Here is a 108,506-nt window from a genome sequence, read left to right on the forward strand (position 1 = left end):
GAATTAGCATCCTAGTGTAGGGGCTTGTGAGAGGATGGGGAGGGGTCTTAGACGTCTCCCGCCCCTGCCCCACGCTTGTCTTTCTGGCTGGACCTGCGTTGAGGGGAGCAAGACCTCTTGCGCAGAGTTTGCTCAGACAGATCAGAACCACGGACAGCGGCCAGTGGCCCGGGAGGCCGGCCGGGGAGAGTCACGGGCGGCGCCGAGCCGCAGGAGGGGAGGGAAGACGCGCGCGCTGGTGGGGTGTTGCCTGGGGCTGTTCTCGCTCTGAGTCACCCCGTGCGTCCTGCACTTGCGTCGGGCCTCGGAACGCTGGAGCTCTCCCTGCCCTCTCCAGGAATGGTTGCGGGTGGGGAGGAAAGGGGAAAGCGCCACGCTAAGACCCCGGGATTTTTGCAGGAAAGGAGGAAGCAGGAGGCGAGGGACCTGTTGGTGTCCCCCGCGTGCTCCCGCCCCCCGCCAGACCCATTTCTATACAAGGCCTGCTCTCCCCAGCCTCCACCCCGGGCGAGGACTGGTCGCAGGCGCGGAGGGGTGCATTCCCCCACCCTGAGCTCAGCGGGCCGGAATGCGGCCGATAAATCAGAGATAACCTCGGATGGCCGGTCCGGCCCGGCTCCCAGGCCCGGGATAAAAGCCCGCGGTTGCCCGAGGATCCAGGAGAGCCCCCGCGGGCCGGGAGGAGGTGAGACGTGAACCCGGACGTAGCACAGTAGCAGCGGCCGCAACATCTGCCCGCCTCTCCAGCGACATGGACCTGCAGATGGCGCTGCCCCGGGCACTCCTGCTCCTCCTGTTCTTGCACCTGTCGCCGCTGGGAGGTCGTTCCTACCCACTGGGCGGCCTCGGCCCCGCCTCGGAACAGTCCGGAATACAGGTTAGTGCTGAGGGACTGCATAAACTCGGGCCGCTGGGAGGGGGCCGGCAGCAGTAAGAACCTGTCCCCATCTACCGTCCTGAATGGTCCCCACCCTCCCTTGGGAATTAGTGATAAGGGAATAGGAAAGCGATGAGATTGGGTGCCAGGACCCTGTCCCCAAGGCAGGGTGCCATCAAGGGTAGCTGGGGGTTCCTGAAGCTTGGGCTCCCCCACCCAATGCAGGAGCTGCTGGACCGTTTGGGAGACTCCGTCTTGGAGCCGCAGGCAGAGCGGATGACCCTGGAGCCCCTCCAGCAGGACCGTGGCCCCGCAGAAGCCTCGGAGACCCGGGGGGCAGCCCCTACGGGTGTCCTTGGGCCCCGCACGAAGGTCCTCCAGGCCCTGCGGGGACTACGCAGCCCCAAGATGATGCGCAACTCGGGCTGCTTCGGGCGGAGGCTAGACCGGATCGGCTCCTTCAGTGGCCTGGGCTGCAATGGTGAGCACCCACCCCCGTTCCCACTGTGTTCCACCATTAGAGTCACTCCTGGGTTTGATGTCTCTGGTGACCACACTCTGAGGGAAGGACACCTGGACATTACTGCCTCTTGCTGACAGTCTTCAGGGCCAAGGAGTGCCTTTCTGGAAATATTAAATGTGGATGCCATTCATCACCATGCCCATGAGTCCCCACCCACCTTCTATCCACTCTCTGCCTCTTAGCAAAAGGGGCAGAATTGCCCTAGGGTGGGAATCCAGTCATTGTCTGGCAGTCCCTCCTTGGAGCAGAAAGAGTCCTAAATGTTTTTCTCCTGGTTTCCCCTAAGCTGTCCGTAACTGCAAAGGCAGAGGGCAGGATCATCAGGGAATCAGTAATCCCCAGTTTACAGATGAGGAAACTGAGGTGCAGAGAAATGGATTATTCTAAAGTCTCAAACGTCTGGATCAGCTGAGGGTGGGGGCGTGGTGGCAGGGATGGCACACAGTGAGGACAAGCTCAGATCCTGCCTCAGTCTTCCGCCCTAACCATCATCATCCTCTCCCCCTCCCCCCACAGTGCTGAGGAGGTATTAAGAGGAAGTCCTGGCCGCAGACAACCGCATCTGACTCTCCATCAACCCCCTGATCCCCTCTGAAGCAACTCCTATTTATTTATTTGTATTTATTTATTTATTTAGATTGTTTTATATAAGATGGCTCTTACCTTTGAGCACAAATTTGCTGTGGTGAAATAAAATCAATGTTATGGCTCTTTCTTTTGAAACTGATTTGTCTCTGTGCATTAAAAATAATCCATCATTAAAAAAAACCCAAGCGAAAAACCCAAACCTTGTGTTTTCTTGATGGTCCCGAAGGTGTATTAAGACACCATTAAGGGTGGAGAAGGGATGTGGTCTCAAGGGCTAGTCAAGTGGCAGGTGGACGGCTTTCTTTTCTTTAAGGGTTTTTCATGCTCTGAAATGTCTATAAATACTCGAGCACTTGAGACACTTGCAGAAGCTACTTTTCAAAGCCCGGCAGCTTCTCCCTGGGAGTGGAGCAGTCCCTGATGAATTCGTGCAACGTGAGGGTGTGTGTCGAAGTGTCTGCCCGCCTGGTCTTCCCTCTGCCTGGAATTCTGCCCTTATGGGCATTCTCCCTGGTCTTTGTGGTTTCCAGAAGATTCAAGCTAAAAAATCTCAGAGATTGGGGGCAGCGAGTGTGTGTGTATGTGTGTGTGTGTGTGTGTGTGTTACACACTGGCTCATGTGCTTTCCTGAATGGCAGTGATCCCGCCATCCTGCCCTAACCCTTAGCTTCAAGCCTTCAATTTCTGATGTCATCCTGGAAAAGACCCTTTGAGTTCAATAGCATTTTCATTTCCGGAGCACGTGAGTTTAGAAGTATCTGACAGAAGGCTAAGCATTTCAGGGTGCCCCTCCTCTGGGGCCCCACGTCTCCTCTTCCTCTCTGCCCTAGAGAGAGAGGCCCCTCATTCTAAGGCAGAAAAGGAGACAACCACCAGAATCCTACTGTGTTGCCTTGACCAGCAGGGAGTCCTGGCGGGGGTCACTGCCCTCTCCTCTACGGGCCCCCCTCCCCAGGCATCCTGTGTTCTCTGCCTCCCAGACCACACAACCCAGCTTTTAGGCTCCCCGGCCTCAGCTCATGCAGTTCCCTTTGCGCAGAATGCCTTCTATGATCCTAGCTCAGCAGAAGGGACGGGGTTATTATCATCCCCATTTTACGGATGAGAAACCCAAGACCCAGAAAAACACAGCATTCTCCTGGACAGTGTACGGCCACCAAGGGCCAGTGCTGGGGTGGAGTGGAGACCCCAGGGACTCTGGAGCCTGCGCTCCTGGCCTTGACCTGCACTCTCACGGCCTTTCTGCTGTTCCCCTCCAACATCTCTGAGAGACGGGAACCAGGAGTGGGGGGGGGGGGTCTTTGCATCATTTCTCATTTTAACCGAGTGTACTTCACGGGTTACGGATGCCTAATGAGATCAACTAAGATTTTAAAAGTGAGGTTTCAGGAGCAACTTATTTTCTGACAAAACTGTGAGCCAGCTTTGCCTAATGTTTCTGACCCAGGGAGGGCAATGAGTCATTCGAATTGTTAGCATTTATAAAGGCCTCCTTATGCACCAGGCACAGTCCTGTTAACTTACATAGTCCTCATCACAACTCTGTGAAGTAAGAATTCTTATTATCTCCCATTTTTCAGATGGGGAAACTGAGGCACAGAGAGATGATAACTCGCTCAGGGTCACGCAGTTAGTAAATGGCAGAGACCGGATTCAGCTTGGCCCCAGCACCCAGGCCTCAAACCACTGCACCACCTGGCCTCTCCCAAGTCAGTGAATTAGGCTCGCTGGTGGGATGGAAGGTTCTCCTCCTAAGGGCATCACTCAGTTCAACATTTGGTGCCACTGCCTGTTGGCCACCTTTCCCCTCTGCTCAGGTCATGAAGACAGACCCCTTTCCAGAACACCCCCTCCCCCAATCCAGCCAGCACTTCAGAATCTTCCAGGTGAGTCTGGCTCATCCATAAATCCGGCTCGGCTGGTGGAGTCTGCACATTTGGTACATCCTGTTACTTAGGCCTTTTCTCCAAGCAAAGGTCCAGGAAAGAGAACCCCAAAGTGAACTGCAAAGGAGCTAAATGCGACTGTGGAGGGTGGGGAGTGGTGGCCTGATGGGCCCAGGGAGTGACATCTCGCTGACCTCCCCTCATGTTTGGTGTTTGTGGGCAGCATGGCAGCACAGGCACTGTCTCTGGATGCCCTTGAAAACCAGCCCTCCCTAAGCTGTGACCCTGGCCCCTTCAAATAGCCCCCTTGTAGCTACAGCCATGGCCTTGACCTCCCTGACCTCCCTATTATCAACCCCCGCCCCCCAACAAAGCTGCCAGACTGTCTGTCTCCATGGCTGCTTGGCCCTGCCATCTTCCCAGAGAGAAAAGTTGTGAAAACAGACCCCAGGAGGTCTGGGCATGGCTTCAGAGCTGGAAGGAGTTTCAGTAGAGGGTTGGCTGGCTTTGCTGGGCCTCAAGTGTTGAGGTTACAGAAGTCAGGACATTATTGAGCCTGAATGCTTCATCTCATGTGGCCGATTCTGCACCTGTGACATTCCCAAGGAATGCTGAGACCCTCTCCATCCCTCTTGTGGCAGCTTTGACCCTTCTGAGAATGATTTGTGGCAAGAAAAAAATGCGCTTCTCTTCCCGCAGAGGCAGGTCTAAACAAAATCATGAACTTGGCCATTTGTGCCTGTTGTAGTTCTCAGCCTTCTTTGCTGTCTCTTTAGGATTTTTCAGGCACTGCCTTAGTTTTTTTTGAGGAAGATTAGCCCTGAGCTAACTACTGCCAATCCTCCTCTTTTTTTTTTTTTGCTGAGGAAGACTGGCCCTGAGCTAACATCCGCAGGCACTGCCTTAGTTTTAATAATCAGTGCTATTCCACTAAGTAACCTGTTTCTCTCCTGGGGTCAGGAGCCAGCCCCATACAGATGCCTGGACATCCTGGAGCGTTTCTAAAACCAAACTCAGCACCTGCCCTGGGACACTGGCTCCCGCTCTCGTGCCCCCTGCTCTCCTGTCTCCAGTGCTGCTGAGCACAGCCCCTGCCCTTGAGGCTTCAGTGCACACAAGCCCCACTTCCACCCAGCAGCACCACACTTTCCTGCCCGAGGACTCTCTCTGGCAGCTGGAGCCCAGTTGGCTCCCTTCGGGGCAGGCAGGAAGTGCTGGGGAACTGACATCAACCAGGAGCGGGAGTTGGCACTTAAAGACCCCAGTGCTCTCGATTCACAGCTGGTGCGTATCTTACACTGGTTCCCGGAGTTCTTTGTCGGAGGGGGGGGGGGGGCGGATTAAGCTTCAAATGCCCCTGCTGGTCACTGACTTCATTCTCTCCCTGGTCACTTTCACTCTCCTGCCCATGTTCCCTGGGATTGTCTTCAAAATAAACTACCTATGCTTGAATCCTCGTCTCACGTTCAGGAGATCCCACGCTAAGACACTCCCAAACGATTGAACCTTCTCCCGGGGCTCCGCCCTCGATGACTAGAGCGCTTGGAATCTTCTTGGACGCCATTCTCTGGCTGGACCACCCAGGCAGGCACCATGTCCACTCCTTCTTCCTTCCTAGCACTTCCTGCACCCAAGCCTTCACCTCCACTCCTGGTTTAGAGCCTCACCACTCATGCCGACATTGGCACCACCTTCCTGACTGGCCTCCCCGCGCCAGCCTCCCTGACCCTGTTCTTCCTGCGTCAGAGAGGGCAAGGTGTGGTGGTGGACACTCAGGTATGTATCGTGGGGGTGGGGGGGGGCGTGGTACGAGAGGCACTGAAGGCAAACCCACTGATTTAATCATTCGGAAAATATTTTCTAAAGAATCAGCATGTGCCAGTTCTGCGCTCAGTCTGGGATACAGCTGTGCCTCCCACCTGCTCAGTCTGCGCTTCTGGTCTCCTGGAAAATGCAGCCTTAGCAACGGCTGACCTGGTTCTCAGGGCTGCTATCTGACCCCGTCTCCACCTCCATGTACTAACCACCCCTCCCCGCCGACCACTGCACCACCCCCCGACCAAGCAGGATCAACTGGCAAGGAGAGATTGCTAAGCCAGTCCATGGGTTCCACGGGTGGACTGGACCGAGGAGTCTCTGGTTTCCCCGGCCACTGTGTGAAGGAACTGGGTAACACGGCCCAGAAGCGCAGGGGAGTTCGTGGCCCTAGGTAGGAGTGGGGTGAGGGTGGGGCCGGCACTTTGAGCAGTGAGAGACAAGACGTGGAAAGGAGCCTACAGACAAAGTGCTTGTTACAAGTTCAGTTATGTCCCCCTAAAAGATATGTTGAAGTCTAAACCCCCAGAACCTCAGAATGTGACCACTGGAAACAGGGTCGTTAGTTAAGATGAGGTCATACTGGGGCAGGGTGGGCTACTAATCCCAAAGACTGGTGTCCTTACAAGAAGAGGAGAGAGAAGCATGGAGAGGGAAGGCAGCCAGGTGATGACAGAGGCAGAGATTGGCGTGATGCATCTGTAAGCCAAGGAATGCCAAGGATTGCCGGCAGCTACCGGAAGCTGGAAGAGGCCAGGAGGGATGCGCACACAGGCTTCAGAGAGAGTGTGGCCATGGGACACCTTGATTTCGGACTTCCAGCCTCCAGAACCGTGAGACAATACATCTGTGTCATTTTAAGCCCCCCAGTTTGTGGCACTTTGTTGCAGCATCCTTAGGGATCCAATGTGGTGCCCTCATCTTTTTCTCTCCTCACACACTGTTCCAAGGTGCCAGGCTCCATGAAGCTCTCTGGAGACGTCCAGCATGACCAACCAACCACTAAGGTATTTTTGCAACGGTGTGGCCAGCTTGGTCACCTATTACTTTATATTTGCTCTCCTCTTTCCTTGCCTGCAGTGGGCAGCCTCTGAGACGGCCTCCAGTGATCCCCATCTCCTGGTACTCATGCCCTTGGGTTATCCCCGCCCTCTGGCTGTGGGCTGGACCCAGTGACTCACTTCTGATGAACACAGTACAACAAAAATGATGGGATGCAACTTCCAAGATGAGATTCCAAGGAGACTGTGCTTTACACAATCTCTCTACCTAACGGCAGTCAGTTGTATCTCTATGGAGAGGCCCTCGTGGAAAGGAACTGACATCTCCAGCCAACAGTCAGTGGGGACCCGAGGCTTGCCAACAGACACAGAAGTGAGCTTGAAAGCAGATCCCCCAGCCAAGCCTTGAGATGACTGCAGCCCAGGCAACAGCTGAATTGCAGCCTCTGAGAGCGCTGAGCAAAGGGCACTCAGCGAAGCAGGGCCAGATTCCTGATCAGAGAAACTATTGATAATATCGGTGTATTGTTTTAAGTTGCTGAGGTTTGGGGCAATTTGTTACACAGCAGTAGTTAACTAATACACTATCTCACTTCCCTTTTCCCTCACTCTTGCTTCCCTTGAACTGGAAACCCCATACAGCTTTAGCAACTGAACTTTTGCCTTGGGCCTTGTTTTCTAGGGAACCTGCCCCCAACTTCCAGTCCAGTGACCTCCAAATTGTACCAAAGAAACAGAACATCGTTTTCAAAGTCAGAAACAATCGTCCCTAAATATGCACCAGTGTCCTATGAGTTTCTCCCTACCGGGGCTTCTGCTTTAGACCATTTATGTCTGACAGATTGTACCATGAATGTGGTGGGGTTTTCATATCAGTTCTGCACATGTGTGACATTGCTGGGGCCTCGTGGCTCCCCGAAGCAGCCCCCAGCATTCCCATTGAGGGTCGTGAAACCAAAGTGGGCTGGAAACTGGAGACACCCCAACTCTGGATTCTCTCACCCATCTGCAATGTTCATTCCACTACATGACTAAGATGACTTCTTTCTAGTCATAATAAAGGCTTTTGGTTTTTCAGTTGGTGGGAGCAGTGTGGGTCGGGGGTGGATCTGGCCTTCCGTGCTTTTTGCTTTTCTTCTCTCTCACTCCTGCAGGCTGGCTTCTAAACACCCCTTTAAATGTTAACTCCTCCACATACATCCCGAAGTTGAGCAGGGGCTTGGAAATGAAGAGGAACTTTACGTCAAGCCATTTTCAGTTTCAGGCTCAAATCCAAGGCTTCAGTGGGATTTGGGGTAATGAGCGTGTTTGGGGGTTGTCTGTCTTCACTGCGTCCCGTTAGTGCAGGAGGCGGTTTGGTCCTGCACAAAGTCCTCAGGGCAGCAAAACTGAATGTTCTTTTTCTTGCCACCTCCCTCCCCCCAATTCTGCAAACAAAAAACAAAAACCTCCCTGGCTAATGGAAGAGACTCAACAAACAACACTCATGGCCACTCCAGGTTCCCTCTGGAAGAGGGAAAGTGACTTTAATGAAAGGAGGTGGGCAGATTCTGAAATCCTCTTTCTGGAACCTTGGTCAGGACTTCTGCTTCTCCTTGGGCCACTTACAGACTTCACGTGGCTCAGGACGGAGGAGCAGCATCGGCTCTCAGAGGCAAGCCACTGTAGGGGCCATGGGGCCACGATGCCCTTCCAGAAGGCTTCGCCTGCATCAAAGGCCTGTCTCCAAGGGCGTCTCCAGGAAACAGGCTGTGTGACGCACGCAGCAAAGAGCATCAGTTCCCCTCAGTGTGGCTGCTCACTGACTTCTCTTCGCTAATAATAACCCTGCCAACTGAGCAATTAAGCTGTGAGCACGTTCCAGGGACTCATCAGGATACGCTGGTTCTTTGCCCCCAGAGCTCCTACTCAGAAACGCACCCATCTTGGATTTCAAGTTGAGTTTGGCTGACCCAGTCAGTGACTGAAAAGGGCTCCTCTCTCATTCTTAGAATAAAATCACCCTGGATACCTCTCATGACCCCTGGCCACGTTCTGCCCGGATTTCCTGCCCTCTTGCTGTATAAGAGCCTCTCTGCCTGATCAGCCAAGGAGTGCGCTCAGCTAGGGAGCGGTCAGGCCAGGGCGAGTTGGACATTCCACACGCATTTCCTGGGCTTCCACAGAGTAGACTGGAACGTGTTAGGTGCGTCCATAGGTCACGGGGCTTGGAGGTAGCATTTTCCTTGAGGCACTCTACACATACCCAGACCTGTCAAGCACATGAAGCGGCAGCGCCAGGGCAGGGGGAAGGAGAAGGAGCTGCTCAGAGGCAACGTGAGGGATCAGGAACAGGGCAGTGTTAAACCGGGGACTGCACCGGAGGGCTTGGTAAAGAACCATCATGCTAAGCAGCAGCAGAGTCTGTGAAATCGGTGAAGAACATGCGTGTTGGTGTCAGATCTGCGGCTCAAGTCCTGGTTGTGCCTCTTAGGAGCTGAGTGACCTTGGGCAAGTGACAGAGCGCTCAGTCTCACTCTGTCCCTCTGTAAATGGGGACACCACCACCCGCCTCCTGGGGGTGTGATGAAAATGAACTAATCCACATAAAGCTCTCAGCACAGTGTCCAGCATGTTACAGCTGACCCAGAAAGGCAACAATTACCGCCCTGCAATTATACAGCGCTTCACACTTCAAAACGCGTCCGCAGATTCGCAGCTCTCCTGAGCCTCAGGACAACCTTGAGAGGTGGGCGGGGCACGTTTTCACATTTTCCTCATTTTACAGATGAGGAAACTAAGGCCCCAGGCAGCTTGGTTTGCTTGGGGTTACCATGCAGGTCTCTCATCCCTTCAAACGGAGTGTCTTCTCCCCGGCGGACGCTGTGCTGAATAGTGCGTGAAGGCTGAGTTCAGTGCTTAGCGAACGGAGGCCACTCGTTCAATGTGGCCTCGCTGCCTGTTACTTCTCTTTTGGGGACCAGGAAAATGGAGACATTAAGGGGAACCATTTGTGCCACATTCGCCTCCCACCTCACTCCATCAGCCAACTGGCCGTGGGAGCTTTCCTGGGAAGGGTGGGGGCATCACAAGCTTCGGACTCAGAGCCTGAACTTCCATAAGCAACAAGTTGAAGAAATGAAAATGTCGCATCCTGTCAGCGCCCACCTCCCTCAACACCTTGGAGGGCGGCCCTGGGGAGGGGGGCCGAAGGAGGAGGAGCTCTGCAGAGGAACGATTGTGCTCCCAAAACTTTCCTTGGCGCTTATATTTAGGAGCTGAATTCTTGGGTCATTCATCACTTTTGGTTCCAGGCTGACTCAGTACTCGAAAAACTAACGCCCTCTTCACCTGACCACAGAGGGCGACTGCCAGGAGCGAGGCCAGCTTGGTGTAGAGAGAGTCAGATGTGAGGCCAGCTCGAGCATCTGGACTAATTTGTCCCGAGCTGCCGGCTGCCTGCCATTTCCTCCTCTCCCACCCTTATTTGGAGGCCCTGACAGCTGAGCCACAAACCAACGGGGGAGCTGGGCGCCGGCCAACCGCCACCCTCTGCTTCGGCCAACCGTCACCCTCTGCTTCCCTGCATGAGTTCCGTTGCCGAGGAGAAAGGAGCCCGAGGCATCGCTGTGAGATAACCAAGGACTCTTTTTTGCTCTTCTCACACCTTTGAAGTGGGAACCTCTTGAGGCAAATCAACAAGAATGTGGCTCTTGCAGCCGAGGGTCCCGGAGGTTGTTGGGGCTGCTCAAGGCGGAGGGGCTGTGACAAGTTCCGCTGGACTGATAACTTTAAAAGGGCATCTTCTGCTGGCTCCTCACTCAGCTGCTTTATCGCTGCAAGTGACAGAATGGGGAGGGTTCCATCCCTCTTGCGTTCTCGGAGAGCTGGGGGGCTATAAAAAGAGGAGGCGCAGGGCAGCTGGGAGACAGAGACAGACGAACGCCAAGAGAGGGAAACCAGGGAGGAGAGGGAAGAGGCAGCAAGCACCAGACCTCCTTGACCGACGCCAGCATGGGCTCCTTCTCCACCATCATGGCGAGCTTCCTCCTCTTTCTGGCATTTCAGCTCCAAGGGCAAACCAGAGCTAACCCCGTGTATGGCTCTGTGTCCAACGGAGACCTGATGGATTTCAAGGTAGGGCTGGGAAAGAGGGCAGCCTAGGACCAGCGGGCTTTATGACACTGGGCTGGTTAGTGAGACCTCTCCCTTTCCTTGTGTTTTCCTTTTGTAAAGAATTTGCTGGATCGTTTGGAGGACAAGATGCCTTTAGAAGATGAGGTGATGCCCCCACAAGTACTAAGTGATCAGAGTGAGGAAGAGAGGGCAGCTCTCAGCCCCCTCCCTGAGGTGCCTCCCTGGACCGGGGAGGTCAATCCAGCCCAGAGAGATGGGGGTGCCCTTGGGCGGGGCTCCTGGGACTCCTCCGACAGATCTGCCCTCCTGAAAAGCAAGCTGAGGGCACTGCTCGCTGCTCCTCGGAGCCTACGGAGGTCCAGCTGCTTCGGGGGCAGGATGGACAGGATTGGAGCCCAGAGTGGACTGGGCTGCAACAGCTTCCGGGTAAGAGGAGCTGGGGATGGAGTGGGGTGGGGAGGAAGGAAGTTGTGGTTTTGTTGAGGCTGAAACCTTGTCAAAGAATACCACCAGGGGACGCCTTCTGCAGGAAGGGACCAAAGGGACCAGCATAGCAGCTTACTCTCTTTGAAATTTCTGCCCCAACTTGATGGGTGCGCCATGAGTCTTGGGACAATGACATTATCCTCAGCTACAGGCTACTGAGAAAATGCTAAGAATAAAAAGTTATGCCATGAGCACTGGGAACTTCAAATGTTCACAGGGCTAGTCGCCTTCCTACTGCTGATTGGCAGTTGATGTTCCTCTCCGGATTCTAAACGTCAGATCCCAAAGCATTTAAATTGATGAAGGTTGATCTTTGAGCTTCTAAGGAGCAACTTGTGTACCAGTTACTCAGGGGGTTGTCAGGCTGGAGTAGGGGCTGTGGGAAGTGAGCACAGTCCTATGAAGTTGACTTTTCCAGTACAGCCAGGTCACCAAGTCAAACATGTCTGTGTTCTCTTTGTAGTACCGAAGATAACAGCCAGGGAGGACAAGGACAAGGCCAGGCCCTGGGCAGACTGCGAGAGACCCTATCCCCTGGGGTCTCTCACTCAACTTTGTTCCATCTCATTGCTCTCAAGCTGAGTGGTGACGAGCACTCTATCCAAGCTGCAGCCTCCTGTCAACATTTCTCACATTTTATTCTAAATGTAGATAAAGTGGCTTAATTGTGGCTTCCCCAGCTCTCCCATCCCATGCATTAAATTTTAGGGTAGACCCTCACCCATTACTGAAAGCGGTTTGAAAAATGAATAAACTTCAGCACCACGGACAGAAGCCGAAGGCTCGGGTTGGAGTCCTTTCTTTTGCTTCCCGGGGAAGAGAATTCAGCCTGATTTTCATTTTACCTATTGTCCGAGAGAAGAATGTTCACTTTCTTTCTTTCTCCTTATTAAAAACAATAAAATTTATTTTTTGGAGTTTTGGGTTCCCAGAAAAATTAAGCAGAAAGTACATAGCTTTCCCATAAACTCCCTGCCCCCAACACGCGCACAGCCTCCCCACCATCAACATCCCCGGCAGACGACACATTTGTTACAGTCTATGAACCTGTAGGGGTGCATCATCGTTGCCCAAAGTCCGTCTTCACCCTGGGGCTCACTCTCGGCGCTGTACGTCCCATGGGTTTGGACAAATTCTTCCTCCTTTCATTCCTCCCTCCTTCCTTTTTTGGGGCTGCGGGTGGGGCTCACACTGCAGCTCTCCATCTGCTCTGACTCTCCCTCCAGCCTCGTCACGGATCCTAAAAAAGCCCCAGGAGACCGAAAGGGCATTATTTTTATTCAGATTTGCTCACGTTCAGGGCACTTATTTATTGAAAAGAAAACTTACAAACATCTGGGGTTTTTTTTCCTCTGGTTATAGCTAATGTAGCTTGTACTCAATAGGCAATCTTTACACACCTAGTATTTTTCAGCTTCAGGTTTTATTTTAGAAGCAATTTATAAAATGAGGACACTAACAAAATTTCCTCTGACATATTTAGAGAGAGTTTGCTGCTGAAACTGAGTGAATCACACGTTTGGTTTTAAGAAGGGTAGGCAGAATATTTGGGGTTAAAAGCTGAGCAAAGTGAAGACACAGATGTTGGCTATGCTGACAAACTCCAAGTTTATGTGCCTTTGGGGCACTAATGCAAGTTTTAAAAAGACACCAGCTTCCTCTCATTCACGTCCAAGGTGCCTGACGTGTCAATTTTATCGCGGTGAGAGCCAGTGGAGAAGATGCGGTTTCTCTGCGTCAGCTTCTGAAAAGGTTGCTGCCCTAAGCAGAAACTACCAGGCACTAAGCTCATCCATCACAGGGAGCGGTACCCTGACCTATCTTCCCCCTCACACACCTCTCTCTCCCTATCAGACTCTATGATGCTCCTCCACCACGCCCGCACCTGCCTGCTCACTTCTCCGTCTTTATTTATGCCGTTCCTTCCACCTGGAATGCCCTTTATCCGGTGCTACTGAGAACATTCTACTCATTCCTCAAGGCTCATTGAGAATGCCACTTCTTCCCGAAGCCCTCCCTGATACCACGTGCCCGGTGCAAACTCAGCTCTTCACCAGCAGCCTTCTGTATGTAACTATTCTGACACAATTCGCGCTGGTATGCGGTTGTGTCTGTGTCCCCAGACTGCAAGCTCCTTGAGGGAAACACCCCCTCAGCACCCCTGCAGCACAAGGCACAGTCAATGCTTTATAAATGTTGGTCAAATTCTCTTGGTCTTGTACAGAAACTGAAGAAAGTGGTAGTAACGTAGCAATTTGCTCCTTGTAGAGGGGAGGGGAGGCCAGGAGTGAACTGACGTTTAGGGAGTGGAGGTGGGGAGGAACTCTGATCTAACGACCTCAATGGAAATGTTCCTACGTGGACTTCAAACGCAGAAGGGTGGAAAACCAAGAAGCAGAGAAGGGCCAACAAGGACAAGGGTCGAGAGACAGGAAGAAGCTTCCTGAGGCCCAGCTCTGGGGGAGTGGGAGTTGCTAGGAAGGGAAGACCCCTCAACCTGGCACACTCCTGCCTTGTCACTATCACACAGTGGGTTCTCACTGCATGGAATCGACTGAAAGAGCCAAATACACACAAAATGCCCCTGGGACTTGGAGAAGACTTGGGGTTCAGGGAGGGGCCGGAATTGACTGAGACCATTTCTACCAGCAACTTGAAGCAGATCAACTAGAGACACAGAAAGTCCCATTTCTGGCAAAACACGAAGAGAGCAGAAACCAACGACAGACGGCACCGACGGAAGCCAGCCCCATGTCCAAATATCCACAGGCTCAGCAGCGGTTTCACTTCCGGTTGGATGTCAGGGGAATCTGCTGATGGGGCAAACTCCTAAACACCACGCTGCCAGGGACACAAACGGCTTCTCCAGCGATTGCCATGGGAAGCAGCCGCTAGAGGGAAGAGCTAGGTGTTTACAGGAGCAAACGGTCAGTAAGCGAGATCTAACAGGGTTAATGTGAAGGGAGAAGCGGAAGAGCGGTAACGGGACTGGCTGAGGTCCCCAGGACTAAGCTGTTCTCATTACGAAGGGAGCGAGCGGCCCCGTGAATGAACAGTCCTGCTGGGAGAGCTGCAGAGGGAGAGATCCGAGACTATAAAACTACTTCCTGGCTTCGCAATTTTTAAGTATTAGAAAGAGAGGGAGTAAAATAAGAACCAAGCACCACTCCAAGGGCACCGTGGAGACAAGAGGCTCAAGGAGACAGATGAGGACATTTTATTCTGACGTGTTACGGTTACAACAAGAACTTCCAAGTTTCAAAAGCTCAAATAAAAATAGAATTTTACAAATTAAAAAAAATACAATTTATATACACAGTGGAATTAGCTAACATTACTGTATAAACAAACAGTGCAAATGGAAAAAAGGAAGTTGCTACTGTGGAAATGACCGAGGTCCACGAGCCGCGGGGCAACACTGCACATCAATACTGCAGGCCACAAGGGCACTTCCGGCCCCCCGGGGCTCTCCTCTCTCCGAGGGCCGTGTCAGTGCGCAATTTTGCATCACAAATGTCCTATTGTCGGCTGGGTCAAGCAAGCAAGTGTCCAGTCCAGCCAGGAACCATTAGTTAAACAAGGTCACAAGCAAATCGTCCCCCAGAGAGCAAAGGTCCGCAGTCGAGAGGGACTCTCGCCCCCCACCCTAATCACCCTGGTGGGGAGCCATGAACCGCCAAGCTGGAGACGAGACACAGAACACCGCCTCTAACCCACTCCAAGCCCCTCCGTGGGCTTTTGTTTGTCCAGGTGCCGTATCACCGGGAAGCGATGGGGTCAGTAATAGGTGCGATGTTGAAAATGCGGGTTTCTAACCATCCGAAACCAAAGGAGCGAGGCTTACGGTTTATTCTGTTACAAGTGGAGCAGTGCTTGTCTTTGGGCTTATCTGGAAGGGCAGACGCCAACAGAGGAGAACAGGAAACAACGGGCCCTTCCAGGGGGCCTGGCTGTGGGTCCTTCTTGTGGCCATCAGTCAGTTCAGGGGGAGGGAAGTGTTTGCATTCTACCATCTGTCTCTGAGTTACACGGATGGGGACAAAATATCCGGTGACTTAAACGCAACACAACACAATGCGCACGAGGGGTAAATTCCAACGGCACTCAGCTGCCCCGTGCGGGGCGAGTGGCCGGTGACCCAGACCCCTGGAGGCCAGAGGCCCTCCCGCAGGACATTTGTTCTGCCGGCTTCAGTGAGGGAGGGGAGAGGGGACGCGGTGTCTGTGAGGGCAGTCACGCCGGCCTACTAAGTTGGGCAACTGCTTTCCTCCTCAGCAAAGGAGGAAACAGTGCAGCCAAGCTCTGAATGCTGCCTTAAAACAAAGCGGCAGCCGGCTGAAGGCAATCACGTTTACAAGGGCTTGTCTTTTGGTCCTTGAGATTTCCTGAACTATTTACTGGGCATTTCATCCACATTTCACAAGTCAAGTGCATCCAGGGAGGCTGAAAAATTTAGAAGTCAAAGTACTTTTGGTCAAAGAGATAAGAAAATGGGAAGAACAGAGGGGGCGGCAGTTGGCTGGAAAAGACCCTGAAGCAGCCCCTCACTGAAGAGGAACAGAGTGTGCTGAGCACAGGACGGGAGCTGGCAACCCCGGGACTGACCCCCAGGCTGAAAGGCAGTCTTGGCGACGGAAGTCGGTGCGAGGCTGCAGTGGGGAGAACAGTGTAGCCAGGGCCAGGCACCGAGGCCCTCAGGAGACTCCCATGAATAAAACAACCCACTAACCGCAAATGAATGCATCCTGAGTCCCAAAGCACATCCGCCCCAGGGCTGCGTGACAGCCTAAGGTGCTGACAAAGCAGAGAGCACAGAAGTGAAAGGAACGTCAGTGCCTGTGTCTGACACCTGAATGTTCACCCGGGTGCTGTTCGGAGAGACGACCGAGCAGCCGGGGAGAAACTGTCACCACAGACAGAGCTCCTAGGCTTAACGAGGAAAGCTCAGGGCGCGTGCGGCAGGCGCCCCCGCCCCCAGCCCCCGGCAGCACCGCAGACCCTCCTGAAGTTTCCACCTCTGAGCTCTCGGCAGGCTGGGGACGAGGGGACGAGCAGCAGGGGAGCGAGGGACGCTTGTGAAGGGCAGACGCCTCTTCCTCAAGCGACCCTCTGCTCTGTCCCAACACCGGCTCCTCAGGACCCATCACGCAGCAGTCAGGGGCCCTGGGCTCAGGACTCCCTCCTTCCCACCTTAGAAATAACTGCACCACCCCCGGAGTGAAGCGGAGCAGTTCTACCTGGGGGCGCCCTGCTTCTAGTTAACTTGTGGGGTGACCCTGAGCTCCTCTGGCCTGCAGCTGCTTCACCAAGAAGAGGGAGGCAAAAACTTCAGGAAAGTTTGTCATTCACGGAGATGAAAAGGACCAGGGGCCTACGAGGGGAAACGTGTCCGGAGACCGTGAGCAACGAGGGAAGCAGAGAAAGCTGAAACGCTAAAGGAGGGCAGACGCAAATCCGACCACGGTCAGGTTTACCCTTCAGAGATGACTAGCGGGATTTCAGTGCTTTGTGCTTCCGGAGGGCGGTGATTATAAGGAGATTCAAACCACAGCAGGGAGACCACAGCGCCGGCTCCCACCCAGGAGGCAGAACGCCCCCTAAAGTGAACTGGTGGAGACGCCGAGTTGAGACGCAGGACAGAAGGCCCCCCGGACACATGGGCCACTTTCCCGGTGCCCAATTCCTAACCTCAGTGAGTCGCTTCACTTTGCACCTGGCCTCCCCCCAGTGTCTGCCTTGGCCAAAGCCCCTCCCGGAACGGTTTAAGGCAACAGCTGGGCTCCCTAGGAAAGCAGCAAAGAGGTGGCAGGAAACCTGCTCTGGGTGTCCCCCTGGTGGGCGAGGCCTGCCTTCCCCCTCTGGTCCTGGCGCTAGCAGGGTAGGGGCCCTGGGGCCTGTGCCACACTGACAGCAGGAATGCAGGGAGCAGGAACAAGGAAGACACTTGCTGGGACATTCAGACCAGTCCAAGCTCTGATGGCTCAGTACCATCCCCAGGATCTCTGACTGGCAAAGTGTGTGATGATTGTAGGCTTTCTGAGAGAGGGGGTGACTGGGAAGCTTCCGTGCCCTGGGACAGCCCCGCCAGCTGTGGCGGTGGACCATAAGCGAGCTGCCTCCCCAGGCAGCTCCGGGAGAGGGAGGGCTGGCCCGCGGCAGCGAGGCCGAGCCGAGGCGTCAGATGGTCTGGTAGTGCTGCCGCAGCCGGGCCTGCAGAAACTCGTAGGTCAGGTTGTGTCGTGTGATGATCCCAACGATCTAGGGCAAGGAGAGAAAGACCCACGTCACCTGCAGAGCCAAACCCATGGGTAAGAACCTGCAGGAACAGAACGCACCCCGTCCATGACGGTGGGCAGAGGAGACAGCACCAGGCCCGCACAAGGCCGGAACTGATGTGACAGCGTGATCAGGAAGACTCATTCCAAAGGCCTCCTAATTTCTAGATGGGAACAAGATAAACAGGTGACCAGAGCTCATAACCTGGAGGCCAATGGGACAAATCAGCTCCAAAAAAGGGTTTAGATGAGCCAGCTAAAATCTGAATTTGCACGTCTTTTTAAATAGGGCACATGCTCTCTAGCTTTCTCAGTTCCCACCACACCCAACCTGCTTCATGTATGTAAGCGAGAGGCACAGCCCAATGCAGCCTTCTGGGAAGCTGTGACCTGGCCATGGCTCATGAACATCATCTCTCAGAACTACCTGGGGCATTGGGATTCCGTGATTTATAGTAAGAAATACATATTTGGTCTTTGTCCTAGTCCCTGGCACAAAGCTCTAAAAACTCTAAGTGATAAGAATACAAGAGTTGTCTTTCATTATTTATAACAAGCCCCTTTCAACCACACCTGAGTCTACGTTACTGATGTAACTTTTAGAAAGTCCCCAAGGATGGAGGCTGGAGAGCCATGTGACTAGGAGGCTGGAACTCTCAGCCCCACCCAGAGACCTGTGGGGGAGGGGCTGGAGGTTGAAGCCACCACCAGTGGCCAATGACGTAATCAGTCACGCCCATGCAACAAAGCCACCAGCAAAATCCCTGAGCGACAGGGTTCTGGGAGCTTCCAGGCTGCGGACCACGTAGAGGTGCCAGGAGGGCGGTGAGCCTGGAGGGGGTATGCAAGCTCGGCGCCCTTTCCCCATACCCTGCCCTCTGCATCTCCTCCATCTGGCCATTCCTGAGTTACATCCTTTGACAACAACCCAGTAATCCACTAAGTAAACTGTTTTCCTGAGTTCTGCGAGCAGGAGGCTGTGGGAACCTCTGATTTATAGCCAGCTGGTCGGAAGCTCAAGTGACAACCTGGACTTGCAACTGGCATCAGCGGGGGTGGGGGTGGGGGTGGGGGTGGGTGTGTGTGTGCAATCTTGTGGGACTGAGCTCTTAACCTGTGAGACCTGGCACTATCTCCAGGCAGATCGTGTCAGAATTGAGTTAAACTGGACCCAGCTGGTGTCCAGAGAACCTGAGAACGGCTGGGGGTGGGGAGAACCCCCACACATCCGGTGAGGAAGTAGAGTGGGCGAGTGTGGAGAAACGGTTGTTTTTCCTAAAAGGTCATTTTTCACAATCACGGCAGTGGCTCACCTTTGTCACTGACGTGGGTACCCCACACTGCAAACTAAGGGAGAACTGTCAGTGCAGCCGTGTTTCAAGGAACACAGACTGACGCACGGCAGCCAAGTCGTGTGGGAACCAGCTGTGCTCCGCGGCGTCCTACTGCAGGACGTGTCCTTCAGAGAGGGCTCACGTCCCGGAGGGCAGCCCGGCACCACACAGCAGAGGCCTCACAGGCGTGCCCACCACAGGGAAATTCAACTGGACCTTCTACAATAGCAGACACACCACAGGATGCTATCGAGCCACTAAAACCTTATAATTGCTATGGGAAGTCATTGCCTATAGATTAAGTGAGAAATTAAGTACTGAGCAGTATAAATAGTGATAACATTTTCAGTAAAACTTGGTATATAAAATCTCCATTTCTAGATCTGGAGAAACAAGACTGAAAGGACATACCTTGAAAAGTTAACGTGGCTACTACCTCTGTAGAGATAAGGGCTTGGTTTTTCTTTTTGTTTGTTTTTGCTTATCTGTATTTTCTTATTTTTCTACAATCAAATAATATTTGTGTAATAAGAAAAAATGAAGTTCTAAGAAGAAGAAAAAATGGAAAAGTCTGCAGCAATAATTACTAGGTATTGTATCTTTTAAAACTCTCCAAGCATTTTCCTTGAAATTCTCTCCTTTAATGTTAGAAATCCCATAACAGGCGGGGACAGAGGAACACAGAGCAGGCTCCTCTGCCTCAGGGAGGGAACGGTTTCAGGACAGAGCGCCCGCGGGAGCCGGCCCAGCCGCAGGCGGGAAGCTACTGCAAGCCTGGCGCCCTCTGCTGGCCCCGTGGGAGACAGCAGCAGAATGGCAGGAGGCAAAGGGAAAAGGTTTTCCAGGCCACACCAGCCCCACCCGCCCACCCTCTGCCCTCACTGCCGGTTGGGAGAGCAGCAGAGCAGCTTTCAGTCTGAGAACCCTCCCTGCGAGACGCTGAAGCCCCCTCTGGGCTGAGAAGCCATGACTCACAAACGGCGTTGTGGTTAGAGGATCCCTCCCAGACGGGGTGGATGGACAGCGGAGGCAGGCGCAGCTGCAGGCCCTCCTCCCCGACCTCAGACTCACCTCTCCCACCGCGTTGACCACAGGCAGGTGCCGCAGGCCCATCGTTCTGAACAGGTTGAACACCTGGGAGACGTGGGTGTTCGGTGAAACGGTGAAGGGCGAAGGGTTCATATATGGCGTGACATCCTGCAGAGAAGGGACAACACAAGTTACCTGTGGACAGTTTTGCCCTAACCAGGATGAGACGCAAACAGGAGATGAGCAGCAGTCCACGCAGGGCGGGCCGTTGGCCTCCTTTCCTGGGGCCCCATCCCAAAAAGACAGCCCTTCTCACCACAATCATCCGCGGGTTCAGCAGCGTCAGGTCCAGGTCGTGGATGTCAGGGTACCGTGGGTAATCCTCGGCCATCTCGGTGTAGGAGAGGCGTGGCTGGCTGGCACTCTGCAATCCCAACCAAGAACTGTCCTTGCACCGAGCTCGGCAACTGGCAGGTCACATCAGGGCCCCCTCTCCCTTGTGTCTACCCGCCCAGACACGGCCCCACCAAGAGTGAGGCGGCGCACAGTGGGGGCCAGAACAACTGCTTTGGAGGGAGACATCGTGATCCCAAGTGAGTTCTCGGCCAGTTCCCAGCTGGGTCACCCTGAGCAAGTCTAAGCTCTCTGAACTTCCCTTTCTTCATTTGTGAAATGGAAATGGGTCATTCTGCAGTTTAAATGAGAAACGTGCTTGCTAACAGTAGCCATGTGGGTGGACTTGTGTCCCTTGAAAAGACAGCAATCCTAACCCCTCATACCTGTGAAGGTGACCTTATTGGAAATAGGGTCTTTGCAAATGTAACCAAGCTGAGATAAGGTCCTATTAGGTCAGGGTGGGCTCTGAATCCCATGACTGGTGTCCTTATCAAAGGAGGTAAGGACACACAGGGAGCAGGTCTGTGACATGACGAGGGGACAGATTGGAGCGATGTGTCTCCAGTCAGGACGCCAGAACTGCTGGCGACCACCACAAACTTGGACCCTCCCCGGAGCCTCCAGAGAAAGATGGCCCTGCCGACACCTGGACTTTGTCCTCTGGCCTCGAGAACGGCAGAAGAATAATTTCTGTTGTCTGAAGCCACCAGCTGTGGCGAGTGGACACAGCGGCCACAGACACTCACGCGGGGGCTTGGCTCCTCTTCCTCCCCTCAGAGTCCCCTGGATTTTCCCTCTGCTCTCACTGCTGCTGACGCTCACTGGGCACCTGGGCCACCACCAGCTCTCAGGCCGGGCACAGCGGCCACCGGTGCTGGTCCTGCTCCACCCCGATCCTTCTCCCCTCAACTCCTCTCTGCACACAGTTTTCCCTGCCCACCGCCTGCCAAGCAGCACTGACTCCCAGCGCCTCACCAGGCAGCCCCCGCTGCTCTCCAGCCTTCTAGCACGGCCCTCTGCAACCAGGCCCACTTCACTCCTCCAACTCCATCTCCACTCCAGCCAGGCTGGTCCTCCCCAAAGGCCACACCCCCAATCACCAGCCACCCCACCCGTGGCCCTGTTGTCCACCCCCCATGTTAGCTGCTCTTCTGCAGGCCACTCGGATGGCGAGTGACCTCAGGCTGACCTCCCATGGGCAAGACCTAACCAGGAGAGTCAGTCTGGAAGCCAGGTCTCTGGGCAACTTTCTCAGGCTCCATCTAAAGCGATGAGGAGTATGAGGGTGGGTGGGTCCCAGGTCGCCACAGGGACTGCTTTGAACAACACGCCCCACCCACCCTGGTTCATCTCTACAAAAATCAAATGAAAGACAAAAAGAAAACTACAGGGGAATTAATAGGAAGAATGGTATTTCTTTTGATAACACACGCAAGAAAGCTCATTCAGATGAGAAATTAAAGTGTAGAAACTGTATTTAAAGCTGCCAGGCCAGGACACTTGTGCAGAGACTAAGTGGAGAGAGACCGAGGGAGAGACACCCCTGCTCTGCGTCACCAGGACAGACGCCGACGATGGCAGAGGGAACCCGGGGCTGCACATGCCACTCGACAAAGCCAGTGGGCAGGACTCACCAAGTGCGACCTCCCGCTCTCTGAAGCGCAGGGCACGTGTTCCTACCCCTGTGCCCCCCAGACGCCCGGCACTGGAAGAGAGGCTTACCGACTGACTTTCAGAATAACAAACTCCTCGGACGAGCAGCGTGACCAGCTGCGACCGAAGGATGAGGCCGTGGAAGGTCAGAGGGCGGAAGCGCTCCTCCATGGTCCAGTCTTCACTTGGGGACTGGTCAGGGTATAGGTTGGGGTAGGGAGTGTATCTGTTACACAAAAACCAGACGCTGCCTAGTACACCCTCAGCAGGACGGCTTCTCGTCCGCGTCCCCGACCCACTCCCCAAATTCCCGAGACACTCAGGAGCTGCCTACAGCATCGAGCACAGGGCTGACCCACCCCGAACCCTGCAGGCAGCTGGCGCCTGCGCGGTGGGAGGAGCCATGCTCTCACCTCCGCTCGAGCATCTGCTGCAGGAGGTCCTCCTTCTCGGCCGGGTCCTCGGAGGTGACGTGCTCATCGCACATGTTCCGCAGCTCGCTCGACGGGTAGGACTTCATGGACTGGCTCCGTCTGCGCTGCTCGCCGGCTCGGGTGAGGATGCTGGACTTCTGTGGATGGGGAGGGGGCGATGATGACAGAGGCCTCTACCAGGGAGGCCATGGATGGCCGCACGCGGGCACACCCACACAGCAGCTACTTAGCGTAAAGATGTGACGCTGAGGGTCAAAAGCTGCACATGCCGACAGAGGAACAGCAAAATCTTCGCAGTGGCTCAGGGGCTTGTGATTCAGAGACCCTGCAGACCCTGCAGGCTTTGCTGGCCCAACGCCCCTACCCCTTTGATTGGGCACCAGCATCCCAATCCTCCAGTGGGGAACAACCCCTCCCCTATGTCACGTCTCGGTGGGACTATCAGTCTACGTGCCCCCAGCCCCTAAAGCCAAGGGGTGGGCACATGACTCGAGCGAGACAATGGGGCTCTCTCTGTCTGGATTTCAAATCAGGAGCAACCCAAGGACCGAGTGTGGCCAGAGCCAAGGTCTCCTGGTACCCTAAGGACTGCCCGTCAGCCGCCTGAATGCCCAGAGCACACTGTTTCCGGTTCCTCAGCTTTCCTGCCAGTCCTGCGGCTTCCGACTGACTTCTTTTTCCTTCTTAAGTAGGCCAAAGTCCATTTCTGTCATTGGCAACTCTAGAACCCTCCCTGATACAACTTGCACACTGTAAATAACGAATTCCGAAACCGCTGATTTTAAAAAATCTGTCCACGGGCTTACGGGGTGAGAATGGCACACATCTCGATGGTCTCACCAAGTCCACACTCGCTATCACATATCACATATGAAGAGTGCTGGTTTCCCTAAGAGCCAGCTGGGCCACCCCATTCACAGGGCGTGCCGGCACCAGACCACTGTGCACCTCAAGGACCACTTGGCTCTCGCTTGCCTTTCCTCTTGACTACTCTCTTTACCTTGAATTTGATGTTGTTACTGATGAGCTGGTTGCCCTTCATGAACTCCTTCTCATTGCCCCGGTTCTCCGTGACCACCGGGAAGGCGTGGTGGACCGTGGTGCGCAGGATGCTGACCAGAGACTGGATGCGGGTGTGCGGGTAGACGTAGGTCAGGTTGGGCTCCATGATGTCGCTGGCTCTCAGTCTGGCGGAGGGAGGGAAGCCGTCCAGCCTCATGATACAGCCCCCAGTATCCTGGAGCAAGCTGTGACGGGGCTGCACAGGGTCTCCTGCACTGCCTGGACCACGCAGGGCCCCTCTTCCGAACTGTCTCCAGAAGCTCCTCAAACACATACAGTCCTTTGTACTTCCACCCCTTTGCACAGGCCCCTCCCCATGCCTGGAACACACTTCCCTGCTTTGTCAAACTGACAGGCCTTTACTCATCCCTTGGCTCAATACAAAATCTTCCCTCACCACAAACCCCATCCGCTTGCCCAGGGGATGGGCCACCCCCTCCTCAGCACTCCATGGCACATCCCACGTGTCACCATGGAATAGCTAATTGTATCACGAGAAGTAAAAAAAGTGTTGGGTGCCCCTTTAGACCAGGGATGGCAACTGTAACCCACAGGTCAAACCCGGCCACGCTCACTCGTTTACGTCCTGTCTATGGCGGCTTCTGCATGACAATGGCAGAGCTGAAGAGTTGGGACAGAGACCACACGGCCTGCAAAACTGGAAATACTTACTCTCTGCCCCTTGGCAGAAGTTTGCTGACCCCACACTGGACTCTAAGGGCCTTGCCTGATACAGGCACAGAGGCCCAGACTGCCTGTGGGCTGACGGACAATGGGGTGCTCATGCCCGGGAGAATCACTGCTTACGGAACGATGCACGTTAGGCGCACACCAGGCAGCCAGTTCTCACTCAGGGCCGAGCAGACCATTAGTTTAAACATTCAACCACAGCAGACTCTGTCCAGAGACCTCACTTCATATCTCATCCGAATGCCACAGCAGCCAAACAAAACCAGGAGGCGGCCCTGCCCCCTCGGCTGCCATCCTGCCCCCCTGCCAACTCCCTGCCCCAACTCCCAGCCACAGCTGTTCAATGTTCCCAAACGTGCTCGGAAATGAACATGCTTGCTGTTGGAAGAACCTTCTTACTGTTACTGAGCAGTCTGCCTCCTTCCAACCCAAGAATCTCTACCGCTTCCTACTCTAATGCAAACATTCCTCGGGCCCCTGAGTTTATAAATCCTGAAACTAAGACATGAAGAGAAATCGTGCCTCACTTGTCCATCTCCACCTCTGTCTCCCACTCCAGGAGCGGCACTCCTCGCAGGCCCACGTGGATATCATAAATGCCCTTACTGAAAAAGTCCCCTGTCCATTTGGCCACCTGAAACACAAAACAAAGACTTGAAAAGAGGCTGTTGTGGTGCGAACGTGGCCCTGAACCCAGAAGAGGCCTAGAGGGGATCGCTCACCATCAGGGTGATCATAATGGGAAGCCCATAAGTGATCTCGTTGGTTGACTCAATCAGGATGACGGTGAGACTGATGGTCATACGGACGACGCCACCCAAGAAAGCCGCGGCACCAATCAGGGCGAAGGTCCCCGAGTAGATGTGGCCCAATCCAATGTAGCTGGTGGAGAAAGAAACCGAGAACATGGCTTAGAACCATACTGAGAGGGATGGGGTAGGAGTTATGGTTCACACACTTTTGCATTACGAACACGTGTGAACACTCAGCACACACACGTGCATGTGACGCCTGTGCACACACACACACTGTACCTTTTGAGGACATTGGCAACCAAACGTCCAAAAGCAGCTCCACACAGAAGGGATGGCACAAAAAGGCCACTTGGAACAGAAATGCCATAAGTCCAACATGCCAGCAAGAAATAGAGGACGAAGAATAAGGCCAAAGTGATGGGGCTGAAAGTACCTGCAAGGCAAGAGGCAACCTGAGCCCCACTACTCCTATTGGAGGCCTGCCGAGGCCCAGCAGACTGCCTCGGTTCCTGCAAGGTCCTTCCGTACCCCAACACTGGAGGAGAAACTCTAATCTCGTCTGGGTTGATATTACAAAGGAAAAGTCCTGTTCTTGCTCATAATTAAGGGCAAGCCTGGCTGGGTCTGAGGGCCAAGAGAAGGGGCGGAGGAATAATCATTTGTTCCCTGGAAACAAACCAAATCACCCAGGAATGGGTTGGTGCAGATACTCACCATCCTGGTGGAAAAGCTGAAGGATGGCAGACTCCTGGGGATTGAAGAAGAGTGTGGCCATGTCATTGTAGGTCTCATTGGGACAAAAAAAGGTCTTGATACTTGAATTCACGTCTTCTGATGTGGCCTAAGACGCAGGGATCAAAAAGTCAGTACACCTGACCAAGGTACTTGAGGCTTCAAGCGGGCTGTCTCCAGCTAGGCTGAAGAAGTCTGGCTTGCGAGCTTGACCATTCACTGAACAGGAGCAAATAACAGATCTACACCCAAGAGGAGTCAACTGTGCTGTTGTGTTCCTTGCATTTTGAGAATGACAGAGGCAGGACGACGGCCCCTGCTCACCCACACTCATAATGAAAATGTAACTACAACTGTGATTCACCACGGACTTGGCTCTGCCTCCTCTCCCAGCGCTCATTCTGTAAGCGATGCTGCTGGAAGCCTGGCCTGAGAGGCCCATGGACCATGGGAGGACGAGGCAGGTGACAGACCCGGGGCCGGGAGCCGACAGGTGTTTGCGGAGGAGAGTCCAGGGTCCCGCTAGACCTAATGCCTTAGCTGTGGTTCCAAATAGAAGATGCCTCTGCCCTCAATCTGCTGAAGAAAAGGCACTTCCGCGTGAGCCTGAGGCAGACACAGCGCCCTGGCCGCCTCCCCTGAGCCCCGCCTGGCCGAACAAACCGAAACAGGAAAAGATGAGATTATTTTTCCACACTGCAGACCTCCCATTCTCTCTACCGTTTTGGGGGGGAAGATGAGATCCTGGTAGTGCAGGACTCACGAGAGGGCAAGGGCATTGGAGCAGGACAGTTCTTGTTTCCCGGTTGATGGGCCAATAGTACAGGGGGTGACTTCACACCTATCACCGGGCATACGATACAGTGTTATTACGAAGTTCACTAAGGCTATGGATTTGTCCTGGATTCAGCCCTATCGACGATGCCGCAGACACCCTTGTGTGGACACTGTAACAATACCAGGTGATGGGTTTGTATAATCCTGCCCTGTGAACCTGCCTGCCCGTGCAGCTGGATGAAGGCTGCTGGAGGAAACAGGACAGCGCCCCCAACTGGCAGAACCCGGCAGAGAGGAGCTGGCACAGGAGTAACACGTGCAGAACAATTAGTGGTGGACAAGCCAAGACAACAGCGTAACAGTCAACATGCAATGTTTCCCACACAATGTCTGGAGGAACACCCATCCCGAGGGCTCCCTGGAAGGCGCCCTGCAGTCAAACGCATTGAGAGGTATCATAGCACATACAGGAAATCAGAGCGTCGGCTAAAAGCGGAGCACAGGCTCCATAATCAGAGTTGACTGCCACTCTCTAGGTACCTTGGGAAACGTATCCCATTCTGTGAGGCTTCAGTTTCCTCATCTATAAAATGGGAACGACATCCCCTCATGCCACATATCACTAGCTGAGTGATCTGGGTCAGGACCTCATTCTCCCTCAGTTTTCTCATCTGCAAAATGGGGATAATAACACCAGCTGATATGACAGTGGTAAGAATTGAGGCGATTATGTATGTAAAGTGCTTAGTGGAATGTCTGGCACACAATAAACATTCCAAACACTCATAACGATTAGCGGAATTTCAAAGGCCCTGGGAAGTCCTGTATTAAAGAAATATATTCAATTCTGGCTAAGCCATTTGACCACAGAATCCTCTCCATCTGTTTGTGAATCATATATATCACTGTTCCTAAAACACATTTTGGAAAATACTCGTCTGGCAGTAAAGTGGCCTTGGGAATCACCAGTGACAGGGGTCAGCAAATGTCTTCTGTAAAGAGCCAGAGAGTAAACACTACAGACTTTGCAGGCTCTGTTGCATATTTCTTCTTCATTTTTTTCCAACTCTTTAAAAATGTAGAAGTCACTCTTAGCTTGGGGGCCACACAAACTCAGGCAATCGCCAAGGGCCACAGTTTGCCGACTCCTGATCTAAAATGTTCTAGCTGTTCTGGACTGCTCCTGGGAACACTGAAGAGGCGGCCACCCAAGATGAAGGCCCCCAAGGGGCACTGAGGGATTCGAGTGGCTGCGCAGGGGCAACAGCAAGACAAGGCACCTAGAGAACACTCCCCAGGCTCACCCAGAGTCCAGAACCACACACCCGGACGCCCACAGCCTACAGCTCAGACCCTCTGCACTGGACCAAAAACACCGGGTAAAGTCGCTGCCAACGCCTACCTCACTGACCCTCCTCTTTCAGAGAAAGGTTCTGGAAAAGACCACATACTCCTAAGAAGGAAAAAGGAGAAATGCAAGAAGGACGCGTGCCAGGAAATGACCTACACCCAGTAAGAACCACAGACGCCGAGAAGAGGCAGGACTGCCGCTCGCCCGAGGCAGACATTCCCTCCTCCCGCCTACAGGGGACTCCCGCAGCACCGGGTGAGGCTGGGGGCTCCTTTCAGGCGTGGAGAGGCGGAAGAGCAAACTGGGGCTTGGAGAAGAGGCGGATGGTCTGCTTCCTGAGCTTCTGATTCCAGCCAATTTTGCTCAACAGAGAGAGACAGAGAGAAGAGCTCGCCTTTGTGACGGCCAGGACTGTGCGCACAATGAAAACGGCAGAGGGCACACATCCTCTTGGGTGAAAAGGCGACTACACACTCCTCTGTCTCTCAGCAAGCTGACACAGGTGTGGAACAAGGAACCCGACATGTGCCTTAGCTCCAAACAGAGGCAAGCCGTACATTTCTGGACTCTTCTCTGTGGGCGTAGGGCAAAGGCAGCAGGCGCATTGGGGTTACCTGGAGCTGGGACGAGTCGTTACCGATTTGACTCGAAGAAGATATCTGTCGGCACTCTCCTAACACCATCGAGGCCACAAACACCACCACGGTGGTTACCAGAGACACCAGGAGGCTCTCTAAGACTCTAGGAGGCGAAGCACAACTGTTACTACGTGACGAAAAGAAGCCTCGGTCTTAGGAACTCAAAAACACGACGCTGCCTACCCCCAACCCTCACGTCCCCAGAGAGCATGCACAGCAGCCCCTAGTCAGTCAGCACACGTGCAGAATCTGTCAGTGACTTGCTGCATTCCAGCAGATTGTACATAAAAAGTGGGTAGCCAGTAACACGGGCGTGCGTCCACATCATCTCTCTCCGAGGAACAAAATGGCCTTCCATTTTAGGTCCCTGGGGTAAGAGAGTCTCGTTGACCCTTTGGACTTGGTAACGTGTTCTAGTGGCAAGTCAAGAGAGGCTGGGAGTCAACCAGCAACTCTGATATAAATTAAGCTCAGACTCAGCCTTTTGGCCTGTCTGACAAATCGAGTAGATCTATGACCCCATCGACATTCTCGGTCTTAGATGAGAAATCCAAGCTGGTGTGGGAAGCAGGGTCTGTTCACGTAATCGCCTTCCTAGGGAGAGATGGCCTGGTCCACACGAAGCTCAGGGAGCCTCGGCAGGGTGGGGGGAGGCGACTGCACAGGTACCTGACGAGCTTAGGTTTCGGGTGCACGTTTCGCATACGGTACTTTGCAAGCCTCTTGTTCAGACAGTTGAATGTGGCTCCCAGGAGGCCCCCAATGACCCCCATCACGACGAAGAAACCCAAATCCATAGCTGTCCAGAGATGACATTTTTTATCAGAGTCAGAGCACTGAGAGAAGGGGCAGGGGAGGGAGAGAGAAAAATCATAGTGCCCATGAGAACAGGAAGAGACAGAAGCGGAGAAGACAGGAACAAGAGCAGAGGCAGTGCTGGAAGCCTGCCCGCACTGAGCAGGGGCATGCGCAGGAGACTCGCGGGCACAGGGGCCCCCGGAAGCCGTACCTACCCGTCCGATCCCTTCTCTCTGGTACTTCACTTAAGAGGGATTTTCGTGGCTCAAGAAAGAAATTCTGGGGGAAAGGACAAAACATACCTTAAACTCGCCGAAGTTCAGCAATCCAGGGAGCTGGAAGGAACCCCAACTTCCAAACTGAATCCCAGAACGAAAGAAGTTGAGGGTGAAGGTGGCAGACATGGAACAAAAGAGCTGGGGGAGAGGTGACAAAAACAAGAACATTCAACAAGGACAAGTCCTACTTTCTCTGACACATCCTCGTAAATCCTACTGCTCTAGACAGAAACCTGCAAACCCTCGGTCTGGAGACAGGATCTGGTAGCCACTGCAGTAAATACCCCTCAAGTGTGAAGAACTGTCAATCAGGCCATAAGAAGTTTTCACCCACAGCCTACTGTGGGAGCGCATTCATTCAGAGCCCATTACGGACCATCCTGTGCCAAAGGGGAACAGTAAGCCCAGGAGGAACAGCACGCTGTGCTGAGGAGGAGACCGGGCTCAGCTCTGACGACCACAGCCAGTTTCATGTTTTCACGTCAGCTGGTTCAAGAGAGGATGACGGCAGTTTGATTTGGGGACGAGGAGGGCATTAATATGAAAAGTATAGAAAAGCCCATAGTTTGGAGTTTATGGGTGTCTAGAGAAAAGGAATTTCCAGTGAAGTCAACCGTCCCCGTCTCATCAAACAAGTAAATGCATTAGGGGAGACGTGTCCAATTTAAACTCTGGGGGTGTGGTTATGCTTAGGTGGAGGTTTTCACGAAAGGTCCTCACCACTTTCCACGTGAGTCCTTGGTTCCAGAAGGACGAGCCCTCCTCCAGACTGAACAGGGTGCCCCCAATGGGAGCCCCGAAAGCTGCGGCGACTCCGGCAGCCGCCCCGGCTGATACAAAATCCCGCTTGTCTCTGAGGCGAGGAGAGAGAGACGGTTTACCCAAGGCTGTGAGGCAGTTTTCCACTTCCTTATCCACCAACATGCCACCTCACAACCCACGAAGTCAGGGCTTATGAAGGGCCAGTCTCTGGGGAGGCCCACTCGGCAGCAAACACAGTTCCCCTAAGAGCCAACCGCTCTCCCCCGTCGGATTTCCTCCAGGTGGACAGTTCCCTGACGTCAGCCTACTCTGAACACAGAACCTCAGCCCTGGCTCAGGAGGAGGGGACATTTCTGGTAGTTACTACTGAGCCACATTCTCACCAGATCTTCCTTCCAGAAAGCCACAGCATCAAAGAAAATGTCAAAAGGCTAGTGACATGCGGAGGTGTAGGTTACAGTGACTTGCAGAAATACCAAGACGAGAAGGTGGACCAGCACTCTGACCCTGGGCCCCTTGCAAGTGTGCGGGACAGTCAGCCACACAAATCCCACATGGTGAAAAGTACTCAGAAGAGCACCTTCCAACCCAAAAAGGCGGCTGACCGAGCAAATCGCTTTGGAATACAAAATACATTCTTGATAATATGCCTGTGGCCTTTCTTGGCCGTGTTTTTAATCTTGGACTGTCTTCTTCATTGCCTGAGATGCTTCTAGGCCTTATGTCATGGGAAAACAGAAGTCATGATGCCAGCTTGGCCCCTGGGCTTCTTATTTTCAGAAGAACAATTCAAAGCCCACCACCTTTCCGACAGTTGGGTTTCGCGTGCAGCCTGCCTACCACAGGACACTAAGAGCAAGTATCAGGTCTGAGTGGCAATAAAGGAACAGTTTGTTTTTTGAAAAAAACCCAATTCCTAACATTTCCATACCTGTCACTTCGGAAATAGGGGAAGTTAAACTGGATCTTCCGTAAGGAGATGCTCTGAAACTGGAACAAGAGAAAACAAAGTCCGAGTGTGGTCCATAGGGACGAAATGCGCAGGGATCCACAGCCCTGGAGGAGTCCCTGGGCTGGAGCGCACCCGGGCAGGTGTGCTGCGGAAGGAAGAGTCCAGAATAACAACCTGGGAAAAAAGAAGTCACTTTCGGGAGGAACTTCTTTTCCTGCTCCAAAATTACTAGGAGCTTCAGAATTTGCATTTTGTACAGAGTCAACAAGTCAGAAAGCAAAAGGGGAAATAGCTGAGCAAGGGGTTGGAGGAACTGAAAGCTGTGAAGACAGTCAGCTCTGCTCAGGGGGTGGCAGTAAGGAAGGGCCCAGAACATCACCTTCCAATCTGTCCAACAAACTCTCATGCTGCTGCCCAGTCCTTGCGTGGCCTCCCTCACCTCTCAGGTGACTTCTGTGAGGCCTGGTGCTTGACGTGAAGATGACGCGGTAGTGAGAGAGAGATCAAAAATGGGCTCTGGACGAGAGAGTCTTCTCTCCTTTGCATCCACGGCTCCCTCACGGTAACTCCCTCCCCTCCGAATACGAGAGGGAACCACCTACAAGTGATGCCTCACAAGGAATGGAGAGTCGTCCAGCTTGCAGCCTGGGAGTCTGGGATAGCCCATAAGGACGGGAGCTGCGGAGCCCGGAGCTAGCTCCTTCACCTCTCGAAGCCTCAGTTTCCTCGCCTGAGAATGAGGATGGTGAGGACTGCTAAACCCGTGGGGTGCCTTTAAAGAAAGAAGCCGGAACAGAGTCCGGCCCAGACAGCTCTTAATGAAAGGAGCTGTTATTCCTGTGCTGCTTCAAATGGAATCCGCGCAGACCTGTGCGGGAAACCGCCTCAACCAAGGCTTCCGGCTCTCGGGACCTGGCAGCACTGAGCTGCTCCCCCAAGCCTCCGCACGTGTGGGTGCTAGGCAATGGATGGGAGAGCCTCAGGTGACTTTCATTTGAACAGACTTTCTCTACAGCCCATTTCTGCTCCTGGGACTCTGCGGGGCCTCGGTGAAACCAGTAATCCGCTCTCCTGGGAGACAGACCACATAGTTTTCAAACCAAAGTGACTTCAGGTTCCAAAGCCACGTAAGGGTGCTCCCAAGGGAGTCTTTCCAAATTCAACCACGGCCATCCCTGCGAGCAGGCCCACTCTGAGGGCGGCACCCACCCCGCCCATCACCCCTTACCTGAGGGAGGCCAGCTCCCACCACGGCTCCACTGTGGATCATGGGGCCTTCCTTCCCCACAAAGAGCCCTGGGAACGGGTGGAAAAGGGGGAGACTGTCAGCACAGAACGGTCTGCGGTCAGGAGATCTACACAGATCTTTCCCTTGACAACTATAAACCAGGGGTCATCATACGACCTTATAAGAGAAAGAGTGAGTCAAATTCCCATCAAATTAAGAGAAAACACTCTTTAATCTCTCAATCAGGGGTCAGCAAACTAGAGCTCCCTGCCTGTCTTTGTTCCGCGGGAGAGCTAACAGCTTTTACATTCTCACACAGATACACTTTTAAATGGTTACCTAAGTTTAAGTACCTACATAATATCCTCCATTTTGCCTCTTGGTGCACAAAGCCTAAAATATTTACTATCTGGCCATTTACACAAAAAGTTTGCGACTTTGCTAAAAGCCAACTCCACAACCCAACTAGATGGTCGTTCTATTGCAAAAGGAAACAGTGTGTTTGTCAGATAACTCTGAATGGTAACTTACTAACAGTGTCTGCATTTAAAAAAGAACCCATCAACAGAAAGCGCAAAGATCTGTTTGAGGGTGAGCCCTTCAAATAGAATCTGCCTAACTTACATACATAATGCTTCCTGCCCCCTTGCCCCTTGACTATTTGAAGGCTAGAAGTCAGAAAGACCCTCCTTACCTCCAGCCACACTGAACAGCACCCCAAAGACTTTGCAGAGCAGGGTCCGGAGACGGACGATCCCGGGCACCTTCACCCCATTCAGGTAGCATTTGATCTCGGGGATCCCAGAGCCTGCTGCCACTGGCTGACGGGGGAGAGCGGGCGGGCCATAAACTCAAAATCCATCGGTTCTATGGCTTATCCTCAACAACCTCGCTCAAGGGGGCAAACCGACCTCCTTCATTAGCAGCAGCAGCTGGTGGGCCTGTTAAAGCAGAGGCCGGGCCCCACGCTGGGTTTCTGACTCAGTAGGGGGGCCGGGTGGGGGGACCCGGCAGAGTTGCATCTCCGGTAAGTTCCCGGTGACTCAGCATCACCTGGAGGGCCTCTCAACAATCAGTGCCGGCGCCCACTTCCGGAGGTCCTGATCTCATTGGTCTGAGCTGAGTATCAGTCATTTTTAAAGTTACTTTAAAGTATTAAAGTTTAAAGGATTTTAGAGTTACTTAAAGTCATTTGTAAAGTTCCCCAGGTGATTCTAATGTGCCGCCAAGGTTGAGAACCACCTTCCTAATCTGGATTTTCCCTCCTCAATCTCACCGGAGGCCGAAATCTGAACTTTCAGAAACACCTCTAAGAGAGCAAGAGGCCACTTTCTGCAGGAATCTATGTTCTAAGTCTAACTCAGTTTCCTGACGTTCCAGAAATGGAGATGGAGAAAATGAGGGCAGGAACGCAAAACCTCGCAAACAAAAAGGCAACGCCCACACCACCTCACCTCGATGAGGACCAGAAGGCTCGCGAAGAAGACAAAGGTCAAGTTGAAACCCAAAAGTTCAAGGAGTGACAGGGCGAGGCAGCCTTTCTGGCTGCACTCCTCCACCGCTGCAGACACAGGGTTAAGGGAACCGGCTCGCCAGCTGGGGAGGTCCTGCAGCCACGTGAGATGGTGCAGCTTCTCCTAAAACGTGGACCTTACCGCGCATCTTCCTGTTCTCTATACATAATTTAAAAAAAAATTGCCTGAGGGGCCAGCCCAGGGGCACAGCGGTTAAGCACACACGTTCTGCTTTGGTGGCCCGGGTTCCCCGCTTCGGCTCCTGGGTGCGGACATGGCAACACTTGACAAGCCATGCTGTGGTAGGCGTCCCACATATAAAGTAGAGGAAGATGGGCATGGATGTGAGCTCAGGGCCAGTCTTCCTCAGCAAAAAGAGGAGGACTGGCAGCAGATGTTAGCTCAGGGCTAATCTTCCTCAAAAAAAAAAAAAATTGCCTGAGATGTCTTCTACATTAGGAACCATTTTTAAATTATGAAATACTTCAAACATTACAGAAGGTAACCAACATCTGTCCCCCCATTTTTGTTAAAGTTTTGGCTTTAACAAAACTCAACATTATGCCATATCTGCTCCAGACATTTTTTAAAAATTGAAACACTAGATAACATTTTTTTAAAAACACCCTTTATATTTCCCCCTCTCTCTCCTGGGAGAAACCACTAATCTGAAATTACTGTGCATCCTTCCCTGGATATTTTCAAATGTATCCATATTGTTCTATGTTTCTAAAATTAAAATAATGGTATTGTACTTTATGTATATTCTGCAACTTCCTTTTTTCGCTCCCTCAGTATTAACTTTTTGAGAATTACCCATGTTGACACGCACAGCTCTTTGGCTCATTCATTTTCACTTCTGCGAAAATTCTACCACGTGAACACACTGCAAGTTCTCCCCCTCCCATTTGGTGTGATTTCAGCTGTTCGCAAGCACGGGGCTGCAATGAACATCTCCGAAGGTGCCCAAGGTGCACACCTAGGGGAGGAGAGCGAGAGTCAGAGGAGGGGCGCCTTCCTCTGGATGGAGCTGTGCTCCCTGGTTAGCGGTGAGAGCAGCTTCTCCATGGGATTATTGATCGGCCATTTTCCTCTTCTGAGACTTGCCTCCTCACTTCCTTTGCTCCCTTTTCTACTGGGGTGTTTGGGCTTTTTCCTTATCGAGCTGCAGCTCCTCCTGGATTCTGGATACTAATGATCTGTCTCTTAAATGCATAGTGAACCACCTCTCTAAGGCTGTGGACTGTTTTCCACTTTGTTTACGGTGTCTCATTGTTGCTGTTTGGGGTTTTTTGTTTGTTTGTATAAACAGAATACTTTGATGTGGTCGAGTTTATTAATTTTTTCCCTTTCACTTCATGCCTTCTGGAGTTTTAGGAAATTATTCCCTACTCTTGACATGATACAATCTCTTAAAGTTTGGTTTTGCCTATTTACATCTTCACTCCATCTGGAATTAATTTATCATACAAACTAGGAATCTAGTTTTATATTTTTCCAGATGGAAACCAATGTCCCAACATCTCTTATTAAATAATCATCTCTTCCTCCCCGATTTATAACACTAACTCTGTCATTCACCATACTTCCACATCTGCACGGGCCAGTTTCTGCTTCCCTCTTATTCTCCATTGGTCTAACTCGGTATTCCTACACCGACAGGACAGTTTCAATGACTATATCTTCAATTATGTAAGTCTTGACATCTAGTAGAGCAAGTCCTTCTGTTTGTTGTTCAAAACTGCCTTGACTACTTTTGGCCTTTTAGTCTTCCATACAAATTTAGGAAGAGAACTTTCAAGTTCCACAAAAAATTCTATTGGAATTTTGACTGGAACTACACAGAACTTATAGATTGGGGAGAATAGGCATCTTTATGATATTTGTGTCTTTACCAGCCATGAATGTGAGTCTCTATTTAATAAAGACTTCCTTTTGTGTCCTTCAGTGATAATTAAAAACCTTAAAGCCGAAAGGCTAATAAATAGGTCTTCAAAGATCACGTCTACCGTTAAACTCATTTTTAGGCCAGAAAGCAAAGTCAGTGACGGCTGACGTCCGGGAACACCAAGAACCGTGGAAAGGATACATGTCTGCACCACTCCAAACTTGAGCTGGGTGAAGAGGCGCACGAAGAAGTCCACGAAGAGACCCACCTGTGAAGAGCGAGTGAGCGTCACACGGCTCGTCCCCACCGTGTTACAGGCACATCCCTCCACAGCGTCGACTGCCCCACTGCCGGTACTGGCTGGTCACTCGCACCCGTGTTACCAACAGGCAACGCGTGATGGTTAGTCACTCTGACTCTCCCTCCCGAAGGTCCCCCTCCAGCCTGGCCCCACCGCCCGTCCAAAGAACGAAGGCATGCGGTACAGCTGAGTGAAGGAAAGCAAAACCAAGAGGGAAAAAGATGCAGAAAAAGGTGACAGCAAGGAAGACCATCTGTGATCAGACAGGAACAATATGGAGCTGTGTGAGGAACCGCTCAGCGCTTTCCCAGGGCAGCTTCAAAGGAACTCAGACAATGTCTTCAGGGAGGCTCAGGCGGGTCAGCACACAGCTTAGGACAGCGCTTTGAAAGACAACATGCACTTAGGTGTGTAGGCTTCTGCATGCTTGTTATTAGCATTTTATACTTTATAAGTCACTATCTTGATTTATAACCATCTTACAGCCAATGATTACCCTGGTAAATAAGAGAAAACCACTCCTGTTCCATTATTCCACTCTCAGAAATCCTTGCTTGGGGCACAAAGGAGAACTGGAAAGACTTAAGATTTTGTGGATTCAGGATCAAAGGCTTCATGCCTTTAACTCTGGCCTCCCCTCAAGCCAATGCCCAGAGGCTTTTAGATGTTGAAGCAATTAAGTGGTGACAGATCAAAGGATAAGAGAGCCAGGAGAAAGAAGAGCTAGCTGTTGTGTTATAAAAGCAGGAAGGTGCCAGGTAAGGTTGCGAGTATTGATAAATGGCAGTTCACAGGAGTTTGATAGAAAGGTAGCAGAAAGACTAACAACTAATGCCTATGCTTATTACAGGGAAATTTACAACCAGAAACATATTCAGTCACGTGCCACGTAACAACAGTTCAGTCAAGGACGGACCACATATATGACAGTGGTCCCATGAGATTAGGACCATAGAGCCTAGTTGTGCAGTGGGCTATACCATCTAGGTTTGTGTAAGTACACTTTATGATCTTTGCACAACAACGAAATCGCCTAATGACGCATTTCTCAGAACACATGCCTATCACTAAGTGACACACGGCTGTATAGCAAACAGATACTCTGAAATTTCAATAAAATGATTAAATCAACCCAGGTTCCCCCCCTACAATGGTATCCATCAGAATGTTAATCAAAGAGGATTTAATAATATTAGTCTTAACCAGTAGGATGTTCCTTGACCTCTGAATTGACCACAGTAAAAATCTGACAAGTGCCATGAAAATAAAAATTGTGGTCGGCCTTTGTGGCCAGATCACATTAAATACTTGTTTACATTTTATAGGTACATCATGCAGAGTTAAGTGTGAGACTTGTGGTCAATTCTAGAGAAGAGCGCTAAACAGGCTGCTGCTTAGGAACATATATAACCCCTGGTATGGAGTGAATGTTTGTGTCCCCCTAAAATTCGTATGTTGAAATTCTAACCCCCAAGGTGATGGTGTTAGGAGGCGGGGCCTTGGGGAGGTGATTCGGTCATGAGGGTAGAGCCCCCAAGAATAGGATTAGGGCTCTTATAAAAGAGGCCCCAGAGAGCCCTCCTGCCCCCTTTTGCCATGTGAAGACACAGTGAAAAGGCAGTCATCTATGAACCAAGAAGCGGGCCCTTTCCAGACACAAGTCTGTTGGCACCTTGATCTTGAACTTCCTGGCCTCCAGAACTGTGAGAAATAAATGTCTGTTGCTTAAGCCCCCCAGGCTATGGTATTTTTGTTACGGCAGCCCCAATGGACTGAGAGATCCCCCTCGTCTAACAGCATATTGATGGAAAATCAGACATGACATGCATCATCTTGCCTCTCTGCTAACTTTTCCAGCTTCTCTTCTCCAGGTTTAACTGTGTAAGTCAGCAGTTATGGACCAGACCTTGTGCTCACGTTTCATCATCTTTTCTTGTCTGTGATTCATCTGTGAACGTGCTGACCCCTGTGCATTCAGGCATATTCTTCTACCCACGACTGCCGGCTTTACCTTCTAGACAGAATGAGCAATGCGCAGGGAAGAAGCCCAAGAGAGCACAATAAACCCACTGAGATCTACAGTGTCCTGTTTACTGGCACGCTGTGCTCACGGGCGATGTTCACAGCTCTGTTCCCATTCCTTTGCTTTCTCCCTACTGAGCGACCTCCAGATCCAGTACGTAGTCTCCCCACTACGTATCTGCCTGATGGGACCACACCGTATCATAAGACATAGGTCTTGACCAAGCCTTTGAGTGCCGTAAAGAGCACTACAGTTCACGGCTCACGTTCAATCTCATAAAGCAAAAGCAAGTGAAGCAGGAAAAACAGTGTCAGGATTCTTAAATTTTAAAAAGAAAAAAAGAAAAAGCAGTCTGTTATAATGACAAACAACTTATTTGCCAGGCTGGAGCTTGCCCTCTGACCCTCCCACCCCTTGGCCCGCCGTCTCCCCATGCCCCGCCTACTCACCAGCCCAGTGCAGACTCCAATGCCAAACACCACCATCCACTTCACTGCCTCATACCTGCGGCCTTTCTGTTCACAAAGGAAAAGAATGAGTCAGTTTGGTACAGGGTTATGTTGGCAGCAGGGTAGGAACATATCCTGACCAACCAGTTTTAGGCTGAACTCCCCCCGGACAGCAAGCCTGGTGAAGATGATGGCTGGGACAGCAGGTGCTGTACAACGCAAGAATGATGACCTCTAAGGGGCCAGGCCACGTGCCCTGACACTGGGTACTCTGGCTGGCAGGGGGAAGGTCGAAGGGATAAATGTTGATATTTCATGAAAGGGGTTAAAAGGCCATGGGTTACAAGGATATGTACTAGAGTATTTAGAACAGAGAAAAATAAAAGCTGCCTTAAGCTTAGTCGGTCCCAAGAAATCAATAAGGGACTCACCTTATTATCCATGGTCTCCAAAACTTCCAGGTAAGGGTCATTGATACAGCGATCATAATCCAAACTCTGAAAGAGAGACAGGTGAGTAAAAAACATCACAACCAGATAGGGAGATTTACTAAAACCTAGAAAGAGAGAAAACTCCCGGCTGCTGCTCCTCGAAGTGTGGCCGGGCAGAGTAGCAGCAGCTGCAGCACCCGAGAGGGGCCTGGTGGAGACGCAGGCTCTCCAACCCGCAGGCCTGAGCACCAGCGTCTGTGCTGTTTTGTTCGTACATCAACCTTTCGGCAGCACCGCTTTAGGCTCACACTTCATGCTTTGGGACAAGTTTTAAATTACATGTTTTTAAACATCCTGTTTCTGCAAAACATTAAAAGACCTTCGGCTATCCCCGGTAGGACCCAACTCACTCCATTAGATGAATAAAAGCTTCAATTAACCAGAACCAAACTAACTTAGAAAGTCAATTCATTCCAAGTATCTTCTGTGGTTAGCTTCTATGAAAAAGAGGGTGGTCACGAGACAAGCTCCTATGGAGACTGCTCGAAAACAACTTCCAGTTTATGTTAGGGAGAGGCACAGATTCAGCCCAGCTCCTAAAACTACATCCACGCCAGTGCTCCTTATACTATGCTTCACAGAACACAGCTATGCTGCAAACAATCTGCAGGTGTGCCAGAGACATTTCGAGAAACAATTCAAAGGAAATAATTTTATTTCTATGTCTGGTAAGAGAAGCAGCAGTCTGGCAACACAGGAAGGTGGTCTGCTGTGTGCTCTCTCCTGCCTACAGCCTGTTGCTACCTGCGTGTCAGCTCGTGGACAAGGGGGACACTGGCCCGGTGGCCAGACTCCCAGGCAAGAGTTAACAGTTAGCAAACACAAGTGCAAATGTGATAAGTGATTCCATCTATACCACTATCCAAAGTCCAAATGCTATTTTTACAAGGGTCCTGGAGTATCAACAGGTGACTGATTAAATCAATTATCTTACCTCCAAATATGGAAGACTATGTGGCAGAAAAATAATTATGATAGATCTACACAGAAAAACGTGAAAAATGTGCAAAAATTATTAAGTCAAAAAAGTAAGATGCAAAAGAAATCAATAAATAAAGCCAGCTGCAGAATAAAATATATAATATGATCCCATTTTGATTAAACAAAATTGAGATTATCTGTATGTCAGCATACAATGCAAAACATCTGGGAAAACTGCTAAGAGTGGTTCTCTTTCAGGTGGTGTTTTAGGAGGTGTTCACATCTGGGTGTTGCTTGAAATTCTCGTAGCAAACACGGTGTAGTTTTAATATTTGAAAAAATTATTTTTTTTCTGATTGCAAAACAAAAGGCCACAATCAGTAAAAAATATTTCTGCTGGGAAATTAGACTCATCCATGAACAATTAAGTACATACATACATTTATTTTACATACATAAAAATGTCAAGGGACCAGCCCGGTGGGGTAGTGGTTAAGTTTGTGTGCTCTGCTTCAGCAGCCTGGGGGTCATGGGTCTGGATCCCGGGCTGGACCTACACACCACTCATCAAGCCATGCTGTGGTGGCGTCCCACATACAAAATAGAGGAAGAATGGCATAGATGTTAGCTCAGGGTCAATCTTCCTCAAGCAAATAGAGGAAGATTGGCAACGGATGTTAGCTCTGAGCCAATCTTCCTCACACACACACAAAAATGTTGAAAAACATGAATATCCTTCATACCAAATATGTATAGAAATTACTGGTCAACTATTTGCTTGATGGTTTTGTTTATTAGTACTATGACTCAACAAATATTTAAAAGGTTTTTAGATGTCCAGAATAGGCAAATCTACAGAGACAGAAAGGAGATTAATGGTTGACTAGGGTCAGGAGCAAGGGGAAAGCGCAGTGACTGCTAATGAGCATGCGGTTTCTTTTCGGGTGATGAAAATGTTCTAAAATCGATTTGGAGATGGTTGTACAATGCTATAAATATACTAAAAACCATTGCATGGTACACTTTAAACGGGTAAATTGTATAGAATGTAGATTATAACTCAATAAAGCTGTGAAAAGGGACATTTAGGGATAACTGCAGCACCAGAACGTCAATCAGATTTTCCTTTTTTAAATATTTTTTTAAATAATTAGTTGTAAATATGTACCAATGGACTCTATGATCTGTTATTGAAACCAGATATTGCTACTTCTCCTTTGCTATGACTAACTTCCTTTTATTTCTGCTGTATATGTTGCTCTTTGGTTTGGGGGTCTAATAACTCTTTTTAAAAAAATAAAATTTGTATAGGTGTCCTGCAGGGCTGCTGCCCATGGTTATGAGCAAAAAGACACCTGGCCGTGGGGGCAAGCAGGGGCTGAAATGCAGCCCAAATTCAACCAGGAAGGGCACCTTAGCGTGCACACAAAAAGCACCTTCAATGGGCTGTGAGCTAGGGGCATTGCTATGGCCATAGGGGGAGGCCTTTCATTCTATCCTCTGCTCTCGGGGGGTGGGAGGGGGGCCGCCTCTTCCTAACTCAAAAGAGCAATACAGACTCTGTGACCTGGAAACGTCACTGTTTGGTAAGGGCCCTCTCCAGATAGGGAGTTATTATTATTCAAACCACCTATAATGAGAATGGATGTTGAAAGGGGATTCTAACATCTTGAAAGACTCCCAACTTATCAAAGAAAGAGTCAAGGATGTGCAATGAACTCTTAAAAAGGCAAGAAGAAGGAGCACACTTTAGAAAGATTTTCAGCAGAAGGGTTTTCTAGTTGATCCCTAATAAATAAAATCTGAGCAGATTTTTCTGAGAAAGTGCCTAGCTGAATTTGCTCTTACACAAAGCAAACACTTTCAAGAAGCTTATACACAAAGATGGTTAACTGAGAAGTATTAATGACTCACATGCAAGGATATTAACCCATAAGATTTACATCAATACGCATATCAACGGGAAGTAAATGCATTATAAATATAAGAATGACTTAGTGAAAGGAGTGAAGAAGGCTTGAGAACAGTAGGGTCAATGGAGCAGGGAAGCCACGGTGATCTTGCAGGAGTAGGACGGAGGATGGAGGCTACGAGAGCGTCAGCCGTGGTTACACAGTCAGGGTGACATCACCGGGTTCAATGAGGGAGTCACGGTGACAGCACAGTATGGAGCTTATCCGTACTAATCTCAAAAACCTCTCAACTATGTACAAGCAAACAAATATCCAAGAAATATGAGCAAATACATCAGTGGATAGTTTGAGATTCATTAAAAATACTCCCATCAGAGTAGCATATTAAACTAGCGTGCTGTTGTAATTGGCAAATTCTGAAATCACCGTGTCAAGTAAATTGCAAGGAAAAAAAAGACGATGAAGGAGGAACCTTCAGATTAAAAGAGATTTAAACGACATATCAAATAAATGCAAAGTGAGGACCTTAGTTGGAACTTAATTCAAACAAACTATTAAAAAAAATACACTCATGTGCTGTATAATGATGTTTCAGCTAAGACGGACTGCATATACGGCCACAGTCCTATAAGATTAACACCACATAGCCTAGGCGTACCGTAGGCTATACCATCTAGGTTTGTGTAAGGACACTCTGTAGCTGCACAACAACAAAATCTCCTGACGAGGCACTTCTCAGAATGTATCCCCATCATTAAGCAATGCGTGACTGCACACATCACATTTATAAGACAATCAGAAAATGTGAACACTGGATATTTGACATCAAGGAATTATTGTTAATTTCTTAGTTGGTATTGTTATGCTAAAAAAAAGTCCCTATCCTCTGCAGATGCACATTGTTTATTTATGGGTGAAATGATGTGATGTATAGAATTTCCTTCAAAATAACATGAGAAGGGGGAAGTTGCCAGGAGCATAGATGAAACAAGGCTGGGCATGAGCTGAATGACTGCTGAAGCTGTGTGAGGAATACGGGGGGTTCCAATAGACTATTCTGTCCATTTGTGCACATGTTTGAAATTCTCTATAACAAAAGTTTAAAAAAAATTCCATGCTACACTACAAATTGTAATAGTTACACTAAATTCTACAGCAAAAGATGAAACATAAAAAAGAAAATTAGTCTGGGTATGTTATTGCTCTAGAATACTGAATTTTTAAAGTCTACATTAAAAACAAAAGCATTCAACATACATGATTAATTCCACTTCTTGGAATCAATCCTAAGGAAGAAATTAAGGATGAACACAAAAGCATGGTCAGGACTGTGAAGTTCATCAGAATAGTCAGATGAAATAAACTGTGGCACAATAAAATACTATTCCCCTACTTTAAAAGATATTATAGAAAAGTATCTAGTGATACAAAAATGGTTGTACAAAAAAATACAAAAAAAAAAGCAGGGGGAAAGCATGTTAAAACAGTATATTTAATAAAATCTCACTTTTGTTACTAAAAAAAGCATGTATGCAACCATGGAAAAGGATATTGAGCAAGGTTTATTAGTCATCTATTAATGAGTGGGGTTGTGAGTTTTTCTCTGGCTTCTTTTTGTAAACAGTTTAAGAATTCTCTATCACAACCACAGCTTGTTTTTGTCTTTTCAGAAGTCACAGAAATGTCATCATGAGCTGATTAAATGCTAAAAAGACACCCATGTTAAGTTTCACGCCAGCAGCGTTGGCCTTACTAAACACACACTCTCTCTAGGAGTCCCATACTTGAAAGTGGGAACTATAATCAAGAACATTTCAAAGAGGAAGCTGCTTGCACACAAAACAATCATCTGAAAACGAAGTTCTCTCACAAGAGAAGCAAGGTCCCCCGGCCCACACCTGTTATGAGCACACTCTATCAGTGGCTTTGACTCTGGGTCTCTATGGTAAAAGCAAATAGTTCTATGGCAAACACGTACTTTATCCACCTTAAGGTGCCAGACGTCTGTGAAACCACGGAGACACACCCAGACACTGTTTTGGGGTTCAGGTGAAAAAAGGGTTTGTTGAACAGACCCTTTCCCAAAGGGAAGTTACCTCTTACCCACTCACTCCCTCAGAGAGAAGGTCAAGAGCATCTCTGGGTGGAATCCTAATGCCTTGGTCTGAAGTGACAAGGTCACTTGTTTCTGCGGTCACCCAAGAAGCATCTAAGAATCTCACCTCATAGTCTTTCCTTGGAAGGATCTCATCATCCTCCTCCTGCGTTTCTCCAAGGATGGTCTAGAAAAACAGATCCACAGAAGGAAGATCCTTTTAACGGTTAAAAGTGGAAAGAGGCAGAAGTATTTACTGAAATCCGTTGCTAGTTTCTAAGACATCTGGAGCCATTATCATCAAATGGGAACGAGACCTCAAAAGAACACTTTTGGGAGGGGTGTGACGTGGGTGGGGATCTACAGCCACCCAGCTGAGCTCTTCATTTCTATCGATACGTTCTGCAAATCACAACTCTTGTCTCCAGGACAAGTCAAAGATGCCCCTTGCCAGCTTATGGAGAAAAAAAATCAGGTTCTATCTGACAATATGCGGAATCTTAAATCAGAAGAGATCTGTCAACTTGGGGACACAGCAACTTGAGTTTTCCCAGGGTGCTTTGCACAGGGAAGCTGGATTGTCGGTGACCCAGAAAGGGTGAGGGGCAGAGTGAGACAGGGCTGGAAAAACTGAGCCAGCTGCATGATAAGCACGAAGTCCAGTGAAGGGGCTCATTCTGAAAACGCATGTTTCATTCAAAACTCCTTTCAGATGGAAATAAAAGAAAATATGGATGGGATTAACTGGAGCTGGCCTGAATTCTCCCTCACCTTCCAGTGAGGGGTTGTGAGAAAAGATCCTAGACTTGGGCACGTGAAGCCGGGCAGATGTTTCGAGAGCCCAGGCTGCGGTCCCCAGGCCCCACCCGCTGCCACCTGCGGGCCCAGCTCAGCCCGGCCCCACCCCCGGCAACGCCTCTCGCCATCCCTCAGCAACCGCCCCCTCCTCAGCCCGGCTCCGCCCGCTGCTTACCAGCTCCTCGGGGGTGCGGGTCTCACGCTCACCGCAGCAGCAACACCACCGGCAGCAGCAGCACAGGGACCCCCTGCACCCCGCCATCTTCCTCCTTTACTGCCAGTCCGGACCCCTCTGCGAACCCCTCCCACCCAGGATCCGCGCGTCACGTGACTGGCCCCAGGAGAGTCACATGGTCCTCTCGAGCTTGAGGCCGGAGACCGGGAGTGGCTGCAGACGGGTGAGGCGACGGCCCGTGTCACATGACGGTGGAGGCACGGCTTCCAACGAGACCACTGGGCGCGGCCATGTTGGGGGCGGAACTTCCGGTCGCCGCATGGCCGGTTTCCGCCCTCTCGTCCGGCCCCCTTAGCAACCTGACACCCGCGCCGCGCCCCTCCCCCGCACGTGTCTCCGCGGCGGCGGGTCAGCAGCGGTGGACGCGCGCGTTCTCAGTCACTCGCGACCGGAGGGTGAGTGACGGCAAGGCGTGGGGTCCCCGGGGAGGGAGACCAGGGAGCCCGGGTCCACCCCCCCGGGGGCGGGGACTTTCTTGTGGGCGGGGAGTGATGGAGGCCGGCCCGCCCCTCTAGGTCGGGGAGGGGGGCTCCCACCCAGTCTGCGCGTGCCCGCCGCCGGACTAGAGTAATCCCCAGTGGCTGTCAACCCCAGCGAGCCCCTCAACCCTGAAGCGAGGACTCACTTTCGAGCCCAGGCCTGGATGGAGGAACCTCTGGGATGAGGCGGCCCTCGGACAGGGATGGTGACCCAGGTCCCCCTGTCCTCCCGGGCCTGGGGCCGCATCCCCGCCCCCGCGGTGACCCAGTGACCTGGTGACTCAATTCTCGGCCTTCAGCCACCTTTCCTTTTCCAGCCTCTTAATCCTGCCTCCCCGCCGGCAACCGGAGGAAGAGTGTGGGCCGCTGGCACTGCTGTCCCCCGTGCCCACCTGGACCCTGCTGGGATTGGTGGGTTCTGTCCCCCCACCACGGCTCGGTGCTTGAGATAGGTTAAGTAAGTGGTCCGTAAATGGCAGAGGGTTATTTTGAGAACGGAGTGACAGCACCTAGCCAGTTGGCACTCAGGGAGTACTGGCTGTTATTACCCTGTACCAGGCACTGGGGATACCACAGGCAGAAGACCGGGCCCTGGTCTCAGAGAACTGGGCATGGGAGGGGAGACGAACCTGTGAACCCACAATTACAACCCAGGGTGTTAGGGGAGCCAGCTTAAAATGGATAAGTAGTGGCACGTGGAAGAAGGCTTGTGCCTGGCCCGTACTAGGAATGCAGTAAGTCTTTACTGAACAAATGAAAGAACAGATAGTTTGTAGGTGGATCAGCCCCCTCTCTGTCCTTAGCTTTCTTCCAGCAGATAATTAAGGCACTCTCTTAAATTCAGGACTAAGGACAGCAAGGCTGATCTTGACACTGTCCCCTTTCTCACTCCCAATGGCCATCCCCGCTGAGAAACGGGAGTTTTAGGTCAGAATCAAGATGAGCATCCCCTATAGGGAGAAAGCATTGGCACAAGTGTCTTTAGTCTTGTTTCGACCCCTTGACTTCGGATGTACCAGTGTGTATGTGTGCTTGAGCGTGTTCCGAGGGAGCAGATTCCATCCGTTCTTCAAGAGTCTAGGACCCGAGAATGGTCAAGAACACCGACTTAGCAGTGGATGTTCCCTGAAAGGAATGAACGTGGCGGAGTTGTTCCTTTAATGCTCCATGTCACCACTCGCCAGATTTTCACTACTAGAGGAAGTGTGTTTGCATATTGCTGTGCAAGAGTAGTGTTTGGTTTTGTTTTAGAGTATTTGTCTTATTTTCCCCACCAAACTGCCCAATGGCACTGTGCCCACGGTGTGTAGTCGCTGTGGTTCAGGGCTCTGTGTGTGGTGGCTGTGCAGTTACTGTCATTACTTTAGCTGACTTCAGTGGTGTGTATAAGGAGAACAGCCCAAAGGCAGGCCCACATGAGACATCCTTTGTTCTGAGCTGGACATAAATTCGTGCCCTTACTGAATTTGGGTCTGGCTACTTTGGGAACTCAGCCACTGTCTAGTTCTAATCCCTGAATGGTCTTTTTGGAGTAACACGAACTCAGGAGGAATCTGGCTGCTTTGCCAAGCCCTCACCCCTGCCATCTTGCACACAGACTGTTCTAAGTAACAGGAGATGTTCCAGGCGGGGCCAGGCTGAGCAATTCCTTCTTCAGAGAGTGATCCAGTAACACTGAATGTCTGTTGGCCTTCTCTGCACCAACCCCTGCAGTCTCTGGCCCCTGAGTCCCCCTCCTTCCATCTGCCTGCCTTCGACAGCTAGAGCCTCAGCCCTCCCTCTTGCCTGGAAGCCTTTCCTCCGCCCCCTTGCGCCGCCCCCAGCTCAAGGCTCTTCCTTTGTCGCAGCTCCGCCCAGTCGGGACACACTCGCTGGGGAAGTTTCTTCTTTCTTCCCCACTCACTCTGGGGTCTAAGCTGGCGGAGATGGACCATCCAAAACCCAAGGTCCTCCTAGCCAGGCACTGCTGCCCCTCCCTAGGAATGTGGGCCTCAGAGGCCGGCAGTGTGAGGTTCTCTGTGCCGCCCTCCATCAGGTAGATGTCACCGAGGATCCGTGGGCTGAAGGAGCATGTTTCTGTGCCGGGTGGGGGCTGTCGTACGTGGAGCCAGGCAGCAGTGGAGGGCAAAGCTTTGAGTGAGGCAGCACAGACAGTTGTAACTGTGGCATGCAGAGCCACTGGGTGGGGACATTGTCCCCCTTACCCTCACCGGCCTTCTTCCTGCGTGAAAATGCAGCAACGCTCACTTGACCCTGCCACCCTGGAGCTTGGCTGCCTGCCCTCTGATGCCCCTTGCCCCCACCCCGTGCAGCAGGAACCGGGCCATGGTGAATGAACCCAGAGGGAATGGTGGCCCCATCCCCCGCTCGGATGGCAGCAGCAGTGGCAGCGAGAGCTCCAGAGATAGTTCAAGATGTTCCACCCCGGGGCTGGACCCCGAGCGGCACGAGAGACTCAGGGAGAAGATGAGGCGGAGGATGGAGTCTGGTGACAAGTGGTTCTCCCTAGAATTCTTCCCTCCTCGGACTGCCCAGGGAGCTGTCAATCTCATCTCAAGGTGAGTTGATGTAAGATTAAGAAGGAGGGTCAGAATGGGGCAGGCAGGGGGAGAGGGTGCTCTGTCAGCCCTGCAGCTGGGCTGCACTTTGACCCGGCAGAAAAAGGCAGCCAGAGAGGGTAGATGAGAGCAAAGGCGGGGTAAATCTTCTGATCTGCAGCTTCTCAGTCGTCTGTAAAAGTCTCTGCAAGCGTCTGGAACTTTTAGACACACTTCAATGGGTTAAAAATGTGGATTCTCTCAAATTGCATTGTTTGGTGGAACTTGGGGCTGGCCGGTGAGCACAGTTAGGAAGTCACAAAGTAGCGGCTTGGAGAACATGTTCAGCAAGTTAGGAATTTGGATTATGCCTCTTGAAATCTAGAAATGCCAACCGCATTACATTAGCACACTATGAATTGCAGTTCCTTTGTTAAAGTTTATGCTTTTTACTATTAGCGTTTCTCATGTGTTGCTCCTAAGGTTTTCAAATTTAAAGGCGCAAGTATGTTTCAGTACACGTGTTATAGCTTGTAACACAAGCACACGTGCACACCCTTGCCTCTCGAGTCTAGTTCAGGAACTGTGGCCTTGCTCTATGGGCTGCTGGCTGCTGCACCGGGACTGGGGGGCAGCGTGACAGAAACTTGTGTCTCCTGACCCTCTTTTATCCTGGTCCTGGAATGAGCCTCTGTTTGCCACTCTGAGCCTTCCCTGAACCCTTGACCACCGAAATGTCTTAACTCACCCAAGGTAATAAATGTGCAAGCACTTTGCAAAGTCAGACGTGCTGCTCTCACACAAAAATGGGTGCATTGTTGTTACATGCTATCTGCACAGTAATGGTGATCATCATAATAGCAGCTCACATGGCCTGAGTGTTCACTGTGTACCAGGCACTGTTCTGAGAGCTGTGGAGCCGTCTATCATAATGTTTCTATAATGTATTATGAAGTAGGGGCTGTCCTCTGCCACAGTTTAGAAATGAGGAAACTGAGGCTCCAAGAGATTAAGTAATTTTCCCAAGATCACGCAACTAATAAGTAGCAAAGCCAGGATATGAAGGCAGGTTGGTCTGATTCCAAACTCCACAGTTACAACTGTCTGTGCTGCCTCACCCATGCTTCTCTAACTCCCAGACCCCATGGGGAGGTGGTGAAGGGGGGTGTGCTCCCAGGAGCCCCTCTTCAGGAAGAAATTCCCTACAGGTTTGACCAGATGGGGGCTGGTGGCCCCCTCTTCATAGATGTGACCTGGCACCCAGCAGGGGACCCCGGCTCGGACAAGGAGACCTCCTCTATGATGATTGCCAGCACTGCTGTGAACTACTGTGGCCTGGAGACCGTCCTGCACATGACCTGCTGCCGCCAGAGCCGGGAAGAGATCACCGGCTATCTGCACAAGGCCAAGCGGCTGGGCCTGAAGAACATCTTGGCGTTGAGGGGAGGTGTGGAGCCAGTGCTCTACTCTCTGGGCTCTTGCTTCCCTGAAGGCCTCTTCTGTCCCTGGAACGGTCCTTTCCTTTTCTCTGGGTCCCACCCCGAGCATGCTCAGGGTCTCCTCCTTGCCAGTAGCATCAGTAGGCCTTGTGGGTAGTGAGAACCATGGGCATCGCACAGATGGAGCCGCCTCTTGACCTCGACGTAGGAGTTCAGTCGGGAATGCAGCTGCTGCCTGATAACCCTCTGCCCTGGCTGCACCGAGCTTCAGCCGTCGCTGGCTGCACTCAGCTCTTGGCCCAAAGAGTGCAGTTCTGGCACTTGTCCCAGGAGTGAGAATAGCTGCTTATGCCTCTGGTGCCTGCTGTCATTGGGCCACCCAAGTATGGGAAGAGGGTCCTGATGGGTGTGATCTTGTGGCCTCATGCTCCCCACCACAAGACCACTTCTCACTTGAGAGGAGTAGAAAATTCTCCCAGGAGGCGAGAACTCCAAGAGGGGAGAGTGAGCCATGGGTTTGGGTGAGGGTGCCTGAGCACACCCAGGTTTGAGAAGGGAAGGGATCTCAGACGCTCCAGGGTAAGCGAAGAACAGCTGCTGTCCCCTGTTCACCACTGCGAGCACAGTGCCCACAGGGTTGGCGCTCAGTAAATGCCAGGTTGGCCGCTGCCTTCCCTCCCACTGTTTACCGAGTGCTGTGCTAGAAGGAGGAGACACAAACTTCGATAATAGGAAGGCTCTGCCTTTGAAGAGCTCACAGTCCTGGGTGTAGAGCTAGGGAGAAGGAACAGAAAGGCTATGTGGAGGTTGGGTGAGACCAGTGACTGTGCCCCCCACCAACTCTGCAGACCCTGTAGGTGACCAGTGGGAAGAGGAGGAAGGTGGCTTCAGCTATGCTGCAGACTTGGTGAAGCATATCCGGAGCGAGTTCGGTGACTACTTTGACGTCTGTGTGGCAGGTGAGTGGCTGGAGCGTCCCAGCGGGTGGGGACGGAGAGGGGAAGGAATGAGACGCACGGAGAGGCACGGAGAGCCCGCCAGTATTCGTTTCAGGACCCGGTAACCCAGTGCGCCACGGCGGGCAGCCTGTGCCAGGTGAGGGAGGTGCAGAGGTGAATTAAACGAGGTCCTCACTCTCATTCTGTCACCGCCTCTCTCCCAGGCTGCCACCACCCCTGAAGTTTTTCTTCCTCTGCCTTTTCATGCTCTTAGCCTACTTCCCAGCCCTATTCTTCTTCTTCTTTAAACAAAAGGGGGATATTTATTAAGATTCCAGGGGGCAGGGAACCTCAGAACCCAAGGTCCGGAAACAGCATCTGTCCTCACAAGGTGCTGGAACCAGCAGCAGTCAGAACCAAGGCCCTCCCTCATTCTCTCTGGAGCCAGAGTCCCCCGTCTCTGCCTCCCACTGCACATCCACTCCATGCTTAGTCTGGCAGACCGCATGGGTATGCTTTCCCACATATGATCGGCCACCTGCTCCTGAGTGCACGTGGTCAGTTCCAGCCGATAGCCCAGACTGCTTGACAGGTCTGTGTCAATTCCAAATTCTCAGGAGAGAGAGTCGGATCGGCTCAACTCTAGTTCCATTGGCTACAGCCAGGAGGCAAGGTTCACCTGCTGGAAACGGATGGGGTGGCCTTCTCTCTTAGCCCTGCTCACGGGGATCAGGCCTTCAGCTTCTCAAATGGGGCCTTGGGTCTGGTGAGTCAGCATGTGCCAGGAACACAAGAAGTCCAGGGAGTAATTTGGCACATCATCTTAGCATGACAATTTTTCTCAAATATTTTGGGGAAAATCATGTCATATTAAAACAAATATGGCTACATTATGGTATAGCATATCAAAGTGATCTGAATTTAAAAATAATCCATATGGTTTCAAGGAAATCACTTTTATGGGTCACTTTGGGCCTCGTCCCAGGCCCCATGTGTGTGTCCACTCTCCTCAGTCCACAGGAGTGTTTAAGTGGATAAGTCTGGGAGGCCCTGGTGAGGAGTTAGGAATACAGCAGGCGTTTCCAGCTGTGTGATGGTTTGTGGCTCACATGGCCACAATCCAGTCCCTTGGGGAACGTGCACATGTGGTGCGGGCAGTGGATGGTTGCGAGGGGCAGCCAGCAGAGCTGTGAGCGGCAGAGGCTGAGGGGTTTGGTGCTTTGCTGGTCATAAAGTGGGTGAGAAAGAGGATAGGGGCTTGGAAAGCATCACGCTGGCCAGGACAGAATAAGAATATAGTAAACTGGGGAAATCCAGATGTAATTAATGCTGGACTTGTTTAGTGATATCGAGGTTTTAAAGCTATAGAGTTTCAGCTAGTAAAACCTCTTTGTTTCTGAAATTCCTGCTGGAAAAATAGGCTTGCTATTGAAAGTGCGAAATCCTGGTGCGTACTCCTCCTGCCCCTCACCCTGGAAGCAGTAGTTTTTACATCTATTTTTGATGACTTAGGGTTTCTTAAGAACGAAACTGCCTTATCACAGCAAAGCAGCTTGGCTGCCCTACAGCCTGGCCCCGGGGTCTGCCCCTTCCTGGCGTGGGGTCCGCCCTGGGCTCAGGCTGAGGAAGCCTGCACCTTGCCTGCAGTTTCATTCAGGCCTGCAGTCTTCCTGTGCAGTGAGGGCTGCTAGTAAGTTCAGTCGTTTGGGGAAGCAGTCATAGAGTTCATGGAGCCACTGAGGAGCCTCCGGGCCGTCTGGTCCAGCCTGCCCTCCCAGACAGTTCTGGAACCCCACCTTCGGCATCCCCGGCATGTGTCCCCCCAGCCGCCCCAGGGTTTTCACACTCCAGGCCCTCCTTGCTCTGTGGGGCTGCTCGTTCCATGGTCAGGCCGCTCTCTGCCATCAGAAGCAACACAGTAAGACTAATAACGAGCTCGGCTGAGGGGAGTCCTTTCCCCGTGACAGACCTCGGAGCATTCTCTCCGTTCTTTGCTTCAAGCAAGACGTCTCTGCTTTCTTCAGTTCTTCCTCGTGTAAAATGGTTTCTAACTTTTCACTGTCTTGGACCCCTGAGTAATTTCAATGGTAATTAAAAGCTCTGTTATAATCCAGTGCCCAGCCTCAAGCCCAGTGGCCAGATGCTGCCCGGCCAGTGCCGAATGTAGCATTTTCTCTTTGCCTTGGCCACAGAATGTAGGCCCCATTTGCCTGGCTGGTTGCAAGGGACATGAGGCAGGACAGGGTGGGGAATTTGGAGCAATCCACCCCGTCTTGGGAGGGTGGCTCTAACCCACTTCTCACAAAAGGTCACGTCCAGGGTCGGGGGCATGTCAGCTGTGAACCCAGCCACTCACTGTTTCAGCCTGTCCATGCTGCAGTGGTGGAGGTACAAGTCTGGAACCCCTGAGGCAGAGAACTCTCTGTCCCCAGCTCTCTGGTTTCTTCATCACTCACCTTGAGCAGGTGGAAGCCAAACTCTCCTACTGTCATCCCTATTGGCAGGTTACCCCAAAGGCCACCCTGACTCGGGGAGCTTTGAGGCCGACCTGAAGTACTTGAAGGAGAAGGTGTCTGCAGGAGCCGACTTCATCATCACTCAGCTTTTCTTTGAGGCTGACACGTTCTTCCACTTTGTTAAGGCTTGCTCCGAGATAGGCATTACCTGCCCCATCCTCCCCGGCATCTTTCCTATTCAGGTGAGGGTCCCAGGAGGGCTAATGGACTCCTCCTACCCCGTCCTAGCACAGGCCAGGGCCCGGGGTGCAATGCCGAGTTCATGGTAAAGTTCTTCTCATTAGATTTTGCATCAGACAGATGCTCTAATCCTTGCAAAATGCCACTGCATTTTGGTTACCTCTAATTTCTCCCCCAAAACAGCAAAAGTACCTGTCGGAGGTGGAGGGGCTTGTTATACCTTTGGCTTACTGACAAGTGTCACTAGAAGGGATTAAATCTCTCATTTAAATTGTGGTCATATTAATGTTTCCCAAACTTGGCTGTCATCAGAATCATTTGATAAGCTTTTTTCAAAAGATGGATTTCCAGGTTCTATGCCCAGAAGTTGTTTCCCCCACCCCGAAAGTCCCAGTACCTAGTTGTATATCCTAGTTGTAAGTCATTCTAGTTTCTCTCTGTGGGATGCTGCCACAGTATGGCTTGATGAGTGGTATGTAGGTCCACGCCCAGTACGCAAACCAGTGAACCCCGGGCCTCTGAAACAGAGTGCGTGAACTTAACCACTCGGCCATGAGGCCGGCCCCCCAGAAGTTCTGATTTAAGAGATCTGAGTTGGGGCCTGGGAATTTGTACATCACATCTTAAGTTTTACTGGTGATTCTGGTGATCACTGGGGCTTGGGAAACACCGGGTTAGATGACCACATGTCATCGATAAAGACATCTAGGGGCTGGCTCAGACCGCTGGCAGGAATGCTGCGGTCAGCTGCTGTACTCTGCAAAGAGTGGAAAAAGCAGGCCCGGGCAAGGTCCTCGTACAGTTTGGTCTGACTTTCCTGGGTCACTCTGTGTCGCACTCCACTTGGCCGGGAGACCTTGTCGGTGGCGGGAAGGGGGAACAAGTGTTTAGGGTGAGCCGGGCTGGGAGACGGCCCACCGCCCCCTCGTGTCTTGCCCAGGGCTACCACTCCCTTCGGCAGCTGGTGAAGCTGTCGAAGCTGGAAGTGCCGCAGGAGATCAAAGACGTGATCGAGCCAATCAAAGACAACGACGGCGCCATCCGCAACTATGGCATCGACCAGGCCGTGAGCCTGTGCCAGCAGCTGCTGGCAAGTGGCTTGGTGCCAGGCCTCCACTTCTATACCCTCAACCGTGAGGTGGCCACCACAGAGGTGCTGAAGCGCCTGGGCATGTGGGTCGAGGACCCCAGGTGAGGCCAGTTGCCCTGACTTCAGGCGGGGGAGCTACCGGGGAAAGCCGGGTGGGCGGGGAAGTCAGAAGTCATAGAATGATCATGCCCGCGTGGTGCTGGCCACCACGGGGCACAGAGGGATGTCTGCACCCTAGCGGCTCCCTTAGGATTCTGGTCTCGGTGGGAACTCCACATGCAGCTTGACATTTGTGAGTCAGAGCGAAGAACCAGGCTCAGCGTTGGCCCGCTCCTCCCTGCTCCCTCTAGCCAGCCCTTACTGTTTCTGTGTCTGTTCTCACCCAGGCGCCCCCTGCCCTGGGCTCTCAGTGCCCACCCCAAGCGCCGGGAGGAAGATGTCCGTCCCATCTTCTGGGCCACCAGACCCAAGAGTTACATCTACCGCACCCAGGAGTGGGATGAGTTCCCCAACGGCCGCTGGTGAGCTCTGCAGACGATCCGTTGCAAATGGATCCTGTTTCTTGGGAGGAGGGAGGCAGGAGTTCACGTGCTTCCGGTTGAGCCCTGGGAGGGGGAGCGACAGGATTCAGAGCCGTGCTCCCTGGGCAGGCGGGTGCGACTGTCCGTCTGCAGGGAGCCCAGGGTCAGGAGTGACCTCCTGGCGCCTCCTCCAGGGGCAATTCCTCCTCGCCCGCCTTCGGGGAGCTGAAGGACTACTACCTCTTCTACCTGAAGAGCAAGTCCCCGAAGGAGGAGCTGCTGAAGATGTGGGGGGAGGAGCTGACCAGCGAGGAGAGCGTCTTCGAAGTCTTTGCCCACTACCTCTCGGGAGAGCCCAACCAGAACGGCTATAAAGTGAGTGGGGCTGAGGTGGGATCCCTGGGGACCTCCCCCGCCCTGGCTCCCCATGGGCCAGACCACAGGGTGGTGACTTCCCCGCCCTCCCCACCCTGAGCCTCATCTTTCCGTGTCTGGACGTGGCACCTCAGCAAAGGGAAGGGTGAGTTGGGGCGTCCCCACCTAAGGGTGCCTGGAAGGGGCGTTAGAGGCAAAGACAGGCTGGTCTCTGATGGGGCTCATGAGAGGGAGAGACCCAGGGAGCCAGATCTGATTGTTGCCCCAGCTGGGCTCCCCCGCTCTCCCAGGTGACTTGCCTGCCCTGGAATGATGAGCCCTTGGCTGCCGAGACGAGCCTGATGAAGGAGGAGCTGCTGCGAGTGAACCGGCAGGGCATCCTCACCATCAACTCCCAGCCCAACATCAATGGGAAGCCGTCCTCCGACCCCGTCGTGGGCTGGGGCCCCAGCGGGGGCTATGTCTTCCAGAAGGTATGGCAGGGACTCACAGGGCTACCCCACCTTGGCCGGCACCCCAGAGATGGGGGCAGAGAAGCCTTCCTCTCTGGGGGCCCTTTGTTCTGAGGGGCAGTGGATCGGGGACGGAGCTCAGGCTTTAAGTCAGATCTACTCAGGAAGGCAGGGCTCTTGACGGCTCTGAGCCTCAGCTTCTCTTATGTAAACTGGGTCTATGTCCTGTCATGTTCTGGGGATGGAAAGTGACAAAGCACATAAAGAGCCTGGCCCATGGGAAGAACATGGGAAGCATTCGCTAAATGGGAGCTGTTATTACCCTTCTGAGCCGACGCCTCTCCCCTAGGGCTGCTGAGTTAAGACTGCTTTCTAAACTGAAGCCCTGGGCTCTGGAGTTGGAGAGACCTGGGTTTGAGTGCCAGCTCGCTGTTTGCCATCAGTGCAGCCACCTTGCCCAGCTGCCCTGAACCTAGTCTCCTCATCCGTAAAATGGGGACGGTGGTGCCCACCCTGCAGTGTTATAAGCCTTATAGCAGATGAATTTAAATAAACCCAGCATAACCCCCCCGATTGACTCTTGCTGCTGGAAAGGCCCTCGGTGTCATTGTTACACCTGGCGAATGGGGAAGACAGGACACGTCAGGCCTCTCTCACATGCCTTAGCTTGTCGGACTGGGCCTCCTCGACAGCTTCTGAAAGGGTTTCTCCATGGAGCCTTCCCCAGTTGGAAGAAGGGTGGCAGATGGCCCTCGCACGTCCAGAGAGAGAGATCTTCCATACCTGCTCCCCTCCCTTTGCTTATGTATTTTCCAGCTCCACAGTTCATGATTCCAGCCATGTGGTCACCACTGGTCCCAGTGCCTTAAGTGTCCTGCCACATGTGTCTGTGTGGGTGCCTCCCTGTGATGGTCGGGAGGGCAGGCAGCTGGTGTTTCAGGCACACGGCATGCTCAGCAGCACACAGAAGGCATCCGGCAAGGACTTGGGTCGTGTGACAGGTGCCGGCCTCTCTCCCACAGGCCTACTTAGAGTTCTTCACTTCCCGCGAGACAGTGGAAGCGCTGCTGCAGGTGCTGAAGAAATATGAGCTCCGGGTCAACTACCACATCGTGGACGTGAAGGTAGGCCAGCTCCCGGGCCCGGGCCAGGCACCGTGCAAGACAGATACGCAGACAGAGCCAGGCCCCTGCCCCAAAGAGCTCCCGGCCTCATGAGGGAGACCATCAGGGGATAATTCAGACTCGGTGTGAACAGAGAGTAAAGTTCAATGTAGGGTGCTGGGGACCCAGGAGGCATGTCTAACCTGAGACGGCGAGGAAGGCTCTAGCAGGGGTCCTGTGGCCTGAATCTTTAAGGACAAGGAGGAGAAGGGCATTCCACGGAAAGGGCAGAGGGCGTGCAAAGGCATGTGCTGCACAGCCTGCGGGGGCTCTGCTGAATGGGGTCAGAGGGAGGCTGAAGTGTTAAGCAGGGGCCAGGTCCTTGTCCTGCTTGGAATTTGTTTTTTTCCGTACAGGCCAGAGGGAACCTTTCCCAGCAGTGGAATGACTTGGCTCCATGTTTTCTTTTAGGCAGGTGACAGAGGACAGCTGGGGCCGGAGAAGACTAGAATCAGAGGGCCTTTTAGTCTGACTAGCAGAGAGCAGTGAGCTAGACATGAGGGGACAGATTGGAGAGTGAGCAAGCCGAGCTGATGGGGACGCAAGAGAGGAAGGAGATGCCCAGGACGGCCTCTAGGTTTGGGGCTCACAGTTTGCACCTCACAGAGCTGCAGAGCTAGGTGGGGTGGGCAGAGGGCATGGAGCAGAGCGCTCCCGTGAGTTGAGCCCCCCAGGCAGGCAGAGGACTGCAGCGTCTTTGCCCCAAGTCTGCTCTTACCCCACGCGCTCCCCTCAGGGTGAAAACATCACCAATGCTCCTGAGCTGCAGCCCAACGCCGTCACTTGGGGCATCTTCCCTGGGCGAGAGATCATCCAGCCCACGGTGGTGGATCCCATCAGCTTCATGTTCTGGAAGGTAAGGGGGCCGAGAGCGGGCCTGCCCTGCCCACCTCAAAAACCTTGGGCAGGCAGTATGGCCGGGACCCCAGTGTGGCAGGAGGCCATACCCCCGGGGCTGGCAGACTCGGCCTTCCCAGCTGCACCCTGATTCTGACTCATGGTATTTATTTCTGGGTGTGGGGGGGGGGAGGTGACACTAGCAGTAAGTCTTGTTCTATACCTGGAAATGTCCTGTTGGGCAGCGGCAGAGGCCCTTGGGGCATGGAGCCCTGACCCAAGGGCAGCTCTGTTAACCTTGCCTGTGTGTGTGTGTCTGTGTATGCGTGTGTGCCTGTGTGCCTGTGTCTGTGTGCATGTGGATGTGCAGGATGAGGCCTTCGCCCTGTGGATTGAGCAGTGGGGCAAGCTGTACGAGGAGGAGTCCCCGTCCCGCATGATCATCCAGTACATCCACGACAACTACTTCCTGGTCAACCTGGTGGACAATGACTTTCCGCTGGACAACTGCCTGTGGCAGGTGGTAGAAGACACATTTGAGCTTCTCAACAGGCCTGCCCCGAATGAGAGGGAGATGGAGGCTCCGTGACCCTGCACTGACACCCTTGGCTTGAGGCCACCTGTGCCGCCTCCGTCCTCCCCAGTCCTGGTTCTCCTGAGGACTCCTATTCTTCTTCGTTTCTCCCCAAGCCCTGGCCTCCACTCCCCCACAGCATGATGGCAGCTAGACTGGAGTGAGGCTTTTGGGCTCTGGCTGGACCTGAGTCAGCCCCATGTGGAGCCCCATGTTCCCTGCTCATCCCAGAGCTTGTGCTCTTTCGTGGGGAGCACCTCCATCCTGCAGAGGAGCACGGTGGGCGGAGCGCCATCCTCCCTGAGGGGAGGAGACCGGTTGTTGGGTGAGCCCTTCCGCCAGGGCAGCCCCTAGGACCGGCCTGGGACTGCAGTGACCTTGCACTTGGGGTCTGCGGAGGACAGGCAGAGCCAACATGGGCAGCAGGCACTGTGGTTTTGCAGAAGAAACATGGCGAAGCGAAGGTGCCGCCCTCTTCTGCATCCAAGACGTTGGTGGCTGGACACTGCCTCCCTGTGACCGAGGGACAGACCCCTGCCCTGCCTGCCTGCCGCCTGCACGGCCCCAGTCCTGCCCGGCGTCGGGCTGACCCCGGCTAATGCATTTCTTGCTCAGCTGGGTTTCCCCTTTCTGCAGTGCTGCTGCTTGGAAGTGTCATGTCTGTATCCTGGAGGCTCGAGAGAGTGCCCCTCAAGGGTTACAGGCGTCTGAAGCCCTGTGCCTGGTGGAGCGAGCCCCTGGCCATGAAGGAATACCCAGCCCATTACCGCCAAGGGCTGGGATGCGGTCCCCCCCAGCAGGCTTATTTCTTCCTGGCCTATTTTTGAGGTGGGATCCCCTCCTGCCAGCTGCTCCCTCCCTTCTCTGCACCCTGTCCCAGAAGCTGTCCTGGCCTTGCTCCCCAGGAGTCGGCCCTCAAGCCCCGCTGCCCAGGGGCGGTGACTGGCAGATGCACATAGCTGATCCCTGTCCTCGTCCCTGCCTGCTGGTCTTCGCTGGCTCAGCAGAAGGAGGGTGGGGCTGGACGTCCAGAGAGCAGCCTGACGGCAGAGGAGGCGGGCGCAGTTGTGAGCGCGTCCTCTTCCCTTCCTTCCCCGGTCGGGCGGGCTGGGGCCAAGGGGCAGCTTTAGGAGAGACTGAGCAAGAGAAGCAGCCAGGACTATAGAGGGCGTTTTATTGTCCTTTGGAGCTCCTGGGATGGGTGCTGGCCTGACAGCCTCGCTCCCCGGGGGGTGGGGCATGGTGCCTTCGCTGGGAAGGCTGGGCTCGGTTTCTGTTTTTCTTTCCATGGGAACAAGTCACAGCTGCAGCTGGGCCCCCTGCTCCGCCCCAAGTCCAGCACACTCAGGGGCTTGGGCAGCTTCCAGCCTGCTCCCAGGGCTCCTGATGGCTGGCTTGCTCAGGGGTCTCAGGCTGCCAGTGGCTCCTCTCATCAGGTCCCTGGCTGCCAGGTGCTGTTGCCACTTCTCAAAGGCCTGCAGTCAGGGAGGGGGGAGCAAAGGCAATCTGGCTGCCGGCTGAGTCTGTGTTCTAAGTGCTGGGCTAACACCGTGCCCAGCTCCCTCTGTCCCGGGGGAATAGGAGGCCCCTCCCTCCGCCCCAGGCCAAATGCAGGGCTTGGAATAGACCTGACTCGTGATCTAGGAAGCTTTGCTTGGAGCACATAAATGAGGGGGTGCTCAGACCCACACCCTGAGCCAGCATGGGTGTCAGATGTGCCACAGGCCAAGCCTTGTTCCCAGACTGAGTGATGGGTAGGACTGGCTGAGCACATGGCCACCAATTAAACCAAGGGCTCTAGAGTCCAAGCTGTCTTCTCTACCCGAGCTGATCCCTCCCTGCAAATGGAGAGGCCCTGGGGTGGTGAGCAGGGAGGGCCCACAGCCCGGAAATGTCCAGGCGGCCTACTGGAGGGTGGCGGCTGCCCCCCAGTACCTGGGAAAGGACCCAGCCGTCGCCTTGCTGCTGTAATCGCTGAGCCACCCGCAGCCGCAGGACCCACCTCCGCCACGTTCGCCAGGCCCATCTCAGGTGCCACTGCAGGAGCTACAGGGACAGTTGGGAGAAGGCCCCGAGCTGGGCCTGCTGCTGCCTCTGGCACCCGCGCTCCCCGGCAGCCCCAGCTGCTCTGCTGCCTCTCCCCCTGCAGCTCTGCGGCACCAGGATGAAAGGGATGTAACAAGGCAGGTGTCATCTGAGGTGCCTTAAAAATGCAGATTCCTGAGCCTGTCCCCCAAGGGTTCAGATGTGGTCCGTCCAAAGACCAGACTTTGAGAAACTTTGTTTCTAGGGTTTAGGGTTGAGGTGGCAGATCAGTGTGAGGGTGGGGAGGGGCTGCCCCCACTCACCAGTGTCCGAGCCAGCTGTTCTGCCCCCTGAGCATCTACCCAACGCTGCCATGTCACTGCCAGGCGCCTGGCCTGCTGGGTACCCTGGAGCCGGCGAAGCAGTGCCTCAAGCTGCCAGCGTTGCAGGTATTTCCTCCTGTGGGGAGAGGCCCTGGTGTGCATCTGAAGGCCAAGAGCATCACGACCCCTTCCTGACCAGGAAAAAGGGCAGAGCCATGGGCCTGCTCCTCCAGGATCCTGCAGGGACGAGGTCTGTCCAGAGAGGGCCCAACTCCAGCTGTGGCTCAGGCAAGCCCCTTGGCTCTGTCCCCACCCCAGCCACCCCACTCACGCCACACAGCTGCTCTCACCCCAGCCGCCTCTGATTGTCAGCCTCGCCTTTGCCCTTGAGGGTGCCGGTCTCAGAGCTGCAGCCCCCTCCTGGTCCTGTAGGGAGCCGATTCGGTGTCCAGCTGCTGTGTCCAGGCCAGTGCAGCCAGAGCTGGAAGGAGTGGCAGAGGGGAGGCTCTCTGTCACCTGGAACGGAGTGGAGTCAAGAGGTTAGCACATTTGTGCAGGAGGGCAAAACCCTCCCTTAGTCCACTCCTAGAAGTTGAGGGCAATGAAGAGGGGTGAACCTTAAAAGCTGTTGAGTTAAGCATGGTGCCCCCCCCTTCCCCCACGTCTGCCCAAGCCTCCAGTGGCCCTGGGCTGCCACCCAAAGAGAAGTAACAGGGCAGGAGAAGGGGTAATGGTTTCTCAAAATGGCTGAAATATTCCAGAAGAGGAGATGGGTGGGGAAACACAGTACATTAGTCCCCTGTATCCAAGGGGGTACATTCCAAGCCCCCCGGTGGATGCCCAAAATCGCAGATAGTACCAAACCCTGTACGCTGTGTATACTGTGTTTTTTCTCAACATACATACTTGAGGTGCAACAGCAAAACTAGCACAAATTTCTTTTTCTTTCTTCACATTTTCATAGAAGATTCATCCTTTATCCATAGATCTTAGCAACCTCAACGTACCATTTGTTTTCTTTCTTTATTAAATTGAGAACTTTCTCTTTTTCACTCAGAGGAAGCACTTTACAGCTTCTCTTTGGCATATCTGAATTGCCAGCATCCTTGCACTTTGGGGCCATTAGTAAGTGACATAAGGTCTCCTTGAACACAAGCCCTGCGATCTGATCTGATACCTGAGACGGCTAAGTGACTAATGGGCTGGGGGTGTATACAGTGGGTACTCTGGACAAAGTGATGATTCACCCTGAGGGATGGGGTGGGCCTACACAAGATTTCATTATGCTGCTCAGAATGGCACACAATTTAAAACTTATGAATTGTTTCTTTCTGGAATTTTCCGTTTACTATTTTCAGATCGCAGGTAACTGAAACCGCGGAAAGTGAAACCTCAGATAAGGGGGACTACTGCAAATACATAAGATGGATTTGCCAAGGGCTTGAAGCTGATTCCCAGACCCTTGAGGGCTGGTGACCTCTCACCCTGCACTTCAGACATGTGGCCCCAAGGGCAGGTCTCCTTACTTTGGGCCCAGGCCATTTCTCTCGGCTTGCTCTGTCTGCAGAGGCTGTGGTGCTGGGTTGAGCCAGGCAGCATGGGCCCTGTGGCCTGTGGACTGCAGCTGTGGGTCTGAGGGAACACCAGAGAGGAAAACCTGAACCAGTGGTTTGGATCTCCTGGGACCCAGGTGACCCGGCAGGCTTCCTTTCCCACCCTGCCCCTGACGGACAGTGGGGCCTCCTACTTGTGTGTGCGCAAGTGGGACGGTTCATGTTGCCCCACGTTCTCCCGCGACCCCCGAGGCTCCCAGGGGAGACAGAAAAGGTGCCCAAGAGCAGTATGGCCATCAGTACCCACCACTGCCTCTTCCCCCAACCTCCCATGTGGCTGGAGATTCAAGCAGGGGGGTGGACCAACAACAGCTACCACTTGTGGGAGCTTACCTGTGCCAGGTACAGCCTGTGAGGTGGGTGTTACCCTCCTCACTTCAGCTTTACAAAGTTACGTGGCTTGCCTGAGGCCCCACCTCTTGGGAGTGGTCTGACTCCAGAGCCAGAGCCCCAGCCGCAGGGGCTAAGGGACTCTGCCACCATGAGATGGCAAAATACCTGCTCGCATCCCTAGGTGAGGGCTTCCTGTGGTAGACAGGCGGGGCTGGAATTCAGCACCCCAGCTACCATCCCCAGCATTTGCTTCCGGTTTCTACAAGCTTCAGTTTCTCCATCAGTACGTGGGATCCCTGCCTGCCTTTGCTGACAGGCATGGACTGAAAGTGTTTATAAACGTACTCTGAAAATAAAATTGTCTTGTAACACAGATCTAGGAATAAAATACCCTGAGACCCCAGGACCTGCCCTAACCTCACAATGCAAGTGTGTATTCTGCAAGCAATCAAAGTTAGTCCCTCTCAATTCCATTAAAAAAACACGTCAATCTTTTTTCTTAGAATCTTTCTAAAGTCCATTATGTACTTCCTGGCATTTTGAAATAGGGTTCTTGAGGATGCCAGTACATCTTTAGGAACACTACGTGACCTGCCGGTGACTCTGGGACCGTGTGTCCCCCAATGACATGTCCCTAGACTGCCAGGCAGTGTCACTTCCTGCGCTTGGCTTTCACTGTGGCCTCTTCCCTCCTAGGCCGTCAAGCTCTTGTCACCATTTGCTGGTGTCAGAACTAACAGTTTCTGGCCTGGAGAGGGGCTTGCAGTTATTTTTTGCTAAAGAGAGTTATGAAAGAAAGGTTTCGTTTATATTTTCTGATTTTTCTGTAACAAGCATGTTTAATTTTTCCAACAAAGAGGAGAAGAATTTTACAAAAATTTGCTACTGTCCCCATGTCCCTATCTGGATCCCAGACTGCACCATGACATGTAATGAGTTTAGCTGCCTGTGTCCCTAGCCGACCGTGACCCCAGCACTTGTCTTTGTGGCGGACCTGTGCTGGGCTGGCACTCGGCAGGTGCTTAGGAGCTGTCTGCTGATAGACCGAAGTTGGCTGTCTTCCAGAGCCAGGAGGCTGTCCCGAGAACAGGGTAGGGGTGGTGTCCACAAGGCCGCCGGGCCCCTGGAGAGGCATCCAGCCGTGGGCCGACACAGGCTGATTCTGAGGTCCCCAGGTCATTTTTGGACCTCCCGCCCCACCTGCACCCTGCTTCACCTGCTGCCACGGGGCTGCAGCGTCGATCACCACCAGGAGGCACCCTCTGCTGGCCAGGCTGGGCCAGTGCCTAAGGTCGGACCTGGGCCGGGGGTGGGCTGTGCTGGCCTCCCGGGCCCTGGACGGTGGTTCCAGCCTCACTCTGAGCAGCGCTGTCTGCCACTGGGCCCAGTGGGTCCGCAGGAGGTGCCTGGGCCCAGCCTGCTGGAACTGGCTGATGGTGGCTCTCTGGACACGGCCCTGGGCTGCTGACCGGGCCCAGGCCTCCAGGACCCTGGGGGAGAGGGAGGAACTCACACCAGAGGCCATCAGGGCCAGGACTCTCTGGCAGCCGTGTAAGGAGCCCTCCCCAGCCCTGGCCAGTGCCTTGCGGGAAGGGGACCTCCAGACAAAGCCCCCAGCCTGGGTTCCTCCTCCCCCTATCCCTCTTCTGGAGAAATCAGGGTGAAATGGGCACGGAGAGCAGCCGAATATCACACAACAGGGACAAGTATCCTATTTAGAGGAGAGAGAGAGGGCAGTCCTTCCCTCACAGGAACCCTGGTTTATTGAGCACTTGCTGTGTGTCTGGCCCAGGGCAGGCCCACCCCACAAGGCAGGCCTGTTATCTTCCTCTGAACTTTAGAAATAGAGACTTGCCCAAAGAGGGGTCCACAGCTGGAAAGTGCAGAGCTGGGATCTGACCCCAGGACGAGCTGCAGTGACCAGGACCGCCTCTCCCTTTCACCCCCAGCCTCCTGGGCCCTGGCAGAGCCACCACATACCCTCTACTCCTGCCCCAAACAAGCTCAAAGGCCGAGCTGGATGCACAGGGTGGGGCCACCCTCAGGCCGCAGGCACCCACCTGGCGCTCAGCTTCCGGGCAGCGTGGGCTCGGCTGAGCCTGTGTAGGCGGGACTCACGCACCCACAGCGTCCAGCACAGGGCCACCCAGGCCTGGGCCCGAGCTCCCTCCTCTGCCTGCTGGCGGGCCTCGCGGCGCTGGTCCAGGGCCACTCTCCATGATGTGAAGGCCTGATGGGCCTGGGCCTTCCTCAGCTGCCTGTCTGCCCGGCCCCCCTGAGCACAGCGTCTCCACTGGGCAATGGAGGCCCGGGTCACGCGCTGCTCCTGTGCCCAGGCTGCGGCCACTCGGGACTCCTGCCATGTGACAAAGGCAGCCCGCAGTGCCCGTCTCCTCAGGCCATCCTGGAAGGCTCGACACTTGGCCTGGAGCACACCTGTGTCTCTCACAACTCCACACCAGGCCTGGAAATGGCTGCAAGACAGGAGCAGAGGAGGGGCCCCAGTGGCTCTCAGAGTCAAGAGTCACATTTGTTCAAAATTACACCTTCGAATCCCCCACACAGTGCCACAGGTTATACACGGTTTGGCATACACAACCCTGTGCCTTAAAAATGTATGGAGCAATGGGTAACAGGTGAAAGCGCTGGCTGTCACCTGGGAGCCTCGACACACGCACTCCGGCTCACTGGAGGTTGTGGGTTCAAGTCCCAGCTCTACCAGAGGGACAGCCATGCCCTGCCTCCCCTCACAAGCCCACTCCAGGGCAGGAGGTCAGTGGGGAGGACACAGCTCCCAACTCCCTGATGGGCCAAGAATGTCTGATTGTCTATGCCGTTCAGATGCGAAAGCACAGAAGTCAGCCACTCTGCGGTCAAGGGTTCGCTGTCCCTGTGGGGACACTGTGAACGTTTGCAAATTTGTAAGTGAACTTGGGAGAAAGCATCATCGGTCCCTCTGCCTTTAATACGCGTTAATGGACTGTATACGTTTAACTAGAACACCTCTATTTAAATTGAGGTTTCCCTCTCTTCCTGCAGCCCGTGTACAGAATTCCCGTGTGCTAGGACTCCTCAAACACCACACGGTACTGGAACCCACGTTACGGTGGCTGTTTGAGGGGTTGACTTCCCTCATCTTAATACTATCCTCTGAAACCAAACGACTGACCTGGCCTGGAGCTGGAGCCTCGGCTTGTCAGGGCATCAGGTGTGGCGAGGGGCTTAGCATCCCCCACTCCCCAAAGCAAGCAGATAATGGAAGGTTGGTGGTCATGGCTCTATGGCTCCAGGCTTCATGCCCCCATCTCCGAGGTCCCAGGCCTCCAGCCTGGACTGTTCCAGAGCCACAGAGGCCACCCAGCTGCCCATGCCCTGGGCTCTCTCCTTGTTTCTCCGAGGTGGGGATGACCCTCGCCCTCCCACCCCCAGGCCCACCCACCTCTGCAGTAGGAGCTGCTCTGGCTCAGCCACCATGTGTCTCCGACGAGCTGTCGCCTGCTGCCAGCCTTGGAACACGGCCCTCCGCAGGCCCTGGAGGTGGACCTGCACCCACCTCTGGTACTTCTGATGCAGGAACTGCTGCCCTGTGGTCAGAGAGATGCTGAAGTGCCACTGGGTGCTCAGCTGGCCTTGCCCCTGGGCCCCAGGGTGACCGTGGGCCCCCGCTCAGCCAGCCCTTTGCCCTGTACCCACGTGGGAACAGAGGAGGGCACCCTAACTGGCTGGGTTAAAATGCTTCAGTTACAGGTGTCCTATTGCTGACCAGGCCAACCCAACTCATAGACGTTTTTTTGTTTTTTAAAATTTTATGACGTTTGGGAACCAGGAGAATTCATGTAAAAATCTAGATTTCCAGCTTTTCTTTAAAAATAGAAGGTCTGGCAACACTGGGCCAGCATTCCTGGGTAACTAGGCAGCTGGGCTGGAGAAGCAGCTGTCCCAGTGGACAGGACATGAACTTTCCAGAACAACCAAGTCCCTACCCGCCAGCCCATCGATAGGATCTATCTGTGTAGGGGGAAGCCTCTAAAATGGCCCCCAATGATCCCGCCTCCTGTGCTGGGCTCCGAGGGTGCCATGACCCAGCGCTCAGACCCCTGACTCCCGAAGGCCAGGCGAGGATGACAAGGATGAAGATGAAGAAGAAGATGAGGGTGGTAACCCCTCCTAGGAGCTGGCTTCTGAGCCAAGCACGTTGCATGGATTGCCACAGTCTCCCTGGGAGGTGGGTGCTACTGTTATCCCCAGGCTACAGATGAGTAAGCTGAGACTCAGACAGGTTAAGTAGCTTGTTTAAAGTCCACACAACCAGGGAATGGAAGAGCAGGGGCATGAACCCAAGACTACAGTGTCCACGACCCCAGGTTCTGCTCTGCCACCCCGGCCCTGGGTGCACCCTGAAGGAGGTGCCATTGCTGGACTCTGCGCTAGGGGACACAGAATCCTGGGTGTCCCTGATGGGCCCTGGCCCTTCCCCCACCCTCAGTGCCCCATCCCAGGCCCCAACTCACTCTGCCAGCGGGAGCGCCAGCGGCACAGGGCCTCTCGCACCCGTCTCCGGCCCCGCTCCCGGGCCCACTGCTCCGCCTCCTGCCACTGCGCCAGCCGCCGCCGCCACAGGCCCAGTGTGGCCCTGCAGCTCCGAGCCCAGGCCCAGCGGACAGCCAGCTCTCTCTGGGCCCCTTGGGCTGCTGCCCAGCGGCTCCAGCCAAGGAGGATGCTGGGAAGGGGAGCATCCACCCTGAGGATGGTCACTGCCCCCCAGGGCCGGCCCAGACCTCCCTCCCTCCCCTCAGAAGCAGGAGCTTGGAGTGACTCTTCTCCGTTTGCGTCATGTGAGGAGTGGGTTGCTGGGGGCTGGAAGGCTTAAACGCTACTCTGAGCGTCACAATAACCAGCGGTGGGAATAAGATGGGACCCCAGACCCCTAGTGCCAAGTCCTGTGCTCAGCCACTAGGGAGAAACATTGCTATGAACTGAGTGCTATGTGCCAGCACTGTGCTGGGGGTGCACGTGCCCTTTCCTCACTAATTCCTATCGGAGTGAGTACTAATATTACACCCATACAAACAGAGAGACAGAGGCACAGAGAGGTTAAGCAACTTGCCCAAGATCACAGAGCCAGTGAGGGGCAAAGCTGTGATTAGAACCTAGGCTGACCGACTCTCAGGCATTGTGCCACGAATGAATAAATGAATGAACCACAGCTGTGAAATCTCTGGGAGAAATTATTACTCGGTTGAGTGCACCCCCCCCCCCCCCGCCACCTCCCAGCAGGGCAGGTGGGAGGGCAGGAGGAGTTGAGAGGATCTGAGTCTGGAGGCAAAGACCCGGGTGGGAGGGGGAGACCTCTGGGAAGCAGACCCCAAGGGGATGCTGCTGTGAAGGTCAAGGATCGATGGGAAAGGGGCTGTGGGGAAGCAGTAAATCCACAGAGTGGTGGGCAGCACGGCTCAGCAGCCCTGGGGAGGGGCCCCTACCGCCTCTGAAGGGGGCTCTGGTGCCACCTCACTGCGCCTCGGGGCTGCTGGCACCGCCCCTGCTGCCGCCCGGCCGCCCACGGCAAGCTCCCCCCGAGGCTCTCCAGGAGGGCGGGGGCCCTGGACGCCTGGGGAAGGAGGTGTGGAGTCCTGGGTCCTCTGCCCTGTCCCCAACCTCTCCCCCTGCCTGCCCCCTACCTGCCCATCCCCTCCCCCTCCCCATCCCCTCACCTCCTCCAGCGAGCTGCCCTGTGTGCTGCAGCCCAGCGAGGCCTCCCATCCCGGGATGCCGCCCAGCGGTTCTGGGGCAGAGGGGGTCCTGGTGCTGCCTGACGGGGTGCCTGGACCCCACGCCCTCAAGCGCCACCTCCTCAGGATGCGCTGCAGCATCCGCCGCCTCATGCCCTGCAGGAAGGAGCTACAGGAAGGGGCAAGTGAGTCCCTGGGCCCAGCCTCACACCTGCTGGGGGTGCTGCCAAGCAAAGTGGGCCCCTGCAAAAGAGCGGAGCTGGAAGGTGCCACCAAGTGCCAAACACCAGGCTGGAGCTCTGCACCATGGCCTCCTGAACCGGCCGCACGCTGGGATGGCTGGGGGTCTGAGAAACACTGATGCCCATCAGGGTCCCACCCCCAGAGGGGTGAGTTCATGGTCTGGGTGCAGCTTGGGCTTCCCGACTTTTCCTAAGCTTCCAGGATAACTCTCCTGAGCAGGTTAGGCCCGTACCACCACTCTCCCTGCATCACCTGGCTGAACCCCCTTCGCCCTCTGCATCACCTGGCTGACCCCCTGCCTTACCCCCTGCATCACCTTTCTGACCCCCACCTCACCCCCTGCATCACCTTTCTGACCCCTGCCTCGGCCCCTGCATCACCTGGCTGACCCCCCACTCGCCCCCTGCATCACCTGGCTGACCCCCGCCTCACCCCCTGCATCACCTGGCTGACCCCCGCCTCGCCCCCTGCATCACCTTTCTGACCCCCGCCTCGCCCCCTGCATCACCTTTCTGACCCCTGCCTCGGCCCCTGCATCACCTGGCTGACCCCCCACTCGCCCCCTGCATCACCTGGCTGACCCCCGCCTCACCCCCTGCATCACCTGGCTGACCCCCGCCTCGCCCCCTGCATCACCTTTCTGACCCCCGCCTCGCCCCCTGCATCACCTTTCTGACCCCTGCCTCGGCCCCTGCATCACCTGGCTGACCCCCACCTCACTCCCCGGGTGGGTGGGGGCCGTGTAGCTGATGAAGGCTGGAGCCAGGCCCCAGGCCCAAGGACTCCAGACTCAACAGCCCACATGTATAGTGACCACATCAGGACTTCTGCCTAGGCTCAGTTATAGATAGGGAAACTGAGGCCTGGTGAAAGGTCATTTCCCCAAACTCCAAACAGCAGCAGACCAGGGATCCAAACACTCAGGCCACAGGGCAGCCCCAGATACACTGCAGGGAGACATCAGCTGTGCCCTGATTCCCAAAGGCCAGAGGATGGATGGGGGTGGGGGGAGAGCTACATTGCAAAGGATCATGGTGTTCCTGGAGTTCCAGGGGTGCATTAAAAGAGACTGAGGGTCCAAGTAGACCAAGTGAGTATGGAGATGATGGATGCTAGGAATGTGGCTTTCAAGGACAGGATTCTTAACCCTGCAACTGCTGGCTTATGTTGGTCCTGACACCCATCGGGGAAGCTGGCCCCTTGTGAGCCTCACCACTCCCCCTACAACCTACAACCATCAGCCTGGGCTCTGAATCCCAGCAATGACCATCTAGTGTAAAAGCAGCATCAGGAAGGTCTCACCACAGGGCCTTCCTGCTCCTGAGTCACGGTGTGACTTAGAGGAAGCTGCTCGCCCCCTCCGAGCCTCAGCTTCTCTGGCTGAATAACGAGGCAGACGGGGCAGGAGGTAAGGGCTCTGCTCCGTGGCTGCCGCTCCTGCTCTTTCACAGTGTTTATTCCCGCCTTCCACATGCTCGGAGTCGACCCGGCTCCCGCCTCCTCCCTCAGACTCCCTGGGCTGAGAGTGAAGAGACTGATGCTGCCCAGAGAGAAACTGACATCCAGGCCGAGGGAGGACACACGGTCCCCACCTGTCCACCCGCAGGAGCAAAGGTGCGCTGAGCGACCCCTGTTCTCTTCCAGACAGTTCCTTCCACTCCTGATCACATCAGTGACTGCGGGAGGGACATCTGCTTTTGTTTCATTCTCCTCAATACTATTCGGACTTTTTAAAACAAACATGTATTAAGATAAATATTATTTAAATAATTATTTTAAACACATCTGTTTAATTTCAGAATAAGAACCAAAATGATATGTCACCGTAGTGGTAAATGGAGGGAACGAAGAAGAAAATAGCCAACATTAATCCCACGGCTCCAGAGAAAAACACTCTTCACATTTTAGCATTTTGGGGGGGGGGGGGCGAGATTTATTTCTATTTTTAATAGTGGCAAAATATGCATAATATTAAATCCACCACCATAACCATTTTTAAGTGAACAGCTCGGTGGTGTTAAATAACGCTCACTGTTGTGCGACATTTTCACATTTTTCTGTCTGGTCTTTCTTCTATGCTCTGTTTTATGTTCATAGGAAAAATATCTTGGATGCTATTTTTTACCCTCCTTTTTTTTTCATTTAACATTGTCATAGCCATTTTTCTTTGTCATTGAAAACTCTATGCAGGGGCCGGCCCCATGGCCAAGTGGTTAAGTTCACGTGCTCCACTTCAGTGGCCCAGGGTTTCATCGGTTAGGATCCTGGACGTGGACATGGCACCGCTCATCAGGCCACACTGAGGCGGCGTCCCACATGCCACAACTGGAAGGACCCACAACTAGAAATACATAACTATGTACCGGGGGGGCTTTGGGGAGAAAAAGGAAAAATAAAATCTTAAACAATAAATAAAAAGAAGAAAAAAAAAAGATTGGCAACAGATGTTAGCTCAGGTGCCAATCTTTTATTTATTTATTTATTTATTTATTTTTATTTATTTATTTTGAGGAAGATTAGCCCTGAGCTAACATCTGCTGCCAATCCTCCTCTTTTTGTTGAGGAAGATTGGCCCTGAGCTCACATCCGCGCCCATCTTCCTCTACTTTATACGTGGGACGCCTACCACAGCATGGCGTGCCAAGCGGTGCCTTGTCTGCACCCAGGATCTGAACCAGCGAACCCTGGGCCGCCGAGAAGCGGAACGTGCGCACTTAACTGCTGTGCGACTGGGCCGGCCCCGCCAATCTTTTAAAAACAACATAAAATAAAACTCTGTGCAAACACCCATAAAACTACTTCCTTTTAGGTTGACTGACAGACAGTACTGCCACCTGTTTCCAATGTTTTCAGATCCAGCATGCATCGCTGCTCTGATTAGAAACACCACCAATAAAGATACTGAAACAAAAATGAAGAAAAAAAGTAGGGGGAGTTTTTACAGTCTTGATCATCCCCGTATTGAATGGCTGCGAAATGTTCCTCTCGTGGTTAAACCATGATTGCTCACTCACTGCTGGGCGTCAGGATGTCCCAAAGGTTTTATGAGTATAAATGAGGCCGTGATGGACAGACAGCCTTCTGCACAGACCTGTGTCCACATCTGCTGGTTTTACTCTCATTCTCTTGTGGGGGAGGGGAAGTGGGGGACAAGGAGGGAAGGCCACCAGCACCGCCCGGGCCACACTGACCAACCCAGAGTGTCCCAGGCTACCTGCCTCCCCCGGCGTGGTCCAGCACTGGCTTCCTTCCCACGGGGCCTTGGCCCTGGCCTTCCCCAGAGGATGGGGGTCCTGGCCCAGCTTGGACGTGGGGCTGCCCTTGTTTCTGCTGCCAAGTCAGGTTTCTCCACTGGGTCAAGAGAGAAGGGGAAGAGGGACATTGGCTGCAGCTTCGACTGGGCCCCGGAGATGGGGCACCAGGAAGGGCTAGAGACAGGAGTCAAAACATCTCTGTCAGGCTCCAAAGCCTTAACCATTAGACTACCCTGCCTCTTTGGGAATGAATTCACGGATGGAGAGATGGAGCCCAAGAGACAGGGCTTTCCTTCAAGACAAATTTGGAGCTGGGCCCTCCCACAGCACCCCTTTCCCAAGGAGAAAAGGACCCAGAAGTGCCCTTCCAGGGCTGTCTGACAAACCACTAGTGCAAATTAGCAGTCACTTATACAATAGAGGGCTTGCTATGTGCTAGGCAGGGTTCTGAGGCCCTTATATTTATTAATTTAACCTCACAATTTATCTCATTTTAGAGCTGAAGCGACTAAGGCACAGAGAGGTTAAGTAACTTGCCCAAGGTCACACAGCAGAAAAAATGTGGAAAAAAAGAGAGTAGCAGAGACAGGATCTAAACTCAAGCAGAGCCGGTTCAGGTGTCTGGGCTGACAACCACCCCCTCCACTGCCAGTCACCCAGGAGGTACAACCCAGGCCCCAGTAGAGCCTCCTCCCCAGACACAGTAGTGTTTCATCACCTCCCCATGGCCCAACCTGGAGGCCCCTGACCTTTCGGAAGCTCCGGGCCAGCAGGGCCTGCGTGTGTCGCCCCCACGCCACCTCCAGCTGGGCCTCCCGGAGCCATAGTGCCCACCGCAGCGCCCGTAGGCCCCTGCGCAACAGCTGCCGGCGGCCCAGCGCCAGCGCCGCCACCACTGCCCGCCGCGTCTGCACCACGTGCTGCCAGGCTCGGAAACACCTGGACAGCAGCCGCCAGCTGGGGACAGATAAGGGTTGCTCAGGGGGTGGACCCAGCCCCTGAGCCCCAGGGAGCAGCTGGGGGTGGGGTCCACCCACGTCGCCTTCCAGCGATGATGAGAGTGATGCTCGGGGCTGCAGCACAAGGACTAGCTGCAGACTTTGCAAGAGCACCCCGCACAAGAGAGCCTCTGAGGCAGGGCAGCCTTATGAGTTTAAGATTCCCAGCAGCCGCCGCCCCCACTCCTGTCCTGGGGCAGCCTGGGAGGCCCCTCATTCTGCAGCAGGGACAGCGTGAAGATTTTCCCTCCCCCTGACATCCTCCGGGGATCTGCCATCAGGGCCTCGTCTCTCTCAGGCCCTGGTCTCGGCTCCCCCTTGCAAATGGGCCCCCACGCCACAGCCCCTGGCCTCACCGAGCTGTCTCAGACGCCAGGCTCACAGTGCTTCTGGCTTTGTTCTTGGAAATCAAAGGACATGACACAGCTCTCAGGCCAAGAAGCAAGAGGACAGGACACCCTCTGCGGAGCCTGCCTGCCAAGGCCGCCCTTTCCGGGGAGGGGGGTGTGACAGGGTAGTGACAACCAGCTTGGAGTGAGAATTCCTGGGAGGAGGCAGCGGGCCTCCCAGAGCCCCCCAACTCCCACTCCCAGACTCCTCCGGCCTCTACCTGCAGGCCGCTCCTCGCCGGGGCCGCGCCTGGTGGACAGGGAGCCATCCTCTCCTCCTTCCTGCTGACCTGCTCCTGCGGGGCCCCCTCCCCTCCTTCCCACCCAGGAAGGACGCCCCGGGCTGCATGGGAGAAGGCTGAAGAGCAGAGTCCGGGCTCTCTGCTGCCAGCCCCTCGAGGGAGCAGAGGGTCCCCCCTCTGCCCGCTGCCGAACACAGTCCCTGGGGAGCAGTTTCCGCCTCGTCTCAGGGGATGGGCAGGAAGGACGCCCTGCTCGGGATCAAGGACATCCCCAGTCAGCATCCCCACTGTGGTCTCCGGTGATGCAGGCTTACTGCCTGCCTGAGAGTCTGAGAGGCCAGCCCGGACCCCTGGGGTCTCTGGGGAATCCTCGGTTTCCCTGAGACCTGGAGGGAATTTCTTCCTCTTATCCCAGGAAGCAGGAACAGCTTGGCTGGGCTGGAGGCAAGCGGGGAGCGCCTGGCCATCACTGGTCCAGGGTTCCTGCCACACAGGGCCCAGGGGTTCCCGGGATGCCCGGCACCTGAGACCGGCTGCCTTGTGCTCCAGGTGTTGCACGGAGGCCAGCAGCTGGTGGACAGCAGCTTTGGGTGGGGCCCAAGGCTGGCTCTGGGTAGGGACAGCTAGGTCCTCCAGGGTGAGGGGCTCCCCCATGAGCCTGGAGGTCCAGCTCCCCAGGCCACACCAGGACCTGGGGCCTGGCCGTGTATGCCCACCAAGAGGGGCATAGTCAGCAGCGGGCCTGAAGTCTGGGCAGCGGGTGTCTGTGGCCAGCGGCTGGGATGGCCTCAGGCTGGAGGATGGGGGAGCCAAGGGCCCTCGGGGTAGGGAGCCTGCCTGGGGCATCATGTGGGGCCAGACGCTTTCCTGAGGCTCCGACTGGGGGCTGGTGTGACTTCCACACTCGGCCAAGGTGGCTTCCTTCATGCTCAGGTTACTCTGCTGGACGGCAAACCTGGGGGCTCTCCTTTGGGGCCTCCTGGCCAGGCGCTGCAGGTTGCTCTGCTGCCAGAAGCCTGAGTTGATGAGCTGGCCAGTCGTGTCCTTCAGGGCAAGGCCCAGGCCGGGGCTGGGGCTGGCCAGGTTGGTCTGGACTCGGCAGGGCTCCTGGCAAAGCACTGCCCCTGGGGAGGGTGTGGCGGCAGGCCCTCCCCTCTTGGCCTGGCACATGGGCACCCACTGGCCATGTCCACTGCCCAGGCCGACACCCAGGCTCTTCCGGAGCCTCCGTTGCTCTAAGGAGAGGAGAGACAGTCATGCCCTGGGGGGGACTCCATGGTCAGTGCTCAGGTGGGAGAAGAGGGGTCAGCCAGGCCTCAGAACAGGGGAGGGACAGGGCCCCAGGTGGGAGGGAGCCTGGACCTCAGGGGTCTGTGTCAGCTCTGTCTTCCCGGGTGGACTGGTGGGCAGCGCCTGGGGGTCTTCAGCAAGAGCGGGGACGTGGTCTGACTGGGTGCCTGGCTGCATGGAGCAGGGCCGGGCAGGGCCGGGAGGAGGGCAGAGGGAAGCGGGGAGACAGGAGGCTGGTGGGGGGTCCCAGGCAAGAGAGGACAGGGCTGGGATGGGGGATGGCGGGGTAGGTGGAGAGAAGGAGACGGATTCAGACCCGCTGTGGAGGTGGAGGCTGAGGAAAGAGGAGCCAAGGACGACTGCCTGGTTCCCTGCTTGAACGAAGAGGTGATGGGGGCAGCAATTAGGGCTGAAAGCAAGATCTAGCACATGAAGCAGTTAAAAGTGAGCAGCTCTAGGGACGCGGTGGGGCTTAGGCCCCTCCCTCTCTGCCCTGTCTTCCTGGCCGCCCAGGCCATCCCACAGCTCAGGAGACAAGGCCTCCTGGGGGTTGGTGAGGTCCTGGCAGGTAGAGTGGGCCATAAAAGTTTGTAGATACGAACTAAAGCTCAGAGAGGTTAAGCAACTTGCCCCACAGTCACACAGCTAGAACACAGACAAACTGGCATGTGAATTGGAATCTGAATTTGTTCTTGGGCTGCTCCTGCTCTCGGCTGCATCAACTCTGGGGCCTCCTCGAAGCCCCAGGCACCTGAGCAGGGGGCCCACCACCCCTGGCACAGACAGGGCCCCCCCGCCGGGCCCACTCCCGCCCTCCTCTTCCCGACCTCACCTCCTCACTTCCTGACCCTCCCTCAGGCCCCAGGCTGGGAAGACTTTGTCCTGGCCCAGCTGGTCCTGTACAGCTAATCTCTGGAATTATCGAGGCCCTGGACTGGCCTGAGGGGAAAGTGGCTCTGGGTCGCTACCTGGAGGGGCCTGTGGTCCTGCCACCTCCGACCCGGACCCGCTGAGCCTCTTGCCTGGCCTCGTGGGCGTCGCAGGCCTGGGGGCCACATTCTCCTTGTGGCTGGTGTCAGGTCTCAGCTCCATGGTGTCCAGGGCAGAGCCGGGGCGGCAGTGTCCTTGGTCTACACCACAGCCAGCGGCCCGGCCTGTTTGACGGGATGGGCTCTGAGGGGCCAGGACAGGCCCCACGCCACCCCTCACCAGCACCCCTGGTTGCCCTGAGGCCCAGCTCCAGCTGTCCTGGTCAGGCCCCTGGGGTCTCCTCTGCCCGCCCCTACACCACCTCTCTCCCTTATAATTTTCTCGTGTCTTCCAGCACCTGCTTCTTCTAACGGGGACCACGGATTCCGGCCATGCCCTGTGGACCCTGCTTCTCCGGTAGCCCTCTCCGGTGGGGGCTGTTTCTCTCAGACCACTGGGCCCGGAGGTGGGTGGGGCCCTCTGCCTCCTGTCGCCACTTCCGACCATTCTGCCTCTCTCCTCTCTAAGACACTCCTGTTCTAAGCTCCAGGAAGTTCATTCCTCAAAGATTTCAGCTGCTGGCTCACTGTCACTTTCTCCATCACATACCTGTCTAAGTTCTTGGCGATTTCACCATCCACACAGGCGGTCCCTCCAGCTCCTGGCCTGCGGGCTCCCTGACCTTCTCCCCTCCCACCATCTTGCCTTCACCAACCTCAGCCACCGGCTCCCACGGTCCCCCAGGCTTTGTCATCCTCCATAAGCGCACCACCCCCCCAGGACATCAGCTGCAGAGCCCACACCCATGTTTCCAGCTCACTCCCTTTAGTGTCCCTCTACGGTCTCCCTTTGAGACCCTCACCCTCTGACCCCACCACCTTTGACCGTCCCTCGCCCCTTGACGGCTCTCTCTAACCCCCCCGGCATTATAATCACCCCCTTTGCACACCCTCGGCTCCCCCTCTTTGCTGCGCTCGCTTGGCAAAACCACAGCATTGGTCAAAGAAAACCCTCCAGCTGCACTGATGGCCTCGCTCCCAAATCATGACGCCAATCTCAAGTGGCCCAAAGGCTGCTGGAGAATCAGGTGCCAGTCCCCGAGCCGAGCCGCCTCGACACTGTCCACGAAGTCCCCTCCGCCATTGCCAACACTTCCCCCTTCCTTACTGAATCATTCCCAGCAGCACTTTAACAGCTGGTTATTTTGTCCATCTTTACAAACAAAAAGCAAAAGCATTAAAGAAAAAGATCCCTCTCCTCTTGAGCCTCAGGCCCCAGGCCGTTTGTCCCCTTCTCACCACACCCAGATCCCACTTCCTCCCCCACCTCCACCTCTGCTGACCTCACGCAATTGGCACCCCCACCCCACCCCAGAGCTGCTTTGCTCCAGGTGACCTCCCAGATGCCACCCCAGCCAGTTCTCAGCCTGGGTTTTCATGAGGCAGCGGCATGAGCTGCAGGACGGTGGCCTCTCGCACTCCTTGGGGCCCTTGCTTCCCCGACTCCAGGATGCCCGCCTCGGTTTCCCTCCCCACTGCCTGCTGCTCTTTCCCAGACTCCTCTGCTGGTTCGCCCCGGGCCTCAGCCCTCCCTTCCCTGCGCGGACCCCCGCAAGCTCAGCTGCAGACAGTCTAATGCAGGCTCCTGTCCCCCTCCTCCGAGGACGGCATCTCCAGCCTTCCTGTGTCTCAGACGAAAATCCCGGAGCCGCCCTAATGCCTCTCCTCACACGGTGTGCAAGCCATCAGCTCCACCTGCCAAAGACGTCTAGAGCCTGCCCCGCTCACCACCTCGTCCCCACCTCCCCAGGTCAAGCGACCATCACCTCCGGCCTCCTAACTGGGGTCCGCGCTTCTGCCCTACTGCCACACCAATGTCTGCTCCCCAGCAGCCAGAGTGGTCCTGCGAACCCTGAAATCAGATCATGTCCTGACTCAACTCAAATGCCCCCAAAGGCTCCCCAGTCCACTCAGTCCTCAACAAAGGCTGCAAAGCCCCACCTCGGGGCCCCTGTTTATGATGCACATACAGTTACATTGGAACCATGGCTATCCGCTTATGCTGGTCTATGGCTGCTCTCTCGCTACAGTGGCAGAGCCATTATGGCCCACAAAGCCTGGCCTTTAAGAAAGCTTGCTGACCCCTGCCCTATGTTACCGACCTCACCCCTACTCCTCTGCCCCTGCTCTCCCTGCTCCAAACACATGGGCCTCCTCCCTGTTCTTCCAAAATGCTGTGTGTGTCCCCACCTCAGGGCCTTTGCACTTACTGTTCCCTCTGCCTGGCACTCTTCCCCTCTCCCCCTCACTCCTTCAAGTCCTGCCTCAAACATCACAGGGAGCCCTTCCCTGCACGCTCCCCGACACAGCACTCTCCCCACTCCCTCCTCTCTTTACCCTGCGTGACTTTTCCCCGTGACTTCCCACCATCTAACAGAAGAACGAGTGTTCGCCTTTCTCCCTCCAGTGGACTGACAGCCATTGCCTCTTTTCCCTGCTGTGTTCACAGCGCAAGGAATAGTACGTGGCACATAACGGGCTTATTCACCGGGTAAAATGAACCACTGAACCCTGCCAAGCACCATGGAGTACCGCAGCCCTAAAAACGAGGCCCCCTTGTTTTAGAGATGGGGAAACTGCCGCTTCAAGGGCTCACCTGCCCAGGCCACGGTCCTACAGCTGCTCAGCAGCTGTAGAGGGACCACCCCGGGGCCTGACTCCACAGCGCATGCTCCTAACCAGGGCCACCCCGCCCCCACCTCTTTCCAAAGGAGGCTGGAGACGGCTCAACCCGCAGCATCCTTTCCTACCCCCAACTCCCCACCCAGTGCCTGGGCACATCGGCCCCTCTGTCTGCTCCTCGCCCCCCACCCCTGTCCGCCCCTTCACCACTCCACCCTCATCCGTCCAGCTAAGACGGCAGAGCCCCCTCCGACTCCCGCGGAGGGAACTTGCGGTCGGTTTTGCTGCCCCCCTGGACCTGTCCTCCGGTGCGTCTGTCTTCCTCGGGACCTCCGTCACTCAGTCCAATCTGAACCTGGAGGGCGTCTCGGCGGGACGGCTAACGACCCTGGCGTGGGCGGGGTGGGGGGGGGGCGGGGACGTCAGAGAGCGTGCCGCCCAGGGTCCGGCGCTGCCTCGAGGCGCACGGGGCGCCCCCACGGCCCGAGTCGTGAGAGTGGCCGCGGGTGTCCGTGCGCGGGGGCCCGGGGTGGGCGGAGGGGGGCCATCCGCGGGGGTGCGCGGTGCTCCGCGAGGGCTCTGCCCAGCACCGGGCATTGGTGGCGAGGCACGTGGTCCTGGGCAAACTTCTTGCGGGCAAGACAGGCAAAACCCTGCCGGCCTTCGGGGCCCTCCGGAACGGGCTGGAATCCACCCTACTCACCCTCCCTGCTGTGTGCTTGGCCCAGCCACGCTTCCCTCTAGGCATTTTCCACCTGCCAAGCCTTTGCTCATGCTGTTCCTCGCTGAGCCCTGCCCTCCGTGCCCTTTTCTTCCTCTGTCCAGTGAGTATGCTTTCTCCTTTCTAAACACCTGCCGGGAGAGCAAAGAGCACTGGGTGGCGAGACAGAAGACCCGTGATCAAGATGGATTCTACTGCTGTGTGACCTTAGGCAAGTCCCTAACTTCTCTGAACCTCACGCTTCTCATCTGTAACAGGGAGGTGGTAACACCTCTGTTGTTGCACCGGTTTGATGTGAGAATCAGATGTTTCACAAATAAATGCCAAAGAGCCGTTTAAACTCTAAAGCAATTCTTGAAGAAGGGGCTGATTCCTTCCGAAGTGTATGCATTGGCTATCTGCTCCCAAACCGGGTGGACTGACCCTCTGTGCTTTCTGTCTTGGTTCCCTTATCTCTAGTAAGACTTTTGCCTTCAAGTCAAGTTGGTCTGATGTTAGCTTAGCCACCCCAGCTCTGTTCCTTATTTGCCTGGTTTAACTTTTCCGTCCTTTTACTTTCAGTCTCCTTGTCTCCATATAGTTTAGGTGCATCTCTTATAAACACAGTATGGCTGGAATTGTCTTTAAAAATCAGTTACAAATGTATGATTATGACATTTATATAAACCATCTTATTTTTGCGCTTGCTAATGGTCAAATTTCATGCTTCTCTTTTCTCCTTTCTTGCCTTTTTCAGAATTGATCAAGGTTTCCTCTTTCATTCTTTTTTTCCACCACCACTGGCTTGGAAATTACTCACTTCATTTCTAGTCTTTCAGTGGTTATCCAAGACACTTTAATATGTACCTTTAATTTGATAAAGTCTGAAGGTTAATGCAGTATTTACCCTCCTTCCAGACAAAAAGGGGCTTCTGTGTCCGCTCAGCTCCTCCTGATGTACGTTGTTATCGTCTCAATCACTAAACCACTTGTTTACTGTTTCCTTCCTGCGTGTCAGATCTTCCTTACGGAAAAACTTCCCTCTTCCACAAAAAGATTCTTTCGACGTGTCTGTATTGAAGGTCTGTTGGTGACCTCTGCTGTTCCTTCCCTGAGTATGTCTTCGTTTCACCCTCACTCCTGAAAGGTGCTCTTCAGTGCACAGTTTGGGGGTGACCTCTGTTTTTCTCACCATCTGAAGTTATCATTCCTCTGTCTTCTGACTCCTACTGTTGCCGTTGAGACATCAGCAATAATTGGTGTAATTGTCGTTCCTTTCAGGACAATATCTTTTCTCCCAGGCTGCTTTGGGATCTTAATGTTCGTCTTTGGGGTTCTGCAGTTTTCATCCGTTCATTCCGTGCCTTTCGTGAGCACGTCCTGGGTGCCGGCGCTGTTCCAGGTGCTGAAGATACAGCAGGTGTGGACCAAGTGCCATTGAGATGATTGTAAATGTGGGTTTCTTCTTAGTTATTCTGCTTGGGGGTTGTTTGGCTTCCTAATCTGAGGCTTGGTGTCTTTCCATTTTGGAAAGTTCCCTGCCTTTCTCTCTTTGAATGTTGCCTCTCTCCCACTGCCTCCTCAGGAACTCCGACTGTGTGTGTCTGACCTCTCTATCCTTCGTTTCTAACCTCTCAGATTTTCTGTCTCTTTTTTCCTGTGTACTAAGTAATTCCTTCAACTCTATCTTCAAGGCTTCCGATTTTCTCTTCTGGTGTCCCTATTCCGTGAATCAACCCATCCACTGAGTTTCTAATTACACCCACTGTGCTTTTCATCTGTAGACGTTCTGATTGATTATTTCCTTTAAACTCCACCTGGCATCTCAGTCTGCCTCCAGGTTGTCACCTTCAGGCTCTTAAGTCAAGTCGTCCCCATGTGCCCTTGTCCAAGTCAAGTCTCCTCTTCCTGGGCCTGGTCCCCAGCTGTGACAGAAAGAGGACCTAGGAAATCGGTTTTCCTACTGTGCTCCGGGGCCCCTTCCTGAGAGTGGCCATGGCTGGGGGGGTGGGGAGGGAAGGGGGGTTGGGGAGCATTCTCTCTCGGACTAGCTCTGTCTTATATACTGGGGAAGAGTTTTTTTGAACAAAGAGGTTGAAACAAAACAGCCTTTTCAAACCACTGGGCTAGGCGAGCTCGAAGCTCCCTTTGAGTTCAGATCTGTGATTCTGAGTTTAGGCCTCTGATATGACCACGTTTTATTACAACTCGTTGACCCTGTTGATAGCATCTGGACTGACAGGTGTGCACCCAGGCCCCCCACCACCTGGAGACCTGGACCCTCAGAGTTCTGCTGTTGCCGGGAGGAAAACCTCTGTCTTACTTCCTGAAATTTTTTTCAATCTTTTGAACACTTGTAGAAAGCACTCAATAAGTGTTTAGAGAAATAATAAGTGAACAGATGAATGGATGGTCAGACTGGTGATGGAAGGCAGGACGTGCTGCCCCAAAATGTGGCGCCTTGGCTTGCTGAGTGTCTTACACTGAAGGAGTCTGGGAAAACGGCAGAAGCCGGAAGGTCACCCTGACCTCCATCACACCCCCCCTTCTCCCCGAAACAGGTCATAAATCTCTCATGTGAAAGGTCCCCTGCCTCTGCCAGGTGGAAAGAAGACATTCTTATGACCAGAGGTGGGGAATCTATGGCTGAGAAATCTGTATGAACAAACCTTGTTGGACTCCCCCTCGTCTTCCTAGTTCCTTCTTCCCACTTACCACCCCAAGCCCAAACCCCTTTGTCCCGTCAATTCTTCACACATTTGTTGTTTCTCTAAAAGGCATAAAAGCTTCCTGCTCTGGTCACTTCTTCAGGTCTTCATTCTCTTGTGAAGGCTCCGACGTACATGTAAAAATTCAATAAAATGTGTAAGCTTTTCTCCTGTTAACCTTAGTCAGTTTAATTTTCAGACCCTAAGAGGGTTGAGGAGATATTTTCCTCCCCTGCACTGCTCCCCCTCCCTCCCTCTGAATAATTCACACGGCAGCACAGGCAAGGAGATCTAATATTCACTAAACACTACGTCACACATTTTCAGACTCCACTAATCCCTGAGCCAGGCACCATTATTGTCCCCATTTGTCAGATGAGGAAACCGAGTGCAGTGGGGGTGAGATGTCCAGCCTCTCACACAGCCGGCCACAGGGTGTGGCTGGACTTAAACCACGGCCCCCCTGGCTCTGGAGCTGGTTTGGAGGGAGGCTGTGAGTTGGAATTTCCAGGCCTGTTTTGGGGGCTCTCGTCCAGTTTTGACGAACAGGAGAAGACAGGAACCTCCTCTGGGGCAATTTCTCTGGCTTTTTCACCTGGAGGGCTCAGCTTCATGAAAACAAAAACACACAAGATTTTCAAACTAGATGAGCGACTTGAGCTCTCACCAGCAGGGGACCAGAGGCAAGAGAAATTGGCTTCCTGTGGTTGACAGTTTCTAGAAGCTCAGGTGACAGAGACTAAAACAGACTATTTCCAATTCCCTACAGCAACCGGTCCTTTTAAAAGAACACAGTGGTGAGAAAGTCTGGTTGGAAGCCCCATGGCCTCCAGTGTGGCCCGTCTGAGACTGAGCTCCTGGCCTTGCCCAGGACCTGGCCTTCCTGCTGTGCCCCCTCCTGGCTAGGAGCAGCTCCGACCTCCAGCTGCTCAGTCCCAAAACCTTGCAATCCCGGACTCTTCTGTTTCTCCTACATCCAGTCCATCAGCGAATCTTGCCGCTCTGCCTTCAAAATGCATCCAGGAGCTTCCCCACTGTGACAGGCAGTCCCCTGCGTGCCGTCTTCCCACCCCACTTGGCTGCATAACAGTGGGCCTTGGGCCGGAACACTTCCTTACCAAGAGACCAAGAGCCCCCTGGTCTGTGCCAAGCCCGTCCCCTTGGGTGGGAACCTCTCTCCCTGCTTCAGGGCCCAGGTTTGCTCTTTTTTTCTGCTTAAGCACGTGTATCACACGGCATGTGGCCAACCCCACTGCTGTCTCTGTCCTTCTCGGGAGGGGACAGTGTCCTTGCACTGTGGCATGAGGGGGGGAGAGTAAATAAATTTGCCGTCAGCTGCCAGAGGAGACCCGCTGGCCACGGGGATGGACGCCCACTACTGAAGCTGTGGGCGGAAGTGTCTGGACTCCTGTCCTGGGATTGATAACTGGTGCGTGGCGTTCCGCTTGACATGACCACTGGTCACCAGGCCTAGCTCCACCTCCCCGTCCAAGCCACCAACATTGTCCTTCTGGTGTCCTTTTGAAATGTAAGCCAGGCCATGTCGAACTCAGCCCAAAGCCCCCATCTCCCTCAGTAAAAGCTGAAGTCCTCAAAATGACCTGTGACCCTGCGCCATCTGGGCCCTGCTGCCTTCCCGACCTCGTCCCATCGCCGCCCCCCCCCCCGGCCTTGGCTCCAGCCACCCCGACCTCCTGATCTTGCCCCCAAACAGGCCGGGCAGGCACGTGCCCCCTCAAGCCTTCCAATGAGCTGTTCCCCTTATGCAAGATGGAATCTTCTGGGTACTAGGGGCTTTTTTCCCACTCTGGCATCCCCAGCATCTAGAACACCGCTCACTTCCTCTAGGCTCTCGAGTGCTTGTTGAATGAATGTTAGCAGCTCTCCCTCACGAGACCTGCCATGTGGGTGTGGGAAGGGGCGGCCACACAGGTGGTCCTCACTGATTCTATGCGCCTCTGCGGGCCCTCTCCTTGCAGGATGGTGCTCGGGCTCCTGGCGCCACTTTGCCTGCATGGTCAGGGCACCGGAGGAGCCTGGAAGTTTAAGTCATCCTCAGCCCTGGAGCAGCCCTCGGCCAACGAGCAAGAAAGCCCAGCTCCCTTGCTCTGCACCGAGTCACACATATCGTCTCAGGGTCTGCTTCTGGGGAACGCACTTAAGACAGGAGCCTTCCTCTGGGCCGTCCTGGAAGATCCGGTCAGACTTGGGGCTCTGGGGCTACAAGGAACCGGGGTCTCTGAATAGACTCTCCCCGCTGCTTGGCACAGGCTGTTATCTGTCCCCCTGCTGCCCTCCCTCCATCGCTCATTTCCTTTGGAAATCTGACATGTTCACGACACAGATGCAGCTCACATGCCTTCCACGTGCCAGGAACTTGACTTCTAGTCCCATCCCCTCAGGCCACGCCCCTCCCTGCCACACCACGGCAACCCTGACCTCGACATGTGCCCTTCTAGGCCACACTTCTGCGTGGTCCCACATCTACACCCCAGAATAATCTATGGTATCGCTGTGAGGTTTTAAAATTTACACTAAAGGTCTCATGTTGCACTTGCCATTCTGCAATCTGTTTTGTTCACATTTGGGGGGACGAACATCGACAGAAATAGGTCTGGTTTGCTCCCTTGAACTGCTGCACAGTATCCCACAGAATGGATGTACCACGGCTTATCTGTCCGCCCCTTCTCCCAGTGAGGCCATCTCTAGCTTTCCCCAGCTGTGGCCGCTCAGCATCCCTTGGCCCCAGAGCACGAGTCCCCGCCCAGAGGCCCGTGTTCCCTTCTCTCTGGGCTCTTGTCTCCTGACAGAGGACTCTCACTGTCTGTTCCCCGAGAGCCGAGAGCCGGCCCCGGAGTTCCCGTCTGCGGCCCCAGGCCCTTGCCCACTCGTGGCAGGTGCTTGGCCTCTTTGGATGGATAGAAATGGGAGCACGGTGGGGGCTCTGCATTAGGCCTTGACCTCTTAGTGCCGAGGACAAGCCAGGATGGCCCAGGAAAGCCCAGACACCTGGGGCCCAGTGGCCAATGCCCATCCCAGTCAAAGTGGGATGCCCTGGCCATGGGACCCTTGGAGCTTCCGGACAGACGTCAGTCTCAGTCATCAGCTCTGACGCCAAGACACAGGGCCTGCCAGAAGGAGGGCGCCCCTCACCTCCTGACCAGCGTCATCACAGGCTCAAGGAGCAAGCCCACTAACAACTTTGCAGTCATTTACAGACCCTTCCTTGGGACAGACACAGTACCTTGCATTTGCATCATTAACCTCTGGCAGGGATTGGACCTTTTCCAGAAGACACTGAGGTCAGAGAGGTTAAGTTGCCCAAGGGCACACAGCCAGCCAGCAGCAGGGCAGGATTCAAACAATATCCGAGTTGTCTGATTCAGAGAAACAGACACCCATCGGCCACACTGAACAGTGCCCTCCTCTGCTAGGGCCTCAGCCAGGCCAGAGCTGGGCGCAGGGCAGGCCCAGCTGGTCATGAGCTGCTGCTTCCTCCTGCCACGACAGAACAGACAGCTAAGCCCAGGTGCCCTGGGGTCACGCAGGAGAAATCTTCCCAGGAACGGCAGGTCCAGGCCCCAGCCCGGCCGGGAAATTAAACAGACGTCCAAACACAGCCAGCTGCAGAATCCCCCACACTTTAATGTCACGGCTCTGAGAGGGGCAGCTGGAGGCCGTGGTGGTCTCAGGTGCCACAGATTCCTCCTACCTCCAGCCGCAGGCTCCCCACGTACCAAGTGGCCAGGCAGTGAGAAGCACGGGGACCTCACCCCCATGCTGACTGCTCGCAGGGCTGAGCATGACCCGAAGCTCTCGGAGCTTCTGTGGGAAGGCTTGACACACTGTGAGGGAAGCCTGGGCAGCAGGCATCGCTGAGGGCTACAGGCTCTGTTGGCTCAGCTGGGGCCTGCACGGAGCAGCTAAGGGTGGAGGTGAGGAGAGCGAGCGGGGTTCCCAGCCTGGAACTGGTGGGGTACCTGGAAGGGCAGGGAGGCCTGGGGGAGCTGGGGACGGTATGCACAGGGCCTCCTGGCCCCTCAGGGCACTTGATTCAGGCAACGCCTGAGATGGGGAACAGGACAGCACATTCCATGCAGGTCCAGGAAAGGGGGGTCAGGAGCACCCCTGGAATACCATCCAAGGCACAAGGAAGGTGATGCAGCCCAGGCCTCACCCATAGTTTGTCACACTGGCCCCTGGGCTTGGGGCAGGGGCAGCGGGGCTGCCTTCAGTACCCTTGGGAGGCGTGACCTCTGCCCTCCAGGCTGGCAAAGGGCTCCGTGGGTGCCTCTGGTGAGTCAATCGTCTGGTAGGCGCTGCGCTCCTGCGAAGGTCTGAGGAAACCTGGGGGGCAGGGAGATGAGAGAAAGAAAAAATGAGGGAGGAGGACTCAGGACGTCCCATGGAGTCCAAACCAAGATCCACCCCAACCCCACCAGGCAGGCCAGAGCTGGGCATCCTGCACCCAGGACAGTGACGGCGACAGCAGGCCCAGGCACCGAGCCTTCGTTCAACCCATCCGTGACCCTACAGAGCAGGTATCTTTATTGTCCCCACTTTACAGATGAGGAAACTGAGGGGCACAGAGGTGAACTGACTTGCCTGAGACCGCACAGCCCTAAGCCCAGGACACGAGGACTCAAACCCAGGCAGCACGACCCCAAAGCCAGGGCCCTTAGCTGCTAGGCCTCCATGTGCCCCCCGAGCAGTGTGTGCCCAGGAATCTGGGCCCCTGGCTCCCCTCCAGCCCCTCTCCCAGGCTGAGTGGACGCCGTGTCACTGTGCCCAGAAGGCCCTGAGCCTGGCAGTCATGGAGCCCGGAGAGCTGGGGCTGGGCTGGGAGGCAGGTGGCAGGACTCTAAGTGCTCACTCTCCTGCTGTCCCTACACTGCACATCTGTCCTGGGATCCTGGACAAGCCCCACGGGCTCTGGGACTCAGTCTCCTCATCTGTCCAATGGGAGGAACGTCACTGGCTCGCCTTCCCCCAGGGCCAGGTCCGGGCCACTCTGGGCCTCTCTTCTCAGGAGTGAAAGGGAGAGGATGGCGCCCCGCCTCACCCCACTTCTCTCAGAGAGACAGGAGAATGTGTGTCAGAGAGTGGAAAGATGGCGCGGCCCCCAGGGGAAGGGGCGCAGCTCAGAGAGGGCCTGGGAGGAGGCGGGGGCGGGGGGTGGGCTCAGGCGAGAGGGCCGGTTAGCAGGGAAAGTCCCCATAGTTCAACACTGTCTTCGGCCAAGGCCCACAGCCCATGCCAGCACCAGCTCTCCCTCGGCCACCCAGACCCCACAAGGCAGGAGAGAGGAGCTCCAGGGATGGGGCTGGTGAGAGCTGAGAGGAGAAGCTGGCCCTGCAGGTGCCTGCCAGCCTCAGGCTGCGGACTGCCCCAAGCTGCCTGTGGATCACACCCCCAGCTGCACCTGTGCTTGTGCTGGGATGGGAGCTTGGTGGCTACCCCCAACCCTGCCCATAGCCTGATGCCAGGAAAAGGTCACACCAAGCTGGGACAGCCAGGGGACCCCTGGGCTCCTGTAGCAGAGACCAGAAGCTTGCAGACCTTGTGGCCTGGCACTCAGTGCCCATGCCATGGCCCTCTCTGCACCTGGAGCCCTCGTCCCACAGGGTGAGGCCGGCTCACTGGGTGGGGCTGTGGGTCAGACAAGGCAGAGACAGAGGAGACGTGGGAGGATGTCAGTGCCAGCACCTGGCCAGCGAGAGGGGAGTGGGGGAGCCGGCCGGAGGTGGTGGCCTCACCAGTGTGCGGCAGGAGCTCACCCCCACGCTCCCGGTACATGTGGTAGACGAGGCAGCAGGAGAACGGCTTGAGGAGCAGGCTGAGGATGGCCATGCCAGCGCCAAAGCGCCCCGTGTCCGTGAGACCAGCTGTAGGGTAGAAGATGCTGATGTGGACGATGTCCAGGAAGACGGTGGCCACCAAGCCACCGAGAAACTGCAAGACAGGCAAGCACAGGGCCCAGGGTCCACCACATGTCATCGGAGTTTATGAGAGCACTGCTGCCCCATCACGTCCCCTTGGCTCCCCCACCACATATGCCAGAGCAGAAGCTCCATCTGGGTCCTCCTGTCTCCTCAGGGTTTGCTGGAAGACAGACCAAGCAAGCAGGGAGGACTGTGTGGATGAGACGCTGACTGGGGACTGTAGGACAGGGAGCGGGGACGTGAGCCCTCACCCCCCCGACCTCCCCCATTACCCTGGAGGCCAGGACAGAGCACAAGACTTGGTTCCAGAACCTTCAAGATGGAAGGTTCCTGGGAGTTCATCCAAACCATTTCCGCCACCAAGGAAATTCCCGTTCAGTTGTGCTGAGAGGCTGCAGCTAGAGCGCTTGCTCCCCTCGGGGCTTAGTGGGTGTCAGGAAGCCCCCCGGAGAAGAATCCAGCAAGGCCGTGTCCACTCGGACCTCACAACGTAATGGAGCTCCGTCTTCACGGTCTCCTGGCAACATCCCTCACACGACAGGGCTCCCCGTTCTCGGGGAGGGGGCTGATCTAGGGCACTGGTGGGACGCCCCCCCCCCATCTTCCTTGGGGAAGACCTTGCAAATAAGCCACCCAGGCAAGCAGAGAAGCAGGCCAGGCTAGCGGAGACACAGGTGGGCTGGCAGCCTCGGTGGCTTATTTACAAGGCTTTAGAAGATGGAACATGGGGGCTCAAGAGAGACAAGATGGGGATGGGCAAGAGAAGCACAGGGTGGGGGCCCCGGATCACCCTGAAGCCAGTTGCCCGTGCTGCTTCCCCTGCTCACCATACTTATGGCGTCGATGGAGTCCCGCTGAGCCACGGCCCACACGCCCAAGGCCAGGATGGTGAAGTTGGCCCAGGCATAGGCGCCCTGAAACACGATGCAGCCCCTGCGGGAAGAGGCACCTGAGTCAAGTCAAGAGGTGACGGCCCCACGGGTGCTCACCCCCTCCCGCAGGGCTCAGGGTCCCCCCGAGAACAGGCCACGGTCCGCCAGGTCACAGGGCCATGTTCTCCTCCTCGGCTGTGAGCCAGAAATGTCAGCAAATCCCACTGGCTCTACTTCCCAAACAGATCCTGAACCTGGCCGCATCCTTCCAGGTCCAAACCAGCATCCTCTCCTGCCAGGATTTATCAGCACAGCCTCTCCCCACTGGTCTCCTTCCTGCCACTCCTGACCCCTGCAGGCCATTCTCTGAATAGCAACCAGTAATGTACACCAGCCGATGTCAGGCTTCTGCTAAAAACCCTCCCACTTGGAATAAAATGCAGATTCTTCGCCACAGCCTAAGGGGGCCCTGTGGGGTCTGGCCCTCAATGCAGCCCCCCAACCTCTCAGCCACTGCCCCTGCTGTTCCCTCTGCCCTGAACACTTGGCCTGTTTTGTCATTTGAGTCTCAGCTCAAATGTTAACTCTGAGACTCGTTCCCCGACCGCCCAATTTCAAGCACTGCCTCGTCACTTTTGAACACAACGCCCACCCTGTTTTATTTTTTAGAGTATTGCTACTAACTTGTGTTTACTTATATGTTTGTTAATAAAAATAATAGTTACATCAGTGAAAAGAATAGTTAACACAGAGCCCTTATTAGTGTCTGACACAGTTCTAAGTGCTTTAAATGAACTCATTTATGTGCATTTGTGCTAACGACTGTAGGAAGGAGGCACTATTATTATCCTCATTTTACAGATGAGGAAACTGAGGCACAGAGAGGTCAAGGAACTTGCCCAGGGTCACACAGCTGCTAAGTGGCAGAGCTGGGATTTGAACCTAGGCAGTCTGGCTCCAGAGGCCATGCTCTTACCCACCATAGCCACTGGGCCTGGACTGCCCCAGCACGCAGTGGGGTGCTTCTCAAGTTCAAATGACATTCACTGGAGCGTAGCGCACAGGAAACATGTGCAAAGCAGTGAAGTGCAGAGACCAAGCAGGCTGAACAGCCTTTGAATAAGTAACCTCATTCTCTGGTTTTAAGAAAGCAAGTGCTGGGGCCCCAGCCCAGACTCACCAGCTCAGAATCCTGGGAAGTGGGACTGAGAAATCTGTATTTTGACCTTGCTCCTCAAGGTCATTAACCATGATTACCACAGTTCACATTATTCACAACTGTCCACATGTGCACCGCACTTCAAAGTCGGCAAAACACACATGTCACTCAGTGGCTTCCAGTCTTGGTTTGGCAGAGAGCTCTCCCCAGAAGCTCGACAGAAGGAAAAGACGGGAACAATGGAAGCGGCCCTGCCTGGCCAGTGCCCTCGGCCGCAGGCCCCGGGGAGTGCCTGCAGAGCACCCACGCTTCTCCCTCCTGCTCCTCAGGGCTGTGCCCTCCTCACACCCACTTTACAGATGGGAACCGAGGCCCTGAACACTGGAGTCACTTGCCTTGGGTGACCCAGATGGAGCACACAGAGCCGGGACCTGATCAGGGTCTGTCTGCATCCCGAGTCTGCGTCCAGGCAGGGAGTGTGACATAAGAGGGAGGGTCCAGCCCTGAGCAAGTGACCTCACCCGTGTCTCGGGTTCATGGTGCGTCTACTTGCAGAGCTAATCCACAGAGGTGCTCAGCCCGGCGGGGGGCCGCTGGACACCCTCAGCACAGGTCAGTGCTTATTACAGTTTCTAAAGTCACGCTTTCACCTTCCAGTGACCTTACAAAATAAGTGGGAGGGTCAGTAATGCTCTCGTTTTACAGATGAGAAAATGACTCAGGGAGCTGAAGTGACTCGCTCAAGATCACAGACACACAGAGCTCTATCTGGTGTCCAACCCCCGCTGCTCAGGGAACCCGGCCGAGTGTGCGCACCTAGCCCCCTGGCTTCAGCACCCCAGACCTCCCAGATGCAAAGGTCTTGGAGAAGAAGCAGAGTCATGCCAGCCCCTGAAAGGGCTTGGGAAGAGCCTGGAGGAGGATCTGAGCTGGCGGCATTGCCGAGGGCCGCGGCCTCCCCTAGGATGAGGGCTCGAAACTCACAGGAGGCAGTGATGGCAAAGCCCTCTGGGAACTGCCTGCCCCTCCGACATTCTCGGGACGTGGGGAGCTGGATGATGATACTCTTGATGAAGGTGCCATTTAGTCTTAGAACTGGCCGGAGGACAAGTGGACAAGACCCCAGGGGACACATGGACACAGACCCCGGGGAGACATGTGGACCCAGATCCCAGGAGACAGGTGGACACAGAACCAGACACCCATGGAGTCACTCACCAGGTCGTCAGCAGCCAGTGAACCAGGAGGATGGCCTGTGGCACAGAACGGGGGGAGAGGAAGAAGAGATCGGTGAGTGCGGCCACCGCGGTGGGGAACCGTGGGGCAGGAAAGCTTTCAGAGCCAGAAACACAGGAGGTCCCCGCCTAGCATCTAAGGGGGCTTCACAGATGTCTGCTGAAGAGAAACAGTGACAGCGAGTGGACCAGAGGTGGAGGAGGAGGAACGGCACAGGCCAGGCCGGGGACGCTGCCACGTCACCCCTCCCCGTGGGCAGCTGACACCCACACCCCTTCCTGCTTCCAGAGGCTGGAGGCTCCTTTGGGGAACCCAGAATCTATCTGCTCTGGAATCAGAGGAGGCCCATGGGAAATGGCTGGCGGGGGGTTCATGGGTTCAAACAAGGCTGATGTCTTGGGACACTGGGGCTGGGGTGCTGTGCGGAGACAGGAGGGGACAAGGGGGCCTGGAGGGACTGCATCCTACGTGCACCGGGGGAAGCCACCCGACCTTTTTCTGCAGGCAGGTGACATGTATGATTTAGATCAAGAAAAAAAAATCCCTCTGGCTTTTTCTAGATTTCTGCAATAGGCTACCCTTCTCGTTGCCCTCTATGCCCTTAACATAACACCCTCTTGACTGGAACTAGTCTCCAGTCCCGGTAATCCAAAGGGCCCTGCTCGGAGAACAAGCAGAGAAGGCAGGCGCCGATGCTCAGGGACGGAGGCGGCTGCCAGCCCGAGCCCCTTCTCAAGAGGAGGGAGCCCCAGAGCTGGTGCTAAAGGGTCTGCAGAGATCAGCCAGGCAAAGGGCAGGGAGAGCGAGGTGTTCCAGAGCGGCCCGGAAGCCCAGGCGGGGAGGAGGAGGGGGCGTGGCAAAGGCTGAGGCTGGGGGTGGCTGAGACTGCGGGGAGGTGGGGGGGGATCAGGAGCCCCAAGTCAGGAGCTTCCGTGGGGCCTGGTGGTCGATGGGTGCTCCTGAAGGAGTTTACTCAGGGGACTGACGGGCCAAGCTGGGAGGGGGGGATGCCAAGAGCCTTGGGCGGGGCCGCGTGCCAGGCCCAGAGGGCAGGGGTGGGCACAGCAAGGATCTGCAGGGAAAGGGCCAGCTTCCGGTCCAGTGAAAGGACAGAAGGAGAGGCTGCCGCCCGCAATAAAGAACTCTGGCTGAGGAGATAGAGCACTTCTGGAAGAGCTACCATTCACTGCACACCTACTATGTGCCGGGCCCTGTATCTAACACCTCACACGACCTCTGGGCTTCCCCAAGGCCTCGGGAACAGATACCATTACTATTCCCATTTTACAGATGAGAAAACCAGGCTGGGAGGTAAAGTAAGTTGATCAAGATTCCACCGATGGCGAGCGGCAAAACTCGAATTAAATTGTCTGACTCCAGAGCCTGCGCCCCAGCCCTCGCCCTGGAGGCACGGCCTTCAGCTGAGGGGGGCTACGCGGGCTTGGGACAAATGGGTATGTTTTCCACATGTGGGGCACAAGAAATCCGGAGCAGACGGTGGAGACTCCGCCTGCGCCCCAGCGCCCCATGGGAGTGAACCAAAGGGGTCTGGCTCCACAGCCCCCAAGGATGTCCTCTTCCCCCCATAGAAGACTAAGAAAATGACTCTGTAAGGACCGACAAGCCCCACTCCATGGAGGTCCCCAGACTCTGGAAAAGCCGAGTCTACAGGACGGGAGGCCGGCTCTAGGGGCCCCCCACCTTCTTCATCACTGAGCACGTCCCCCGTGTCGGGCACCATCCTAAGTCCCCTCGGTGTGAAGGCATCCCCTCCTCACAGTGCTCCGAGGTACCACTGCCCCCGCTTAACCTGGAGAAGACCGAAGCCCGGAGGTACGTCACTCGCCCAAGGTGCCTGGGCGGGTGTGCCCTCCCATTACGAACGGGGGGAAACTGAGGCAGAGGAGGCTTAGTCTTCCATGGGTTTCTCTTCCCAGAGGCTTAAGAGAAGTGAGCCAATGGCGCTAAGTTTCTTAAACGGTTCAGGCGGCATCGCTGGCACCTGCTGCCCGCCCACCGTGCGGACGCGGCGCCGCGCTCCCCTCAGAACTCACATGAGTGGAGACACTGGCCAATCAGACAATGGCCTCAGGAACGGGATGCAACGAGGGAGGGGATTCCGAAGGACGGGTACAGAAGGGAAGGGACCCTACTTCCACAACAGGGAGGGGGGTGGGCTGGTTACCCGGCTTCTCTGATGGAGCGACCTTGAAGCCAAGATGAAAGTGGCGAGCAGGGGCCTAACCAGGGACAGAGAGGAGAGACGAGAATTTGAGGCAGAAGGCATAGCACCTGCAAAGGCTCTGTGGCAGAAGGCACCATAGAACATTCTGGAAACTGAAAAGAAGCCACTGTGGCCGGAGTGGAAGGAAGAGGAGGGTGGAGGAGGGACAGGAAGCTGGAGGGTGGGTGGCGCTGGGCCTGGGTGGGTATGAGGAAGAATTCTGATCTCTATCTTGAGAGCAAACTACCGTCCCCTCTCACAGGAAACCCTGACCACAGAGGAGAAGCGACCTGCCAGAGGCCACGCCGCGTGGCCAGCCACAGGGGTCCTGGTGTCAGCCTTGAGACTAAGAGAAGACGCCGAGGAAGGAGGGCATGGGAGGCAGCTCACACCACCCGTGCCTCCTGAAGATCAACCCCGAACCCTCCCCACTGTGGGCTTCTCTTTCAGAAAGTCTGCACAGCGAAGGCTCTGTCCCGCCCCCAGGCCAGGCACATGACAGGCTTTTAACCCACAGTGCTCCCTGGCCCGCAGAGCCCGGCTTTCTTACGGAAAGACGAAAGGCAGCTGGTCGGCACGGAAGCCCGGGGAAGTGACTCTGTGTAACCTGTGAGACAAAGATTTCTGGTGGAGCCGGAAAAGCCTGCAATACAGAGTGAGCGCCTGGCCAAGGCGCAAACCCTGCCGTCTCTTTTGGGAAGAAAAGAGCGTGACCTGGAAATACTGCAGGTCCTCAAAGACATACAGTCCCCTCTGGGCGGCATCACTTCGTTTTATAAATATTTAAGAAACTGAGCACCATTTGACCACTTCTCTTAAGCCCCTGGGGAAAGAAACCCATGGAAGACTAAGTGTCCTCTGCCTCAGTTTCTCCATTTTGTAATGGGAGGGCACACCCACCTGGCCGGGAAAGGTCTAATATCCAGGAAAGCTCCAACAAGAAACCCAGCCAAACTGGCCCTGCCCTTCCCAACAGCCCTGGGAGGAGGGAACGGTGACGCAGTCAGCACAAGAGAACCGTCTGCCGGCTCTGGGGAGGTTTCCAGTAACCAAGGGCACACCTGGGATTCTCAGGTGCCGCCAGAGAGAGGGAGGAACAGGGCAGGGACCTGAGCTAATCGGGGGAGGGAGGAACCAGGATCTGAGGATGTGCCTGGGCAGCCTGACCTTGCCAGCTGGAAAGAGGAAAGCAGGACCTGAGCTCCTGGACTCTTCATACAGTGCTCGGCCTGTGTGGTGGGGGGCAGGGGGTCAAGGGGGCGCATCCAGTCAGCGTCCAATGTGTCAGAAGACTGGGAGAGGGGAGGGGAGGGCCAGTGGGCTAAGGTGGCAGGGGGTCGCAGGATGCTGGATTAGGGGGTAGGAGACCCAGGTTCTGGTCCCTTTCATGTCCTTTTGTGTCTGAGCCCCAGGATCCTTCTCTGTGACATGGAGGCAGCACCCATCACCCACACATCCCACGGGGGTGCCATAATCACAGACAGGCCTCTGACAGTCACTGTATACATCCACTTAACAACCGCAAGTTTTTTTTTTTTTTTTTAAAGATTGGCACCTGAGCTAATAACTGTTGCCAATCTTCCTTTTTTTTTCCTGCTTTTTCTCCCCAAATCCCCCCAGTACATAGTAGTATATTTTAGTTGTGGGTCCTTCTAGTTGTGGCATGTGGGACGCCGTCTCACCGTGGCCTGATGAGCAGTGCCACGTCCGTACCCAGGATCTGAACCAGCAAAACCCTGGGCCGCCAAAGCGGAGCGAGCGAACTTAACCACTTGGCCACGGGGCTGGCCCCAACAACCACAAGTTCTTGTGTGGGACAGGCATCCTGCAACAGCTCCAACAACAGCCGCTCCTGCTGCCGAGGAGGACCTGCCTGCCACGTGTCTACACGGCCCTGAACACTCGGCTCACATCATCCTTGCCACCGTTTTACTTCTGAAGAAACTGAGGCTGTGAAAGATTAATTGTCCCAAACGGTAATGCTTATAAAGAAGACAGCCCAGATGCATACCTCAGACTCAGTCTACCTGGTCGGGGTTTTTATGCTAACCAAAATGTAATGCTACACCACCCCCTTAGACCACAGGATCCTCCTCTTTTCACCCTAGAAGGCAGGGCCTATTTTTATCCTCTTTCTACAGTGAGAAAACTGATACTCAGAGAGGTTAAGAAACCTGCTCAAGGTCACACAGCTAATAAGTAGCAAAGCCTGGCCTTGAATGCAGCTTGTCTGGCCCCAAGGCCCGTGCTCTACCCTCTGTGCTCCACTGTGAGGATCTGGAATAGCAAGGGCGGGGTGGATGGAAATGAGGAGGTTTAGCCCGGAGAAGCGATGCCTGAGGGGAATTGAGGGGTTGCGTGGACCAGGACTTAGACCCTTTGTTGGGGGCTGGGAGGGGACCTTCCCAGACAGGTGGTGGACAGACCTAAGGTGAACATACAGATCAGTACACAGAACATATTCCTACCAGTCCTGTGCAAACACTCGGTGACCTTTTACAGGAGGTAGGAAGGTCCCCAAGAGGGGGCTGAGGCTAAGGGACACCAGTCAGAAATGCCACAGAAGAGACGCAGTTTCAGGCAGCGGCTAACTGTATGGGGACTGGAGCCAAACACATGGATCTGATCCTCTTCCATGACCTAGAAGCTGTGTGACCTTGGGAAGCCACCTGACCTCTCAGAACACTGCTTGCTCTTCTGTACAATAGGGACACTCCTGTCCGTGTCACAGGGCTGTTGTGCGGATCCAGTGGGGCAGGGAAGTGGACAGGTGCGTGGAACACTCAACACCGTGCCTGCCAGGGAGTCAGCCCGCGGCGCACTGTCCTTATTACTATGGTCAGGAAGGTGGCTCTCCCAGTTCTTAACTCTAATGCTCCATGACCCCCTGGACCCTCCTACCATGAGCCTTTTTCACAAGACCTCATGAACCCAAGGAAGTCCTTTCTAAGCTTGTCACGATGTCATTCCCACAACTTAGGACTTGCCTCCTGGAGGGGCTCAGTTAGGGACTGCCCTTTGTGCAAAGGGCCTGGGGCAGCTGTTTCTTCTCACCTGGCACCACTGCCCACTCTGGCTTGGCTGGGCACAAGCAGGCATTCAGTCAACGCCCAAGGAATGTACGACATGAGGGAGTGGGAGGGAGCCCAGGGCGACAGAGTGCATTTTCCCAGCTCCCAAGGGGCTCTGACCTCAGAATATCCAACTCAAGTGTCTATGAGCAAGCAGTCAACAGCTGCCCTCCTAGGGTGGCCAGATCGAACGACAACAAAAATACAGAACAGAGCCAGCCCTGATGGCCTAGTGGTTAAAGTTTGGGGCTCACCAGTTCGGGGGCCCCGGGTTCACTTCCTGGTCATGGAACCACACCCTTGACCCGTCTGTCAGTTGCCACGCTATGGTGGCGGCTCACACAGAACTAGAAGGACTTACAACTTGAACATACAACTATGTGCTGGGGCTTTGGGTAGGAGGGAAAAAAAATGCATTCTTTAAAAAGAAAAAAATACAGAACATCCAGTTAATTTTGAATTTCAGATAATGAATAATTTGTTACTTATGTCCTAAATATTGCCTGGGATATCTTTATACTTAAAAATTACTCCTTGTTGATCTGTAACTCAAATTCAACTGGCGGTCCTGTATGTTACCTGGCAATCCTAGCCCCTCAGGGCCTCCCAGCACTTACTCATTTCTGACGGGGAGCAGCTAAGACCCTTGGAGACATGGGGGTCCTATTGCCCAAGTCAAGGGAGGGACCAGCCAGTTTCATCCTGGGCACTGAAAGCCAGCACAGCTCACACCTGTGGCTGGCAACGCCCATAAAGCTGCTCTAAACAGACTAAACCCTCCCATTGGAAGTAAAGTGTCGAGGCAGAAGTCAGCCCTAACCAACTGTTGGCCAGGAAAGGACAAGGCTTTGAAATCTGACCCTGGTGGGTTCAAAGCCTGACTCTGCCACTTAATCCCTGTGGGACCTTGGCAAGTTACTGACTTGATCTGAGCCGAAGTTTGCTCATCTGTAAAAAGATGACAATATCAGCTTTCTCAGGAGGCTGTCGTGATGAGATAAATAACCTGGCACACCACAGACGCCCCACGATGAGGGCTCTCTGCCCTCTCAACTCCTGCAGCTCCGTCCCTCACCTGATTCCCTCTTAGCAAAATCTCTAATCAGAGAAAAAGGCAGTGGGCATTAACCCTACACTGCCTGGAACAGAGTGAGTATGAATAACACAAATCTCAGTGGTCCTCACGTAAATTCTTCCCAGCTAAATGTTCGACCCAAGCCCGTTGCCTTATCTCCAGCCGACTTTCCCCCCAGCTGTTAACTGGAAGCTTCGAGAGGTTTGCTGAAGCAAGTCGGATTAAGGGAAATCTCCCAGGTGAGGTCATAGCACAGACCATGTTTAATATCCAAATATGGATGATGTGTTGTTTTGTAGTCATTCTCTCTTTGGTTCCTTTCGTACCTGACACCACGGGTGCTAAAAGCTTTGTCACTCCCTAGTAAAAGGGCTTTCCTGGTTATGGTCTCAAAAGAGCCTGCAGCGAGACCCAAGATGGCAGGTTTGGTCCAAGGTTCACAGCTTTCTGGCCAAAGCTGAAGGCTCCAGCCCCCCTGTGCCAAACAGAGGGCAGAAGCACAGCGGGGCTGGGGGTGGCGGGGAGAAAAAGAAGAACAGCCTCTGGCATCTTGACAGCTAAGAAATCAGCTCAGGAAATGAAGACATCTCAGGAAGCCCCGCAGTGTTGTCCGAAGTGCACAAAGTTGGGGTTTTCTGCTTTTAAGTAACTTCTATTGGAGTTTGTGTATGTTAGGAAATAACGACGCTATATTTATAAACTTTAGAAATCCACTTGTCTGGGAACATCTGATTTTCTTAACCAGACTTAGCACACACAGGAGGCTACCAGGGCGGTGCTGGGAGTCCAGGTGGCAGATCTAGCCCCTCTGTCTGGGAGGAGGGGAGGCGTCCCGCCTCCAAGCCCCACCTCCGGCTCTCAGTGCCTCCCACCTCGCCTTCCTCCCGCTCCAGGGGAATTCTGGGCGCAGAGGCCAAAGCGATCCTCGGGGGCCGGGCGCTCCCAACTGGAGGGGTCTGTCCTCGGGAAGGGGCGGCCCTCTCCGTCCCCTACCGCCTCCAGGACCCTCTCGGTCTTCCCAGCTGGCCCTTTCCTGGATCTCTCTACATGCTATGGTCTTTCTGCCCGCCTCCTTCTCACCTTTCTTCCCAGACTCTCGGTCCTCTCGCCTCTAAAATCCTTCTTTAAAAGGCCAAACGCCCAACACACTCCCAGAGACCCGCCCCGCGCCCGCCCGCCTCTGGCGTGGCCGCCCCCGCCCCGCCCCACCCGTCGCCACCTTCAAGTTCACCGCGGGCAGCTCCATCGCGACCAAGACGGAGGGCACCTGCGCGACAGCCGCGGCGGCTGCTGGGCTCCGAACTCGGGAAACAAACTTGTCCGGCCCCGCCCCGCCCGCAGCCGCAGCTCCAGCTCCAACCCCAGCTCAACTCCGGCCCACGTGAAGCGGGTCACGTGACCCAGGCCCGGTTGCTAGGAGACGGCGTCGGTCTGCCGGCGTCTTCCTGCCGGCTCGGTAGCAGCTGCCCAGGCAGTTCCAGGGGCGGGTGGAGAACGATCAGGATTTCTGCCGCAAACTGCGCGATGTCTTGCTGGGTTAATATCCCAGCAGGTGGGCTGATGGGACCACGTGTATCCAGGAGAACTGGGGGGAGCGTCCAGGTGCAAACTGCCGATGGGGCAACAGCTGATGTCTCATTCCCTGGGGCATCCTCTCTCCTTCCGAGTGTTAAAGTGGAGACATTTACAATACCTGCCTCATGGGATCCTTGTGCAGATAAATGAACTGATTCATGTTGATGAGAAAAAATTATTCTGACACTGGTTAAAACAGTAAGGAAGAGTTTATTCAAGAATATTGCAATTGGGATATTGCAAGAGGGGAGAGAGGTCAAGTTCAGCTCCAAGAAGACAGCAAGAACAAGTGGGGATTTCTAGCCAAGCAGCAGAGTAAGGGGTCAGTGGATGGAAAATTACTAAGAGGAGGCAAGAAGAGGGGAATTCTTGCTTAACTGACCCAACAGGATTCTTGCTAAAGGCAGGCCAGGGACTTAGACATCAAAGGTGGGGGGTGAGAAACTTGATCAGAGATCAAAGGTGGGGGATTCTCACTAAGCCGACTTAGCAAGATTCTTGCTAAAACTGGGCAGTGCAGACCTACCAAGGACAGGAGGGACATAGAAGGCCAAGGTCGAGGCCTAGTCAAGAAGAGGGCTCAGAGGAGCCTACTAAGGTTTGGTCAAGGATACAGTCTTTGTCAAGGTAAAGTGCCCAGAACAGTGCCTGGCAGTCAGTAAATGGGGACTACACATAAGATATTGTTATCATCAGCACACAAGAGGCGAGCTGCTTGGAGCCTGCATGAGTCAACATACCAGAAGCTTTAGAACAAATGTAGCTGAAAAGCAAGCAGAAAACCTATAGGACACACCTGTCTCCAGAAGGAAGAAGACTGGAGAAGAAAAAGATTCTATCAACACACTGTCTGCCCCTCGGCTGTGAATGGAAGGAATTCAGGAACAAAAGGTCTGTCTCACCTGGTATCTCTCTTAAAGACTCTTGACCTCTCCCCACCCCAGAATAGAAACGTTAATGCCTACTACCTCCATCCTCCTCCCCATCCCATCCTTCACCATAACCAGAGAAAACATTCATTTGGAGAACATCAGCCTTCATTTTAGAGTCATTGGGGGTGAGGGTCCCCTGGGGGTCCATCTGAGTATAAACAAACAGCAAACAATAGGATATATTGGAGTATATGAGGAAACCATTTGGTGTAAAACTAATTCGGCCTAACCTTATTTTTTCCCAAAGGGCCTGACGTGGCCACTGAGCATGCATTGTATATCTGCTTTAAGCATGTGCTGTGTCCCAAAGGCAAGAACAAATGCCCTTAAGATAAAGGTACAACTTCCCCCACATTGGCATTTCCTTAAGGATAAGCATCTCTCCCTAGGCTAGGAATTGATTGCTGTGCTCACCTGTGACCACCAGCTCGAAACAACAGACCTGCCACCTGCTGTGTCCATCAGTCACAATCTGGTGACTATTGTAAAAGGGACATTTCAATCATATGTGATAGATGCTCTTTGACGGTATATAAGCACCCTGTACACCCCCACTTCTTTGGAGAGCTCCATTCCTTTGTGGAAAGACTCTCCCCAGCTCTATGGTCCTCAAATCTGGCTCATAATAAACTCACTCCAACTTCGATCTATAGATTGGTTATGGGTTATTTGCGTCAACATGAGTGTTTGTTCTTCTTTTCAGGAGGGGAGAAACCGCGTGGAAACATGCCAAACTGCCTGGGTGTGTCCTGAGACCATATCAACGTGCTCTTCGTCTCACCCATGCTCTCTCCAGGAACAAGAAAGGATTCTTCTGGATGGGCGAGGGGACTTTGGAAGGCCCGCCCGCCAGTTTAATGGCCCGTTTGGAAACACAGCCCTCCAGACCAGGGGCCAGAGCAGCACAGCATCTGCCGTTGTCATTGAGGGTTGGTCCGCGTTAGAGACGTGCCAAAAGGCCACATCTAGTTTGACTTTTCAGGATTTAGAGCACAGAGGACTAGCTGAAGACCAGAGCGACAGGAGTCTGAGTCCTGGCTTTGTCCACTTACTGGTTGAGCTTGGGCAAGTCGCTTTGCCTCTCTGTGCCTCAGTTTCCTCATCTGTAAAATGTGGATAATGAGATCTTCCTCAAAGGGTTGATCGGATTGTGAATACACGAAAACCATTTAGAATGGTGCCTGGTGTACAGTAAGCACTAAATCAGGGTTGACTACTATTTTTATTATTAATTATGAGTTAACTATTGTTATCAGCAGAGTACCTAGAAAAGAGTAATTCCTCAATAAGTGGTGGATATTATAACATTATTATATTCTTATTTATCAATCTCCTTCTAAGAAATATTCCCCATCCACCCCAGATCCTAGAGGTGTTTAATCCAAGCCTTAGGTGTGTAAGAAAACCGTGCTCACCTTGTAAGGAGAAAATGCACAACACCTTCTGGGATTAGAGTGACATTTATTGAGTCCTTATTTTGTGGCGGACAGCGTGAAAAGTGCTTCATAATAAATGCTCACAAAAACCCCCTGGTGTAGATACTATTCTTATCCTGATTTACAAAATGGTGATTAAGGCGAAGAGAATTTAAGAGGCTTGCCCAAAGGCACACCACTAGTTGGTATGAAACGGCCTGGGGACCGAAGTCTGGCTCCGGGACCCGCTCAGCTCCAAGGCTACACTGCAGGGGAATACAGCCTGACACCCAAAGGATAGAGTGAGGCACGGAGGAAAGACAGCTTGGAGCTGAAGGAAGCACAAGGCTGGGTCTGTGGACTGTCCCTGCAGCTCACACAGTGACCCTGAATTCATCCCCACCAGCTGGGCCAGAGGCACGGGGGAGGGGGCAGAGCCGGCTGGGGGTAGGGGAGCGGCCAGAAGAACAAAGGAAAGAGAAACTATCTGCGTTCTCAGAGGAGCCAGATCCAGTCCTGACTAGGGAAGGACACAGGGACCTCACAAAGCACATTCCACAAGGCTTTGGGGTCATGTTTTCAGTGAGTACATTTTGGAATTCAAGTTTAAATTTTTCATGTCCCTCACCAATCCTGTCTGTCTCAGTCAAGTTTCATCTTTGTGCCTCCCGACACTGACATGTGGAATAGATTCATTCATTCATTCATTTATTCAGGAAATAGTTACCTACTTGGGTAAATATCCCAGTGGAATGGCTGGATCGTGTGGCAGGTGTATATTTAACTTTTTACGAAATTGCCAAACTGTTTTCCAAGATGGTTGTACTATCTTCGTAGCACTTATCAAGGTCTTGTCCTTTCAACTTACTTGTTTACTTGTTTATTGCCTGTCCCCCCAACTAAACTGTAAGCCCTCGGAGGGTCTTCGACCTTGACACTCCGCCCCGTGCCTGGTGCACAGTAGATGCTCAGGGAATTGACTGACGTGTAGCAGCTGAACAACATGCGTGTACTGCTTCCTCCTATCAGGGGCACCTGGAGGACCTGCCGCCCACCTCTCTGCTTGTCCTCAGGATGCCACTACAGTCCAGGCTCTGCCCCGGAAGCCATTTGGTCCATGCCACTGGTCATGCAAATGGCTGATGAAGCCATTTCTTTCTCATGGTTGCTTGTGTCCTTTAGGTAAAGGCCTATTTTAGATCCCTGCCTTGCTTCCTCCCGGCAGAGGGATCTTGAGCCAGTTATCTAGCCGTGCCAAGCCTCAGAGTAATTGTGGGGATCACATGGGATAACTCACACAGCAAGCCTGGCACAGCTCCTGGCACTTCATAAATGCTCAGTTAGCAAATATCTGCGCTGCTGCTCTGAAAGAATACAGCATCCTTCAGCAGCTCTCAGCATCTCCTGACCCATGATAAATGCCTGTTGGATTGGAGCAGCAGATGAGACGGAGAGACGATGCTCATGCCCCTTTCCCGCTAGCAAAGCCTGGGAGACCGACCTCAGCATTTCTGCATGCTGCTGCCTCCCCAGCCTCCACCGCCAGTGCTGCCACTTTGTATCTGGGTGACCTTGGGTTAGCACTTAATCTCTATGAATTTTTTTTTTGCATCTAGAAAATGGGGATAGTGACAGTCACTCCCCGGGCTGTGTGAGGCACAAAGGAGGCACTGAAAAGGGAAAGGCTTTGCAATGATTTCCAGCTGTCCTTCAGTCCACACTGTAGTGGACACCCAACAATTCTGATGTGGTCCAGCCACTTCCTTCCCCAAGTGGGTAAATCAAGCCAGAAGAATCAAGGCAGAGAAAAGAACCAAAACACTGTCTAAAAGTCACCTGCACCTGTAAGAGAGCAGGGCCCACCATGTCAGAGAAGGGCCTGAAAGGCAGAGCCGTGTCCACTTGGTGGCACAGGAATTAAAGCTGGGATTCGGTCTGGAGACCTTTCCGCCGGTGTTTCTGCTTAGCTCGTCACAAACATGCCGGCGCTGTGTGTCCCACCCTGAGGTCTGGCAGGGTTGGGCGGCCTGGGCGTTTGGTTGTCAGTGTTGGTCTCTGTATCTGTAGACGTGATCTAAAGACAGCAGGGAAGGGGGCTGGAGCAGGTGAAGGAATCAAACGGAGCCCTGGAGGATTGGAGTCGGGGTGGCTCTCCTGGGCTCCCAGACTTCATCCCCTGTCCTTCGGCCCGGTCTCTGGCTGATGCCAAGATTCTGAAAGTCTCAAACGCCATTACGGCTGCTTAGTGCAATTGGCCGTGTCCGCAGCACGGTTCACTCAGAGTCAGGAAGGGGACCCACATGTGGGGAAGCACATGCGTGCAGGGAGTCGGGTGGGCCATTTGCTGTCCCCTCTCCCAGGGCTTTCTGTAGGAGCCTGGACACTGTGGGAGGTGTGAGAGCCCCCTCTCCAGAGGAGGCATTTGTTTCTGTGACTAGTCAGAAGGAAGGGGGGCTGATTCTGAAATATTTGTCCCAATGGCACAGAATTCGAACCTGCAGCAGCATCCACTGCCGACTTTTACAGGCCCCAGGCAGGCTCCTTGAATGCTCCTCCTGAGCCTTAAAGTGCAGCCAATGATTCCTAATGTCCCTCTTGCTTCGCCACCTCATCAGAGTCCTATGAAAATTAGTGTTGGGCCCGCCCCATCCTGGCAAGGAGGCCCCAAACACTTAGTGACATTTCCCTGTCCCTCCAGAGACCCATGCACTCAAGGTGGGCATCAGAGAACCCATCTGAATGCCCTGTGGACCCCTTGGTGAGCGTGAAAAAAGCAGAAAAGGAAGCTACCTGTGCCCTGTATTCCAGGAAACTGGTTGTGTGAGACACGAGCCAGGAAGAATGTGGATGTGAGAGGCTATTGCCCACGACAAAGACAGCCCCCCCGCCGCTGTCTAAGTCTCTGCCCTGTGGCATTGTCTTCTTCCCCTTATCCTACTCCAGCAGTCCTCTCTATGTCACTAGACGCACGTGTGCACACGCGTGTGTACACACATGTGTGTATGTGTGCACTCACAGGCCCTCACTAAACGTGCACTGACTGCCTCCCGCCTCCCACTGCCCATCCCGGTTCTGTCCCTCTGTCCCACTTCTGTCCAAGTTCAGGCTGCCACCTCCTTCCCTCTGTCAGGCCTCCCGCCTCTCCACGGGGACGGGTGGGAATTCCAAGGGAGGCATCTGAGGGCTCTGGCTGCGCCTTAGAGGCTGCTCAGACACACAAACCAGGCCGGTTGTGGCCGCCAAGCCCGCGGCTGGCCCCCGAGGCGGCTATCTGCTGGGGTTTATCTCGGTGTTTGCTTTCACCCTCTTCTGCTGGGCCGGCTCCCTGCCACTGGCTTCCGGGTCTGGCTCTGCGGCAGGCTCCGTGAGGTCTCACCTCTCTTGCTGAGGGGCAGCGAGGGAGCTGGTGCCCAGGCGGGGAGGAGAGAAAAGAGAAGAATGAGGAAGCAGGCAGAGGGGTCGGGCAGCGTGCTTCCATAGCTCCACCAGTTGGGAAGCACCTGGAGGGAACCCTGACCCCCTTCCTCTTTGAGGAGCCCTCTGGGAGGTGGCCTGAAGGTCAGTGCATGACCTTGGTTCTGGCAGCTCAGGGCCAAGGCCTGTCCGGCAGAGCCCCTGTCCCCTGTGGAGCCTGACCACATCCCTGGTGATCCTGGATGAGCAGCAGGGCTCCTGTGAGCTGGGGAGTGGGTGGGGGTGGGGGCGAGGCTAGGTGACCGACTCCTGGCAGGTGCTCCGTAAACTCGGGGCATTGCGGGGGCAACATGGGGTCGGTGGACACAACCAGGTTTTCAAGTCAGTGAGACTTGAGTGGGGCCCCGGGCACTGCCATTAAGTAGCTGCACCACTTTGGACAAGCGGTCTTTATCTCTCGGTGCCTTTGTTTTCCTCCTCTGCAGAATGGGTCCAACAATTTTCTGCTACGCAAGAGGGTGGCTGCCTCTCGTGGTGGACACGGCTCAATACACAGAGGCCAGGGATGCGTTCCGATGAATGTGTTCCGCTCCCTGCCAGGCACTGACACAAGGTCAAAGCCGGGGACACGGGGAGACAGTTTAGACAGGTGTGCCGAGCTGACCAACGTGCCCTGCTGCACTGGCCAATCCCCAGTGTGGAAGGAGCCCAGGCTTCCTGTCCTGGTCCCTGGCACAAACGTGTGGGTTTCAGGTTACCCATCGTGGGGGGTGTACAATGAAGGGCACCTGTTGCCTATCCAGTCACATCTCCGTTCACATCGCCCTCCCCCACCCCACCCCACCCCAACCAGGATTCATGTCTCGACACCGAGCAGACACTTGTCTGGGCACACCAGGGCCTGCATGCCCATGTCCATGACAGATGGCGGCCACTGCTGCCACCTGATGCTCGAGCTGGCAACGTAGTAAGGAAGCCCAGAGCTTTGCCATATGCCAAACACAGCTCCGCTACCGGTCCCGTGCTGTGATCTGGAGCCGAAGCTGGGGAGTGGCACTCCAGAAGCCCCCCTTGTGATGGTCAATTTTCTGTGTCAACTTGGCCAGGCAGTGGTGCCCGAGGATTTAATCACACACTAATCCAGGTGTTGCTGTGAAGGCATTTTGCAGATTTGGTCAACATCTAACCAGCAGCTGACTTCAAGTGAAGGAGATTATCCTCCAGAATGTGGGTGGGCCTCAGCCAATCAGTTGAAGACCTCAAAAGCAAAAAACTGAGGTTTTGGAAAAGAAGAAATGCAGCCTTAAGACTGAGTTTCTGGCCTCCTGGCCTACCCTACAGATGTCAGACTTGCTGGCCCCTACAATAGTGTCAGCCAATTCCCGAAAATAAATCTGTATAAATACATATATAAAGAAGAGATATGTAAATAAATAGACATTGAAAGATATATAGATATAAATATCCTATTGGTTCTGTTTTTCTGGAGAACCCTGGCTGATACATCCCTAGTCCAGCTGCCTGATCCCCTGAGGGCAGCATGAGGCTGCCAGCACAGAGAGCCAAAATCCCCGTGGCCTTGGGTTTGACTGGTCTGGACCCCTCACTTCAGCACTGCTCTGACCCTCATTAGTGGAAATGGGTTCGAGTCGACATCTCCGGACAGAAGGGGTTTTTAGAAGTCCAGCAGACGTTTCTGCAACCATTGACCAGGGGTCAGCGGTATAGATCAGAGGTTGGCAAACCACAGCCTGTGGGCAGATCCAGCCACTGCCCTTTTGTGTAAATAAAGTTTTATTGGAATGTAGCTGTGCTCATTCGTTTGTGTTCATTCGCTTCCGTGGCATCTACGCCTGCTTTTGGGCTACAATGGCAGCGTTGAGCAGTTGGGACAGACAGGCTATGACTTGCAAAGCCTACATGAAGGGGGGTCTTCTGGGCTTATTCCTCAGAACACCCCCAGGGAGGTCCCCCAACTCCCTGGGGCCTGAGCAGGGAGGAAAGTGAGTTCTCAGGAAGGTTTGGTGCAGCTGTTCTCAAACCTGGGTGGGGGGTGGGGGGGGCTTATCAAATGCAGATTCCCAAGCCCACCCCTAGAGATTCTGAGTCAGAGGCCCAGGTGGGACTTAGAAACCTGGGTTTGCTCCCCAGAGGATCCTAATGCTGGGGATCCCGGGGCCATGTTTTGGGGAATGCTGGATTAGAGAGTTTCCTCCGTCCAGGCTGTAGGAGCCTGTCCCTCAGTGGTGCCTGGACAGGAAGCTCCCTACAAGGACATCAGGCCCTTAAGGACATCCCGTGTCTCTGGGTACCCCGGATGCCATGAGGGTGTGGCCCTGCCTTGGCTTAGGATGCAGAGCCACTGAGAGCCAAAACGCAGCCTCGCTGTGATCAGCCGGGCTTAGGATGGCCTGGTCAGGGTGCCAAGCGGTGCTGGCTGGAGCTGCCCCTGAGATAAGAGACGTCCTTCCCGTGCCAAGCCAGGCCACCCCTCTCCAGTTGACACCCTTCCCCAGGATGGCATCTGAGCCTGCTCAGGCCTGGCTTCAGGTGGCACTTTGATCATTTCGCTGAAGTTGGCATCTGCTTTTCTCTGCACTCGGCCTTCCACGTTTGTGATGCTGTGACAGCCTCATCATCTCTTTGGGACCTCAAAGAGATTTGAAGTGTCCCAACCCAAACATGGGGAGGGAGATAAAAATATGAAACTCCCACCCGAGAGTCTGGGTGAAGGGCCATGATGAGGTCCAGGGGACAGCAGAGCCCTGCAGCCTTGTTCCTGCTCAGCTCAGCGCGAACACCCCATCAAAGGTGTGGAGTGAATGAGGGCGAAGTGGCAGGGGAAGTGCCAGGCTTAGAGTTCCCTCCACAGGCCCTGACAATGCCCACTGCCTGCACAGACAGACCGTCTCCTGGAGGGGCAGAGAGAGACAAGTCAGCTTCTTAATCATCATCTCTTTATTGACAGCTCCAGAGAGCACATGCAACAGGCTCACAGGACCACAAGGGCATGGCACCCCCCTCCCCCTGCTGCCCCACACTGTAAAGGAACCACAGCCCCCCAGGGAAGCTCCTGAGAGTCAGAAAACCCAGTGACTGAGGGCCCCAGGCCCAGGTGCTCCATTTGGTTTCCTCTAAAAATAAAGACCAGTTCCGGCCAGGAGGCAAGGCTCGGAGCCCGCAAGTTCATCATTGCTGGGCATTAACTGGGCAAACCGGATCTCAGATCTGCCAACTCACATCTGAATGCAGATGTGCCCGAATCATCCAAATGTCCCTGATGTCCAATATTTCTGGTCTCTCCTCCGTGTCCTAGACCCCGTGTCTCTCAAACTTGATCGTACACAGACAGAGAACTATTAAAACCCTCATGGCTGGGCCCCACAGCCAGAGACTCTGATTCAGTGGGTCAGGAGCCGGGTCCAGGATCCCACATTTCTACCAAGTTCCCAGGCGATGCCACGCTGCCCGTCCTGGACCACACCACAGGTAAGGAGGGGCTAGAGGGCCCTGGCACCCAGAAGAGGCCACCGATCCTGCATCAGAGCACCCGTCCTGATTTCGATTCAGAAAATACACCCCCGGCAAGGCCAGCCCCTGGTTCTGCAAAGCACGGGTTCCTGTCGCCCCCCCCCCCCCGCACACACGCACTCCCCACTCCCTCCCACGAGGCGGAGGTCATTGTAGAGGTGATGGTGCCCCTTCTGGCCCCGTGACGCCCCAACAAGGAGCCTGAGCGGTTGACTGTTCTGTTCCACTGTCCGTCCCAGCACCCGTTTTTCCCTGCTCTTCTGTTGCTTTATAAACATGTTCTTGGCAGAGCACGTGCGTGTTTACTGTCTCTCCAGCTGCAAAGCGAATCCCACTCCAGGTTGCGTGTGCCGTCCGTCTCAAAGCGAGATCTTGAAGTGTGTATGAATACGGCCGGA

General features: G+C 54.3%; 6 protein-coding genes and 1 long non-coding RNA gene across 20 annotated transcripts; 4 read left to right on the forward strand and 3 right to left on the reverse strand.

Annotated features, from left to right (window-relative positions):
• Nucleotides 1-211: 211 nt before the first annotated feature.
• On the forward strand, nt 212-2,123 carry NPPB (natriuretic peptide B). The gene is made up of 3 exons (XM_008522022.2): nt 212-877; nt 1,103-1,358; nt 1,917-2,123. The coding sequence occupies exons 1-3, from the start codon at nt 752-754 to the stop codon at nt 1,931-1,933; spliced, it is 399 nt and encodes a 132-aa protein (XP_008520244.2). The 5' UTR covers nt 212-751; the 3' UTR covers nt 1,934-2,123.
• Nucleotides 2,124-8,931: 6,808 nt separating this feature from the next.
• Nucleotides 8,932-12,209, forward strand: NPPA (natriuretic peptide A). The gene is made up of 3 exons (XM_070610794.1): nt 8,932-10,806; nt 10,906-11,232; nt 11,756-12,209. The coding sequence occupies exons 1-3, from the start codon at nt 10,684-10,686 to the stop codon at nt 11,765-11,767; spliced, it is 462 nt and encodes a 153-aa protein (XP_070466895.1). The 5' UTR covers nt 8,932-10,683; the 3' UTR covers nt 11,768-12,209.
• Nucleotides 12,210-14,486: 2,277 nt separating this feature from the next.
• CLCN6 (chloride voltage-gated channel 6) lies at nt 14,487-45,144 on the reverse strand. 3 transcript variants are annotated; one of them, XR_011537564.1, is made up of 23 exons: nt 45,005-45,144; nt 44,159-44,218; nt 39,043-39,108; nt 38,612-38,677; nt 36,040-36,106; nt 33,891-33,997; nt 33,131-33,257; nt 32,437-32,504; nt 31,188-31,246; nt 30,215-30,347; nt 29,519-29,632; nt 29,088-29,254; nt 28,395-28,521; nt 25,635-25,761; nt 25,200-25,353; nt 24,888-25,047; nt 24,693-24,799; nt 23,414-23,600; nt 22,393-22,550; nt 22,049-22,171; nt 20,247-20,354; nt 19,973-20,098; nt 14,487-17,550 (listed from the first exon to the last, which is right to left on the reverse strand). XR_011537564.1 is itself a non-coding variant. In XM_070610788.1 (23 exons), exons 1-23 carry the CDS (start codon nt 45,089-45,091, stop codon nt 17,470-17,472), a joined length of 2,613 nt encoding a protein of 870 aa, XP_070466889.1. In that variant the 5' UTR covers nt 45,092-45,144; the 3' UTR covers nt 14,487-17,469. The 3 variants fall into 3 exon arrangements, 2 of the variants coding, with proteins under 2 accessions (XP_070466889.1, XP_070466890.1); XM_070610788.1 differs by having other exon boundaries at nt 22,049-22,205; XM_070610789.1 differs by lacking the exons at nt 38,612-38,677; nt 39,043-39,108; nt 44,159-44,218; nt 45,005-45,144 and adding an exon at nt 36,405-36,423 and having other exon boundaries at nt 22,049-22,205.
• A 77-nt stretch (nt 45,145-45,221) lies between these two features.
• MTHFR (methylenetetrahydrofolate reductase) lies at nt 45,222-59,967 on the forward strand. Of its 8 annotated transcripts, XR_011537566.1 has the most exons (14): nt 45,344-45,459; nt 45,861-45,954; nt 47,856-48,101; nt 49,289-49,527; nt 50,368-50,478; nt 52,962-53,155; nt 54,094-54,344; nt 54,630-54,764; nt 54,959-55,139; nt 55,430-55,612; nt 56,614-56,715; nt 57,166-57,331; nt 57,491-57,610; nt 57,962-59,967. XR_011537566.1 is itself a non-coding variant. In XM_070610791.1 (13 exons), exons 3-13 carry the CDS (start codon nt 47,869-47,871, stop codon nt 58,178-58,180), a joined length of 1,968 nt encoding a protein of 655 aa, XP_070466892.1. In that variant the 5' UTR covers nt 45,222-45,459; nt 45,861-45,954; nt 47,856-47,868; the 3' UTR covers nt 58,181-59,967. The 8 variants fall into 8 exon arrangements, 5 of the variants coding, with proteins under 5 accessions (XP_070466892.1, XP_008520247.1, XP_070466894.1 ...); XM_070610791.1 differs by lacking the exon at nt 57,166-57,331 and having other exon boundaries at nt 45,222-45,459; XM_008522025.2 differs by lacking the exon at nt 57,166-57,331 and having other exon boundaries at nt 45,289-45,459; nt 45,861-46,000.
• Nucleotides 59,323-78,766, reverse strand: C2H1orf167 (chromosome 2 C1orf167 homolog). Of its 4 annotated transcripts, XM_070610786.1 has the most exons (19): nt 78,553-78,766; nt 75,573-75,758; nt 74,921-75,013; nt 74,152-74,549; nt 73,294-73,563; nt 73,040-73,083; nt 72,435-72,642; nt 71,646-71,782; nt 68,171-68,357; nt 67,940-68,067; nt 66,971-67,179; nt 65,899-66,043; nt 64,520-64,933; nt 63,676-63,949; nt 61,998-62,145; nt 60,864-61,029; nt 60,514-60,649; nt 60,101-60,211; nt 59,323-59,640 (listed from the first exon to the last, which is right to left on the reverse strand). In XM_070610786.1, the coding sequence occupies exons 2-19, from the start codon at nt 75,694-75,696 to the stop codon at nt 59,464-59,466; spliced, it is 3,369 nt and encodes a 1,122-aa protein (XP_070466887.1). In that variant the 5' UTR covers nt 75,697-75,758; nt 78,553-78,766; the 3' UTR covers nt 59,323-59,463. The 4 variants fall into 4 exon arrangements, with proteins under 4 accessions (XP_070466887.1, XP_070466886.1, XP_070466888.1 ...); XM_070610785.1 differs by having other exon boundaries at nt 73,294-74,549; XM_070610787.1 differs by lacking the exons at nt 73,040-73,083; nt 73,294-73,563 and having other exon boundaries at nt 71,650-71,782.
• A 6,521-nt stretch (nt 78,767-85,287) lies between these two features.
• AGTRAP (angiotensin II receptor associated protein) lies at nt 85,288-98,656 on the reverse strand. 2 transcript variants are annotated; one of them, XM_008522028.2, is made up of 5 exons: nt 98,461-98,656; nt 90,854-90,888; nt 88,432-88,537; nt 87,419-87,614; nt 85,288-86,009 (listed from the first exon to the last, which is right to left on the reverse strand). In XM_008522028.2, the coding sequence occupies exons 1-5, from the start codon at nt 98,485-98,487 to the stop codon at nt 85,894-85,896; spliced, it is 480 nt and encodes a 159-aa protein (XP_008520250.1). In that variant the 5' UTR covers nt 98,488-98,656; the 3' UTR covers nt 85,288-85,893. The 2 variants fall into 2 exon arrangements, with proteins under 2 accessions (XP_008520250.1, XP_008520251.1); XM_008522029.2 differs by having other exon boundaries at nt 87,440-87,614; nt 98,461-98,629.
• Nucleotide 98,657: 1 nt separating this feature from the next.
• On the forward strand, nt 98,658-101,276 carry LOC139081983 (uncharacterized). Its single transcript, XR_011537568.1, has 2 exons — nt 98,658-99,707; nt 100,452-101,276. It is a non-coding gene; the product is annotated as an uncharacterized lncRNA (long non-coding RNA).
• Nucleotides 101,277-108,506: the final 7,230 nt, after the last annotated feature.

The sequence above is a fragment of the Equus przewalskii genome, chromosome 2 (genome assembly GCF_037783145.1).
Source record: "Equus przewalskii isolate Varuska chromosome 2, EquPr2, whole genome shotgun sequence".
Classification (NCBI taxonomy): Eukaryota; Metazoa; Chordata; class Mammalia; order Perissodactyla; family Equidae; genus Equus; species Equus przewalskii.

What these genes read in the sequence shown, in the direction of transcription:
- NPPA (XM_070610794.1), top strand. Translation starts at nt 10,684, where the DNA reads ATGGGCTCCTTCTCCACCATCATGGCGAGCTTCCTCCTCTTTCTGGCA. An exon ending in GAGACCTGATGGATTTCAAG is followed by an intron (nt 10,807 to 10,905) that starts GTAGGGCTGGGA and finishes CCTTTTGTAAAG; the next exon opens with AATTTGCTGGATCGTTTGGA.
- AGTRAP (XM_008522028.2), bottom strand. Translation starts at nt 98,487, where the DNA reads ATGGAGCTGCCCGCGGTGAACTTGAAG. An exon ending in TGCCCGCGGTGAACTTGAAG is followed by an intron (nt 90,889 to 98,460) that starts GTGGCGACGGGT and finishes TCTGTGCCACAG; the next exon opens with GCCATCCTCCTGGTTCACTG. An exon ending in CCATCGACGCCATAAGTATG is followed by an intron (nt 87,615 to 88,431) that starts GTGAGCAGGGGA and finishes CCTGTCTTGCAG; the next exon opens with TTTCTCGGTGGCTTGGTGGC.
- CLCN6 (XM_070610788.1), bottom strand. Translation starts at nt 45,091, where the DNA reads ATGGCGGGGTGCAGGGGGTCCCTGTGCTGCTGCTGCCGGTGGTGTTGC. An exon ending in GCTGTTCAGTGTGGCTGGAG is followed by an intron (nt 32,505 to 33,130) that starts GTAAGGAGGGTC and finishes ACCCGTTCCCAG; the next exon opens with GGCTCTTTGTGGGGAAGGAA. An exon ending in GTTATTCTGAAAGTCAGTCG is followed by an intron (nt 20,355 to 22,048) that starts GTAAGCCTCTCT and finishes TTGGGATTGCAG; the next exon opens with AGTGCCAGCCAGCCACGCCT.
- MTHFR (XM_070610790.1), top strand. Translation starts at nt 47,469, where the DNA reads ATGGACCATCCAAAACCCAAGGTCCTCCTAGCCAGGCACTGCTGCCCC. An exon ending in TCTGTGCCGCCCTCCATCAG is followed by an intron (nt 47,579 to 47,855) that starts GTAGATGTCACC and finishes CACCCCGTGCAG; the next exon opens with CAGGAACCGGGCCATGGTGA. An exon ending in ATGTGGGTCGAGGACCCCAG is followed by an intron (nt 54,345 to 54,629) that starts GTGAGGCCAGTT and finishes GTTCTCACCCAG; the next exon opens with GCGCCCCCTGCCCTGGGCTC.
- NPPB (XM_008522022.2), top strand. Translation starts at nt 752, where the DNA reads ATGGACCTGCAGATGGCGCTGCCCCGGGCACTCCTGCTCCTCCTGTTC. An exon ending in CGGAACAGTCCGGAATACAG is followed by an intron (nt 878 to 1,102) that starts GTTAGTGCTGAG and finishes CACCCAATGCAG; the next exon opens with GAGCTGCTGGACCGTTTGGG.
- C2H1orf167 (XM_070610784.1), bottom strand. Translation starts at nt 75,696, where the DNA reads ATGGAGCTGAGACCTGACACCAGCCACAAGGAGAATGTGGCCCCCAGG. An exon ending in CTGGCGTCTGAGACAGCTCG is followed by an intron (nt 72,643 to 73,039) that starts GTGAGGCCAGGG and finishes ATCTGTCCCCAG; the next exon opens with CTGGCGGCTGCTGTCCAGGT. An exon ending in GCCCGGAAGCTGAGCGCCAG is followed by an intron (nt 63,950 to 64,519) that starts GTGGGTGCCTGC and finishes CCTCTCCCCCAG; the next exon opens with GGTCCTGGAGGCCTGGGCCC.